We start from the raw sequence: 140401 nt of genomic DNA on the forward strand, positions 1-140401 counted from the left end.
AATATCGTCAGCGTAGTCTAAGTCCTCAAGGTTGCCGCTCAGGCCCCAGGATATGCCTCTGTTCGCCGCTGAGGCTTGTCGCATCACTAAGTCCAGTACCAGGTACTGGTACTGGACTTAGTGATTTACATAGGAGCATTGCTACAAATCTTTTTTCATATGCGGAACTCATTTTGCAAAAACAATATTCAGTCTGTGTCAGAAAAAAGGAACCGCGATTATTCATGAAGGATAAAAAATATATATTTAAAATTTTTTTTGCATGAAAGTATGTACAAAACTACGAGTCGCAATTACTCAATAAATCGTGTAGTTTTCATTGTTGTCGAGTATAGCCTGGTATCTTCTTCATGCTTTGAACCAGCTTTTCTGCGTAGCTCGTCGGCAAACAGGACTAGATTTTGCAAATCATGGACTGGTCTTCCGGCAAGATGCGTTTTCCACACATTTTCAATGGGGTTGGCGTCTGGGAACTGGGAAGGTCAGTCCAATACTTGGACTTTCTTGTTTCAATGTATTTTTCTGAGAGCATTGGTTTTGATGATGTGGGACGGTAGGATATGTTCGCTTCCTTCAGTCGACGTTCGATGGTGTTGATACTCCCATCTATTCCCTTTTTAGTAAGAATTGTGTTTGCTTGGCGTGGTCACAAAGAAGGATCCCGGTTAAAAAGTTGGACGATGACTTTATCCTGCTTTTTTGTCGTTACTCGCTTCAAGCCGCGCTCGGAAAAGTCATAAATATTTTTGTACATCTTATACCGCTGATTCCACCTCACAACAAACTTTTTTGATTTTTTAATCACTTTTTGCAGCCGCGACGTAAGATAATTTCGGCCCTTTCGAACGCGTGCAATACTTATTTTTGTTTGGTTGCGTTTACGGGAAAGTTTCGAACGACACTAATCTGAGCACTGGCGTCGTAGCCCTTAAGTCGGACTATTATGCCAAAAGCAGAACGAAATATATCTTGAAGTTACCAGAAAAAAAACCGGTTGTTTTCTTCTGACACAGACTGTATATACGCTTTGTAAATTTCTCACAACACTAATAAATTGCACAACGCGTATTGCGAAAAGCATATGCCTATTTAGTAGTATATACTATATATAGGTATATAGTACATATTTTATAACGCAACTTTAATTTGAATTTTGCCTGTCACGCTTCTATTCGACAGATAGTAGGCAATTACTGGATCGTAAGCATTTTGGAATCCAGTACTACAAGGGGGGTTCAATAAGTACCCGTGTTAGAAATTAAGACACCATTTTTTCAAAGAAAAATTTTTATATTTCAAGATAGATTTCCTTTCCCCTTTTAGAAAGACACCCTTCTCCCAACGCTCCGGGCGTTGTTTAGCCCCTCAAAAAGTAGGATTTCTCGAACTCTCCAAAATACGTCTCTGTCCAGGCGATGATTTCTTCGTTTGAAATAATTTTTTTCCCGCGAGCCATTTCTCCATGTTAGGAAACAGGAAAAATGTCACAAGGAGCCAGGTCGGGGGGTGTGGCAGCAATTCATAACGCAATTCATGCAGTTTGGCGGCGACAACGCCCAGTGAATGTGCTGGTGCGTTATCGTGGTTGGAACAGCGCCTTCTTTTTCGCTAAATGCGGCCATGTCTCCTTCAAGTTTTTGTGAAAGCGGTCCAATAATTCACGGTAGTATTGCTTAGTGACCGTTCTTCCTTTTACTTCCTGGTCGTCCTGGTCGCTCCTCATCAAAAACGGATGTTTGCCCACTTTTAAATTCGTTGAACCAATATCTAACTGTGGTCACAGATGGCGAAGCGTCCTCATAGACAGCATTCTATTTTGCTTTTATCTCGTCGTATTTTTTTTTATCCCAAAACAAAAAGCAAATTACCGAACGATCCTACTCTTTTTCCATTTTAGTGAAAATCTCGAAACATGCCTACTCGAATAGCTGCTAAATCCAAACTAACCTATCAATCAGTCTGAAATTTGTTTTGCCGTCGTTTGATAGATAGCAGCATACAATACTAATACCGACTTCCCTCAGGAACGCCCTCTGTCATCGAACGCGAGTATTTATTGTACCGCCCTCGCATAATATAATGACAGAACGAAGATATGGGAGTGTCCTCCCAAGTGCAGTGCCGTCTCACTATGTCCGCTGGTTGTTGAAATTAAATTCAATGGATTTAGTGAATGAATGTGTGCTCCCGTAGTCGTTTATTTTATTCGTGATTAACATCCGAAGGAAACAGGTACTAACGGTAGTCCCTCGGCAAGCATTTGTAGACCCGAAGGACTAATTTTTGCCAAGAAAAAACTTCTCATAAAAAATATCACTCATTCGGAGGTGGACGCAAGTTGTAGGCTTCCTATTTGTGGAGCAACATCAAAACGTACACCGATCTTCAAAAAGTTCTAAAGGCCACTGACTCCTTCCCCTGAGAAAATAAAGTCAATTTAACTAGGAGAAACGAGTGAACGGAAGCTTCAAGTTTACAGCGACTAAGTTGTTGGTTTCAGAGCATGGAGGATTTGATAGAAACGAAGAGCCCGACAGTCTCGCAAAGCGCGAGGCTCAACAATGCATTCTTGCTGTAGATACAATTTAAATTATAACATGCAGAGGTACTACGAGGAGGAGGATTGTCGCCGAATGGCGCCAGCCGAAGGATAAAAGACACTCCAACAGATGCATAACTCCTCCTCAATGAATGAATGAATAAAATTTGAGGTTTGCATTTGCACCTTTTGTGGCCTCTACTCATCACAATACCTCTATACCTCCCTCCGCTATAGCGTTACATTCAAGAAGAATTCTCAAATAATTGGTCCCAATCTTGTGCAGATGACTGCGCAATCTGCAATGACCTGTGAGAATGTGTTGTCTGTTATGAGTTGTCTAAGCCTCTTTTGATTATACTTCCCCAGTAAGAACTTCGCCTCAACGAATCTCTGAACGACTTCTAGAACTTAATCGGTAGTGTGTCAGGACGGAATACTGCAAGTTAAAATGTCACCTTGGTTGTTGCACCTACAGTGAGTTTTACGTTGCCAGAACGATCCGGATTTAAGTCCGAAATGTCACCTCAGAAGCACTCCCAAAAAACCCCTCCTGCTTGTGTTTTCTGCTGTTGCAACAATATTACTCGTACCATCTTGGTCAGATTTCGTGTGCAGGAATCCGCGACATATACGCTACGTAATTGGAAAAGCATTTTAAGTCATACTTTTACACATCCTGGAGTGAAACTATACTTAACAACCAATATTTGATACATGACACTCTCCAAAGCGCTTTTTCTAAATATATAGCTTTAAGTTTGAATGGTTTTAATAATGGGTTAGCACAATAGATAGCAGTCTAAGTATATTCTAAATGATAATAATACATATTATTAACTGCCTGACTGCCAAGCGGATTTGACAAAATAGTTCACTGACGATCAAACAGGTTTAGTCTGGGTCTCATGTGTTTGTTTGTTACGGGCCTGTATAATGGGACTAGAGTCGTAAAAATCATTAAAGCGCTACGGAAATTGGAACAAAAATGCTGCTCAAATTACTTTACTTACCGTTAATCTGTTAATAAAATAAATATCAACCTACTCTAAATATATAAAAAATTCATGGATTGTCGCTCAAAGGTATAGGATAGAGCTTTCGTGCGACATGAATCCCCAGCAAGTACTAGGTGGCACTCATTGTGTTAAACCAATATCAAAATCTTTTTACGTATATAAAAGGATGGTTAAAAATCGTGTAATAAAGTCTATAATAAAATATTAAATATATTTTAAATGCAAAACTCGAAAGCACAATCGAAAGTCCCGGCAGTGTTACACATATTCACTACTTAAAAGAGTTAGCCACTAACTCTTCCACCTCACGTTTGTGCACTTTCCCAATGCCGGTTGCTGTGGTGGCGGCTTCACAACGCCCAACATAATTTAGCTGGAGAAATGTGAAGAATGCAGGGTTAACATATGTAAATGTGGTTGAAATTACATTACACTCTACAATAGCTACCTGCTCGCCAATTAAGCATTCAAAGCGTGGGCGAACAAAACTCCAAGCGCCCATATTGCGATGCTCCTCCTGACTCCACACAAAGCCTGTTTGTGCATATATGTATGTAGGTGTACGAGTATTGTGCAGAAAGACAAAGCATAGTTAAGCATTGTAGTGGATATAAAGGTTTCTTGATTGAAATTCACTTACTCTTAGTCTGCTTGTATTTGGCCAATTCTTGTTGTAGTTCGTAGGCTGGAAATGGGCATAATGACTCGAGTCGTATTAGGGCAGTATCGGTGATGCCTTGGCTTTTGCGCGCTTCATCTAACACAAAGAAGTGTTTGCCCGAACATAATATGACTTTGCGCACTTGGTCGGCATTAATAGTGTCATCACCTAAAATTTGTTGATGACATAAGCAAATTTACTTACACAAAATATACCATATTGCCTCATGAAAAGAATAAGAGTATGCTTTTCCACAGAGCTTCGAGTACGAGAGTGATTCATTTTAAAAGGGACATGAAACAAAAGGTTAATGTCTCATTGCTAATACTGACTCATACAGACTTTAAGAACGCACGTACTATATATAGATATTTTTAAAAGCAATAGAAATACTTCGACAGTGATTTCGCTCAGAATCCGATATAAAATTGAGCAGTATTCCCTAAGATTATGTGGCCTATTTTATGATGTTACAACAACAACAACTAGGATGAATAGAATGATATGTTTTCTTAACGAAGTTATCTACTAGAATGATTTTATTTACCTTTTCATTATTTTAATATTAGATAGTATATAAATACATACACCTGTGCTCAAAATAATAGTACCGCGAATAGTGACCAAGTTGTAATTTTTTTTTAATTTCTCTATCTAATTTTTTTTGTTTTCATAAAAGTATAGTGCATTTTACCATCCAGAAGAGCATAGGTTCGAAACGCAAAACTATAGAACATTTTTTACTATCGGCGGTCGCCCCTCGGCAGGCAATGGCAAACCTCCGAGTGTTTTTCTTCCATGAAAAAGCTCCTCATAAAAATATCTGCCGTTCGGAGTCGGCTTTAAACTGTTGGTCGCCCCATTTGTGGAACAACATCAAGACGCACGCCACAAATATATATACATATATAGTAGTGCATTTTACAAAAACCATATAACTCAAAGGTCCAAACTTTGTACAAAATTCCTAGAAGCTTAACAAATTTCAAAAAATGTTCGTCAGAATTTTTAGCTTTTTAATTAGACCGATGCGGCCTCGGTAGTCTAGCGTAAGTGCACTAGCCTGCCATCCCAGAGGTTGTGGGTTCGAAACCCACGTAGAGCACGGTCCTCGCACTTTTCCTAATTTACCTACTTTCCCTGTTTCTAAAAAAAGAGACACACTAAATTTAGTGAAGTCCTCAACCATCTGTGCGATCCTTCTGCCAGAAAAATGTGAGACACAGATGGCGCTCTAAGCAGCAAGAAGGCGTTGTGCCTAAGCAACGGTAGGTGCGCATTCCCACTACTTAGGACTGGTAGCGGCAGGCTAATCACCTACCCTGTCAGAAATCAAAACAAATTAACAAAATCAGCGCAAGACTGAGTCTTGTCGACCCCCATTGCTTTCGAGAGGAGTGAATAAGGAAAAACATAGACTTTTTAGAAATCGTATATGCAGTTTAATAGTTCATTCCTTTTTAGTATAATAAAGTGTAAAGTATGTTTGAAGTATATTAGCTTAAAAATCGCGTTGAGTTTTGAAATTTTTTTTGCATATGATGTTGAAAATTTTCTTCCACATGTTCAAAATTCTTTTATATGGAGTAAATGTTCAACACCTCAGCGAAAAAAAATTTTCAAAAATCAACGAGAATTTGGAGCCCTTAAACTTACAACTATTTATGATAATACTGAAAGGGCTTTAAAACCGCAAGCCTAGGATTTTTCTAAAAATTCAGAGCAAAATTTTGTTAAATTTAATCATTTGTAAACATTTGCTAAACTTCTGCGAATTTCGTTCAAAGTTTGGAACATTTAAGTTATATGGTTTTTGTTGTAAAATTCACTATAATTTTATAAAGACATAAACAAAAATTAAATATAAAAAAGGTAAAACTTGGTAATTCGTCATGCTTTTATTATTCTGAACACAGGTGTATATAATAACATATACTATCTGTAATGAAATTCCTTTAAGGCCGGCGGGCCAATTAAAAGGTCAAAAAAATCGATTTTTTTTTCCTGAAATCAATAGCTTAGATATTCAAGAACATGAGACACAAATTTTCAGAGTTAAATTCCAAGTATTTGCAGAGCTACAGAGCCGAGCGTAGTGCGGCGTCGAGCAACCGTGCGCTTATTGTTGTAGTGCTCCGCCCATTGACCATTGACTTTGAAGCGCGTTTTCTCGGCTTTTCATTTTCACGATTTTACCTAATTTATGTACACGATTGCAAAAAAACTTAACGAGCTATCCATTTCATTCAAAATGCGTTATCTTCAGTATTGTTTTCTCTTCTATGTGAACTAAGAAAAACATCCAAAAACTTTTTAAGCGACTTTTTTACCCAGTTGAAGAGTTTTTTTTTTCCTTGAAAAACCACTTTTTTTTCTACCTTCCCCAAAAATTCGAATTTTACGTGTTTCTCCCAATTTTCTTAGTTCACATCGAAGATAATTACATCAAAATTAATAATTTTTTTTTTTTTTTTGTTTTCAGATGAAAATTGCAAGTTGCATCTTGTACAGAAGTTGGATACTTCAGTGGCAAGGTGCTCTGGGAATCTATTGATAACTCGGCTTACAATATATTGTAGGAGATTGTACAAATTTTTTTTTTTAGTTCAAATATATATTAAACTATCCCCAAAACTTCATTTGGCTAATTGTTTTTTTTCTCATCCTACAACGCTTCGCGAAAACTACTGAATTTAGGACATCTAATTGGCCCGCCGGCCTTAAGAAATTTGAATTGAACCTGGTTGTTCTCATATACTGTTAAACTGTTACAGTATAAAAATAGTTTCCATAATCTTAATGCTGCTGGTTGTTTGATAGTATTCCGCGGGATATAAATAGGCTTCGCTCAGCAATGTAGAATCGACTGTCAAGGAGCGAATATTGAGTACTAAATTTAATCTTCAAGCACAATAGACCAAATCAGAGGTTGCTGTGAATCATGGCTCAATAATAAGTTCAACCTTAAAGTTATACTTTTGTCCGTTATCGCACACTGTTTTCGTTTGGAAATTTCTCTAGTTACATATTCCGGAGTATACAATATTTTTGTGAAACATTTTAACCCTCCATCGACCCTACATCCAGTAAAGAGTTAGAAAGCCACACCTTCTATACAAAAAAGGCAACCAATATTTAAATATTTATGATTAAATGATATGTATGGTCGAAAGAAGATTTCACGGAGTGCCGGCTAAAGATCTCTATTTTGTATAGCTATGTTATCTCAACACATCCTTATGTATGTACCTACATCCAATGCTGTACATTAAACCATTCTTAGCCTCGTTTCAAATCAACTAAATTTCTACTAGTAGCTCTTGGAATCTTGCAACGTGTCCCTTCGCTTCTATTAGCAACGTCTAACTTACCTAGCACATTACGGAAGTGTGTGCCCGGCTGGAAGTCGACATGCGTGGATGTTGCATCCGGATGACGTAACATTATTTTCGGTGCGACCACAACGAGTGGTTTGCGGAAATTACGCAACAACTGGCGGCGTAATACGTGGAAGTATTGGGCCGATGTAGTGGGATTAACAATGTTAACGTTCACGTTATCGCCATCGGGGGCAGTTTCTTTGGAATCGCATAACTGCAAAAACCGTTCAATGCGGCAGGAACTATGCTCGGATGCGGCACCATCATAGCCATGTGGTAGTAAAATTACCAAACCATTTGAATCCATCCACTTGGCTGCATATTAATATATATTTAAGTAAATAGAAACACAAGCGTACGCACAAATTAATTTTTAAGGTATACTTACTTTCACCTGTTATAATAAAGTTGTCGATCATGATTTGTGCGCCATTCGCAAAGTCACCAAATTGAGCCTCCCAAATAACCAATTTGTGTGGATCGTCTATAGCCATGCCGTACTCATAGCCCAGTACTGCCTCCTCGGAGAGTATGCTATGAGCGATTTCTAGTTTGCCGCCGTGACCGCCTTTCATACTATTCAGTGGGATGTACATTTCATTAGTTTTCTGATCGACCAACATTACATGACGATGGGAGAAAGTGCCACGTCCAACATCTTCACCGCTAATTCGTACATGGTGACCCTGATACATGAGGCTGCCGATGGCCAATGCTTCCGCAGTGGACCAATCGATCTTTTCACCAGCATCTAGTCTTTTTCGACGACTCTCGATGTGTGTCTTCAACAAATGTGGATGCACGTTCTGAAAAAGCATCAAACCTATAAAAAGAAAATAAGTTTTCGCAATGTGAGTCTTACGAAATCTTCCGGATGATAAACACTCTGATGCCCGATATAGTTCAGCAGTTGATAATCAAGGCCAGTGTCCCAAACAGTATGTTTATCAGTTGCACTTGTTAAATGAGTCCACTGTTTTCTAAAATAATTTGTTTTGGGTTTGTAGCTTTCAGCTAAGGTCAGTTCAGTATCTAAATGATCCCAGAAAGCTTGGCGTATAGCTTTTGCTTCTTCAGTGGTTAGCACACTCTCGTTTTCCAACTTTTCCACATACATATCCGGCACAGATCTATGGAAATAAAATAATACTTTGTATAATAATTTTATTACCTTAAGTCCAAACACTCAACAAACCGACTTGCGATTGTGTATGATCTGGTAAATACTCGGATTTGTAAAGGTTGGATCGTCCATTTCATTATGTCCCCAACGACGAAAACAGTTCATATCAATAAAAATATCTTTTCGGAACTCATGCTGGTATTGCATTGCCAATTTCGTAACTAAAGCCACCATTTCGGGATGATCGCCGTTAACGTGGAAAACGGGCGCCTGTATTGTCTTGGCCAGATCGCTTGCATAGGCAGTAGAGCGACCACGTTCGCCGGGTGTCGTAAAACCTATTTGATTATTAACAATCAAATGTACGCTGCCACCCACTTCAAAGTGTGGCACATAGGCCATGTTAAGGCATTCCTGATTGATACCTTGACCGGGAAAAGCAGCATCTCCATGAATGATGACATTTAGTACTTTGGTTGCAAATGGTTTTGTGGGGTCATCACTAAAGGCGCCATCACCAACAGCTTGTTGTTTTGAACGAGTTTTTCCCATGGATACTGGGTTACCTGCCTGACAAAAGAGAATGTTTATGCTTATATAATATAGTGTAATGATTCATAATCAATTTTTCATGTCTCTATCGCAACTGAACGAGGTACCAAATTAGAAAACTTGGTGCAAAAGCAAAACCTTTGATGCGTAGTATTTATAAGCTACGAGTGGACCAATAAGACCAACCAATGTTAAATACAAGGAGCTTTTTGATTTTCCAAAATAATTGTTTTTCTCTTTTTGCAGGTTATAATTGAATTCTTGGATTTATAATATACAGTACCCAAAACGGGTATAAAATAATAAATTTTTTGTATTTTTGTGAACGACCAATTGAGACCATCGCCAATATTTTTAATTAAGATCAGCTCTCACAGTCTCCAAGGTTATGGGGCTCTGAAAATCCAAGGGCAACAAATTAGAATTAGTTACATCCACTCCGATGCTCTGTTTGGCGCAGTATTGTAGTCGAAAAAGTTATCGGCCCATATTTCTTTTGAAAACGAAAATATTTCCGGGGCTTATATCACAACGTTTTTAGAATATTTTTTCGGGGTTTCAAAAAGATGAGGCGACAGCGCACACTGCTAGGTCAACTATGGATCGACTGCGTGAAATTTTTGGCAAACGTTTAGTTACAAACAAATTGGATTTCCCATTTTATTGAATGAGGTGGCCAATTTCAGTCACTGCCATTTTTTATGGGAATATTTAAAAGGCACAATATATGCACATATGTTAATATTACCAGAGATTTTTAGACGGCCTCCGTAGTCGAACGGTTTCGTGCGCGACTACCGTTCGGTAAAGCCCGGGGTCGAAATTCACGGTTGTCACGAAACACCTAACGATGAACTAGGTTTTTATGATAGCGCTAACCCCTCAATGGCAAACCTCCGAGTGTATTTCTGCCATGAAAAAGCTCCTCATAAAAATATCTGCCGTTCGGAGTCGGCTTGAAACTGTAGGTCCCTCCATTTGTGGAACAACATCAACAAGCACACCACAAATAAGAGGAGGAGCTCTCGGCCAAGCACCTAACAGAAGTGTATGCGCCATTTATTTATTTATTTTTATATTTTCATTTTAGGAGATACTGTTAATAGTTATGGTCATGAAATTTTTACATTGCGTAAAAGAAGAGCTCCAGGCCAATCGACATTACGTTACCGGAACGAGCCGGATTTATATCCGGCCGAGGACTGTAACTTTCGTAGCCTTCCCCAAAGATGTATGAGAAATGTTTATGCTCTTTCAACAACAAAAAACTCCAGGTAATTTCTTCTTATTTCTCTAAACAATTTTTGTATCATATTAACACCCTACTAAAGTAAATGTGTGGTATACCTATGCTTATATACTAAATTTAGATTTAAATCGCATTCCATTTCTTACCTCTAAATGTGATGGATTTCTTATTAAGCTTATGTGTACCTTCTTGCCTTCTACCTCCAAGTCCTCAGATGAATCTAGACGCATAAGTAATAAAGAAGTGTATGAAAAAGTCAAAGAAAAAGAGTTCCTCAATTTAATTATTCGTGCAGGAGCTACTTGCAACTTTGCAACATTCAATTATCAGTTGCTGGCCACCCCACGACCTTTCACAACAATTCCTTTATTGGTTAACTTACGGAAGTGGCTTAGTGTATCAGACATCGCCTCTGCATCATCCGGGAACTCCGACTCGCCACTGAGTTTATGGAAAATTTTCGCTGGCCGCATATTCAACATCGTCGTTTGCAGTGCCAGGCGTCCGCGATGTGGCATTGCCACCACAATATCCCCAATGTCAGCTGTATGTAGAAATACGACACAAGAAAGTTGAGTAATAAATGAGAATAGAGAATTTTAAATGTGCCAATTAAAACCTGCTGGCTAGCTGGGTCGACTATATGCAACTGCGGCGCATAGTTTAAAAACTTTAAATAAAGTTTGCGAGTGGTCGTACCTTTTACAGCGCTGCGTAATAATTGCCAGTAGAAGACTAAAATGCTTTCGGCACCCTCACCACCATAACGTTTAACGCTTGCAAATCTTATCGCCATGAAATTATCCCACGTTTGTGACTTGATTAGCAGTTCGGCTATCTGCCGGCGGGCATCGCTGCTGATGGTAAAATCTGGCTGCTGCCGCTGATGGCCAGCTACTAGTTGTTCAAAACGACTCGCTAGCCATTCGCGTTCCTCGAGGCTCTGTGGCAGGAATGTGCACAAAAAGCGCGGCAGGAAGTTAGTAAGAGAAATTAGCAACGCGCGACAAATATATAATAGTATATTCCAAAAGGGTGGAGAAGAGATTGCAAATAAACAGTTATACGAATTTTTCTTTGCGGCATGTAGGGTGCGTGCACATACATACATACATACATAAGTATATATTACATACCTCTAGGTACTGAAACTCTGCGCTAACCGCTGTACTACAGTAAATTTCCTTCAGCAATGATGCCAATCCTGATACCGTTGTTGGACCACCCACCGACTGTTGTGGTGCACTTATTAAGCCCTGCGGTTGCACTGACTGATCCGGCGCTAGGCCATAAAATTGTGGATTCAATTCGTCGATGGTGCTGCTTTGACCAAAAAAAACAAAAACAAAAATACTGAATTGGACAAACTTAGTTCATTGCAGCGGAATTTTGACAGATTATAAGAGATCTGCATGTGAGCGTGCGGGTAAGTTTATTTTTACGTAAAATTTTTATTCATAAAATCAACCTTTGCTGGTCTCTGATGCTGATGGGATTGACAGCTGCCAATTTGTGTCCATGCTTGCGATAGGCCTCCACCCAGCGATAAACATTGCCTTGGGCATTTCTCGACTGCAGCACTTCAGGGGCCACTGTGCACATAAAAAAGGAAAAATGGAAAAATAGTATGTATGTAAACATATATGTTTTTTGAATTAAAGGATTTTGCATGCACACAAGTGAGAAATGGTGAAAGTGATTTATCATTTTAGGATTGACAACTGTTACTGACCTAAGCGAAGACAACACATTGAGCTATCAGGCTATTGAGCAGAGATGAATTTTAAGTTTGGTTTCATCTAATTAAAACTGATACACTCAAAACAATATCAAATTACGTGCTACAACTTTCTAATACACCATACACAATTTAACTATTTTTGCAAAATAGTCCTGTATGACCGCTATGTGACAAGAAAACGTTGCGATGCTTTTAGTTGGATTACGAGTGGAATTCAGTGGATTCAGTATTGGTTTAGTGGGTTAGGGGTCGTCACAATTAAAAAAAAAATGGAGTTTTTACATTTTCTTAAAGTACAATTACTTTAAAATATTGTGTGAAAATTTGAAGTGAATCCGACAAATACTTTTCGAGTTATTACACAATTAACAAAGCGCGCTCGGGCGTTTCGGAGTATATTGAAAAATTTTAAATGCGTTTTTCTCAAAACTATGTTTTTTGAACTGGTGATCACTTTATTGTTAATTAAAAAAAAAAACTTCGATCAGGCACAAGATTATCTATTAATAAAACTAATTTATTTTGTTCGATTGATTTTAGATGAATCTACAAGGACTTGTGATGATACCCGCAAGGGCCTCCTGGAGAAACGGGCTCCACACAAACAGCGATAACTTAATTTTTTTATTTTATTTTGGTAAAGTCAAATGTATTTATGCAGTGTTTTTATTTTTGTAAAATATATCAATTGATTATCACAAAAAATTATTGAAAATCATAATTTTTTCTGGCCTCTGACTACCCCTAACCCCTTATGTTATTGTTGTAACAATATACACATTTTGGATAAATTTTCGGTGAATGCTGCTGAGTGACAGTGCTTGGTAACATAGAGCCGACTGGAAAAACGCACTTTGATGAAATTTCATGGCAAATGATCTTTTTGCTGATAAATTAATGCGCAAATCTCTCAGGGAAAAGTCAGTAATAGGGAAAGACTTCCATTGAAGTGTGTGGTGTCTTTTCACCAGAGTAAAGAATACAAGCGGCTACTTCACGACAAATATCACAAATTAAAGAACAGCGGCGCATATCTTAATGGAATGGAAGTGGAAAACCGAGATAGGCAAACTACTGATTTTTACTGCACTTTACTAAAGCACAAAGATTTACATGAGCAAATTCATCACTTCTTTCGTCGTATTTTGTGCTACCGCTAAGAGAATCATGGAATCCCTGCCAGTTAGAAGAGAGATGTAGTACGATGAGACATAGTGCGTAGCTATTGGAAAAAAGTTGCTGATTTCAGGGTCATACTGACTAAAATCATACGAAAATGTGCCTAAATATCCAAGCAGAAAATTTGATGCCTTCGATTACGATGGCTCTTGCAAACTTGAAAACATGAGTATGAGACGGTTAATCGTTAAGTAATTCAATTCATGTTATCAAGTCTGTGACTTACCAATTTTACAGCCTAGATGAATACCTAAATATAATAAATAAAGCTAAGAGTAAAAAGATTCATGCGATGATTCAAATAAATCACCTTAATAGAGGAAATTCAATATTAATCCAACTCGAAATGTACTTAAAGTGTTCTGCTATAAGTTCTTTACAGATTGATGAAAAATATCAGGTAACCAGATAACAACGATAGAAAATGAAATTAAAAAATGAGCTGACAAAACCCATTGTATGCTATTGGAAGCTTTGATATCCGCTGAAGCATAACAAATCGAAAATTTATTGTTGCTGTGAGGTCATCCTTTAGTTTACAGATATTAAATCAATGAAAAAAAAAATACAATTAGCAATAAATAATCTCCTGAAAAAAAATGTTACTTTGTAACTCGAAAGTAACTAAAAACTCTGGATATATACATAAGCATATAAATATAAGCTTCGAAAGTTTTGACACACATCTTTATAAAACCGTCTGCGGTCAAAAAAGAGCGAAGCTTTAAATACTTTAATGTAGCAATAACGAAAAATCGTTTTTTATAATCAATAAATAAGGACTATGAAATTTTGAAATATGGTTTTGAGTTATACGCGACCAGATCTGCAATGTCTACGATGCCATCTTAAAAGTATAAAATTCCTGTAGCACGGTGTTATTAATCTTACAACAATAAAAAGGTAAATTTTTTTTTAGCGAAAATTCTTTTTTTTGCTTTCAAGCTCTACGAAACGTTTAAGAAGCGAAAAGAGAATTCAACCAGGGATAGCTTGAGAAACATCGCTTTTAACTAATGCATTTTAATTTTTGTAGAAAGATTCGCAATAGAAGTTCACACAAGTGGAAAAAATTATGATTGCCATTCACCTGGCAGTGATCCGAAAAGATTCCTTTGATTGCGGTTCAAGCAGCTAATAATTTTGTGTTCCTCTGGGTAACACGACAAATTTAAATGGGTGCAAGCTACGATATGTGAGAAGGCAAATTTTGGTGAATCCACTCCAATTTGTATTCTTGAACTTTGTAGTGCGTTACGATTTACTACATGAAAACCATTACCAATGAAAATATTTCGTTTGAAATCGGCGAAAGGCTGTAAGTAAGAAGCCAATCTAGAAGAAATTTTCGTAAACTTGTCTGCAATAAGAAACCTCCCAATTGCCGACTTTATCATAAACGCCTTTTTGGTTGTGTACAATTGAATTCTTCATATAAATTACATAGAGCCCTATTCATAACACCCTATTCACGGAGGAAGTAATGGTATTTCGTGGTAGATATGCATGAAGCTGAAATGTCTGTAACTCAAAAACCAAGAATGATGAATTGCCAATGACAGCTTGTGATGCGCCCTGACTTGCATACATACGAAAACAACCATGTATGTATTTGTATGTATGTGTAAGCATTCATCTTTGCGTGCTCCATGAAAGATTACAAAATACAAAAGACACTCTGCTGTGTGTTGGCTATGCTCAAATGGATGTGTAGATATGTACATATGCATGGAGACGAATGTACATTTTAATGAATAGATAGATGAATTGATTATGCGTCTCACTGGTTGTATGGACAACAATAGATAAATATGTTTATCCTTCTATAGATTGTAGGTTGGTTCATTTGTTTCGGATCAACCAAGTGCAAGTCCGCGAGTTTGTTTGTTTTGAGTACTCATGCATACCATCAGGCTGGATATACGGACTTCTCGGGGTTTGATTAACCTGTAAAAATGTAGACAATAACTTCTTGACTGAGCTAATTTGACACTGAGTTATGTGAATGTCATGGTCGCATATGGCCGCATGGCATGCAAAAGCGAATGTTAAGGATAACAAGTGTGAGCGTACACATGTATGTACGTGTGCGCATTAAAGTCTTTAGATTAACATTTTCCTTTATGTCTAACAAATGCATACCTCGCTGGCTTCTACTGACTTATTTTCGGAAAATAAAATTTTGGGCTTTATTTCGGCTTTATTCAAGTAAGGGAATTATTCTCCTTACAAAATAAGTCTTAAACTAAAATTCCATACGCATTCCCACACGCGCTGGTCGTTGTGGGTTTTAGTGCTTTATTTAACTCGCAAAGCACAGAATTTAACAACAATAAGATAGTTTGATGTGGAGCTTTACTTCAGTGCTTTTGTTATTCATTATTTAAGGAAAATCCATAGGAAGATTGTCTTGCAAGAAGTATACCAATGAGAGTCTTCTAAAGGACTATTGATACGAGAGGCATAGTTTTACTTCAAAATATATTAGTTAATGTAACCTAGGGAAGTGGAAATCTCTTACAATGGTACTTCAACCATTTAAATATACATACATTCATATTATTTAGAGTATTGCCCGAAATAAATCCTAATTAGACTTAATGCTAGATATTACAATATTACATTCTGTTAAAAAAATATCGGAAATTCTTCATTTAAAAAGCTCGCGTTACACATATGTCTAAATTTGTTTTGTCGGAATGTTGGTGCAACTGCCCACTATAGTGTCGCAGAGTTTGAGCGTGATCTGTAAATTAGCTTCTTCTTGGTATTTAAATATATCAGTCAATCGCAGTTGTGTTCTGCGATTTTCTCTATGGATAAAAATATCGAACGAAGGATTTGTCTTAAATTTTGTGTTTTGAACGGGATTTCGTGTGCCGAATCGTTGAAAATGTTGCAGAAAGCCTATGGCGAGTGTGCTTTATCAAAAAACGGGTATCCGAGTGGTATAAGGCTTTTGCAGAGGGCCAAAAAATTGTGGAAGATTTACCCGCTTTTGGTCGCCCATCAATGTCTTCATCGTCAATCTCATCTAACGATAGGCTCCGAAAACATGCTGTTTTGACGGGGTGGGTCTAGTGATTAGATGAGGTCATTTTTGATTTACTTTTTTACTTCAGAGTGGACAGTGACGCGCTGATTTTCAATCATTTTTTTTTTCTTATCATAAATATTTCATTAAGGTTATCACTTATGCTAAATTTGCATCATTTTTCGATTCTCTTTGGACACTTAATTTTTTTTCGCGATGTGGAAATGATTAACTAGCATATTATGGCAAATAATAGCAAATTTAATAATGATTAACATATGTAAGGTGTTGTTGTTGATTTGCTGTTCTAACAAGATAAACATTCCTTGTAAATATTCGGGAAATGCCGCCGAAGTGACAGGCTTTGGTCTGATATATATTCGGTTGTTCCGGCAACGTAGAACGGAGAGCCGGGGAACGATATCACTTGTCGACCCCCCACGTTTTGTGTATAAAGTTTCAATAACCCAGTTCAATTGTGCGTGCGTTGGGCGTTTGCTTGACTGTTAATAGCAAGTCTATCATCCACTCTATGTCAAAGACGATATAGAGAGAATAGAAATAGATTGTACGTACTTCTTATCAATCTCACATAAATAATAATGCACTAACAAATAACAATTGATAAGAAAATAAGTACAAAGCCGTAAGGTATTTGTGCGGTAATGTGTGGGACTTGGTTGCTATAACAACAAACGATGCACAAATGTATATAATATGTATATATTTCTTGATTATGCCCGTGAAAAAATAAAAATGCCAAAGACACACATAGCTGATATTTATAATGCCTTCTAGTTAGATTAGCAAGAGTCAGCTTATCACAGGCGAAGAGATTTTATCTCTTTAAAAATTATAACGACATGAGCTGATTATTTGCAGAAAGTTGATTATTTAGGTTTAAATAATTTCCTTTTTCATATAACTTTCTTTTGGATGTATGTTTCTTCCAGCAGCAGTTTATTTTTACCAAAGGTTTTCTTTCATTTACCTTGATAGATGCGCTTTGGCAGCGGCCTGTAGCCATAGACGCCCTTTTCACTTTGATATCCGCGTCGCTGGACCTGTTGCACATATGATAGTTGTGCATAACGAGTGGCAGTAATTTGACGCAACATTTTCACTTTGTTATTAATAAATAAATTTATTGTGTTAGTATTTTATTTTATTAAATCGAGATACAAATTCACATAGTGAGTGATCACCGGCCCGTTCTATAGAATACTGATATGAAATATTAGTTTGTTAGCAAAAGAAAGAAATTGCAGCAGAGGCGATGGCCGAGTGTTGCTCACACACACAATATTAAAAATAATGGAGAGCACATGGAAGATAGTGCCACGAAGAGAGTTTTCAAAGAGGGACATATTGAGATCATTTTAGGTGATTCTCTTAAAAATTAAAGAAATAAAAGTACTAAAGCGGCAACTGCACTACGCAGGTGATTAGGCGAACCTACTTTTTTCATATCCCTTAACACCAAGAATGATAGAAACAAGATTGCGCCCATCAGAGAGTGCGTGACACCACTTTTGCCGAGTTGTACAGTGCTGCCAACCATTTGCTCTTCGCAATAAATTTAGTGCTTTTTCATACCCAAAACATTTCATGTTTGTGTTTGTTTCTTTTTTTTAATTCGAAGAAGATTTAAGTACTAATGAAAATTTCTTGATTCTTATAAAATTTGATATTTTGAAAGTGCAAATTTAATTTTTTGTTCCTGTTAAGGTTATGCAAGAATATTAATTCTTCTTCTCTCAACTCTTTGTAAGATGGAAAACTTTTTACACATTTTAAAAAGCGTTTGAACTTACTGAATGCGAATTAAAACCATAGATGTGTAATCATTTCTTTCGGTCCTCAATCCTTAGTGGGGCATAAGGGTATCAAGAAGTGTATTCATAGTAAAAATAAGCAAAAAATACTAGAAAATACTGAAGAAACCATAACGAAATTTTTACAAAAAGAGTTCCTTTTCTTGTTACATAACCTCAAATATGGCAAAAACTCATTCTCTTAACAAAAAACTCATAACTTAAATTGTATATAACCATAACACATTTCTTTAAAAAAACACACGTTTTAAGGACAATTTGTCACGCATACAAATTTCTTTAAGTATCATAATTCAATAAAAACTTGGTATTTTATTTTCTTTAAATTGGCATTTTAGTTCCCAAGGACATCGAGTAACTCCAACACAAATATAATATATACGTTTACAGTCAAGCGGTAATAAACGCATATGCAATTTCATCTAAAAACGTACTTAGGACCATGGAAGCTATAGAGAGGCTAGCTGCAGACAGACGGTTGCAGGAAACGAAATTGTAGATGAGATTGCCGAAAGGGCTGTTTACATACAATTCGAACAAGAAAAGGACAAACTGAAACATTTAAATACGGTATACAATGGCATCGCTGCGGACATGAAAACACGGATAGACCGGAGGTGAAATAATGTAGCCGCTTGTAAAGCCGCGAAAATCATGTGTACACAGAATGCAGACAAATACGCCAGGTTCGTACTAGCCCTGTCTAGAAACGAAAGCAGATCTATCGTAGGTATACTGACAGGCCACAATTTGTCCCCATACAATATGGGAATTTCAAATAATGATGGCTACAGATTTTGCAATGAACTAGAAGAGAGGGAAACTCTTGAACACCTTCTATGTTCTTGACCTGCATTAGCTGAAACCCGAATGAAATGTTTAGGAGCTCTATAATATGAGAAGTTAGAATGCCTCTCGGGGTTAGAGCTTCAGAGCTTACTTAGATTCGCAAAGGACGCAGGCTTATTACAAGAAGCCTACTACAAGGAAACGCAAGAGTCAAGCTCAATCTGGTACCACTAAGGACCAATAGGTCTATGTGATGGCTTTCAGCCAACCAGGTCAACATAACCTAACCTAACCTAGAGTTTATCAAATTGTGTGAGATTAAACGCCTTGGATTAATTGTAGGCGTAATGAATCTAAATTCTCTGATTTACAAAATCATTGTATTTATTAGATCGAATAAGATTTATTGTTTCCCAACGCCTCTTCGTTACTTACTTCTGTTTACTGCGGATAACTAATTGTTCATCCAATGGCCCTATTGCTCGTGAATTCAATTGTATTTTTGAATATTTCGAATTTCGTTTCATATGAATTTTTGTTTCATAGACATTGCGCAGCGTATAAAGATTCAGCGGCTTCTTTGGTTCGTAATGTCGTCCGAATAGACACAATAGCTCCGGCTCTGAAAGTATTTGATGCGGTACCAGCTGGGGGTAGCAGAGGAAGAGCAAGACCTCCTCTGCGTTCGAAAGATAAGGTGGAGAAGTACTTGGCTTCACTTGGTGGGTCTAACTGGCGCCGGTTTTTTTTTTTGTCGTTTATTTGCAATCTATTTTTAAAATAATAAGCAAATTATCTAACTATTAACAATTTGACTTATATTATTGAGCTCCATTGAGGTCAATAATGATATATATGTATACTACGATTAATGTACACTTATATTCAGACTTATGTGTTAGATTTTAATACATTTTAATATTAGATTTATCTATTAGGTTCTGAATGGAATGTCTAATACATGATGTCTTTTAAGTCTATTAATTTCATTAGTTTCATCAAGTAATGCAATTGCTAGCGGGTTATCGTGATAACTTAATCTCTGTAAATATTTTGTGGTAATTTTTTTAATTTCATCTTTTATAAAGGGAATTTTTAGATCAGTATGTATGGCTTTATTTGTGACGAACCTTGTGATAAGCCTTAAAGTTTTTGACTGATATCTTTGCAGAATTTCTATGTTAGAATTGCAAGCAGTTCCCCACAGTTGTACTGCGTAGGTCCATACTGGCTTTAGTATAGCCTTATATATTAATATTTTGTTATTTAGATTAAGTGTTGATTTTGGTCCTAGTAGCCAGTAAAGTTTGTTTGTTTTTATCTTTAACTGGGTTTTTTTTGCTTGAATATGGCATTTCCAGGTTAGCCGTTTGTCTAAATGTATGCCAAGGTATTTGACCGTATCATGTTTGGGAATTATATTACCATTTAGATAGAGTGAAGGGCATTCTTTCCGTCTCAATGAAAACAAAACATGCACAGATTTGTTTGTGTTAACTTTTAATTTCCATCGGTCCAGCCACGTCTGTATCTCGTTTAGTTCTATCTGAACTAGATTGTTTGCATCAATTGGGGACGGACTTGAAGCTAGTATAGCGGTGTCATCAGCGTATGTAGCCATTAGGACATTTTCGGTTTCGGGTATGTCAGATGTAAAAATCGTATAAAGTATAGGACCGAGTACGCTACCCTGTGGTACTCCAGCTTTTATGTATCTAATATCAGTTATTTCTTCATTTACCTTAACGTAAAATGATCTTTCGGTGAGGTAAGACTTTAGTGTTAGATAAAATGGTGCAGGAAGTATCTTTTTTAATTTATATAACAGGCCTTGATGCCATACTTTGTCGAATGCCTTTTGTACATCCAAAAATACGGCTGAACAATATTCCCTTCGTTCAAAGGAGTCGGTTATGAAATTAACAACACGGTGACATTGTTCAGGTGTACCATGGTATCGGCGAAAACCAAATTGATGTTCGGGTATGACCTTATTTTCTTTCAGTATTGGGAATACTCTGCGCCGGTCAGCAGGAGAAAGAAACGACTAGTGCGCTTTGCTAAACTCGGTCAAAATCGCGTAAGCGGTTATCGCGTCAATCAGGAAGAAGTTACAGAGTGCGTGAATCGGTAAGAAAGTGTTGTGGGAAAAGCTGATGAATAATATTTTTATTATGGTGTAAAATGTTAACGAATTTACTGTGAGAAATGAAGTAATTTTTGACGGCAGTTAACTTTTGAAAATTGCTGAAAATTTATGCAAAATAAATTATAAAAATATGACTAATTCTTAGAAAAGATCTACCATTACTAATTGAAAGTAAGGGCACTGCAATTAATGGATAATTTAGTTTTTGCATTAAGAAAAAAACGATGCCGGCAGGTAAGTTTGCTTGGATTTAAATTTCCTTAACTTTTAAAATTTTATTCACCTCGCAGCTGTCACACATTTTCTCACAACGTTCTTTGTTAACGATTCATAGCGGACAGAAAATCAAAAAAATTAATTTTTGCTCAGACAAGTGTTAAAGAGCTTGTAAAACATGATGACAACCTCAAACACAACGCAAATAGCTTGACCAAACGAGAATTTTTGTCTTGTTTGGCAAGCCGCTTGAATAGTGTAATGCTCTTAATAAGCAAAATAAATATGTTTGTATATAAGAGGCAACACAAAAAATCTTTCTCTCTCTCCCTCTCTGGACGTGATGTACAAGGGCGATGAACTAATAGGCCCGTCACAATGGATCCGTTGCGGCAAGGAATTTGACTGAGACCAAAATCGATTATGTGTTATGTGTTACTCCATGTACGGCACGTATGTCTGTGTATTTTGCTGTCAGTCGAATGCAACTTACGCAACGATCCCATTGGGAAAGTCTATGCTAAAGTGCAATGCGTAAAACGGGCAAAAAATGTATTTAATTGAGTTTGAAAATTTTAGAAATAATTCCACTACAATCCAATTTTGTTCGTGTTTTGAATGATTTTATTATATAATGATATTTTTATGAGGAGCTTTTTCATGGCAGAAATACACTCGGAGGTAGGTTTGCCATTATCTGCCGAGGGGCGACCGCTATTAGAAACATGTTTTTCTTAATTTTGTGTTTTCATCGAGATTCGAACCGACGTTCTCTCTGTGAATTTCGAATGGTAGTCGCGCACCAACCCATTCGACTACGGCGGCCGTGAATTTGAATTTCCTTTTACTCCTATTCATATTATCTGATATATCTGGCGAAGAACTACACAAGCAACTTGTGTGAACTAAAAAAAAAATGGACCCGTGCGTTGCCAAAAAATGGAACTAAGTGACTGCCAACTGTTCCTTTCTGTGGCGAAGAATTTTGCTGATGAAAAATTCACCTCAAGAGAAATTTTTGTAAGTCGAAACGACGGTTTCTATGAGAAAGTCACAATGAAGTTACCGTAAAAGTGGCAACAAATAAATCGTATTATTCCAATTATGCGTAATAAATTAAATTCTTCAATATCATGGAAAAAAGATGAATTTCCTTTTGTATATAATTGGCGCTTTCACCTCTTATTGGGTGCTTGGCAACCGCAACCTCCTCCTCCTGTTTGTGGTGTGCGCCTTGATGTTGTTTCACAAATGGAGGGACCTATAGTTTCAGGCCGAGGGTAAATGGTTTTTTGTGAAGAGTTTTTTCATGGCAGAAATACACTGCCTGCCTAGGACTGACTGCTTTAGAAAAAACTTTTTCTATCATTTGGTGTTTACACGGAGACTAGAACCTATGCACTTACGAATGGTAGTTGCGCACCCATTCGACTACGGCGGCCGCGAATTTGAATTTCCTTTTACTTCTCTTTATATTATCTGATATATCTGACCAAGAACTAGACGCAATTTCTTAAATATATTTTCATCAACTCAACAACAGCAACAACGTGACGAAATCTCATTACGCGGTCGATTAATATAATATTAATATTTCAAGTATACTGCACGAACTTGGGCATACTAACGAATATGAAGATGTAAGCAAATCACAAAAGGAAACTTTTTTACATGGGAGAATTTTAATTCAGCTGCAGTGATTCAATTGCAGAATTCCGAGTACAGATATTCACTCAATTTGGCACACATCAAAGTAATCTACTTTCTTCAATTCAAGCGTAACAAATGCAGTTCTTGTGTATCTAGTCATCTTTTGAGCGAGTTGTTATTTTTGTTATTTGTTTTCGTTCTTTCATTCCAGAATGGTGCCATAGTCAGTAGTTATACAATTGATGCCTTACAAGTAAATTTTAGTGATTGCAGTTAATAAATTATTCAGTCTCTTGAACAAAACTTTCTCTATGTATTTCAGACTGAGCTTATTTTCTTGCCATAGCAACTGCCCGTTTCTGCTCAACATTGAGGGCCATTTTTATTTTGTCGTCGCTGAAATGAAATGCCTAAAGACGTTAAATGAAATTCGGAGGCTGCAGCTGGAATTAATGTTTTTCAATTTCCATTAAATTGTATACCACAAAAGCGCAAAATTATATCTTATACAAAAAAAACACACATGCATATTGACATGTCAACTCATTTAAAAAATCACCAGACGTGCCCACATTTGCTGTGTTAAAATCTGTCCAATTCACAGTCAGCATAATTGTAATAATAACTGTCGGCTGCCTTTCGTATATTGTTTGAATGTGTGTGTTTGTGAGAAAATGAGATACATATGAAATGAGCAAACTACTTAACAATTCATGAGGCGGTTGGAATTTATGAGAGCACTCATGTATTCCAGCACTTTGTGGTTACCGAAATCGTAAAAAAATATTGTCTACTTTTTGGCTGAATTTCTTTTGTTATTGCTTTTATTTCACTACTAAGTTTTTTGATGTTAATTTTTCGCATATGCATGCATATGTATGTGTGCATGTGTACATTTGGTATACTTTTGTTACTGTAGCTGTATGGTTCACAAATGGCAAATATGATTGCCGTACGACGCCATTTGCAAAAATTATAAATCTGGTGTTATTAATTTTGTATTTGCCTGTGTTTGCGTTATATTCTCTTTGTTGTGAAAAAAGATTTAATTAACGGTATTTAAAATTTTAATGATTCAGTTTTCTTATTAATTTATGTATGCATGCACATATTTACGGATATACCATACGCATGTACGATTGTAGCTCGGCAAGGGAAAGTAATGTTTTTATACGTAATTTGAAAAACTTTCACTTTCGTGTAGGTTAAATTGGCCTCAAGTCACGTTAATGGCCTAATGAAGGTGACGAACATCGTTTTCTGGGTAAAAAATTGAACCACCCTTTGGCACTTAACCATCGAGCTCCAGAAAATTCAACAACTCAGCAAATTGTCAAAATCAGTATTCTGTTCTCCAAACAATCGGGAATATAATCGTCTTGGAAATCATCGGTTGGGGACCATATATCCGAAACTAAAGGGTGTTTTTTTTAAAGGTTAGGTTTTCAAGTTGGCACTACTTTTTTCGTAGATGGTCTTTTTGACAGCTGTCACTTGGTTTATGCTCAGTTTGGTTTGCCATTTCATAATGAATGGACTCACACCTGAACGTTTGCAAATCGTGCAAATTTATTACGAAAATAATGGTTCGGTTCGCGCGACGCATCGAAGAAAATTTTGTTCAGCGATGAAGCTCACTTTTGGTTGAATGGGTATGTCAATAAGCAAAATTGTCGCATTTGGAGTGAACATAATCCACAAGCCATTGCTGAGACGCCGTTACATCCTCAAAAAGTCACTTTTTGGTGTGCTCTATGGGCAGAGGGAATCATTGGTCCATATTTCTTTAAAAATGAAGCCGTCCATAATGTTACAGTCAATGGAGAGCGCTATAGAGCCATGATTAATGACTTTTTCGTGCTTGAATTGGACGATGTTGATGTGGACGACCTTTGGTTCCAACAAGACGGCGCTACATGCCATACAGCCAACGCAACAATCGATTTATTGAAGGAAACTTTTGGTGAGCGCATTATCTCGCGCCGTGGACCTGTGGCGTGGCCTCCAAGATCGTGCGATATAACACCGCTGGACTATTTCTTGTGGGGCTATGTGAAGTCGCTTGTCTACGCAGATAAGCCCGAGACGATTGACGTCTTGGAAGAGAATATTCGGCGCGTTATTGCTGACATACGGCCCCAATTGCTGCAAAAAGTGGTCGAAAATTGGGCCTCTCGGCTGGAATTTATTCGAGCCAGCCGCGGCGGCCACTTGCCCGAAATCATTTTTAAAACATAATGGCAAACCTTTATCTTTATAATAAAGCTAAATTCTTGGCCATACCATTAAATTATATACGTTTTATTTCATCTTGAAAACCTAACCTCTAAAAAAAACACCCTATATTTATAAAAATTATGCTAAAGGCATACCATTTCAGGCTGATAAATCCAAAACATTGGAAATTTCTTTGAAATTTTGTGCTTTATTTGAAATCAAGTTCTATAAAAAAAATAACGCCTATTATGAATACTAAGTTAAAGTGTAACAAAAACCAGCGAAAATTTATACATACATGTAAAGGGCGTTCCAAAACTAACACTCTACAAGACTCTCATCATGCCCGTCCTAACGTATGACGCAGAAGCATGGACGATGACAACATCCGATGAAGCGACGCTTGGAGTGTTTGAGAGAAAGATTCTGCGTAAGATTTTTGGACCTTTGCACGTTGGCAACGAATAAAGATCCAGCGGCTACGTTGGCTGGGTCATGTCGTCCGAATAGATACAAACGCTCCGGCTCTGAAAGTATTCGATGCGGTACCAGCTGGTGGTAGTAGAGGAAGAGGAAGGCCTCCTCTGCGTTGGAAAGATCAGGTGGAGAAGGACTTGGCTTCACTTGGTATGTCCAATTGGCGCCGGTTAGCACGAGAAAGAAACGACTGGCGCGCTTTGTTAAACTCGGCCAAAATCGCGTAAGCGGTTATCGCGCCAATTAAGAAGAAGAAGAAAGGGTTTTCCAATAACAGGTGTTATTGGTAAATGGATTGAGCTATCGAGAGATGATTCACGATTTTTTATGGCCGGAATTGGATGGTATTGATCTGGACAACGTTCATTTTCAACATGACGGCGCTACGTACCACACGCGACGAAACCATTGATCTTTTACGGGAAAAGTTTTCGGACCGTGTTATCTCTCGAAGAGGTGATCATGGCCACCGAGATCTTGTGATTTAATACCTTGTGACTTTTTTCTTTGAAAGAGAAGGTCTACGCCAACAGCCCAGGGTCGATTCAAGACCTCAAAGATGGAATTCGTGAGGCTATTGAGGACATAGAGCAGTCACTTTGCAATTAGGTTATGGAAAATTTCATGAAAAGTATATTGTCCTGTAAGCGTGGTCGCGGTGATCATTTGCCTGATGTTATTTTCCAGTATTAATGGCATACCTTCCTCTTTATAATGAAAGAAACATCCGATTATTTATATTAAAAAATAGCATTTTTCTTTGGTTGTTTCATTTCACATTTTCTAATACATATCTACAGTCAAACTTCTTTAAAACGAACATCTGAACAACGAACTCTTTCCTATTTCGAATCAACGTTAAGGATGTTGCTCTTCCAGTCTGCTTTTAGTGTATTTTGTTCTTCATGTACCGAATTTCCATATAGCGAATTTTTCTTTATAACGAACACTTCTTGCAGCCATAACATGAAACTAAAATCATTTTCAGTTCGCTTAAAACGAATTTATTCAAACCATTTTTCTTTATGCGTCTGTATGTAGTCTTTTTGTAATAAGAAAATTATGCTGTGTTTAACCCTTTTTCGACTTTGGACGTGAATTTAACGCATTTCTATTATAGCTAACGACTTGAGTTTCCAGGTAGCTTTCTAAAATTTAATTTTCTATCGATTTATGGATTAAACCTTTTAAAAAGGATCCTCGAACAGGACGGAAAAAGCCCACACCCGGTTGCCCAACTGAAGGCTTTAAAAAAGATGTCCAATGGAGGGTTAAGCGAATACATTTCTCATACTTCTGCACTTATAGATTATATATTTATATTAAGACGATGCATATACGAGGGTGCCTTTTATATTTCGGGATTAGAGAACAAAAACAAATTTTAATCATCGAAAATCACTTTATTGTTTTTCAAAATATTCTCCTTGAAGATCTATACACTTTTGCATGCGTTTGAACCAATTGGCGAAGCACTTTTGCCACTCTGAATGAGGTACTCGTACCTCCAAAACATGCATTCTGAATGCCGCAACCGCTTTTTCAGGTGTCGAAAAACGTTGACCTCTCAGTTTGTTTTTTACGTACGGGAATAAAAAGAAGTCATTCGCTGCCAAGTCAGGACTATACGGCGGATGACCCATTAATTCGATGTTCTGGGTGCTCAAAAATGCAGTTGTTTGAGCCGATGTGTGAGAGCTCGCATTGCCCTGGTGAAGAGTGATCCGTCTTTGGCGATTGGTTTTCCTAATTTCTTGGAAGACAACTGGCAAACAAATGGTTGTGTACCACTCAGAATTTACTGTTCTGCGTTGTTCTAGTGGTCCGGTTGCGACATTTCCAGTTTTTCCGAAAAAACAGGCGACCATTTGCTTGGAAGTGCTTCGTGCGCAAACAACTTTTGTTGGATTTGGCTCATCTTGAAACACCCATACAGTCGACTGTTGTTTACTTTCGGGCTCATACGCGTAAATCCATGATTCATCACCTATCACGATGTCATAAACGTGTTTCGAAGCCCCGTGATCGTATTTTTTGAGCATTTCTTTCGACCAATCGATACGAGCCTTTTTTTGAGCGATTGACAAATTGTGTGGGATCCAACGCGAACAAATTTTTTTGACAGTCAAATGTTTATGCAATATTGAATGTATGTTGGTCCCACTAATGCCTAAGATTGTCTCAATCTCACGATAGGTCACATGACGATCTTGCAATATCAGTTCGCGCACAGCATTAATGGTTTTCGGAACAACAACTGATTTTGGACGACCTTCACGAAATTCGTCTTGGAGTGAACTACGACCACGATTGAATTCACCATACCATCGATAAACACTGGTCCTTGATGGAGCTTCATCGCCAAAAAATGAATTAAGTTCATCCATGCAATGTTGCTGAGTTAATCCACATCGAAAGTTGTAAAAATAATCGGACGAAAATGTTCACGATTTAATTCCATTTTTGGACCGAGATGAATCTTTTAGTTACTGTAAACAACACAAATAGCGATACAGCTGTCAGTTGCCAGATTGCAACACCAGGGTTGCCAAATCCCGAAATATAAAAGGCACCCTTTATACACATTTTTTCATCAACTGAAAGCTTTCCTACTTATATACCGGTTGTCAAGAAAATGTTTTTACAAGCGCAAAAATGGTATTTTTGAAGTTTCTGCTGTAAAAAAAATGCAGCTAAGTGATTACACCCTTTGCATTTTGTCCACATCAAGAGCTGTCATGCCGCAGATCCTCGCCGCAAATTTCGTAAAGAATATTTAAAAGTTGCAGAAATTTCAGAATAAACCACTCAAGCCAAAGTCAATAAAATGTTTTTACAAACTACGTTTTACGTGAAAATGAATGAATGAAATACCAAAGAATTAAGTTGTGAACGTAAAAATTAGTTTTAAATTTTGAAATGCCGGCTGAAAGAGTGTCGGGTGACATAATTCAGCTAATTTATTATAGTTTCAGGGTTATCAAAAACATATTTTTTGATCACATAAACTGTTTAATTAATAATTAAGTAATTGATCGTGTGGACACTGCCCAAGAAATAGGAGTTCGAGTTACACCATTCTCCAGGAAGGATAACAAAATTATGTGACCCAAATGAGCGCCAAATAATCAAAAAAGTTAATAATCCCCAAATACCCACAGCAGCTATAGTAAATGATATCAAGCTGGAGTGTGGAGTTGATACAGTGTGCCACTTAAGCCACCGTACTCTTGTTATATTTGCACAAATCACTCTGTAACTTGGCCAAATTTTTATTAAATTTAAAAAACTTTAATGCAGGCTAACAAAAAAATATATTTTCTTTTAAATAATGAAATAAAAATAGTAAGATTTCAAACTTAAAATAATATTATTAATTAAAAACAAGAGGAACTTCAATATCTGCGTCCACAGAAGTCTACGTACTCTTACAAACTAATATAAACTTATTAACTATAAGGAGTATTATTTTCGCTACAACTTTTAACTTAGTATCTAGTGGGATAACTCTTCATCTTAATAACCTCTTTGAGGTGATTTGGCTTTGACACCACCAGTTTTTCAATGTAATTGGGATCCATTGCGCACCATTCTTGGTACAATGCCTCTCGCAGGTGGTTTTTTTGCTTATGTGGTGCTTTCTTTTTTTTTTTTCAGCATATTCCACACGTGTTCAATCGGATTGACATCCGGGCTCTGTGGTGGCGTCTCCAAAAGGTGTGGAGTGTTCTGCGTAAGGTACAGCCTGGTGTTCATTGCTTTGTGTTTAGGGTCGTTGTCTTGCTGAAAATAGAAATTGGAACTAATTCCCAATTTCTTGGCGCTGCTCTTCATATTTTTTTTTCAAAATGTCAATTAACACGTATTGGTCCATCACTCCGTCGATAAATTCCAAATTTCCGACTCCTGCTGCAGCTAAGCAGCCCCAAACAATAATAACCCCGCCGCCGTGGTATTTTTTGGTTTTAGAGCTTCTTCTGGTCTGCTCTATACGCGGAGACGCTCGTCTGAGCCAAAAATATTGTATTTCAACTCATCTGAGAAGATGACCTTCCACCAGAAGTCAATTGGTTGGTCCACATACGCTTTGGCAAACTCTAAGCACTTCCTCCTATTAATTAAATTTACGTGCGGCTTCTTGCGGGTGTGCAGGACCTAAAATTATATGTTTTTATCGCTCTACGGACTGTTTCCGGGTGCATCTCCTTGTCAATGTTGCGTCCTAGCTCTGACGCAATCTGCACTGCGCTACAAAACGGATCATTGCCCAACAGATGCTTTATTGTGCGCCTGTCAAGATCGGAAAGTGCAGGTGGCCGGCCGGATCTTTTGTTATTTATAATGGGCCCTTCGTATTTGAATCGCCCAATGATAGTTTGAATTGTGGATTTGCTTCTACCCAAAATCTTAGCTATCTGCATAAAATAAATGACAATGAACATGCGGGCCGCTCAAAGTCAGTAATCACCGAAAACTCCATCGAAACTGTTCGTTAATTTATCAAAAAGGGACCGAAATCATCATCGAAATTCATGGAATCGGAGTTGAATATCTCCAAAACATCAATTTATGGCATTTTCAATGATCATTTGGGCTTACGAAAGGTCTGTGCACGTTTCATTCCGCACAAGTTAACTGAGGACCAAAAATTGCTCAGAATTCAATATTCGAAAGACCTCATTAAAGAGGCGAGAAAAGACAAGAACTTCCTTTACAATATTGTAACTGATGACGAAACGTGGTGATTTCAACATGAACCTGAAACTAAGTGTCAAAGTGCCGAATGGAAGGTCTCAGACTAGCCAAAACCCAAAAAATCGTATTTGGAGATGTCAAAAATCAAGTCGATGCTTATTTGTTTTTACGATTCCAAGGGAATTGCCCACAAAGAAGTCATACCAACGGGCCAAACCGTCAATTTTCTATTTTGGCGTTTTCGTCGAATTCGCCCTGAATACCGCGAAGGAGGAAGCAGCCCACTCTTGTGCCTGATTTTTTGACTAGAAATCGCATTCTGCCTATTCGGAAAATTGCATTGGGCCATGAAAGTAAAACGTTTTGCGTCCGTAGAGGTCATCTAAAAGGCTTGTACCGACATCCCGACCGAGTTTTTGACTAGAAATCGCATTTTAATCATCAATCACTCATCGTATTCGCCTGATATGGCTCCCTGTGACTTCTGCCTATTCGGAAAATTGCATTTCGTCATACAAAAGGCTTGTACCGGCATCCTGAAGGACATTCCGGTCAATGACGGGAAACACTATTTCGAAAAGATTTTAGATCGCGCAAAACAATGTATTGAGGCCAAAGGGGACTATTTTGAATAAATAAACTCGAAGTTATCAGAACAAAACTCCTGTTGTTTCTATTTTAGCTCAGTCTTGTTAATTTTGGACTTCCCCTTGTATATTAATACTTCATTTATTTTTCTTTATTAAACTGTACTATTTAAAAACATTTTGTTGTCACTGAAATTAGTTGACTATTTCCTTTTTCGTTCGTAATTTGAAGTAGGGTTTCAGCAAGCGCTGACAGTTTTATAAATAAAACAACTTATATTTAAACCCATTTTATTAAAAACATAAAACTAAAATGGTGAATTTTTTTGGCTCTAATTCATTTCAAATGGAATTTTTAAGCCCCAAGTTTTTTTCCTTTTATTTAACTGATTCTGTATATAAGGAATGAATTTTCCGCATGGCTTAGGAAATGAGTCGCCACTGTCACCTTAAACCCAACTATTTATTTTACGCTGTACGAAAATTTCCTTTTTCTATTGTATAAGTGTAACACAACTTAATGGACTTAGCGCTTATTTCTGTTAGGTTCTAGTGTGCTGGCTTTTCTCGAAATATTTAATAAATTAATCATTGATAGCCGTAGCTTAAGCAACCATTTTATGAAAAATTCAATAAAATATTGTACAAAATTTTTCTACGATACATCAAAATTGATTGACCTTAAAGCAAATTAAATATGTACGTTCTCAAAGGGTGCTTTGCCAAAAGTTCACAGATATACAATATAAACCTTGATATTCTCAACACTTTTCCCTTTACAACTTCGAACATTTCAATCATGCACGAAATATGAATAAAAGTTCTTTGGTAAATAAATTTGTATACATATGCACATTTTTATGTATAAGTGTGCTAAATTTCTCGGAAAATAAAATTTGTCATTAGGCATATTTCCTCTACGATTAAGTCTAAAAAATGTGAAAGCAAACTTAATGGCGTGTAACGATAAGCGGCGAGTATTAAGTTTGAAAAGTGGTAATGAATCAGAAAAGAATGCAACAAAAATGTTGGTAATAGGCGATAATGAATTGGTATTTGTTATTTCTTTTGGGACGCAACACATACAAATATGATATAAATACGAATTTAGAAAATTGTTGTTGATGGGCCTCAAAATAAATGATTTAAAATTAAAAAAAAATGTAATTCAAGGTTACAAGAGGCAGTTAATTTTTGTAGCGGTCCTAGTTAGCATTCACATTGGCCTCTTTTTTTGCCTAATTCTTCAATATTGTCCTATTCACTAGCACTTTTGGCTACAAATTCTATTATAAATACTTATAAATGGAACACGTACGTCAGTATACGAAGCTTGTGCTTATCACTATCGTGAGAATTAGCTGATAAGATAACTTATATATGTATAGGTTTATTTGGTTAAGATATTGGAGCATAAGTTTCACATACACACATGTATGTAGGTATGTGAGTGTGTGCATGCATCAGACTGGCAGGTGAATATTGGCTTCTAGCCGAGGTGCAACAACGCCCCAAAATCAGTCTGAATTTTCCGTGGAGTCGTATTGTACGTGGTTTTCGAAAAGGTGCGCAAAGTTAGTGAAATAATAGTGACATAAATTCATACATATTTTTCTATTGTGAAAGTGTTGTTGTCTGATCGAGCTGATAAGCTACAATCGGGTCTGATAAGGCCACATAAAAATATACCTATACAGTTGACAGCAACAATTTAACTAATTGGCCTATTCAGGCAGTGATGACCTCATAGTGTAGTGAAGTTGTGAAAATATAATATTTTTAAATAATTTGTCTTAATATTTTCTCAATATCTTTTTTTTAACCTCTTTTTTAGTGAAAACACACACATAAACGACTGCACACAACGAGAAAGTGCCATTAAACGAAAAATTACAATTATTTTTTTAACGAACAAATTAAGCGAATATATTCATTAGAGTAAAAAAAAAACAAAGAGCATATACATTGACACTTACAAAATGCGTTTCAAAATCGTGCTAGCTTTCACGCTAGTCTATACTTTTGTGGCTTTAGTCATAGCGAACGAGAATTACTCATCGGAACTCGACAATGATGTACTAGTGATTGACCCAAATCTGAAAGCTTCTAAGGATGCTGAATTTGTAGAAGTAGTGCCGGAAATTGTGCAAGAACAAGCGAAACCTACGCCCAAACCGGTTACTACGACTGTGTCGCCAACAACAAAGGCAACAACGCAAAAACCGAAATCAGCGATGGCGATCGCTCCACGCGCGGGGAACTTTGTGACCCCAAGAAATATGACACGCACGTTTTTGCAAACTGCCGGCGCATTAAAAGTTAGCGAAGACTTCTACCTCGGCGAGTTGGGTCTCGATGTGTATAGTGACGATGGCTACGATTGGTGTAAGTTAAAGAATTTTTAATTTTCGTAAATAAATATCTATTTATTTAATTTGAACATAATTTAAGAAAATTCCACTTTTTGGGTATACAAGGTGACACACAATCATCCAATTTTGTTTTTGAATAACTTTTTTAGTAAATAAAAAAACCAAGTAATTTTGAGTAATGGAAAACTTTATTTTGACCTTTACGTATTGCTTAACTGTTTGTATACTACATTCTAGTTCACAAGTGTCAAATATGGTTGACGTATGATGCCTTTTGAAAAAAATTGTAAATCTTTAGTTAAGGTGATTAATTTTGACACTTTCGAACTAGACAGCTGCAATTTAAAAACAGAAAAGCGAGGGAGCGCATAAAGGTAAAAAAAAAGATTTTCACAACTCAAAATATTTTTTTTTAGTAAAAAATTTATTCAAAAATGAAATTGAATGATTAATTTTGCGGCACCTTGCATTTTCGGATACAGCTTATATGGCGGCCTTACACTGCATATAGTTATTGTTAACGCAAATAGCAAACACTGGAATTACTTTTCGCAAAAATAAAATAAATTATAATATTTTTAGTAAGTCTGTCACAGTTTAGGGATGAATTAAGGATGATAGAGAGTATAAAGCTCTGAGGGTTTGAGAAAGAGCCCGGTAAGGTTATAATTCGGAGTACGCTTGCATGTACGGGTACTTAATTTTTGTAAAATTTCCCGGCTACCGAATAATTTAATACCTAGTTATCGAATTGGCAAGGCTAATAGAGATGAATAGTAACTGCGTATTGCATCAGTTATTTTATGTTGACATACATTTCATTTACTTATTTGAGATTTTTAAGTATAAAATTTGGTTTGTGACATGTTTATTAAAAAAAATAAAATAAAATTTTATCGAAAATGTAAGTGGGTTCCCACTTAGAAATTTATCGAGTCACTGAGCATTGAAATTCATTAATATTTAAAGTTATTCAGTCTATGATTATAGTTTTACATATCAGATAACACAATAAGAATAAAACTTCTACAGATAAAGTTATAAACAGACAAGTTTTTTAATTTGCTTCCGATTGAATTGCATTGATTTTTTTTTTTAATTCGGAAGCTCGGAAGTGAATTACAGAATCTGCTCGAAAAAGTGTGAATTAATAGACGATTTAAATATAAATTCCGACAACGAAAAATTAATATTTACACACTTCGAAAAATCGGGTCGAAATATGTAGTGGTAGTTAACTTTCGAAGTCCGTAAGTAAAATGGCAAAGATGAACGTAGGGACCTGTGACACATATTAAAGAATGTTTCCCCAAGAAGTTCTAAGCATTTGAAAAAATATAGCGTCACCGAATCAAGTCTAATGATCCTTTATTTTGTTTAAGGGGTTAGGGGTAGTCAGAATTTTCAAAAAATTGGATTTTTTATTTTTGCATTCCTTTAATAATTTTATCCGTATGTACCTAAATATGCAAGCAAAGTGTGGTGGGAACCTAAATTACAAAAAAAATAATGCGTTAACTTCGTACACTACCTCAAATTCACCAGAAATGAATCATCGCTTACTCATCCCTAGCTGTAAAAATAAATATTAAATAAACGATTGCTGGCACATATGCACCTACATTCCCACATATATAGTAGGTACTCATGTATTCATGCGTTTGCCAACTTAGTACTTATGACTATCTTATCGTCAAATTTGTGTTAGCAATATTTACACAAACTTTTTTCTCCCAACAACCTGTTTATCGTAGTGTATTGGGTTGCCTAACTGTAAAACGGACGCCACATTTGTCTTTAGGTTTTGGTATTTTTTCCGTTAGCGTTCGTTAAGATAAGATAAATGGAGCTATTGGAAGAATAATGCCAAAGCTTTGTATTCACCGTATAGTTAGTTGCTTTCCACATAGAAGTTTATCGCTTGAAATTTTATAAAGCAAGTGCGGCAAAAAATGTATAGAGTGAAAATTGCGCAATTTATAAGGGGAGTATTTATTTCTTTGAATGAAGGTAACGGTGCCTCATGAATCACGTGTGGATTGCTTTCTGCCCAGTAACGCATATTTTGCTTGTTGACAAAGCCATTGAGCCAAAAGTGAGCTTCATCACTGAAGATGATTTTTTGGAAAAAATCTGGATCACTTTCGATTCGACAGAACGATTATTTTCATAAAAAATTTGCACAATTTGCAATCGTTGCTCAAGTGTGTAGCGTTCCATGATGAAATGTATACTAATGAAGTTTACAAATGACAAGCGAAAAATAAAAAATATTGCGTCGTTCGCCCTCCCTATCGGAAAAAAGTTGAAGCGCACCTATTGAAAAACGCCTTACATAGAACTGTCAACCTGTCGTAATTTGAACAGTTCTCCATTGAAGGGCTGATGATGAGAAAAAAATCACTCTATCCCACGCTGAGTAGTGATCTACAATAATAATGCGAGTGCTGCTAATTACACATGTTTTGATATGGACAAGTAAAAAAAATATTTAATATATAATCCAAAATGGCTTTATTCTTTTTCAAAATATTGTCCGTGAAGATCAATACACTTAAGTATGCATCCTTTACACTAATCGACATGAGCTTTTTTTGAGCCGTTGTCCAATTACCCGATATTCAATGTGCACATTTTGAAGGCCAAATGTTCATGCAGTATTGAATGTATGCATTGCTCATGCATATCCCCCATTTCAACAATATGTCACACAAAATGTAATATTAATTCACGCTTAGCACCTATTTTTTTCTAACACGATTATCGGTTTTGTACGACCTTTACGAAATTCAACCTGTAACGAAATGCGAACACGATTCGATTCAAATCAGCTGCGAAACACAGGTGATCGGTATGGCGTTTTACAAGGTGAAGTCCAAAATAAACAAGACCGGCGTCATAAAAATGTTTTTGATAGCGCTATCTTTTTAATGAGTTAGTGCATTGGAAGTTATATCCCTAGCTGACTTCCAGTGAATGTTTGGTGACGTTCCGTCCAGTGGAAGCGAAGTTATTGCGTCTAAAGTGTTAGTATGTTTGTGTCATCGGTACAAAAATGAGTTTCGAACAAAGAGCTGATATCAAGTCTTGTTTTAAAATCGGTAAAACTTTTACCGAAACATTTGCATTTATGACAAAAATTTATGGAGAAGATTGTCTATATCGTTCAGCCAGAGTTCATGAGTGGTTAACATGTTTTAGAGATGGTTGTGAGTAATCATCGAAAACTCTATCGAAATTGCTCGTAAATTTGATAAAAATGAACTGAAATCACCGTTGAAATTCATGAAATCGGAGTTGAATACCTCCAAAACATCAATTTACCGCATTTTAACTAATTAAAAAAATTACAAAAGTTGAAATAGCAAAAAAATTTAAATATAAATTAAAAAGTATGTTTAAGAAAAAAAATGATTCGATTTTTATTGTTACTTTTTTTCCGAAAAAAATCCTATAGAAAACATTTATTTTGTTTTCTCTTATATTTGCACAAACAAAATTTGAATTTTGAACCCTTGTAAGCAGGCTTTAAAAACTATAATTGAGTATTTTGGCCAATTACCTAATTTTTTTAAATTTGTTTCGGGGGTTATTATATTAGTTAGGTTTAGTTTTCCGCTTAGTTTTCCGTTGGTTGTCAGCCTAGTATACTTATACACTTTTACTTTTTGTTGCCATTATCTATTATCAACTAACTTTATGTACATACGGCTAAGAATGCTTAAGGGGTTATATACCTTGTGTTTTTCAAAAAAATCAAAATAAATTTTATTTCTTTATCGTAAAGTACAATCCCTTGAGAACATTTTCCAAAAATTTCATAGAGATCTGAGCAATAGATCGAAAGTTACAGCGTTTTAAATTGTGCGTCGTCACGTCCTGAGCGTACGGCCTCATGCGGCGCTTGAAACTTTAAACGCGATTATCTCAAAAACGTGTTTTTCCAAAAATGCTTTTGCGGTGGACGCGATTGCAAAAAAAGTATTCAACCGATTTTTATAATTTTTTTTTTAAATTGTTCGTAATTGATGTCGCCTCTTAGTGAACGATCAACTTTTCAAGTATAAATTTTTATTTTGCAGATATGAATTTTTTAATGCCAATTTTAGGACTGTAGAAGTGGAGTTTTTTAAAAACATGTTCCTATTTTCACAAAAATCAAAATATTTAATATATTGATCGTTCACTAAGAAGATATAACCCTATACTAATGAAATCTTTTCGATTTTTTGATTTCAGTTGACTTGGTGGACTTGAATCGCGTCCACCGCAAGCCTCTTCCAAAAAAACGGTCTTGGGGGAAAACGCCATAACTCCGCCATTTTTAAATATTTTTACACAAACAAAGCCTTTTTTTTTTCTTTAAACATTGTAATATCCAATAATAAAAACTTTTATACAATAAAATTATTGCTAATATACATATCTTTAAAAAAAACCCAACTTTCGCTAATTTCACCGGACCACAAGGTATATAACCCCTTAAGTGTTGCAATAATAGCGATATGTTGGCAGCTCTTTTGTTTCAGTGATAGTCGAACTTTAGATAACCCTATTTTTTTGTAGTTACTCATATGTTTGTGATAACTCAAAGTTATTTTTTGACTGCTGATATTATCATTTGGTCGAAATGGTTAGATATGAAAAAGGAAATAAGTTAATCCATTCTCTAAAATTAGTGCATTGTGCATTAAAAAAAAACGCTTTAACAAAGTACAGTGTCTCTCAAGTGAGAGCCTATTTTTTGTTTTGTCTGCTGTCACAGTTTGATGACGCCTCTTTTGATAGATGCTAAAAAGAAAATCGTGGATAGTTTCGGTCGTTATAATCATTCAATAAAGCTCGAAAAGAAAAAGTTTATCGAAAATTTCAGTCGGCTGGCTCGGTACGGGATATAAAAGTACCAATGCATGCCCGTATGTATAACGTGCCTGTACGTAGTCTAAAGACTACACTGCAGTTAGAGCTTTTTGAAATTTAATTTCTAATCATAGAGCAAACTCAATCGCAGAAGAATTTTTATTCTTGAATATGCTGTGTATGATTTAAAAAAATCACGATGCTACAAAACCTCAAATATAATATATAATATAAGTAGTCCAAAATCGCATTTTTTACACTTTTAGGTTAAAATAGCTTGGAAACTTGAGCAACCAAAGCAATTATGACCTCAACTTTGCATTCAGTACGTTGAAAACTTTTGGATCAGTGTATATTTTCTGATTAGGTAGAAATGCCCTATAAGGTTTCACTTTTGAGCTTTATTTGTTCCTTTTTCAGTGAGTTGAAAAATTTATCTCGTTCAAAATATGAAATTCACTCATGAAAATTTTCGAGCGATGATTTATTACGACTTTCCACGTGGATTACCTATACCGGTGTACATGGATCAACTTACCTCGACTTTTGAAGTTGAAGCACCACACTTAGTCACTGTGATTTCGATTTGGAATAGATCCATAAAGTAATTTAATGTAGTTGAATGGATGAATCAAGTCGCTTTTATCGCAGGACTTAATGAAATTTTTTTTTCAAACTGTTTCCCATACTCAAACACTTTTTCTTTCATTTTTGTAAGTTGTTATAGAAAGAGATTTCCATGGAATAGTTAATAAGTTATAAGTATGTAAAGGGTGATAATTTATAGGTATCGGATTTTGAAGGTTTGATTTATAGGTATCAAAATTGAAATATAATAACCAAACTCAAATTGATTGGCCAATCTTTATTGTTTTTGTCTAGAACTATTCACATCACATTAATTTTTTATAGATAATCCCTTTCAAATGTTGGTCGCAACTGCGCCGTAAATCGGTTATCCGTAAACACCAATTTCGGATGACTCGCTGGAACACTTTGGTCAGTATCTCGAGAATAACTTTACTAATGTTGGTTTCCAATGCCTCAATCGAAGCTGGTTTATCCACAAGGCATTTAGACTTTAGATATCCTCACAAATAAAAGGTAAAAAGTGTGATATCACACAATCTTAGTGGCCAATCTGCTGGTCCGAGACGAGAGATAAATTGCTCACCGAAACGACGATGAAGTAAATCCATTGCTTCACGGGCTGTATAGCAAGTAGCGCCGCCTTGTTGGAACAAAATGTTGTGGAGATCACGGGCTTAAATTTCCGGCATCAAAAACTTGTATATCATGGCGCGATAGTGTTCGCCGTTCACTATTACATTGGCGCTAGCCTTGTCTTTGAAAAAATATGGGCGGATGATTCCTCCAGCCTATAAACCGGACCAAACGCGTCAATGGATGTAATGACTGTTCTTAAATGACTTTGGGTTGCTCTTCAGCCCAAATACGTCGACAATGCGACGAGTTTTTGCCGTTTCCACGGTCTTAATGTTGCAAAATATTTTACGCCAACGATTTAATTCCATCTGAACTTCCTCAAAATTTTCCTATAAATCAGCACTATAAAAAATTTGAGTTTTTTTAAATTAAATAAAGAGTATACCTTTACATTCTAAAAATATTTTGTTTTTTGGATTGCGAATTAACGAATCTAAGAATGCTACTATATATACATTCTGTCAAAAAAGTACCGGAAATTGTTCAATAAAACGCAAACTAATTGTTTAATCATCAAAATTTACTTTGAGCATTCAAAATAGGCTCCATTCGAAACAATACACATATTCCAACGATTAGTTCAGTTATCAAAGCACATTTTAATCCATTTCTCCTTAATGGCCTGTATCGACTCAAACTGGCGTCCGCGGAGTGGCAACTTCTCGGCCCTTTGCAAAAGCCTTATACCACTCGTATACCCGTATTTTTGATAAAGCATACTCGCCATAGGCTTTCTGCAACATTTTCAACTATTCGGCACACTAAATCCCGTTCAAAACACACAATTTAAGACACATTCTTTGTTCGATATTTTTATCCATACTGAAAATCGCAGAGCAGAACTGCGGTTGACTGATGGAATTAAATGTCAAAAACAAGCTAATTGACAGACCACGCTCAAACTCTGCGACCCTATAGAGGAAAGTTGTATCAACATTCTAGCAAAAAAAGTTTAGACATAAATATGAGTAACGCGCGCCTTTTAAATGAACAATTCCCGATATTTTTTTGACAGAATGTATATACAGCCATGTACTATAATGAGCTTAAACGCTTATTGTTTCTTGGGTTTTTTATAAATAAATCCATTAATTTCAGCTTACTTCTCAGCGTTATTATATAATTTTTTAAATTAAACTTCGGTATTTTTTTGGATGAGAAAGCATGACCACGATGCCTCGCTATCGTTAGTGTAAAGGCAAACTACATAGTATTCATGTTTTAGCCTATATTATTTTTATTTTTTAGATAGCATAGTTTTCGACCAATGATTGAATGTCTTAATTTTTATGTCGTGCTAAATTTGATAAAAGAGGCCCCCTCTTAGTTGGTATCGAAATTCCGTGGTGGTTGAACCTCAAATATTTGTATAGATATATATAACATCTATATATGTTAATGTGTGGCAGTAGCCAAATCTGTTAATGTATTCTTTTGGTAATATTTTACCTTAAACTTTAAGGCTTAAAGGCAGAGCAGTGAATTTTAAATAAAGATGACCTTTCATATTGGAATATTAATATTGATATTATATTTATAAATATTTATTTTTTTATTTATATAATATAAGTATTAATAACTTAAATAAATGTAAGTATTAAATAAGTTGCTCTTACATAAAACATATAATAACTTATTTTCAATTTTCTTTTTAACAATTTAAATCTATTTATTAGCGTACGCTTCAATATTTCCAGAAATAAAGACAATGAACTAATTTTCTCTGCACTTCTTTTGTGCTCTGTTTCCTTGTTATTGTTGGGTTGATCAAAAAATCTACCTGTCGGTTTGATCTTGAATCATTAATCATTAGGAGTGAAAAAAGCAAACAAACAAAAAAACGCCAAGCTTAATGACTCACTATGTATATAAAACCACGCTGACTGCTTTCTGTTCACCTCTGCCCTTATCATTAAGTTTCCTTAAGTTTCCAGAATATTAACCGTAAACAGAGTGTCTGACCGCAGGATATGCGGAAATGCGGAAGGAAGTTCGGTTTTCTGCAGCGGATGTTCACTTGCAACTTTATCGTTAAATGCAAGCCTCAGTTCAGCTGATGGAAGGGAAATAAGTAAAGTAGTGCAAAGTGGTTCAAGTAAAGTGTAGCACTTTCACAAACAGAAATCTCTGCGCTTCATACACCTAGTTTGGCATGCTTTGCTGTAAATTTTAGAGATTTTTTATATTTTGTTGTTAGTTGAATGTAAAGGTGGTTTGAGTCAGATATATGATATTAAAATCCAGCAACAGAGTGGCTGGCATTGCAGTTAGGTTATTCGCAGGGATTATTTTACTGGCATAAAAACTCATTAACAACAGAGGCAGCCAACAACTAAATAATGCTCAACCTATATTGAATTTATTACTTTGCGGAAAGAGAACAGTTTAGTAGATTTATATACATATATAAAGCGTTTTTCAGTAAGAGCGCTTCAACTTTTGAACTTTTTTGAATAAAACAAAAACGGTTTGACTTTTTTAACTAATTTTTTTTTTATTATCGAGTTTGAACATATACATTTAAGTATGAAATTCGATTTCTTTTGCATGACCACCGCGTGCACGTTTTACGAAGACCAATCGTTGAACCCAATTTTCGACCACTTTTTTGCATAAATCGGCCGAAATTCCAGCAATTTCGCATTCAATATTGGCTCTGAGCTCACAAATCGTCGCCGGATTGTTACTGTAGACCAATGACTTCACATAACCCCAAAGAAAATAGTCTAGAGGCGTCAAATCACACGAGCGCGGCGGCCATTCGACCGGTCCATTTCTGTAAATAATGCGCTCATCGAACTTACTCTTCAACAAATCAATTGTAGCGTGTGCTGTGTGGCTTGTGGCCCCGTCCTGTTGAAACCACATGTCGTCTAAGTCCATACCATTCTATTGCGGCCAAAAATAATCGTTTATCATGTCGCGGTATCGATTTCCATTCACAGTAACGTGGCGATCGTTCTCGTCAACGAAAAAATATGGGCCAATTACGCCGCCGGCATGTAAACCGCACCAACCGCAACGGTGCCTCATGAATCACGTGTGGATTGCTTTCTGCCCAGTAACGCATATTTTGCTTGTTGACAAAGCCATTGAGCCAAAAGTGAGCTTCATCACTGAAGATGATTTTTTGGAAAAAATCTGGATCACTTTCGATTCGACAGAACGATTATTTTCATAAAAAATTTGCACGATTTGCAATCGTTGCTCAAGTGTGTAGCGTTCCATGATGAAATGTATACTATTGAAGTTTACAAATGACAAGCGAAAAATAAAAAATATTGCGTCGTTCGCCCTCCCTATCGGAAAAAAGTTGAAGCCCACCTATTGAAAAACGCTATATATATATAATTGACGCTTACATCCTTTTTGTGTGTTTGGCCTAGCTTTTCCTCCTATTTGTGGTGCGAGTCTTAATGTTGTTCTACAAATGGAGGGACCTAAAGTTTCAAGCCGACTCCGAACAGCAGATATTTTTTATAGGAGCTTTTTCATGGCTGTAATACACTCGGGGGCTTGCCATTGCCTGCCGAGGGGCGACCGCTTTTAGAAAAAACTTTTTCTTAATTTTGGTGTTTCACGGATATTGAACCTACGTACTCTCCGAATTCCGAATGGTAGTCACGCACCAAGCCGAATGGGGCCGCATGGCTTGCCAGGGAAAATCTGCTGGTGAACGTACATATAAAAAGTCCTTAGCGATTTTGTCTCTTTGAAAAATCATCGGTTCAGCTGCAGACAATTGTCACATTTCATTTTGTTTGTAGCAAATTTTGATTTGGTTTTTTTCTTGGTTCCATATGCGAGCCTCCTCCAAATTGTCTATGCGCACGTACTTTCCTTCACTCAAATTGTTTTTTGAATGTTTCGAAGGTTGGTTTTAATACCAGCCTGGTAGGAATTTTGCGAGTAGTTTGCATGAATTAGAGGCTAAACGCAAAATTGCACGTTTTCTCTTTTACACTTTCAGTACATGGGCCACCTGGTCCTTAAGTAAATTAATAAAATTTGTTTGCTTCTATTAACAGTATTTGGAAGATTGGTGCTCTAACCACTTGAGCGAAAGCGAGTTTAGCAAAGCGCGCGAGTTATTTATATTTCGTGTCACGCGGCGCCAGTTTAACACACCAACTGAAGCCAAGTCCTTCTCCCCCTGATCTTTTCAATGCAAAGGAGACTTTCTTTTTCCTCTGAGACTATCAAGTGGTACTGCATCGAATACTTTGAGAGCTGGGTCGACATGACCTAGTCAACGGAACCGTTGGATTCACTGCATATGTCTATGTCTCCGTGAAGTTCATACAGCTCATTGTTCTATAGCTTGCGATACTCGCCGTCACCAACCTGCAAAGGCCCTCCTCGGCTATTATCATCGTCCACTCTTCTGCGCAACTCAATAGACGCACATGAGGGCAGACTTATAAAGTGTTAGTTTTGTTTGTCGGGAGAGAACTTTACTACTCAATTGCCTATTTAGGCCAAAGTACTATTTGCTAGCAAGATAAATTCATTCTTGGATTTCAAGGCTGACACTATCATCGGTTCCTAAATAAAATAAGTCTTACTACTTCGAAATCATGACTGTTAACAGTCACGTGGGTGCCGATACGCGAGTTCGCCGACAGGATGATGGTAGGAGGTACTTCGCCTTCCATTCGTTCACCATCCCACTACCCATTTGCTTTGCTTATTTATCTAGCTTAGAAAAGGCAGAACTGCAGAATTAACGGCGCGTTAAGGTCCATGATGTCAGTATCATCGGCATACAGCAGCAAATTGTTCTTCTAATTGTTTATGTGAAATGAGTTTACATTGAAAATGCTTTTGGTTTCAATAATAGTTGAAAAAGGAAACTGCTGACTGTATATGTATGTATGTACGTATAAAAGGCAACTGTTTTCCAAAGTTGAAAAAGTTTACCCTGGTAAAGCGGATTTAATTAAAACATTAAAGTGTGAAAACTAACAAAACTAAATCTGTTTCTCAAAAAAAAGAATTAGCCGTTGGATATCAAGTGTCGTAAATCCTTCTAAAAATAGTTTTATTTGTAAACTGGAATTTAATATGAAAATTATTTTTTTGTTCAGAATTTTTGGGACAGAATTATTATTTATATATACAATAATATAATTAAAAAATAATTAAATAATAATAATTTTTTTGTTAAACATTTTGGGCACACTTTTTTAATTAAAAAATGCTAATACAGACAATTTTCTAAATAAAAAATACTAATATTTTTATTTAAAATTTTTGGCACGCATTGTTATTTTCTTCATTTTGAGCACCGCCTTTCTGACAATTTTCTAATTAAAAAAAAATTTTTTGTTAAAAATTTGTAGCACAAAATTATTATTTTGTCATATTTGAAAAACATCACAGAGTATTTTCGAATTAAAAAACAATACAATTTTCCAAACATTTTAGGGACAAATTCTTATTTTATCAATTGTGAAAAGTACCATTCCTCAGACTATTTTCTAATTAAAAAAAAAAATATTTTTTGTTAAAAATTTGTGGAACAATTTTTTATTATGTTAATTTTGAAAAATGTCAATTTTGAAAATTGATTATTTTCAATTTTTTTTATTATTTTTATACTCTCTTTCACATACGTATGTATGTCATTTATGCAAATAAAATAAAATATTGAAACAATAAAGTATTTTTACATAACAATTGTCTTTATAAAAATATAGCTAAAATGTTCTATATATATTTTCATTTCATTTGCAGCTAATAATAATAATCGCGTTGCACCGCCAAATGTGCCTTCACATGCAGCTAACGGCTATGTCATCACTTCCCAGGTTTTACAAGAGATCCGTTCAAATTTGATGTATTGGTATTTCGATCAAGATATGTATGGCGGACGTGGAGACTATCAATACGACATACACGCTTCCATGACACAGTTGCATAAGAACTTAAATTTCCGCTTGCCATTCTTTGGATTCATTTACAATTATACACGGGTGAGTTCTTCTCCAACCAAACTTTTTCTTCGTTCAAAATTTGTTTAAGGTTATAAAATAATTTTTTGGTTTACTCAAATAGCTCTCACTCAACGGGTACTTGGAGTTCTCAGATCCACCAGAATATCTTACATATCCGCTCGTCTTCCCCGTCAGGGATTTTCCGAAGCGACGCGATCCCGCATTTATTGGTATATGGTTCTCAAAATGTCGTGTTGGGCGCATATATCCAACGGATGTTGATCAACGCACACCTGGTGTCTATTTTAGGTGAGTGAAAAAAAAGTAAAATTTATAAAATTTTTGCCAAGCTCGATTTTGCTAAGTTTTGTGTTTGTAATTTGGCGAATATATTTGTGCACAAATAATGCAGGTCTGCATGGGTTTTTATTGATTTGAGACCTTTTGTATAGTTTCCTTGGATGCATTTTTTATTAAATTTCATTAGTTCATGCCCACATACTCATATCCATATACAGATACAGTATTTTCTTATAAAAAACATCTACAGTGATTCACAGTTTAAATCATCTCTCGATATTCGTTCCCAGTATATCAGTAAATAAAAATATAATTATGCTCCGGCCGCAAAAACACTTAAAATAATGATGCTGTACCGCCGTGCTACAAACATACAAACCTAGTGTTGCCTAAACCTTTACAAAATTATATCTCCGACTGTAGTCTGCGGTGTGACTCAAATCAGTAATAGAATAAATTTTCCAAACAATGAGCATCATTAAATGTAACATAAATGCGGAGTTTTGCAAAAAATCTTAAAGAACGTGTTTTGTTCTTCATTTTGACAAACTGTGGATTCATAGCATGGAGATTAGTACTTGTTTCTCAAACTTAAAAAAGAGTCATGTCGATTGGGTTGTTTATATTCAAGTTAAAGCTCCCGCAAATTTGGAAAAAAATCGTTTTGAGAAAATTGCGTGTAAAGTTAAAAATATTGAATTTATAATTATAAATCACTATAAATTTATTATAAATCATTTTTAAACTGGCATTTTTATTGAAGGCACAAACTATCGAAAAATCCATGTTTCAAAAGTAATCGAAGTGCTTTCCTTTTTTTGATATTGTCGACCGGCACAGTTCAATGTACTTATGCTGGGTGTACCGCAAGCCCTAGCTTGAATGGTTTTACAACATTAATTTTACATTATTAATAATAGCTACGGACTCATTGCTTTTAATGCCTCAATGTTTTTAGTACCCTTTCTGGGCTGGCTGGGTACCATGGCATGAGAATCATGACAATAAAGGAACAGTTACCTCGTCTACCCGATTGAGGCGCTAAATTGGCATTTCATAGTCCGAAAAGGTTCCTTAGGCTTACCAAAGCACACCTAAAATAAAAAATACGTATACTTCTGATAGGTGTTTGGCTGAGTTCCTCCTCATGTTTGTGGCGAGCGTTTTGATTTTGTTCCGCAAAATACATGAAATGTTCCAAAGCACATTTATGAGAGGACATTATCAACTGGGATCATAAAAATTTAACTATCAGTGGATAAATGTCCACAACAAATACAGGATCAATAATCCCTCACTCGGAGCCACATTGAAGACTGCTGGTTCCGTTTTGTGCCTTTAACTTTTAGGAGATGAATGAGAATTGCTTTTGTGTATTTGGTGTCACCTTTGGTGAAAGGGATCTTGGCCAAGACTAGACCGTTAACCGGCTTTGAATAAATCAGCTGGTTGCCTGACGGAACAGGTGTCATGACAGCGGTTTGTTTAGAAATAAAATGAGATTGTGTTGGTGGTATGTTAAAAATCATCTTACTTCGTTGCCGTCTCAACAATGGTTGATTGGACGAGTGCGTGAAATGGGTAAGTAGAATTCTTCTGCTTAGTCTCCGGTGACGAATTTACTCTCATAATTTCGTTTTTCACTATAGTGGATGACAAAACCTGGTAATCTGCTATCCTTGGGTATGCCCAAGTATTAAATCAATTAAATGCTGAAACAAAAAATACGAAGGTTTAATATATCTTGCTAGAGATCGAAGTGCACTATAATCCAATAATAACAAATTAAAGTGGAACTCTGCCATCAAGGCAAGCATGCAGGGTAGTCATCGCAATAAACTTTGTTTTATAAAAAACGCTTAATCGCTTTAAGCACGGTCCGAAATTACCTGGAAAAATTGAAGTAATAAAGCCCAAACTCTTAAGAGTACAATCAAAATTGAGCTATACCAAATTTGTGTGGAAGCAGCAACAAACCGAAAAACAGGAAATTGTGTAAAATTTCATTTGAATGCCTCATTTGCCAAGTAGCCACATGAAATTGTTTTAAAAGCTGCACATAATGCATTGGTGTAGGTATGTATGTACTCTCGTACATATATGTATGTACACAAGTGCATAGGTATATCAACACAAAAATCTCGTACTTTCATACGCAAGTTCAAACAAATCCAGATACACTTTATTCCAGTATTTTACGTGCCTTACTTCGATACATATATGAACGAGGTGTGTTCAAAAAGTATCGCGAATTTTGAATTTACGCAGGTTACGTATATTCGAATTTCAATTTTTTTATGACCATATGTTGGTAGTCATGTCTCTCACTCATGTCGACGAGTTCGACCATTCTGAATGTTCAGTTAATTGTTGACAGCTGCTTTGCTTGCACGTGGTTCGGCTGGTCTACGATTTTTACCTATTCAAAAAGATGGATCAGAGACTCTGTGTCAAATTTTGTGTGAAAAACGAAATTAAGTGCGCGGATGCATTCCGAATGTTGACTGTGTCATACGGAGAAGCTACTTTGGACCAAACCAACGTTTATCGATGGTACAAAATGTTCCCAGAAGGCCGAGAAGTTGTGAACGGCGAAAAGCGTGCCGGACGCTCGAGCACTTCAACAGCAGACGAAAAAATTGATAAAGTGAAGAAAATGGTACTGGCCAATCGTCGAATCACCATTAGAGAAGTTGCTGAGGACCTAGACATATCGATTGGTTTGTGTCATTCGATTTCTTTCAATGATTTGGGCATGAGATGGGCCGTCGCAAAATTCGTACCAAAATTTCCAGAGGGTCATAACTGGTGACGGAGCGTATTTTTTATGGTTAGGACGTGCAAACCAAAGCCTAATCATCTCAATGGAAGCTGCCGCTTGAGCCAAGACCGAAAAAAGCGCGCCAAGTTCGGTCGAATGTAAAAGTTTTGCTTACCGTTTTCTTCGGATGCAGGGGCGTTGTGCATTATAAGTTCTTGCCACAGGGTAAAACGGCCAATAAGGAATAATACCTGCAAGTTATGCGCAATTTGCGCGAAGCAATCCGCCAGAAACGCCCGGATTTGTGGAAGAACAAAAATTTGCTCTTGCATCATGATAACGCCCCTGCTCACACATCGATGTTTGTGCGCGACTTTTTGGCCAAAAACAGCACACTAATGATGCCACAGTCACTGTATTCAACAGATCTGGCCCTCTGTGATTTTTTCTTGTTCCCGAAACTGAAGAGGCCCATGAAAGGACGACGCTACGTTACGATTGACGAGATAAAGACGGCATCGAAGGAGGAGCTGAACAAGATAAAAAAAAAATGATTCTGTTAAGTGAAAAACCCAAAATTCGCCATACGTTTTGAGCACACCTCGTATGCATGTAGTTCATAACAGTTCTTTGCACATTGCAACAGCAAGCACGCATGTACATGCCTTCAAATTGGCACCGCAATAGGTAAGCAAAAACACAATTTTCGAAAATAGTAAAAATAAAACCAACAGAAACAGGGCTTTTGAATGCAATAAAAAATTCGGTCAACTTTGATTTTTGAAGCATTCGCATGTTTCACCTACACACCAAAGAATCCAATACTTTTATTTGCTGTTGTGTGCAACATGCATGTTGCATGACTTTTTCCTTAGGGGCTGTTAGTGTGAAAATAAAAATTTAGCAAATATTTTTGCTGCGTATTAACGACTAGGGCAACGCACGAGCAAGTGCTCCCATGCAAATCGTAATAATTTTTACCTCAGGGTGAGTTGAATGTCACAAGGAATTTTGTGGATAAAGTTGGATTTCATACGATTGAATTTTGCAGTAGTGAGCATTGTGCGGCATGTGTGAGCATTGTAGAGTGATTTTGAATTCCGAATAATGTTTTTGCTGTTACAGTATGAGTTGCAAAGAGAACCACCTAGTGGCGTAATTCAATAAATTTAAATTTTTGTAAGTTTTTAGCTACGTAGGTGTTGTCCAAGTGCACATTTTCGAATCAACTCTCTTATCAGTGTTGCGTGCCACAGAATCCTGGTTATGCAGTCACCCGCAAGTAAATCAATAGCGCTCTTTAAGAATATTATCTGTGCCCCAATTGTGTAAATAAGTAAGCAGTCTCAGTATAAAAAGTGTCTAATAGTGAGTACTTCTTTAAAGTAATTAAAAAATGAATTGTAGAAAATTTTTAGTTGTATACAAAAATGTCGTAGCAGCATTCGCAAATTACCATAAATGCTACTAAAAGCGGAGCATAAAAAAGTAGTTGCATATTTCAAGGAGAAATATGTGCTGATTTATTTTCTGTAGACTTTAAGCTCTTCGTATAGTGATTTTGTCTAAGAATAGTGAACATTTTCGGCGAATAATGTTCTTTTTGGGGAACAGCTTCAGACGCACACCACAAATAAGAGGAGGAGCCCTGCCAAAAACCCATAAAGAGTGTAAGCGCCAACTATATGTATATATATATAAAATTTCCTAGAACATTTTGACCCTCGAGCGACCTCTTAAATGCCATTTTATTTATTCAAGAAAAAAACAGTGTAAACGACCTTTCCCTGAGAGCCCATTAGCGCTGTGCTACAAAATTATTCCTCGTGAAACGTTACCATACGCGCTCAAACCACTTATAGGTATATATTTCGCTCTGATATGAATTTCAACCCTTGTTTCCAAACTTAATATGACCATAAAAAAAAAATTACTTCATGATGATTGATTAATTGAATGCGAACAAATTTGGAGGTTTTACTGGATGGTTCTTGGTTTTTCATTCCAAGTTGTGATTCGCACGCAGCAAATTGATTGGAAGTACCTTATTTTATAGTTTTTGAGCAGCACAATGAATGTTTAAACATTAAAAGAGTTTATTGGTAAGAGAAAAGATAAGCATAGATTCAAAAATGAGATTATTCTGCAAATTCCGATAGGACATGCAAAAGTGCGATAAAATGCAGAGAAAAGTGTTGCAGAACTATTTTTAATTTATTGTTTTTAATCTTCATTATTCTTTATATTTTCCACATTCATTCATTATCATTAATTTCAAAACCCTTTTTCAATCTGTAGATCCACTGTTGAAAAGAGTTCTCACAATCGCGTTTTTGTATGTTAGCTCCTTCTGCATTGCTACAGAAGACTTTTCGCCTAGAATTTTCCTTAGTTTTTGGGCCCAGCGTGCAGATTTCTCGTATTCTGTAGATTACTCCGCAATATTTGTATTACTAGCATCTTAAATTTCATGTCAAAAGAAGATTTTTGCGTCCTTCATTTTGTGAAAATACGATTTTTGTATATTTCACGCGTTAATTATTTGTTATTACTATTTTTTAACATTTTAAAAACAAAATTAACATTTAAAAAAAGTGCCAAAAAAGCAAGATAAAGTAATCGTCCAACTTTTTAAGCGGGGCCCTTCTTTGTGACTACGTCAAGCACGATCAGTTCTTGCTAAAAAGGGATGGGGATGTGGGAATATATAAATGGGAGTGATGTCTTTTTTGCAAATATGCATTTACTTATGTACGTCCTTGTATATTTGTGCAAAACTAAGTGGATAGAAGAGTACACTTCCTTGCAAACAGATTTAGATATTTAACTAAAAGAGGAAATGCGTATGAAAATGCGTGAAAGTCCAAGTGTGCATAAAAAAATTGCAAAGTGTAAACTTGCAAAAAAGATCGATCTTAATTTATTATATTACTATAATAAAATCATAAACTGTGAATAAATTAAAAGCACAGTCAAAAAGCCTTCTACTATTTTTCTGCTACATTTTCCGAGACTACGAGTATTCACTATTTAATAATGACAACAATAATCAACAACAGCAAGCCAACCAACTTTATTACGGAAAAATAATAATACTTTTCACTCTTTAAATCCCAATACATCCTTTTGGCTTTGTGGTTTTAAAGCTCTCCACATTGAGGTATTTGTTTATTGCTTAAATAAACACATCCCAGTTTGTTTGGTGTCACCAGCAGTTTGCTTTGTGTTTAATTGGAAAACTTTTATCAACGGTTCGTGTGCATGTGAAAGGATGACTAATGTTGGTTTCATCGAATAAATTGTGCAAGTGAGAGGCTAATTGGCTGCGCATTGGCCCCAGTGGGGTGCGATTGTAGACGCAATCATTTCAAGAATTTAAATTCGGTTTTTTGTTTAATGAATTCCTCTGATGTTAGAAGACATCTCTCGATTGAGTGTATTTAACATACAATCCATATGCATCTATATACGACTACAAGTATACATATAATTCGCGCCTACATTCTTTAGGAGTATTAGGAACTTAACCGATTTTCTTTCAAAGGCGACAGGAGCTCGCATGGGAGGAATCGCTCCGTACGAACTGCGAAGTTGTCGATATAATTAAATATATATAAATATTAATTTCTAAAAAATTTTCATTGGGATATAAAATTTAATTTTGGAAAAATCGAATACAGTTTATATCTTCAGCCAATTGGTTGAAAGTTTAGTGCGGTTTAGATATCTCTAAAGATATTCGAGGCAAAGCTTAAAAAATATTAAAACAGATTTTTAGGTGCTCAATTTTGAACTTCAAAGGCCCATATCTCAATTTCGGAGGCTAACTAGAATTCCGATTTTACTTATGACTCAATCTCTTGAATCGAATATCCAGAAAAATGTTGATTTTGCAAACACATTTAAAAGTTAAGATTACTTTATTAAGACTATAAGTTGATGAAAAGAAAAGTATAAAAATATTAGAGTAATATTTTGGAAGTTAAACAATTTTATTAATTATTTTGAGTTTTCCATTTTTCAAAAATAGTTCTCAAACCCCAAAGCTAATTGTTTAAAAGTTAAAACTTGGATAATCTTAATATTTATTAAAATAAATAACAAAAATAAGAATCAACGCAATCCATATAGAGGCATCGGTAAAGTGGCAACGACTCGACTTAACTTGGGTCTTAGTCCACCCTCGACAACACATTGATTCTTTGCTACTACCTCACTGGAAAGTTGAATATATTTATATTTACATGGTGTACTCAATTGAAAAATAAGATCTCGAAATTATTATAGAACAACACACTCACAGTTGGTATAGCCATACCTTGATATGAAGATCAGAAGAAAGCTCTTGCTACATTTAATACCTTCTTGCTTTGTTTTATGAAGTCAATAGGTGATTGATAAGAATTGCGTCTTGTGACACAACTTTTTCATTTATCAAAAAGCCACCGTAGTAAGGACTTGAATTATGTTAAGTTTCAAAGCATGAATTCAAATCGGTTAGTTCCTCAATAAGGTCTACGGTAATGTCGAGAATAATGGCTTGGCTAGTCCTAGAAGCCAATTGCGAGATAAGGTCAGTTCCTTTGATGTAGCGGTGACTATAAAGGTAGAAAGTTAAGGATCGATTTTGTAGCGTTCACTAAGCTGATGTAATGCCCATCTATCCTATAGCAAATCACATTTAACACTCCTCACCAGCCTTTCCATGTAACTTCGAACTATCTGTAAACATGGTTTTTTTCATTTCATCGGCGTCGTGGTGGTCATCTGAAACCAGGCTAAGCTTGTTCATTTTCATCACCTCTCGCCGCGGGACTACCGTCAAGTAGTATTACATCGCGGATAGGGAAAGCGATTGGCCGCCGCTACTGCGTCTTAGTATTTCCAGACACCTTATCATTTCCATTAAGTCGCCACTTTTCCTTTGCGCGCAGCGTATGTTGCATGAACGTTTACGGCAAAGGAGGTTCTTCAAAGGCTCTATGGAGTTTTTCTTTTGCAGAATGGATGCGCGAGCAAGTGCAGAATATCTGGTGAACATATTCTATAACGTTTTCGTCGCAGTAATCGCAATAGGGATTGTCGCCGTAATTGAACCTGTGTAAATATGCTTTCAAACAGCACTTTCACTCAAAAATTGGGTCAGATAAGCGTCCACTTATTCATGTGGCCTCGTTAGCTTAAGTTTTAGGTTGGGAACGCATATGTGCGCCTAACGCCTTTTTGTAGAGTTATCCCACTTTGTTTGGACAAGCTTTAGCGGGCACATGCCAGATATTGCTAGGGCACACAGACTATAGTTCTCGAAAGTATGATACGTGTTGCGTTCTGTTCGCCCAAATAGGTGCACCATACAAAATTTGGCTTTTCATGACATTAGCTAAGAGCTGACAGCAATTTTGTTTTGGTCCTCGTATGTTTAACATCAGTCTCTACAGCGCTGTCACAGTGGTGGATGCTTTTTTGTTGGCGTACACGAAATGTGCTTTGAAATACCGCTTTTTATCTATCACATGATAATAAATGACCTTTTATTAAGTACAAGAATTCAAGGTAGCCAGGTGCCCTTTCTCTCCTCAATGTTGCTCTTCCAAAATAATTTTCTGTTCAAGATTGAACTTAGAGCTTGAAATTGTCAGAAAGCACAAGTGGAGCACCCCTAATTGAGGAACCTGGACATTAGGAACGAGATCCATTTGCCAGAGTTCCTGCTTCGTCCGCAAAAATGAGATTAAAAACAAATAGCAAACCAAAAACTCCTTGATTGAGAAATCGACTCAAAAATCCTGGACATTGAACGAAATAGTGAGGATAAATTCCAATTATCGACACACTATTATTATATAACTAGAGTATTGAGTGATTTCAGTACAATAACATATTTTAAGATATCAATTATATTTTTTTAAATATATATATAAGTACTTATATGCACTCATACGACTATTTTTTAATAAATCCATATCACATTTGCACATTCACAATGACATCTATTTGTTGTTATTAATTTTCTCTCACGCTTCAATTCACACTCATATAAAATTGTGGATAGAGCAAGGTGTGTGTCTAGGCTATAACCACAAATCCAATTGAAAAATAAAATTTCGTAGCGAACAAAGTAAAGTACAATAACAAATGTGGATGTGCGATACAACACAGATATATTTGTTGTTATTAAATAAAAACTGTTAAAACTAAACTGTATTGTCGTGAGTATGTATGAATAGTTAGAGTTGAGATAACACTTTGCTGCACGTTACGGCATTTTCCACATAAATAAATTAAATGTTGAAAAAGCTATAAATGCACAATAGTATACACACACATACCTACATGTACATAGTCGAAATAGAGATGCCTTTGTTTTTGTAAGAATATTAAATTATAAAAAGCTGTATTTATATTTTCGAACAAGTGTATTTACATTACCGTAAAATTTTATCAAGCGATGGGATGACAAAAGTTGAACAATTTCCATTGACCTCCTATGTATACATATGTATGTATGCGACATAAATAACACTTAATTTGCAATGAATGCTTCGCCTTAGTTCTTGATAGTAGACCATGAACATACTTTGATCTGTGGCCCTAACTGTTAGACAATAACTACGATAAGAACTGGGAAGTGAAACAAAAAATTCTGATATTGCCTTAAACCGCGAATTTAATCCTATAGTAGAGATCTACTTGGTGTGCTGAAATCGTGTTCGGCAGATGCAGTAAATGTAGTAATAGCTTTAGGCTATTAAACTATTGTTTATGGTTGTAGTTAGTACAGGATGCGGCACTCGAATTGTAACCAACTTCAGACCGCTCGCACAGCTGATGCACTGAGCCGTCTGTTAGTTGGCGAAATGATAGTCGAGAGTAGTGTTCACAAGCGCGCGGAAGCATTTTACCAAAAGTTAACGCGAAAAAAGAAAATCAGTAATGGATTTCAAACGTAATAGTGTGATTGCATTATATTTGGCTAGAAAATCACAACCACCGATTGTTCGTGAGCTCTAGCACATTAAAGTAATTCAAGTTTTAGTTAATCCACCATTACTCGTTACAATAATACTGGTAGCATCGCGAAACGTCAGGGAGGTGGTTATCGAAAGACTGCAACGTCACGTGAAATGGTTCAAAATGGGAAGAAATGACTTGAGCGAAATCCCCGACGAAGTGCCAATCAAATCGGGAAAGAACTGATAATATCTGATCGTAGCATCTGCCGCATATTAAAAAATGATCTCAAAGTCAAGCCTGATAAGATCCAAAGGTGCATGGTCTCATACCAAAGCAGCAAGCGGTCAATTTCCGAACATTGTGTTTTCTGACGGGCAATTCGTAAACTCCCAAAACGATAGGGTTTGTTTGACCGACCGTTCATACGAGAATTTGAATCATCGATTGGCCACCAGGAGGCAGTACCCGCCACAGGTAATGGTTTGGGCCGCTGTAACCGCAGATGAGCTCTCTCCAATCATTTTCAGCGAGTGGGCGTCAGGATAAATGCGAAATATTATCGGGAAAGTATTCTGGAGGTTGCTTTGAAGCCGTGGGCAGACAAACATTTCGGTCGCAGACCATGGACTCTTCAACAGGTCTCGGCACCGTGTCACAAAGCTCGAGTGAATGAAGAATGGCTAAAGAACAACATTCCGAACTTCACAATGGGTTTGAAATTAACCAGACGCGATTCTGATGGATTATTCTCTTTGAGCCATTTTGAAGAGGAAGGTCCGAAATAAAAGATTCATCAGCCTCGAGGCGCTGAAAAAAGCCATTGTCCGCGAGTGGGCTAAAACACCTGCATCTCACATTTGGGTAGCTTACGATTCGTTTCTGGAGCGTCTCAAGGCCATAGTCAAGGCAAAAGGTGGTCATATCGAGCAAAAGTAAATTGATTCTTAATTTTGTATTATTTTCACATGTTTTTTACTTTGGATTGAATAAAAGTAATTTTCTAAACTAATTACTAAATTACTAATTACTAAAACTAATTTATGAACTTTTTAATTGGTTACACTACGAGTGCCGGACCCTGTAGTAGTAGTATTTTATTTATTTTAAAATTTTTATAATACAAAATAAAGTGAACGGATGTTTTTGTAAATCGGGCAAGCTCCAATAAACTGCATCGCCAAGGTTGCAAACTGGGCAGGGCATGGAGTAAATATTTTTAGAACTTCTTGCGTTAGGGTTAAGGAGGCCATCTCTTGTTCGAAAACTTACACTTATGACATAAGCAGAGAAATCATCATTAAAATAAGACATATTTAAAGATATCCGTTGCATATCCGTTAAATTATTTTCCAATCAGTTTATGTAGTAGTGTAGTCATGATCACCTTTATATGAGCCGAAGAAAATTCTGATAATGGCGATATGTCAACACTATATGCTAGCTCCCTCCATTCTTTTACACAGTAGACACCTAATTTGATCGTTGCTTCAGCAAGGCTACGAGGAAACTCTGGTGCGTTAAAACACAAGAGTTGGCGGAGGGTGTATGAAAAAAATTGCTGCAATAATCCGGTTTCAAGGTGTATCATGTAGTTTGGGGTATTGGACGGCAAAAAGATTACTTTATTAATAAAAATGCGTAAAAGCTTCTCAAGTTGCTCAAACCTTTTAACCCTCTAAACTTGCTCTCCATACAACATGATAGACCTAGAGGCTGCCTCAAAGATTTTCAATTTCTGTGAGGTATTTTATCTATGCTTATTAATATATTTTAACCATGTGGCGTTTATGACAGTTTCGGCATCTGATAATTTCTCAACCAGATGTTTGGAAAACGCGAGGAACATATGGTACAATGGTACATATGTATGTATATAGTTAGAGGTTTGTATACCAGGCTATAGGGAATCCGAAAAAAGCTTTGACATTTACATATGTTCCCTATCTGAAAGATAATTGAGGAAAGCTTAAGTTACCCATAAGGAAGCCACCGCTTCAAAAACTGATTACTCCCAGATGAAATGCCGTTAAAGGGAGGATTATATTCTGTTCAAAACTTTCCAATTTAAGTGCACAGCGCTTGAGTTATTAGCAGACATTCTGTTTTGGCTTACATGTAACTTTAAAGTGTCACCTTTCAGACGGTATGTGTGCAATAGCTTTTCTAAGAGTTATTTTTTTTTGTATGCTTATACTTAATGATGTTCCGAATATATCTCAAATCCTCTCTGGAAACTCAAATAGTATTTGGTGCTTGAACAAAATTTTTACATACAGATTTAGCATAAATAAACAAACAGTTTTTAGTGAACTTAACACCACTACTGTACATAATACACAGTTTCAGACAGTAAATGCTTTCGCCGCCCAACGGGTGTGATGATATCTTCAGGAAAAGGAAATAAAATTACGTGGGAGTATACTTCTTCTAAAAAATGTAAGCCCAATTTGACCATTTGTGCCACTTATTCGAAAATCGAAGCTTTTTTCTATGCTCAAGATCAGTGACGCTCAAGGCCTGTGCTTGCGAATAAGAGCTTTTTTAAGCTTTCACTTCGAAAGTTTCCCACCAATAACCTTTCACTTTCATTGCAAATATATCCATTGCATCCATTTGATATATGCACAAGGTGGTGCAAGATTATACGAAGACAAAATTGTGAGCCATAACTATTGTACTTTTCTCAAATCACATATCCTGCCCAAGTTAGAACGAAATCGGTAAAGTGCTGCAGTTTAAAGGCCATAAAAAAACAACCAAAAGCTCTGAGCTTTGTTAAGTACGACTATTAACGATTTCTTTAAATATATCAACTGCAATGCCACTGAGTGAGTAAAAACCAACTCGGATTATTAACTCTTATTCAACACATTTCATTTTGATAATCAACATATAATCGGACTATAAAAACGAATTTTGTGAATAGTTCGATCTCAGCTCCTCATAGCGTGGATAGTTTTTCCTGAAACATTAATTTTTGAGTAGGTAAGATATGTACAATGAATGAACCAAGTAGAGCTAAAAAAACGTCTTTTCGGGATATCTTGACCAAAGCGCGTAGCAGATTTAAATAAATTCTTGGACCTTCCAAAATTAACTGTCAAACAACTGTAAGCTGATTCCAAAAGCATTTTAACTATTACAAAAGCTTGGAAATTTTCGCAGCCACATACTCAGCCAGTCAGCCAGCCAATAAGCAAGAATATTTAAACATCAGCTTGTTTTTATTTATATGCTTGCATGCATATGTATGTAATTGGCAAAAAGTGGCAATTAACAACACTAACTCTACCATGGTTCTGCTATGTGCTTCTCCAGCGCACACAGCTATAGGTACGATTGCAAAACGTCTACATTGGCAACAAAACAAAGTTTAGTTTTTTGTCGCCACTTACTATTCTAATTGCTTTTACCGCAGAGAGCACAAGTGGACTCCGATATGGGGTAGCAATAGTGAGAGAGCATAGCACAAAACAATGTAAGCTACTTTCACACTCCTACTTTCAAACGTTTTTCAAATGATCTCATTTTTTATGTGACTTTTGGTGCAAACGACGACTAGTTTTTTGTTGGCTTCCAGTTTGTTTTTTGGTTGTGCGAATTTTTTGTTTTTGAGAGTGGGAGAGAAAACTCAATGAAGTTATTGTTTTATCAGCTGAAATAATGTTTTGTTTTGCCTTTCCGAATTCACAGTTATATACAAATTTTTGTAACAGCAAAAAATTTGTGTTTTAGTTTTTTTAATTGGTACGTGTAGATAAAAAGTGCTCTTTGATTAGCAATTCGTAGGTATTCAATATTTTTGAAGTATTAAATTATTCTATGTAATTATAATCCTAGTGGTTTTTCTTTTAATTCGCGACATGCGATTTCTTTGATTGAAAAGAGGAACCCTAAAGTTTTAAGTCGGGTTGATATCTACTGGAATATACTTTTTCTCTGTGAATATGAATTTGGATATAGATGAATTTGTATATTCTTAATTTGCATAATATTTGTTTATTACGTACAATTGTTTGCCACCTTCGAACAGTAGATGATTTTTTATAAGGAGCTTTTTTTTTGCTGAATAGAAGATATTGGTATAGGATTGCTGAGTGGTGAACGCCATTAAAAACCACTTTTCGATCGTACGAAATACAAAGATTTTTTTAAGTTTAATCCCACTCTACTCAAAGTTTGCTCTAGGGATTTATTTTTTTACCGGTAGGTATAATTGGAATACGTCAGATTAGCACATTTTCTCAGTTTCAAAAAAAACATGTATATCGCAGGGGTGACCAAGTTCCGAGCCATTTTTCAAAATTTGAAATTTTTGGCGAGTCGCAATTAGATAGATTTTTAAAAGGTATGCAAAAAATTACAAACAAAAAAGTTGTATAGAAATTATATTATATTATATAAAAATCAAACACATCTATTTTACTTATCTTGATTGAAATTTAGTGAGTGATTGGTGATATCACTTCTCAGTAATTCTTTAAGATGGTGGTTAGTTAATACTGAGTTGGGAGACATTTTATTGGACAAGAATGTAATAAATTCGTTACAATTTCGCAAAATTATTGAGAGCCCTGAATTATCCTTCTAAGAGCCGCATGTGGACTCAAGACCCTGAAAAAAAGTTGTAAAGAAATTGTGTTCTGTATTCCGTTTGCTTTTTCTATGAAATTCATTAAATTAGGGCATGCTGAAATATCTTAGCCATCGAGTACTGCAAGTTAGGGGTTAAATTTAGTGATACTGGACGCATGGTCAATCATAATAAACCTTCATTTCTAACTTTCCTTATAGCTTCCCCTTCTTCAACTGTTTTCCATTTATTAGGTTTTCGTTTTCCTGACATATTTAAAAAAAAGCGGTTTCGAAAAATACTTACAAGTTTTGTTTAATTTTGCAGATCTTCGAACAGTATTCATTAGTATATTAATATAAATCTATTAAATTTAGTTTTTTAATAGTTGGCAACTCTATTCAAAAATGTATGCAAAATAAAATTTTCTACCTACATGCCTTTTTGACAGCCATGGGATCATATTTAAGCTAGCTTATTCATTAAATTGAATTAACAACATTTTCAAACAGGTGGCAACCATTTACCAAAATATTTTCTAAAATTAGCTTTCTTAAATTTCTTTCATCTGACACCCATATTTTATTGTTTTAAGTATTCATTATTAATTATTGAATTAATTGAATTTATTCCTTAAACAGTTGGCAACTCCATTTCAAAATATATTTAAAACTAGCAAACCCGGCCCCCTTCGCTGGGCACACTAAAATAGAATAGATATGGTTTAGAACAGAAAATATATGGTTTTCATATTATTCATTTCTTTATTCTTTATTCAAGCGCTTTGGCATAAACAATATTTTTTGTTTTTTTATTTGTTTTTGAGTAAATATAAAATATAAATTGAAAGTCAGGAAAAAATAAGATTGTTTTTAAATTTCAAATCAACGCATATGAATAAACAATCGTCTTTTTTCCTGATCATCCATGAATTTTTCGTTTCAATTTATATGTTTTATTAAGCATTGGAGCTTTTTTAACCATTATCCATTTATATTTAAAAAAAAAAAAAAACGAAAAAATTTCATTCGGATTTCACATTAAATTCTCAAATTTCGTAAGAAATTATTCACTGTTCCAAAATCCACTCCAAAAAAATTCACAAACAATTTTTACATGTTGCACTTACGTTTTTTCCTTATGGCATCCAAATCAGAAAGAAATATTGACACATTGTAACTCACACTGTCAATTTGACAGTTCAGTTCCGCCCCAAGCGTTAAAAAAGTAAGCGACATTATGGCTGGCTCAAAAGAACGCTGTACCCGTTGCCACTGCTCCGAATTACAACCAAACTTTACGAAACCCATTTTCAATACTTACTTAATAATGTGCATAAGTTTGGTTTAATTCGGTGTAAAGACACGGCGGGTCCACGTTTTTGGCATATATTTCGAGACCCTAGTCATCAATAGGTATGAAAATTACCCCGTATTAAAGCACTTATCAACAGCTTTCATTTGATACCCATATTGTACATACACAACCAAAGGTTACCCGGGTCCACGTTTTGACCTATATCTCGAGACCCCAGTCACGTAGCGGCATGAAAAATACTCTGTACTAAGGCATTCACCAACAGCTTCAATTTGATATCCATATTGTACAAACACATTCTAGGCTCCACGTTTGGGTCTCTATCTCGAGACCCTAGTCACGGAGCGGCATGAAAAATACTCTGAACTAAAGAATTCACCAACAGCTTCCATTTGATACCCATATTGTACATACACGTCCGAAGGTTACCCGGGTCCACGTTTTGACCTATATCTCGAGACCCTATCTACCAATAGGTATTCAAACTATACGGAAATCATCTTCAATACCTACTTAGCAATGTGTGTAAGTTTGGTTTAATTCGGTTCAAAGACACGGCGGGTCCACGTTTTGGCATATATTTCGAAACCCTAGTCATCAATAGGAATGAAAATTACCCCGTATTAAAGCACTTATCAACAGCTTTCATTTGATATCCATATTGTACAAACACATTCTAGGGTCTACGTTTTGGTCTCTATCTCGAGACCCTAGTCACGGAGCGGATGGAAATACTCTGAACTAAAGCATTCACCAACAGCTTCCATTTGATACCCAAATTGTACATACACATCCGAAGGTTACCCGGGTCCACGTTTTGACCTATATCTCGAGACCCTTTCTACCAATAGGTATCCAAACTATACGGAAGCCATCTTCAATACCTCCTTAACAATGTGTGTAAGTTTGGTTTAATTCGGTGTAAAGACACGGCGGGTCCACGTTTTGGCATATATATTATTTCCAGAACCTAGTCATCAATAGGTATGAAAATTACCCCGTATTAAAGCACTTATCAACCGCTTTCATTTGATACCCATATTGTACATACACAACCAAAGGTTACCCGGGTCCACGTTTTGACCTATATCTCGAGACCCCAGTCACGGAGCGGCATGAAAAATACTCTGTACTAAAGCATTCACCAACAGCTTCAATTTGATATCCATATTGTACAAACACATTCTAGGGTCCACGTTTTGGTTTCTATCTCGAGACCCTAGTCATGGAGCGGCATGAAAAATATTCTGAACTAAAGCATTCACCAACAGCTTCCATTTGATACCCATATTGTACATACACGTCCGAAGGTTACCCGGGTCCACGTTTTGACCTATATCTCGAGCCCTATCCACCAATAGGTATTCAAACTGTACGGAAACCATCTTCAATACCTTCTTAACAATGTGCGTAAGTTTGGTTTAATTCGGTGCAGACACGGCCGGTTAGCGAACACAAAAAAAAAAAGTTGACTTTATTTTATATATACGATTTTTTTCAGTTTGTGTCCGAAAAATCCAAATATCTTACGGAACCCTATTTTTTTCCAAAATAAAATGTAATCCGTGTTACTCTTGGATAATGTAGTTTTCGAATGGTGAAAGAATTTTTAAAATCGGTCCAGTAGTTTTTGAGCCTATTCGTTACAAACAAACAAACAAACAAAGTTTTCCTCTTTATAATATTAGTATAGATTATGAATTTGGCGCCCAAATTGTTCTATTTAATTTGTTTTATTAATTTTACTTGAACTTAAATTTTTAAATAGGTGACAAACCTCTCCAAAATTATTTCGATATTAAGCTCTGTTCATCGTTTTTCTATTGGATACCTTTATTGTACAAATTGACCGAACTTCTTGATTTAATTTAAATTTTAACAGCTGACAACAGTTGACAAAAAAAAAATTGCCTGTTTTTCAATCCAGCTCATATACTATCTGTCTGATTCACAAACATCCAAACTCACAAGCACACAAACATACAAACTTGCACGTTAGTTAGTTACATTTTTACACTATAACATAATTGTAATGCATAAATGCATAAAAGCAAACTAACTATCTTTGTTCATTTTTTATTAAAATTCGCACTGGACATTTTTGCAATAAATTGCATTAAAAATTTCAACATTAACTTTCTATGTAATTAATTAAATCAATAATAATTTGTGAAGTATTGCAGCATAAGCCGATTTAATCTATCTATGTGTATGTAACAAATGTTCCACATACGCTCTGTACACCTGCTTACTAAATTTTGCGCTTGAAGCTCAATAAACCATTGGAATTTAAATACCAATAAATATTCGTTCAATGCGCAACAAAAGTTGCTGATTACAGCTGCGGCAAAGTTTAACTGAGTAAATCTAATAAAATGAACACGGAAACTAATTTTAAAAATGTTTACCCTGATTACGTATGTACTGAATTTAAAATTGTCGGAATTAATAGTCCTATGTAGCGCAAAACGTAGGCAGTTTAAGGCCGAGACACTTGATACAAATATCATTCAATATTTTCGGATATATACATGTAATCTGATCGTGGTTAATAAAATTATTTTTTTTTTATAATTTCGACTATGATCAATAGATTTGCATAAAAGGACTATGTATTTTTACTTAATTCTCTCCTCTAAAATTTATCGCAACTAGTTGTCTTAAATAGTCTAGTTTAAGAGATCGCTGTTATTTGTGAGACAAAACCAATTTACTGTTTTGGTATTTTCCATCACATTTCCCAGCGTTTTGCACAAAATCGCCGCCACTTCATCTTAAAGGTTTATTTGAGCTCCTCTGTAGGATTCGTATTGTTAGCATAAACTCTGTCTTTTAGAAATCTTCAATACTTATACTTACTTACTTATGTGGCGCTACAACCATGTGTCGTTTTGGCCGAATCCAAAATGGCGCGCCAACTGCTTCTGTCCTGCGCTCGCCGGTGCCAGTTGGAAATTTCGAGTGAAGACAGGTCCTGCAGCACTTGGTCTTTCCAACGGAGATGTGGTCTTTGTCTTCTACGTCTTCTTTTTTGGGGTACCGTGTCGTAAATTCGCCCTGCTGGAGCTTCTTCTTTCATACGGGTGACATGGCCAAGCCAGCGTAGGCACTGTAATTTTACAAGCTTTACTATGTCTATGTCCCTATATAGTTCATACAACTAACTCTTGCCAACAAGTGTTACTTTGTGCTCAAAAGCCAACTGAGAAGTGGCGCTCTCTCTCGAAGGATTAAACTGGCACTCTACAAAACGCTCATAATTCCCGTCCTAATATATGGCGCAGCAATCTTCAATAGTAGGTGAACATTTGAAGATTTTGCTTAGCCCAATTTTTCTTATATTGGCTCCATTAATGTTAATCTGTAGACAACGACAGCGATGCGAGTATTCGCTCAACAGTAGTTTTTTGGCTCAATACTTTTTGGCTTTCACAAATTTTTTCCTGATAATACCTCGGATTTTGACGATAATTCTATCTCAATTAAAAAAAAATCATACTTTTATAGAGATAATCTAGAATGAGATTTTGAGAAAGTTTAATCTATAATAATGGGAAACAGATATTAGTATTAAAAATGATATTAATAATTGAGGCAGTATTGTACAAAAATTTTTCGAAAGATTTTCCTCGAATAAGATATTGATAAACTGAAGTATTTGACAAAAATTTAAGAATTTGAGGAGTTCCTAGAACTTTAGATGATACAGAGGAAATAATTATAAACACTGAAAATGGAATTTAATTTTTCAAAAATATCCGTAAATTAAGTTGCAGTAAAATCCCATTTAAAATTTGTGCAAATAAAAAAGGTTGATTGGCACCAAAGAAAACTGAGGTTTCAAAAAATTACTGTATGCAGAGAGAGAGTCGACTGTTGATGCACTTCTGTTGCTATACAAAAGCGTGTAAAGAGCTTGACTGCAATAAGATAGCGATATAAGTCAGACCTTCCGGGACGTGCGTACATATAAAATAGAGAGTTTTCCAATCAGAAGTGTTATTTTGAATAGCCCGCTTTTCGGTAGATGCCACTTTTGAAGCTGTCATTTTTTGATATTTGACAAGTAGAAACTACGCCATTAATAAAAATGGAACGATACATGCTTAAACAGCGCATTGAAATCATTAAAATTCACTATAAAAATGGTGAAAAATTGGCAGAGACGGTTCGTAAAACTCAAACATATTTGGGTCACCGTGAAGCACTTTGTCGGACCGCAATACAGAAATTGGTGAAAAAATTCGAGCTGCTGGAACAAGTTAATGATGTGAAGAATAAACCCGTGTACGACGCTCAAGAACAGCCGAAAATATTGCTGTTGTAGCCGAAAGTGTTGAAGAAAACCCTGGTTTGTCCATTCCTTGTCGTTCTTTGGAATTAGGCATTCCACAAACGTCATTACAACGTATTTGGCATAAAGATTTGGGTCTTAAGGCTTATAAAGTCCAGTTAACACAAGAACTCAAGCCGGCGTGTCTTTGCTGAATGGGTAGTTGAAATGCGCAAACCGTTGCAAAGCAACGAAACCATTGATCTTTTACGGGAATAACACCTCTTATTGGAAAATCCTTTTTTTAAAGCCCCTTATCACAAGATGAGCGTTTCGATTGGCTTGATCTGTTTGCGCAGAGACCTTATAGTGAGTACTACCATAGTACAGACCTTGGAGAAGTTTTGACTTCAGCTCGTTAGTGGAAATTGCATACTAGAGGCTGAATTTGCCGACTGTGGCACAAAAATCCCTTCCGTGCCTCCGTTGGTATTAAAGCCACCAGACAAGAGTTTTACAAACATATTACAGCATTTTAAAAGCGCAATAACATTAAATTTGTGGTAAATATTTTTTTTTTACTTCCGCGAGCATTAAGTTGTTGCAAATACTTCTGTGCCGTCTACTGCATAGCTGCCAAGCGGCATTAATATGACAACAATTTAATGCTGTTTGTTAACCGCAATTTAATGCATTTACAATTGAATTGCATTCCCATGCACCCTTTTGCTGTGATGCGCGGTATGCAAATGGCAGGGAATACAAAAAAATGCTCTAAAAGTTGCCATGAAATTCTTTATATTCTTTTAGCTTGAACGAGTAAGATGCTTATGTGCGCGGATGTGTATTGGTGGACGTGTGCGTCTGTGGGTGTAGTGGATGTTAGCAATTATTGTGCTAGTTAGAAGAGTCAAACGTCTGTATTGCGCTGGTATGGTTGAGAATGTGCAAGAATTCCAGCTGCAGCAAAAGTGAAAGCTCGACTAGGGAAACAGTAATTAATGACTTTCTGTAATGCAGGAGTGGTGGCATACAATCAGTGAAATGGAAATTTATAAATCATTTATGAGAACTATGGCGCACAAAAGATTGGAGAACAACACCATATAATTTTGTTTAAGTATTTATGATTATAAAAAAAAAATAATAATTTATAATAAACGATGCAACAACCCAGATCACTCATGAGGAAATCGATATACGCGAGAGACTATAGCTTAAATATAATAAATTAGCGCTTTTAATTTTTTTCGCAGAACGTCTGAGTTTATTTTTAAAGCACCTTAAAGTCTCAACCAGGACAGTTGTTTGAAAAAAAAACATATAAGTAAAAAATTATACAAGGTATGACGAGAGTGCACCCAATTTTATGATTTCTTTTTTATTATTTTTTTTTTTAAAGTAAATAAATTATAAATTTAAACTTTTATTTCTAGCACTGGCAGCTGAAGGCCTATTTTTCATAGTTATGCTTTTGTAAAATACCTCAGAAAAGTCCTTTAAAATTTTTATCCTTGAATATGCTTGATGATATTCATTCATTTAACAGAAATTAAAATTAGATATAAAATTTTTGCAGCTTCACTGAAAAACTTCTTACAATGATTTTCCAATATTTAATTTTACATTGCAAATTTTACTATATAAATATTTATTTCCCAAATTGTTGATTATTAATTGATGAAGCTGTTAAAAAAAAACTTTATTTATGTTTAATTTTTACTGCTTTAATAAATGTCATCAAGCTGCCTCCAAAAAAATTCTTCTCCTCATTTGTCATATCGTGTACATAAAATTTGTATTTCGTAAAGCAAATAATTCCCAACAAATGCAAGTAATTCAAAAGCCATCAATAAACCAGCTACATAAAAAATTCTAAAAATATTCAAGGCATATATGTGACCGCATGCGATGATGAGTTACGCTTGCCAATATTGTGCAACGAGTCTCATTTGTAATTTTTTTCTCACAAATCAAAATGTACAAATCGAGTTCAGGGAGCTAACTAGTCAGCTTGTACCCACAACAGAGCAAATTTATTGTTGTTTCGCTTAAACAAATATTTATTAAGCAAAAGTTATGTTTGTGTATGTGGATGTGCTATTTGTTTTGGCCTAATATGATTTATGACGATTGCAGGCGCAAACAAATAAAATATTCCTTACATGTAAGCATAAAAGAAGAACGAAAAAAGCTAACTTAATACATATGTATGGGGTGCTTTTTATGTTTTTGGTGGATTTTTTTGCGGAATGTGAAGGTCGTTGGAAGTGGATTTGCTTTTCATTTAATTTCAAAAATTTTTTTTAATGAAAATATAGTTAATTATCAAACAAAAATTATATAAATCAAATTTCAAACTCTGAGCAAATTAAAAAAAAGTCGCATTTTTTTATTAGACCATCAGCAAAATAATTCAACGCAATTCTTGAGCCAGTTCAAACCTTGCTCTTTATTTTATCGAAAGTCAATGGGCTATAAAATTGCGTACTAGAAAATTTTCTACAAACTCTGATGCAAAATAGTTGCATTTCTTAAAACTTGAGAAATCACAGATTATAGAATTGATATGAGCCATATTTTAATAAAAGAAATATTAGAATTAAATAAAAAAACAAATGAAATGCCAAAACTGGCCAATAAATCCTAGTGCTGCAGTTATTTAGCGCAGTGTAGGCCATCCAAGGAGGAAGTAATGAGTTACAGCTTTTAAAAAATTTGACTTCAATAATTGTTCACTACCGAATATGTGAAGAAAATGCGCATTTTCTAGTCAAGTTAACCGCGTACCGTAATTATAATATAAAAATAAGTGTGCACTTTGAGGATAAAGTAGAGACTGACCCGCGAATGAGACTACGTACACCAGATAGTTGCTGATTACGTGATAAATTCTTATCGGCTCCAGGTACACAAAAAATAAATATCAGGTATGTTTGCTAAAAATTTTGAAAACAAATATTTCCATTTAAAGCACTTATAAATTAACAATCAGCAACTGCTGCAGACAAATTTTCAAAAAAGTGTCGAGATTCGAGAGCTCGAGTTTTACCACTCGGAATATGTGGGCACTTTTCTTTATTTATATAAAATTATCATGATTTGTGAAACAGTTTTGGACTTTGCTCGGTTTATTAAGAAACTAAAACTTTCAACTGCTAAACAAAAAACCACAATACCTTCGTGGAGTAAATGGGTGGTGAGTCTTTATGTATGTAAAGATGTCAGAGACGAAGCTTTAACAGTTACTGGTGACTGCATTGAAGCATTTTCCAATGTACATGAAGACTTTCCAACAGCTAAAATGTTGAGGAAAATTTCATCATCATTCATCATCACAATCACGCACTCACTCAACTCATTACTAAGAATAATAAGAGGTGTGCCCATTAAATAATAAGACTGAAGCTGATACAGGAGAAGAAGGCATGCTCTGAACGCCAGCACTACGCCAGCTGCTCAGCTTTTTCTTTCGAATGCAGCACCTCTGACTTCTGCAAATGAGCCAGTATATTTATTTATGTATCTACTCAAATGAGCAAAACTCTACGGACACCTCCACAGCGCAGAATCCAAGTCAGGAATATCATTTAACTCAGGTAGGACTCCGGTCAAAAGAGCAAATTTATCGTACTTATATGTACTTTGGAAATGCAGCATAAAATATTGAGACCCAAAAGCTAATTTTTCCAAAAAAGTAGGACAGTTAACTGAATTATTCAGAAGGCGAACTATAAAATTGCAAGTAAGAAATACAAATTTATTATGCAGGGGTTTTAAATTTATTAGCTGACTCATAAGACGGTGGAGGTTCCTTAAAGTTCAACGAAAGTTCAAAGTCAACCCATAGCTTTCTTTCGCAGGAGAATTGCTTGTATGTTACGCTAAAAAAATATGAATGATAGAGCGAAACAATAAGCAGACTTGCTTGTCAAGATGTTTCTAGCGAATTACAACATCCCAACTTATTCTTTAAACCTTGGGCAGTGTGACTTCTATCGGTTTCTTAAGGTGAAATCTTTATTAAGGGCGGTGTAAGGTAAGTCGATTGGAACACGATTGGACGGGTTTTTATACCTACTCGATAGCTGTGCATTTTTGAAGTCCGTGTACGCTATAAATCAAAATCTACTAGGCCAATCATTTTACGTAGCACTTCTTCACATAATTCGCCAAGTAACCCAGGAAGTATCATATTTTTTTAACATATATTAATCTAACAACAACAAGTTGTCTGATTTTTGTTTAGTGAAAATTGAGTTTTTGGCTCCCAAGTGCTACGAAAAATCAAAAAAAAAAATCGTCACTGTGATACCTCCTTTAACAAGTGCATTTTGACCTTTTTGTTTCAGATGATGATTCTGCGTTATGATATAACATGCAAAACAATTTTTTTATAGGTCCCGGAGATTAAATTTTTAACTGAATAAACTCAACTCTATATCGCTTTCACTGAATTTCGAATTTTTGTTTAATCGGCCTTCGAAGTTCGAAATCGGAGCAAAATTGTTTATATGGTTTTTTGGCTATAACTCGTCGACTAATTGATATTTTTTCAATCTGTAAAAGCCAAATTATTGCTAGAGACCTGTGCAACAATTACAATTTTTGAAAAAAATTGATTTCGAAAATTTTTGTGGTACTTATGAAACAATATACTGAAAATCGGCATTTGACTGCAAACTTCGAAGGCCGATTAAAAAAAAATTCGAACTAACATAAAAAAACGGCGCGATACGGGTCTTCTAATTTCGCCTCTATTTTCACACGCCACTCTCAGAATGGACCTAATTTTTGCTAACCTGAATTTGTTCCACAGTGTAATTCAACTGTAAAACTGTATACTAAAAAAATTCTGGTTATAAAGTTGAAATTTGGATGAAACTTTAAAACTTTGCGTGATGTGATTTTTGTTGCAGTATGAACTACATTTATATATAGTGGTACAGTTTTATGTCGTGTGTTTATAATTTTGCAGTAGGGAAAGTGGAAGCATTCTGCTATAAAGCTAACCAAAGAGAAATTCGATGCATTCTGCAGTACCACAAAGATTCCATTCTCGCAATCCAAATGCCGAAAATATTGATTGATTGAAGACTTTGATCGAGCTACTCCTCCAGTTTTTGTGGGCATCTTGATGTTGTGCTACAAATCGAGGAAATTATATTTTTATGTCCTCTCTGAATAACAAAGGGTTTCTAGGGGCATATTTTTCCTGGCAGAATTCACTTTGCAAGATCGCCATTATCTGCCGAGGGTCATTCGCTATTAGAAAAAACATTTTCAATCATTTAATGTTTTAGTGGATATCAAACCCGACAACTGCCGATTGGCGCACGCATAAGCCAGGTGAACACGGCCGTTGTCTAAGCGACAATATTTGAAACTAAATTGCAAAGTAAAAAAGTTATGAAAAATTGCTCTAAATGACTCGGTAGTGCAGCTGGTTATACGCTGCTATTAGGCCAACACTATGGACTAGTATATATATATATTATATATAATTGCCGCGTACACCCTTTTTGGGAGTTTGGCCGAGCTCCTCCTCCTCTTTGTGGTGTGCGTCTCTATGTTGTTCCACAAATGGATAGTATACCATAGTATAGATAAATAGATAGATAATCCTAATGAATATATAGGCGATCCATAAAAAATAAATTACTTAATCGCATTTTATTCAAAATTACAAAAAAAGCACGTACTTCGAACATAAAACACACCCTGTATTAGTGGTTATAAATATGATAAAAATATAGCACATAAGTTAAAATATCATTTTCTATGTTTTGTTGTTCCATTGTTTTTGTTTTATTCAATTAGTTTGATACTGGAAAAAATTTGACACTGTTTTGCTTCCTGTAACCAATGCCTTTACTATACATACACACAAACATACATACATATTAGGGATCTCTAGTCTCATTTTTTTATTTATTTAATGCTTTATTTTGTGGCTTTTACTATTCTCTCGTTTTGTTTTTTTGTTTTTCTCTTACAGGCTTGAACGTGATCTGACTACACGTACCGACCGTTTTGGTGTCGAGGTGCGTGAGCGTACCATGTGGGATATACGCGAGGGGGTCGTTGGCGCTGAGACGTTCATACCGAAGCATGTTATTATCGCAACATGGAAAAATGTTTCATTTGCTGGTGGTATTGACAATGCGCTTTTCAGGGTAAGTTGCAAAAAACGAAAACAATGTATTACATGCAAACATGTTTGGGTGAAAAAAACACACATTCACATACATTCAATTTTTTCGGATACTCTCTGTAGTGACCTTTAGACTTTGATAGATTTGGGAATTTTATGTTCATAGTTTTGTTTGACACTCAGTTGCATCTGCTGACACGCACTTTACAAAACAAAGTGTGTGCTGTTCGTTATTTGTCAGTTGACATGCCACAAAGTACTCCACTAACAGTCACAACCAGTGTCACTTCCATTAGTGCCGCCTGTCAATTAGTGATGTGTCAAAGATATTAGATATTCGTTAGTGCACATACATACACACATAAGGATATACACACATATGAATATTTTTTGCTTTTTCACAAAATTACTTACAGTTGTAATTAGTTATGGCCGTAATGAGGGCTGTATTCATTGCACAAGAGTGCACCCCTAGGGCGTATACGCAATTAAAATGTAAATAGATATTTATTTTTAATACTTAATAATCAGAGAACGACCGAAGATTACATTTTGAGACCGAATTTCCGTCAATTTGATCAATATTTGTTCACATCTGAAACGAACCGAACATTTTGAAAGGTATGAAATTCTCATAATGGTTTTTAAAAAAATTTGCATTTTTATTCATAAGATAAAATAATGGCATATTAATTTAAGGGTAAAATGATCAACAAAACAAGAGAGTTACAAATAGAAGTGGATAGTTTATGACCTGGATTGTAAAATAGAGAGAGCCACCACCTTTTAAAAATAGTTAAATTGATTTAAATTAATAAGCTCAATCAAATATTACAAAACAGTTGTCAACTGCAAAAAGGTTTAAAAGAGCATTCATTTATTTTTCTCGCTCCCTTCAAAAAAGTAAGTTTCGATGAAAATAATAAAATAAATGAAATATGGCTGTCAAAAGAACAATTTTGAGAAAACTCAATGTTTAATATAGTTTCTAATAGGGTTGCCTCCTGTTCAAGAATTAGTAATAAAAAATAATTAAAACAGTACAGTACGGATCTCAATTGAAAGAAATTCCAGGCAACTTATATTGGAAAATATTTTTGAAGATGGTTGCCACCAGTTTGAATTAATCTTATTTGATTAAATAAATACGTTAGCTGTGTCCTACGGATGTCAAATGAAAAAGGTATGAAGCAGTTTTATATTGAACATATTTTTGTTAAAAAAACTAGATTGTATGAAATGAGCTTGCTAATGAATTCAAATAGAAACTAATAATCCGAAATCATGATCTCCATACAACTCTCATTCTACACGTAAAGGTTGGATACTAGAGTGGAAAATAATACTACAATTTTCATGTTTTCAATGTATGGCTTATTCCATACCGAAAAATTTGTTTTTCAGTTCCAAGAACTATTTGGGGGTCCCTAAGATTACTCAAAGTTGTCTATGTATTTTGTATAAAAACAATGCATTTGAGCTGGTAGCAACAGTAGAGACAAAGTAACAGTGCAATGGATTCTGGTTTTGTTTTTGGTTCCGAGAATGCCAAAACTTATAAACCAGGACTGAAACAATTTAGATACCAAATAAATAGAAACAAAAATTAATTACATCGCTACTGCAATGCGCCTTGACATAGTGCAATTTTTAAGTTGGCCCTCAATTTCTTTAATAGTGGTTTGCACAGTAACACATTGCGAAATACATGTGCGAGAAATTTATTTTTTTATATGATTTGCTTAAATTTACTTATTTTTTGATATTTTACAAACTTCAGGCTCTTCAGCTAGACTTGTGCCAATAAGTTGGACGTGCGCACGTTTAAAGTTTCGTTATTTTATTTTTTTATTCTAATCCATTATAGCTCGAGGTACTAAATTGTTACAGTTCTTTCAATACATGCATAAAACTAAAACAATTACAAGGTGGCTTAAAATTAATCACCCAATTTTGTTTTTGAATAACTTTTTTACTAAATAAAAAAATGGATTTTAGAGATGGAAATTATTATTTTAACATTTACACGCTCCATTGCTTGCGAGTGTGTATACTGCAGCTGTCTATAAGTAGTTCACAAGTGTCAAATATGATTGACCTACGATGCCATTTGCAAAAATTAGATATCTTTCGATAGGGTGATTAATTTTCGCCACTTTGTATGTTCGAGATGCAATTTTGAACATTTTTTATATTTGGTATTAAGGTTTTGCATAACTAAGTTTGTTTAAATACTTAATTCTAAAATATATGCGCCTATGTTTTTTAAGTTTTTTGTAATTTTAAATTAAAAACAAAATATTCACTAAAGTTTCAAAATATTTGTTGAAGAATGAGATGGAATAAAAAAAATTATCCTAACTCACCTCTTCTTCAATATTGGTTATAAATCTATGCTAAAATCAAATTTAAAAAAAAATTTTAAATGACATTAAAAAGCGAGTCAGTTAGTAAATTCCAAGGCTCATTTATTAAAGGTGGTGCCACTATACCAACAAATTGTCTAAGCAAAGTATTGAGAAACTAGAAAAAAATAATGAATTTGCCCTGTTTCATTCTTAGCTGGCAACCACATGGACACGGCGAAAGAAGAAACAACTCAGCTGGTTTACCAACACCACCTTTAATAGATTCGCCTTGGTAGATAATTTTATATTTTAATTTATAAGCGTAAAAAGTTTCTTTCTTCATAGACCTTCACAATTGCTGCAATTAATGGTTGAGCCAATAAGTCTGTATTTTAAGTCATTTTTAAACAGAAAATGCTGATTTTGATGCCAGTCTAGGTTACAAAAAAAAAGTTTCCAATTTTTGAACAACCATTTTGTTTGAAACCATAGCGAATTTTCGTGGCTGATGTCAAAGTTCGATCAATCTCTAATAACAACTTTTTAAGCAGCTTGTATTAAGCCCATCATACACATATTACATATATACATATGTACATATCTATTAAATAAACTTGAAATATTATCACACTTTTCTTCGATTTCCAACTTTTACAACTTACACCACAATGAAAATATTGCATTGACTCACATGCAGATAAATACTCAATTTAATTAACACATATAATAAATTTGCCTACGGTCACATAACTCAATAAAGTTTTCATTTCAATTAACATATACTATCATATTAGTTATAATAAATCAAATTTCTGTAAAGCACATTTTTCCTTACCACAGCATTTTACCAGCAATTTTTGCCCTCAGCAGCTTCGTTAGATGTTAATAAATAAATTCCATTATCAGGTTATGAAAATGAACTGACACTTGAGAATAGTGCATTAATTTGAAAGATTTTTATTTGGTAGTTAAAGGCATAGAATTTGAAGTTGTTAAGGATTTGGAAATCTTTTAAAAATACGTAGTTGAAACTTATTAAAAATATATCAAAGAGGGCACTGTTTTTTGTAAATGTGTATTGTAAAACATATATTTGTTATTAAAGTATATTATTTAAAGCTCGTTCTCCTCGTTGGGAAATATTGAAATAACGTAAGCATAAAACATACCTCATTACCTGTATGTTATTCTAATATACTTCTTCAGTTTATAGCAATTTGTACTCAATATTTCTTTACTTATTTATAATTGAACTTTACGTTTTGCATATTTTCAGACAAATACTTTCCAAATGGTTTTGGCTACCGATGAGGTGTACACATATGCCATATACAATTATGATTTACTGACATGGTCGTCAAATACAGAGGCTGGTGGCGATACAACGACTGGTGAGGGTGGCGTACCAGCTTTTGTAAGTATTATTTTTTTATTTAATTATTGTATTAATTTTCAAAACATTAAACATTTTATCTTACTAACTGCTTATAATTAAGGTATATTTAATAAAACTGATGTTCATTTAGAATACATGGAGTAATTGAGTAGAGCAATTCTCTTTCGATTCTAAAAAGTAAAATTCAGTAGTTCGTTTTGAATCTACTTTAATGGAATATATAGGGTACATACGGTAGTTGAGGATATGCATATATGTGGCTATAACTTCCCGACACCACTATTTTTCATTTTATTTTTTCCAAATAAGACATAGAGGACACAACTTGACGCAAGAAATAAAAGGCATGCAGCTATTGTCGCTATATGTGCAAATTACCCGGATATAGAAATTTCTAATTTTCTTAGGTGCATTCATTCATAAAGCTCGCCGTGAATTGGAAGTATTACGCGGCGATAAAGAATGTGTTGCAAAACGCAAAATACGCGTGAAACATTTTGACAATATCAAATCTGCAGAATTTATTCAGGGAGTGCAAGCATTCATTGACGAGGACCCTTCAAAATCAATGAAGACCATTGCGCGTATATATCTTGCGTTATGCGTACAAGACAGTTTATGTCGAAGCAAACACGGGAGCAGCGAATTATCCGCTCAAAACTCCTTCTAAACAAAATTAACCTCCCTAAAGCACTTGGGATGTTATGGTTTTTATATGACAAAAAAAATGATGACCAAGACAAAAAGTCCAACCGCAGAAATGAAAAATGGCTATATTCCAATCTTACAGCGGTTCCTGCTGTCATGCGAAGTTTACAGCCACTGTTAATTTTGTAAGAAAATCGAAAATTTTTGTGAACATTTTCCTGCGATGAATTTTTACGATTTCAAATTTGGCGGACTCTTTCTGCTTTTGCAAAAGAAGCACCATACAAAATTATTCTTCAAAGCTTTAGGTAAAACATTTCCTTCTTTTCTTATTAAAATTAATCATTTTTTCACATTTAACTATGAGGCATCCGCCAAGTACAAGTACAGGGTAGAATTTCTGATTTAAAGTGAAAAAAATATTGTAAAATAGGAGTCCCGCAACTCAGTTATCTAAAACAGCGATCAATTGCTACTTTTTCTATTTTCAAAACTTCGTTATATTTTTCTTCGACCTTACACTTAGAGTCATAGGTTAATTTAGATAATTGTTTTTTTAATTTTTGTTGCTGACAATATTGGGTGTTATATATCAAAAATGTGAAGCATTCGTTATATGAAAAATAATATCCAATGCCCTTAGCAAAAAAAAGTTGTAAAAAATCTACGTGATTCTAAAGCCACTTCAAACTTCCGCTTTATTGTTTCAGTGCCTCTTTGTGGGTACAATGGAATACTTCAAAAGCTGACGGAAACCTATACTAAGTTTGCCATAGCTCTTTTGCTTTTTTCATCATTAGTTGCTGAAAACTTGTTGCAAACTTTTACATGCCAGCTAATGCAATCACAGCCCGTCGTAGCTTGACCAACATTAAGTTCTTCACCGATACCTTTCTCATATGCAGGATCAGTGAAATATGACAAGACACCTCCATTGTTCACGAGCCACAGTATATATTTTTAAAATGGTATAAATCTCTAAAATCATGAAAAAATATAGATAAGGGGGGCTTATAATGTTTCGCATCCCTTACGTTCAGAATCGTTCAACACAACCTTTCACTACAGAGATAAGTTTGCTACTGATCTCAATCAGATTTTTTGAAGGATATGCTTTTTATTTAGAGTAAAAGATCAAATTTATGTATACCTTTACCTTTCTATGAGTACACGAATATGCTCCTTCTGCTCGAAATTGTTATGAAGGTGAAACATGAGTATTTCCTTCATTGTTTGCTTGTATAAGCATATTTCTCTCTTCATGAATTAGCCCTATCTCTATTATCTGAGATATATATTTGAACCCGACTCGACGAAATGGATGAAAGCCTAAAAATGCAAGTTTATCTAACAAACTTTTGTGCGACACTTTATCGAATGCTTTAAATACCTCTTTTACCGCTTTTGAAAATTTTGGTAACAATGGTCAGCTTCCATTGTCCGTTGAAAATTAACTTGAGAGCATCAGCATCCCTTTTGTGGAAGGTTTCAGGTTTATACTACTGTGCTTTATATCTTTTGTATTTATCTGCAAATAAATGCTTGTACGATTAACCGCCATTGTTACTGCTTATATAATACAAGGTGGCACAAAATTAATCACCTTTTCGGAAGATTTAAATATTTTACAAATGGCGTCGTACGTCAATCATTTTGACATTTGTGAACTAGACAGCTGCAGTATACAAACACACAAGTAGCGGAGCACGTAAAGGCCTAAATACATATTTCCATCACTCAAAATCATTTTTTATTTAGTGAAAAACTTATTTAAAAACAAAATTAGATGATAAATACAAAAATTAATAGTACTCTGAAAACACTAAAGCTGTTTTGGTAGATTATCGGTTGTATGGTTTATAACACTCTTCCAGCAAACTCGCGATATATGTACATATATTTACATATGTGCAATTGAAATCAAATATTATACATTAATCTGTCATATAAATTCTATCGCAGCAAATAACACAACAAAGTCAAATAAGTTAATTAATTTCAATATTCAAATGCGGTCAACATGCGGATTCCATTACAAAACTCACAAAGCTGCAATTCGTAGTATTGCAAGTTTACACATACGCACACACCACTTTAGTGAGGCAGAGGGCGGAATGGTAAGAACTCAGACCCCAAGAGAAATTTATCGCTGCGCGACATGTGGTAACAAAAATTAGTTCGTGATGTTAAAGTAATTAGCTTTTATGATTCAAATTGCAGCAAATTTATCAGTTGTTAAGAATCCAGTTCTAAATATGCACATAAGTGCTATTTAAAAGAAGTATTTAAGGCAATATCTTCTGGCAGATGTTAACTTTGAGTTCCCTCTGGAGTATCAAAGCGCTTAGTCCTCTTGTTTTTAACCAAGAAACTAAATTACGACCCTGGTTAACTATTTCGATCTGCACTATATGCCTCCTTCTTGATTGGTGTGTAACCGCTTAAGTGATTTTGGCCGAATTCAACAAAGCGCGCCAATATATTCGTTCTCGCTCTAACCGGCGCCATTTGACCCACCAAGTGAAACCCCGTTATTCTCCACCTGATCTTTCTAACACAGAGGAGATCTCACTTTTCCTCTTCTACCACCAGCTGGTACCGAATAGTTTACGGAATGTTTGTAACCATTCCGACGACATGACCTAGCCAGCGGAGTATTCTATGCCGCCGTAAAACGTATAGAGCTCATTGTTCCCCGCCTACGATACTCGCCGGAAAGGAAACGATACCATCCGCCCTTAATAAATTATTCATAATGGATTATATCTAGCTTTCCACTCAGCTGATGAAGTTTTTCTATAGCTGCACAATTTTAGATCTCGTCGCTTGCTTATATTTTATATAGAAGAAAGTACTCAATACTACCAATAAGAATAATTAAAAAAAAACAACAATGCGATTCTTAAAGTACTTTGGACTCTCATAGGAGGTTTGCCATTGCCTGCCGAGAGGCGACCGCTATTAGAAAAAACGTTTACTTTATTTTGGTCTTTCACCGAGATTCGAACCTACGTTCGCTCTGAATTCCGAATGGTAGTCAGGCACTAAGCCATGCGTTTTTTGTGGTTTTGTAAATACAAGGTTTTATTTACTGAATCACTTATGACTACACTTAAGGGGTACCGGTGGTATAAAGCTCGAAAATTTAGAGTATTTTCAGGAATTTTTTTGTACAATAAAAAAACGAAAAACGATATTTAAATTTTCTAGGCTTTTTATTTAACTTCTTTTACGAATTTAGGGTATTTTCGGAAAATTGTTTGTACAATAAAAAAAATGAAAAACGATATTTAAATTTTCTAGGCTTTTTATTTAACTTCTTTTACATACAAAAATGAAAAAAAAAACATTTTAATTTTAATAATTTTAAAAATGGCGCTGAAGTTGCCCTCCTGAAAAATTGGACCTGGACGGTGTTGTCCAACATAAAAACCAAAAATTATTAATTAGTATGACTGTAGCTATGCTTCGTACTAGAATAATAAAAAAACGACAAAATGGCGCGGTTTGAATTGGGCACTCTAAAAATCGGGTTTCTTTCAGTGGTTTAATCAAAAAATAAGAAATAATTGAAGCAATAATATGATTATAGTACAGGCGATAGCCATTGATTTCAGACGATTCGGGTGAATAGTTTTTTTTGTTTGACAACACCAGGCCGAAAAAAGTCGTTTCGAGATAAATGAGTTTAAAGGAGCGCGCGGATCGCTCTGTAACTAGTTAATGGGCTGTAGAAGCTACAATATTGGGAATTACCGCATGAAATATTGACAGTATATTCCTAAGACACTATATTTTCGAAATATCGAAAAAACAAAAAATCGATTTTTTGTCCCCTTAAGCCTAACCGTAAGTTTCTAATTTTTAATCTAGTTTATCAACTTGCTTCGGCGGCCGCCGTAGCCGAATGGATTGGTGCGTGACTACCATTTGGAATTCACAGAGAGAACTTTGGTTCGAATCTCGGTGAAACACCAAAATTAAGAAAAACATTTTGGCAGTCACGCACCAACCAATTCGGTTACGGCGGCCGCCGAAGCAAGCCATGTAGAAAATTATATCAACATTAGCAAAAAAATATGTTTATCGTTATAAGACCCACTGTCTCCCAAACAAAAATGTCTGGCTACTGCCCTGTACATACCTAAAGAAATATATTTCATGTGTGCACTTTTTTTATTCACAGGTGGGCTTCAATGCGGGAAATGGTACACGCTCATATGAATACACGCCTTACAGTCAACAGATGGTGATACGCGATTTGACGGGACGTGGATGGGGTAACGGCTTCCCTGGACGCCATCTATTCCGCATAGATGAACAAATTTTAATTGGCTCTTGTAATAAGGATATCGGTGCGTACTATTGTATTGTATAGATATGTATATACGAAATTGACTGCATATTTAATACAAATGCAATGCTCGGAATGCTTGTTACTTAGCAAAGCTTGCTCGATGTAGTTGGTTACGTGCATATAATAATGTTATTGAAATTTTTGTCATTGTTGTTGCTGCTCGTTACAGATGCCTCGCATTTGCCTTTGACATTTGCCCCAGAGGCTGGTAATATGTTGGGTGGCACTGTGGTCAATATTACCGGCCCTTGCTTCGATCCGAAGATACGTGTGACTTGTCACTTCGATACCGAGGATGTGTTGGGCACTTATGTGAGTAAGAATCGTGTGATTTGCGTGCAGCCATTCTTGAAGGCTGAAGGTTGGGTGCGCTTTGAAATTTCTATTGGTAGTCAGCGTTTCAAATGGCGTGGCAGATATTTTGTCGGTAAGTGAGTGCGTGAGTGAGCTTCGTTTTTGTATATGAAAGTAAAGTTTTTTTTTGCTTCTGTTTTATTGCCGAATTCTCACTTTGTATTTGATTTTAGAAACTCCGGCTTTGGCTACGGAGAAAATTTTCTTCGAAACCGAGGATGTGCACAAGAGAGATCCTGATCAGATACAAATCAGCTGGGATCCTTACAATTTAACTTCAAATGGAAATGCTAATATAATGATTTCTCTGTGGGGATATCGCGAAATTACTATTTAGTAAGAAAAACATGTAAAATTTTCAAAAAATATTGACTAAAAAATTAAATTCACAGCCCACAATTCGAATATATTGATTCAATCGAGACTTCCTTGACTAACACCGGCTCTTATGTGATTTATCCTAAAAATTATATAAATCGTAATAACTACAACAACGACCTCCAATTCGGTTTCCTGCAAATCAATCTAACCAACCCGGAGCAGTATTCGGGTTTGAAGATCAGTCCGTGAGTATTAAAATGGAATTTATTCAGTTCAATAATTTTATTAAACCACACCCACAACTTGGCATATTCAGACCTAAACAAAAAGTAAAAACAAATTACTATTTGCATTTTCTTCGATAATGCGTAATATATTTTGTCTAACCGAAGCACTTGTAGTTAAATTTATTTACTATTAAACTTATATGTATGTGCATGTATTTTTTTGAGTCTTACAGATTAACAGATTACATTTTTATATATCCAAAGTCGTAGCAGTTAAGGAATAAATCAAAGGGCATTTTTTTCTAATAGTTGGTTAAAAAATTCAATTCGAGCTCGAGCAATTGGTTCATTCCTAGCGTAATTAGCTTTACAGGCATCAATATAAATTGTGTGATGCTATATAAGAGTTTTAGCAGATACATACATTTAGCAAATTCCAGTAGTTGCAGGCAGTCAATGTTGCCACTGATAACAGTTATTGCTGAAATCACTCTTCTACTTTCAAGTATATGCAGACCTATTAGTATGCACCTTGAACCATACGAAGGGGTAGGTATTCTACCAATGTGGTTGTATATTCTGGCAAGACTTTTAGAAGAAAAAGAGAAAAGTGCACACATGTGTGGGCGTAAAGAGGATAAATATCTATTTAATAGAGATCCATATATACAATCCCATAAAAAGAGGCCAAAGAATGTAACTTTCATTTTATAGCTTTCAGCTAGGGAACTCACAGTTTTAAAAGAATTTGAATTTAGATTATATGTATATGCATGCACGGAATATATATATAGGGTTTTTCAGTAAGAGCGCTTCAACTTTTGAACTTTTTTGAATAAAACACAAACGGTTTGACTTTTTTAACTAATTTTTTTTTTATTATCGAGTTTGAACATATACATTTAAGTACGAAATTCGATTTCTTTTGCATGACCACCACGTGCACGTTTTACGAAGTCCAATCGTTGAACCCAACTTTCGACCACTCTTTTGCATAAATCGGCCGAAATTCCGTAAATTTCGCGTCCAATATTGGCTCTGAGCTCACAAATCGTCGCCGGCTTGTTACTGTAGACCAATGACTTCACATAACCCCAAAGAAAATAGTCTAGAGGCGTCAAATCACACGAGCGCGGCGGCCATTCGACCGGTCCATTTCTGGAAATAATGCGCTCATTTAACTTACTCTTCAACAAATCAATTGTAGCGTGTGCTGTGTGGCTTGTGGCCTCGTCCTGTTGAAACCACATGTCGTCTAAGTCCATACCATTCAATTGCGGCCAAAAATAATCGTTTATCATGTCGCGGTATCGATTTCCATTCACAGTAACGTGGCGATCGTTCTCGTCAACGAAAAAATATGGACCAATTACGCAGCCGGCATGTAAACCGCACCAAACAGTGATTTTTTCGGGATGCAACGGTGCCTCATGAATCACGTGTGGATTGCTTTCTGCCCAGTAACGCATATTTTGCTTGTTGACAAAGCCATTGAGCCAAAACTGAGCTTCATCACTGAAGATAATTTTTTGGAAAATTTATAAATTTTCATAAAAAATTTGCACAATTCGCAATCGTTGCTCAAGTGTGTAGCGTTCCATGATGAAATGTATACTAATGAAGCTTACAAATGACAAGCGAAAAATAAAAAATATTGCGTCGTTCGCCCTCCCTATCGGAGAAAAGTTGAAGTGCACCTATTGAACAACCCTATATATATATATAATATACATATATATAATTGGCGCGTACACCCTTCTTGGGTTTTTGGCCGAGCACGTCCTCCTATTTGTGGCGTGCGTCTTGATGTTGTTCCACAAATGGAGGGATCTACAGTTTCAAGCCGACCCCAGCAGCAGATATTTTTTAAGAGGAGCTTTTTCATGACAGAAATACACTCGGAGGTTCGCCATTGCCTGAAGATGGGTGACCGCTATTAAGAAAACTTTTTCTTAATTTCGGTGTTTCATCGAGATTCGAACCCACGTTCTCTCTGAATTCCGAATGGTAGTCACGCACCAACCCATTCGGCTACGCACACCACAAATAGGAGGAAGTGCTCGGCCGAACACCCAAAAAGGTGTACGCCAATTATATATACATATGTATATGTATATATTGCGCGTTTTCTTCATACTTATCAGGGAAACAAATTATAAAAACTCAACGAGAATTTTGAGCCACTTCAAGCTTGCACACTGAAATTTAATCGGTTATAAAATTGCGTTTTGTTTTGTTTTGATTGCTTTAAAAGCTTCAAGTTTTAATGAGAATTTTTCGAATTTTTGTTTTTAAGTTTTTGTTTTGCAAAAAACTGAATGAGTAGTATGCAAAAATTTGAATTTTCTGTTATACTCAAATTTTGCACAAGACTGTTTTATTTTTATTTTAAGTAAACTAAGTTATTTCCAAAAATCATCAAAATCGGATCAGTTTCAAATATAGCACCCACAGAACTGATTACTAAAAAAGAATAATAGGATACATTTTCAATTACCTTTATCTCGGCAACTGGAGCCAATCGGGAAAAGGTCACCGTATTTAGAAGGCTCCAATTAAGTGAGATCAGCTGTCAATCCCTTGGTCTAATAAAAAGGTTTTAAGTTCCAGCACAGTGTTAGTTTTTGATTATTTATAATTCTAAATATTGAAATCTTTAGCTCTTTCATAGATCTTCTAACGGTGGGAATTTATTTCATTCTAAACTAACCATACCCGGCGTGCGTTGCTGCTTTATAATTTTATTATTAAATAGCTGAAGAGTTGAAAGCATTGACAGCTGGTACTACTTTTTCAATGTAAAATAATAATTTTGTTATATTTATAATAAAAAATAGCTAAAAAAAGTTATCCTAATGGGTTGAAAAGAGTTGCAAAAGTCCAGCATTTAAAGTTTTTGTTGAGATGACTTTTTTATTTTTCTTCTGCAGAAGTTAATTAAATGAAGAAGAGGGAAAGAGGATCACTCTCAACTTCTGTGCTATTATACTGCTCTATCCAGCCGTAGATTCACTAATTTAGGCAGACATTTTTTTAATGAGTTGAGGGACCTTCTACAATATTTCAAAAAGTTCATACTAGAGATACATGGGCAAGTTCCTTATGCGATATCATGCCTAAGTGCGCCCCGTAGTGGAAAATCGCTACAATCTAATCCAATTTTCTTAATTTTTAACATGACTTGGCTATTTGAAATCCAAAAACTATTAGGTGCGCAATTAAGTTCCCGCTGTTTGTCAATAGATATCGCCTGCAGTGCAGTCGATTAAAACATAACCTAAACGTCATAAACTAAGCTTAGACATATGGCAAACAAACTGCCTCGACACATTAGTGATTTTGTTTTGTTGTCATATACTTTTGGTCTTGTGAAAGTGTCTGATTTTGTGCCGAATAATAGTCATTTTCGGGAAGTGTTGATTTTCCTCTTTCATTTGAAAAAACGGCGGCTGAAGCGCATCAAGAACTACAAAAAGTTTATAGAGATGCTGCTTTAAGTGAGACAATGTGCCGATAATCGTTCCGTCACTTCAAAGACGGTAATTTTAATGATGACGGCCATCCGCGTGAAGGAAGACCAAAAACCTTCGAAGACGCTGAATTGGAGGCATAACTCAATGAGGATCCGTGTCAAACGTAAGAAGAGTTTGCTTCAGTGTTAGGAGTTATTCGCCAATCCATTTCCAAACGATTGCATTTTCAGAAATAGGGAACTTGGGTTCCTTATGAGCTAAAACCAAGGGATGTTTTTTCGCCTGTGAACAACTGCTCCAGCGGCAAAAAAGGAAGGGGTTTCTTCATCGCATCGTAACGGGTGATGAAAAATGGATTCAGCAATCCAAAGAAAGGAAAGTCATGGGGACTGCCCGGTCATGCTTCTATGTTGTCGCCTCGGCCGAATATTCATGCTGCGAAGGTTATGCTATGTATTTGGTGGGACCAAGTTGGTGTTATTTATTATGAACTGTTAAAACGAAGCGAAACCAACATTGGGGATCGGTATCGACTTCAATTGATGCGCACTGCGCGAGAAGCGGCCGCAATACGCGGAGAGGCATGAAAAAGTGATTCTACAGCATGACAACGCTCGGCCTCACGTTGCCAAACCCGTTAAAGCCTACATGGAAACACTGAAATAGGAAATCCTACCCCACCCACCATATTCACCAGATATTGCGCCGTCCGATTATCACCTGTTCCGATCGCTGGTACATGGTCTAGCTGACCAGCAGTTCCATTCATTTGAAGACATCAAAAATGGCTTGATCCGTGGATAGCCTCAAAAGATGAACAGTTTTACCGCGACGGTACACTAAATCTACCAGAAAGATGGGGAAAAGTAGTAGCCAGTGATGGGCAATACTTTCAATGATTTACTTGTAATCATTTTTTCAGATCAAAGTTTTATTTTCATCAAAAAACAGCGAGAACTTAGTTGTACATCTAATATATGCCATTATTCTTGCGTTGAGAAGTTGTATGTTTCGTTCTTAAGTTCTTTTGACCTCCAGAGTAGTTTTCGTTAGCTGGGTTAGTTATTCATAGTTATACAGCTAATATATCCTTTTTCTTCTCAAATTCATGTACTTTGATATTTCCCAGTTCATAAACAAAAAAGTTATAACACTTCAAATCTTTGTAACATAATCTTTAAATACGTGGGTAGACTTTTGCTATTATCTTTTTTCATAAGGCGACCGACGCGATGTATTTAGGATAAAATTAGCTAACCGACTCAATATACATTGGAAATAGTTATCCATTTTATTGATCTACAATTTGTTAACTTCTTGTAAAACTTCAATATTTTATTGCCACTTAATAAATGCCTTCCTTTACAAAGGGAAATATGTAAATATTTGTATAAATCGCACAGAGTGGGCTTCTGCATCAACAGCCAGCATCCCTGTGCGCACATAATCAACGCTTTAATCACACAAATACGCACTATTACAAATGGAAACAAATAAAAAAAAAATCCGTTTGTCTATATTTTCATTCAATTTGTCACTATACAAGTATATTTTCCATATGTCCACTTGCCATTTGTCCTCAGTAACTTTGTGTTATTTTTGCATTTGAATGTCATCAATATGCAATAATTCAATTCAATGGTGAAATCAATTGTCTGTGCACAAGGTGAACAAGAAAACAGTTGATGTAAGTGAGAGCAAACAGTGTGGGCGCCATGAGTAGGTAGATGTATGCAAGTACGTAAGTGTGGCATTCAAGCCAGCATTTGTCCGAGTGCCGGCATTAAACAATGCTTTTAATAAAAGTACACTTTCAATTCAACAATTTTCTAGGTCAATGATGCATTCGAAATGTAATTAGTATGTAGCAAAGTGCTTGCTTGTTATGGGAGTTACCAGCGGGGTGGGGGAGAGAACCATTTAAATGCTTTTAGTACTACTAAATATTAGTATAGTACGGTTCATTGAATGTTGAGACATTGTAGAGCACTTTGCAATAGAATTTCATATTGTGCGCTGTTATTAGGTTTCATGGAAATTAATAACAATGTTATTTGAATGTTATGTTGTCACTGCAATTTGTAATTTGTAAGATATTTATTGAATTTGATTTATTGACATTCGCACTGTTTTCGTTGAGTTGCATAATTCGTCATGCATGGCGTATGAGCAGAGACAGATTTCCGACTGTTAAATATCCTCGTATCGGGTGTGTTTTAAGAGGCTGAGAAGCTAAAATAATAATACAAGACAAAATGTTGTTGGAATGAAATTTTTTTATTATAATCTGGCAGATATTTTATTTTTTACAAGATTCACTCGATTAGTTCAATTTTTACTACCTTTTCCAATAAATCTGAATTATATATCTAAAGGAGCACAATCAGCAAAAATGCGATGCAAACTATGGTAATTTGGCTTCACTTCTTGCACGAGCTGTATTTTATAGCCACGTAAGCCACGTAAGGCGGCCGCCATAGCCGAATGGGTTGGTGCGTGATTACCATTCGGAATTCACAGAGAGGTCGTTGGTTCGAATCTCGGTGAAAGCAAAATTAATGAAAACATTTTTCTAATAGCGGTCGCCCCTCGGCAGGCAATGGCAAACCTCCGAGTGTATTTCTGCCATGAAAAAGCTCCTCATAAAAATATCTGCCGTTCGGAGTCGGCTTGAAACTGTAGGTCCCTCCATTTGTGGAACAACATCAAGACGCACACCACAAATAGGAGGAGGAGCTCGGCCAAACACCTAACAGAAGTGTACGCGCCAATTATTTATTTATTTTAAGCCAAAATCCTTACGTAAAATTTTCCAAGTAATCGAAGGACAAATATCAACAAGTTGAGAACGACGATGAATCGACATTTCGGCGTCTTCTCCAACACTTGGGAACAGATTCATTTTTTCAAAGTAAATTTCCACAATTTGGAAGCGTTTTTTAGGCGTTAAACGATTCATGATGCCTTGTCAAATTTTACTGAACAAAAATGTCAACACCATTTTCAGTTATTAAACCATAGTTATCAATATCGATAGTTCTCATGCAGCTAAAAAACACCCGTTACAATGTGGCACAAAATTTATCTCCCTAGTCGAAGATTTTTAATTTTTGCAAATGGCGTAGTACATCAAACATATTTGAACTTGTGAATTAGACAGCTGAAGTATACAAATAGACAAACAATGGAGCGCGTGAAGTTAAAAATCAAGATGTCTATCACTCAAACAAATTTTTTTAGTAAAAACGTTCCAAAACGAAATTCGATGATTAATTTTGCGCCACCTTTTTTGCAATATTCACATAAATGCTGCCACTTACTGTACATTTGTAGTTACAAGGACTGATGTTTATATTTCGGACCTCGGGCACTTCTACTGTTATAAGGCGCCATCTGCGCCATTTCCAGTGGAAAGCTGGGCATATTTTACCATAAGCGCGCTCAGAAGGTTTTGATGTATGAACCATATTAGTGCTGCTTATCGTGGCTTCAAAAAATGGTTGCAGCAAAAAAATTGAAGTGATGAACATTTTCAAGCGATTATTTTTTATCATCGTTTATAATCGCAAAAAGCTGGTGCAATGAATTTTCTTCAGAAAATATCGATGCTCTTCGCGAAATGCTTGAGCAAAATTGTAATTTTATATACCGTGAGATTAAGGTATCCTTGGGCTTTAATAGGCATCAATAAGATTGAGCAATAGTAAGATTTTGGATGATCACCTAGTGATAAAAAAGTTGTGTACGCGTTGGGTTTCATAAAATTTAAAAAATGCGCTGAAAACGTGAGTGGAAAAAGTGCAACGAATGCAAAGCTGTATTTATCATTATGAAGAATAATTTGAGAAACAATAAAACCGTTTTCAATCACCAATGTTCATTTTTCCATTGTTAGGCCAGAAATGTAAATAGCATTTATCGTATAATTTTTTGATTTTTAAAAATTACCGGGTATAAATGAAAGTATCTTAAGCTAGTTTGGGTCCTTTTTAGCATAATATTTTCTGCTTGTTTTGATTGTTATTTAAATTTTATGACTTTCAGAACTATGCATTTTTCATCTCATCAGCATTTTTATGTATTTCTTATATGCAGCAGAATTTATATTGAATATCATCTCCCTCTCGTATATTTACATCGATCGTGAAATTATGCTCTGCATTTCATATTTTTCATTATACAATATTTTAAAATTTCTTCATTGCAGTACACTTTGGTCACGTCCCATTCCACTTGGTTGGTATTTTAATAAACAATGGGAACGTAAACACGGCTTGCGTTGGCCCGAGGCGCTTTGTGAAAATTGGATACGAAGCGACCGCTATTTGAGGTGAGTACTAAATAACTATTATTGCTTTTGTAGTTGTTGTACATTTTTGTTGATTGTTGATGAAATGCAACCAAAATCTATCAGACGAGTGAGCCTAATAATTAAAATGCAAAATCATTACGAACAAAGAGGAGCCAAGGGAATAAAAATTCTAGGGTATTTAAAACTGTACAAAGAAAAATAAAATAAATTGTTTGTGAGAAGAGAAATAAGCAGATGCTTTCCATTTCAATTCAACCGGGCTATTCGGGTCATGTTCTTCGATTTCGATGTAACTGAAATATGTTGCTCTCTGGTCAAAATAATGAGACACGTATTTTTTTGTTCGCCCGAAAAAACTTTTTTTTCAAGCTTTATCGGCCATTTTGTTTTCCGGCTCAAACTCGATTTTTTTTAATTATATAAGAAAATTTTTTTTTTAAATGCTCATAACTTTGTCAAAAATGAACCGATTTTAATAATTTTGGGTTCAAAATGATCGTCATTACTTACATGGGCGATTTCATGTAGAAACAGTTGCAAAAAAGTAGTTGAAAATTTTTTATTTTGCAAAAAACAAAAAGTGCGAAACAGGTTTTTTACTCAAAAATTCATTACTCAAAAACAACTCATTTTAGCTACTGGGCATTCAGCTTAATTGAAGTTTGAGGAGTCCTCTTGATTTGGAAATATTGAAATATTGAATTTCGAAATATTGAATTTCGAAAAAACTTCAATTTTTTTTCTTTTTTCCTAAATAAAAAATTTTCAACTACTTTTTTGCAATTATTTCTACACGAAGTCGCTCGTGTAAGTAATTACGATCATTTTGAACCCAGAATTATTAAAATCGGTTCATTTTTGACTAAGTTATGGGCATGTAAAAAAAATTGTTCTTACATATTGTAATTAAAAAAGATCGAGTTTGAGCCGAAAAACAAAATTGCCGATAACTCTTGAAAAAAATTTTTTTCGGGCGAACGAAAAAATACGTATCTCATTATTTTGACCAGAGAGCAACATATTTAAGTTACATAGGAATCGAAGAACATGACCCGAATAGCCCGGTTGAATTGAAATGGAAAGCATTAGCAATCGTTGCAAATTTACATTTTTTTTATTTTTCCCAATATTTGCACTCTATTTCAGAACATTCACTGGCAGCTTGCCGGTCTGTCCTTGTACGCTTGAGCAGGCTGTTTACGACAAAGGACGTTACCGGCCGGATAAGGAGTGCGACAAGGACTCGAATCCAACATGCTTGCGGCACAAGAATGCTATACATTGCGTCGTCAGCGGTAATCCAGTGTAAGTTGATGTTTTTTATTAAAAAAAAATTTTGTAAATTTATATTTATTTTTTGTGAACAAATTACATAATGAAAAACAAAAATTTGTCTCTCACAGTGCGGAAGGCGCCGAACAACAATGCTGTTACGATCGTTATGGATTCCTCATGTTGACACAGGATCAAGTATGGGGCTCACGTCCTCGTCGTAATCACAATCTTGGGAAGATGCCTTGGAATGAGGCTGGCAAAGTACCAACACTTTCTAATTGGTTCCACGATATGCGTGCCTGGTATTCGTGCTGTCATTGGCAAAGAGAACAGTCAGTGAATTGCGAGACCTTCCGTTTCGAACGCCGTCCCTCACAAGATTGCGTAGGCTATCAGGCGCCTGGTGTGGCTGGAGTCTTTGGCGATCCACATTTCATCACCTTCGATGGCACGGCGTATACCTTTAATGGTTTGGGCGAATTTGTGTTATCACGTAGTGTCGACGCTGGTCAGCGCTTTGAGGTGCAAGGCCGTTTCGAGCAAGTGCCCAAAAATCAGTATGGTGCTGTGATGGCTACACAGCTAACTGCTTTGGCGATGCGTGGTAATACGACGACTACCATTGAGGTGCGCGTACGTCCGAAATTCGCGCGCTGGCGTTATGCCTTGGATGTGCTGGCCGATGGTCGACGCATTTACTTCGATCGTGAGAGCATGAGATTCCAGCATTTTGATGGTGTCACGGTTTATACACCCACATATTTGCTCAATCAATCGCAAGTGGTGGTGATGTTCGACTCGGGAGTGGGCGTGGAAGTAGTTGAGAATAAAGGCTATATGACAGGACGAGTCTATTTGCCGTGGAATTTCATAGTAAGTATACAAGCAAAAATATGAGGCTGAAGAAATGCTCTTTAAGTTCTCTTTTCCGCTTTTAACTCAAAACTCAAACTTTAATTTGCGAATCCAATATTTTCTCTCTTCAGAATAAAACTGCTGGCCTATTTGGTAACTGGTCTTTCAATGCGTTAGATGATTTCGTCTTACCAGACGGCACAGTTGCAAGCTTGAATTTGAACAATTTTCAACAGATTTACTACAATTTTGGCTTGAAATGGATGTTGGCAGATCGTAACATACCGAATGTGGGCACGGCGCTTTTCTCACGCGAAAATGGTCTAACAGCTAGCTATTATAATAATGCTTCATTCGTGCCGAACTTTGTGCAGGAGCCGCAGGACTTCTTGCCCTCGAATCGTTCGTATGATGTGGAGCGGGCGGAGGAGCTATGTGGGGAAAGTTATCAGTGTCGCTATGATTATGGTATGACGTTGAATGCGGATATGGCGTATTTTACCAAGCTCTACTACGACACTTTAGTGAATATAAGGAATTTGAATTCGAAGTGAGTTTCTGGCTAATGGCTTTTTGTGATTGTTTTATCTAAAGTCCGACATTTTGTTTCTTGTATAAACAACGATAAAGAATAGTGCGTTATATTTGGCTCTATCTAACTTTTATTTCTATTGATATTATCGGATTAATTTGACTCTACCCTACTAGAATGAATTAAATTAAATTGTTTTTATTTTACCATAACATAAAATAATATTTGATTTATTACCGAATTTAATTTATTTTTAGTTCATTTCATAATTAAATTTATTCGACGTCTTTTATTTTGTTCTTTTTATTATATTTTATTTTGCTGGACTTAATTTAAATTAATGTGGGCTTATTTAAGTATTACTCAAATATATTTAATTTTATTCTATTCTGTTTTTTCTATTTCAGTTTATCTTATTTTATGTCTATTATATTTTTATTTTTCATATGGTTTTCGTTATTTCTATTTATTTTGATTAAGTTTTTTGTTTTATTTTTTATTATGTGAGCTTTATTTTGTTTTGTATATTTTGAATTTAATTTGAGTTTTCAATTCAAAAAATTCTAAAAATTCAATTTAATTGTATCTTGTTTTACTTTATTGTTTTTTTATTTTATTTAATTTTTTTTTTTTTGTTAATTTTAATTTAATTTTTATTTATTGATATAGTTTTTTAGTTTAATTAATTTTTTTTGTTTCGGTTTGTCTTATTTTAATTTAGTTTTGTTTTACGTAAATTAGTTTAATTTGTCTTCCTTCCTTTTTATCTCTATTTATTTTACTTTGCTTTTAATTTTTTAATGAAATTTGATTTCATTTGTATTTTAATTTTATCTTGCTTTAATTTATTTTGTTTTTATTGCACCTATTTTTATTATTTTATTCCAATTTAATTTGTTTTTATTTTAATGTAATTTAGTTTTATTTCTTTTTACTTACTCATAATTTAATTTAATTTTATTTTGATTAAGTGTTTTATTTTTTCCTATTTTCATTTAATTTTATTTTAGTTTGGTTTTATTTTTAATATTTAATTTGATTTAATTTTCTTTTTTATTTTATTACTCATAATTAAATTAAATTTTATTTTGACTAAGCTTCTTCTTTGTTTTATTATTTATTATTTCAGTTTTGTGTTATTGTATGTAATTTTTATTTAATTTACTTTAATTATGTTTTTGTTTTATTCTTGTTGTTTTATTACTTTTTATGTTTATTTTATTACACATAGTTTAATTTAACTGTATTTAGATTAATGTTTTTTTGTTTAATTTATTATTGTTTTAATTTTAATTTTTTTGTTTAAGGGGGGAAGCTGGTCTAGAATTTTGAAAAAATCGAAACATTTTTTTTTGTCTTGGAAGGTGCTTTAGGGTCTTAGAAATAATATACCAAATGAGGGATGCCAGCAAAAATGTCTAAATGCCCAAATTTTTCATTCGACGGCAGTGCCTCGCAGGTATGCCCCGAACGCTACTTACAACTTTAAACGCGTTTTTCTCGAAATCACTTTTTTTAAACTGGCCGAAGACATAACTCGAACAAATCTTTACCGATTCTTACGAAATTTTGACAATACATTCGAAATACCTTTCTCCGGAGACGTACGTAGGAGTTTTTATTTATGTTACATAGTTTTTTTTTAATCAACAATTTTATGTCGTTCTTTATAGTGAAAATTGTAACTTTTTGTTCAAACGTGCACCATTTCGCGAAAAAACAAAATATCGAAAAAATGCTACGTACGTCTCTTTCTGTTGTTATATAGAAACTAAAAAAATTTTATTTTTTGATCCAGGACAAAAATTAAGGAGTTTACGTCTTCGGCAATGGACCCACTAGAAAAAAAGGCGCCTTAGGAGAACTGCTGGACAGCGGCCATTTTGAAATTAATTCAGACGAAAAATTTTGTATTTGTACCATGAAAGCTATATTATTAAACCTATTTCACAGATTTTCGATTGATTCCTTTGTTGAGTCAAAATAAATTCATAAAATATGCCCATTTTTTGCGCTCTAGACCAGCTTCCCCCCTTAAGTTCCATTTAATTAAATTTCGTTTTATTTTATTTTTATTTCTTTTATTTTTCATAGTTTCAATTTTGTTTTGTTTTATATAATTTTAGTTTAATTCAATTTAATTTTATCTTCTTTTACTTTATTTATTTATTTTATTTTATTTGATTTTATTTATATTTGTTTTATTTTCTATTATTTTGGTTTTATTTTGTTTTATTGTTTAGTTCAATATATTTTGATAAAATGAAATTTTTTATTTTATTATTTATTTTCACTAAATTTTTTTTGATTTTATTGTATGTTCCTGCTCGTTTTTAATTCTACTTTATATTATAATATTTTATTATTATACCCTATGATCAGAAGGTACCGGGCATGTTTAAATAAAACAAAACAGAGTTAAATTTCAGGCAAATTTATTTTATCTGCTTCAAAATATGACCCGTCTGAAGCAACACACATGTGTCGATGTTTAACCCAGTCCTCCATGCACCCCTGGTAGGCCGACGAAGGGACGGCCTTCAGCTCCTTCGTCGCATTCTCTTTGATTTTATCAACCGACTGAAATGTCCTTCCACGAAGTGGTAACTTCAGGTGAATACGGTGCTTGCACGATGGTATTTACTTGGTGTTTGGTCAAATAATCCAACACAATTTGGGCTCGGTGCGATGGCGCGTCATCATTATGCAAATTCCAAGAATTGTTTGCCCACATTTCCGGCCATTTGCGACGTACAGCATCTCTCAAACGCTTCAAAACGGATAAATAGTGATAGATGTGTGCCTTACGGTCCTACGAATATAAGAAAAAAATATGGATCGGTTCTCACGTGCGCTGTTCGTTTAAATTAAAAATTCCCGGTACTTTTTGATCATAGGGTATATATTATTTCATTAATTTTGTCTTATTTCATTTATTTATTTAATTTTATATTTCTTTTATTATTTTACTGAATTTTATTTTATGGTATTCAGTGGTCACGTTCCACTATACGTATTTGTTCAATTTTATATCAAAACATTCCCTTCATTTCATTACCTTCCACTCTATTTAGCTTCATTTTATTTTATTATACATATATTGAAATCACCAGTCGTCTCTCTTTTTCTTCTTTCCGCCTTATCGACTTAGACGCATAGTATCATGTGGCGTCTTGGAGACTCCTCGCTTTGGCCGGAAATTGAGTTTCGATTTCATGCCAGGCGCCAAGATTGCATTCGAGTGCGATGAGGGCTTTGTAATTATGGGAGATCAGCGTCGAGAGTGCATGGCCAATGGTCTCTGGAATGTCCCTGAGTATGGCTACACATATTGTTTGCGTAAGTGTTGCTGTCAATTGCTTTTTGAAAATATTGCTTGCCGAATAATTTTTCACATTATATTACTCTTACTAACATTTGATTTCTTTTTACCTTCCTTCACCTCTCCTCTCCCAACTATACACTTAATTCCTCTGGCATGCAACACAATTTTGCCCTCTCCTCTAACAGGTGAAGTCTTCTATACGCGACGCATCGCCTTCATAGCCATCGCCATTATTGTGTGTGTCATATTGCCACTGATGGTTTGCATAGTTTGTGGCATTTATCGCTTCCGTCAGAAACAGCTCAAAGAGGATCCCTCTTGGCAGATGACAATACCACGTTCACGCGCCTCTTCACGTTCCAATTTGCGTCAACTGAGTGGACCGGACGACGATAGCGATACGGATGCAACAGGCACTCTCAAGAAAAGTAGGTCATATGATAAAGTATATCGTACGAATGAACCACTACCGGGCAAACCCCGTATTGACTTTCCAGCTAAGAAATGGGATCTGGATGACGAGGATGTGACCTCATCCGAAGGTAGTGAAAATAAAGATTCAAAAATAGCTAGCGATATTGAATACGTTAATAAAACAGGTGACAAGCCACGTCAGATGGGCAGACGTTCGTTACGCGGCAATTCAGGCACTGATCATGATGAACACGAAGAGGATGGCACCGCCATAGATGAGCCAACGCATGAACAAGAGCAAAAACAGGCGCTGGATACGCTAGATGCCTCTCACTCGGCTGCCTACAATCAGCCACCATCACCTGAGACGGATGACGAGCGAAGTTTACCACATAACAATTCCACTCTGCATCAGCAGTACAGTCCGACATTTAGTGGCATAGATAGCCGCAATAGCTCCATGAATTATCAACCGAATGCAGCGGTACAGAATCGTTTTGGCGGTGTACCGGTGCTGCCCAACAATACGCAATTTTTCAATCGTCCACCGTCGAATATACCGGCTGGGGCTACGGCAATACCAATACGCCAAGCACCGACTGCGGCGCCGCAAACGACTGCAGCGGCTCCATTGACGCAGGATAACGGCTTACCATCGCCTCCATATGCTGCTTCGCCTACGCCCTCTGTGCAACGCTCCACAGAGGTTTAAATCGTTGAATGCACATTTGTTACATATATACATATACTCCTATATATGTATGTATAAGCTCATACAAATAGAACAAAGCTCGTCAAAATATTTTCAGCACTTCTGTACAAATCGAAAGCAAATCCTGTTCATTACCGTCATAGAAAAAATCGCCTACTAACCCAACATCCTATCCTATCGTCGTCCACGCACAAATAACCTATTCCGAGCATGTAATCTTATTATACGTTCATATTTTTAGCTACTTACGTGTACATCAAATACAGTTTGTCTAACAAATTACCAAGTTCAAATCACATTCATTTATTTAATTAGTAATTGTTTAGCACTCATTTCAAAAGAAAAACCAAGCCGCATATGCATTAATTTCATGGCCGGCGGCGTAGTTCTGGCTGTCAGCGGGTTCTAAAGCGAGTACCTGTACAATTTTGTGCCAAAAATAGTCCCCGATATGATGATTTTTAGGGGATCGCATATAATAAATAATCGGCAGTGATTTATTTAGTATTGTCGGAACAGACGCCCTGTGGTCGGCATAAATTGATATTGCAGCCTGTTACAGAAAAAAACAAACCAACCGAGAAGAAATTACAGGAGATTCACTTTTAATCTATAAAGGATTTACACAAGTGCTAAAACAATGAATTAAATCCACTTCTGAGTTAAAATCATACATTCATTCATAACATACATACTTACTATATAAAGAAAATGAACAACCTACTAAAAATCATCGCACTCACTTGCTAAGCATTTATGTAAATGTAAAAGTAACATACAAATTCATATGGACTTATGTACAAATGACTTTGACAATAGTGGCATCACAATTCCCTTTACAATTCAATAGCGAAGATTAATCCATTGTACCAGTTTTACTAAAATTCCAATTTGTATTATGTTTTTGAATAAATAAACATACTAATTAAATTTAAGTTAATATACTCACTTTGTTTAATTTCTTTTTATTGTAGTAAAATTGTCTTCATTGCAATTGCATTGACCTCCTGATGTGTATAGAAGATTTCTTGGTATTATAGCACTCCGCAAGTTCAAAATTTGAGCAAAAGTTTTGATAGTTGATTTTACTTAGTTAGGTCCTTTTAAATTCAATGACTTCTCTCGGACTGCTAGATTGGCTCATGGGGTGCATATCGGGTTTCCCTCGAATGACTCCTATCGCAGCTAATGGGACGTGGATGGGACGTTTTTTACGAATCTTCTAAATTTTCCCTTTTCTTGTTTGTGTTGCGTATAAATGTGGTGCTTTGAATGCTCTGTCTTTTTATCCTTACCAGCACAGCCATACAGACAAAAACCACTAATTTTAATATGTTAGATTTGAAATTTTAACGCGTCTAGCTTTAGTGATACATACTTTTTTGCACAGTACCTTTTTGTAGTACCTCGGGGTACTACTAAAAAATGCCAAGAGTGTTTAGGACTGCATCCACGATGACTTGTTGCAGGAAACAGAGCTTTCTACGCCTACCGGGAATTACTAAAATTTAGACTACACTCGCGTGCCGGTGAATACATTTTTTAAAAAACTATAACGGGTAATGGTCAAACAAGAATAAACAAAATCTCCAAACCTTGGAAAGGAGAGTTTTATGAAAAGTGTATGGTGTAATTCGGGTGGAGGGTGATTGTTATAGAATCAGATACAACGAGGAGCTGCTGCGGATGTGCAAAGGTGAAGAGCTCGTTAAGTTCGTCAAATCGCAACGATTCAAATGCTTAAGTCATGTCATGCGCATAAGTAAATTATAACGCACTCGCCACCACAGGTAAAGGAAGGCCTAGGAAATGCTGGCTCGACGATGTCAACAAAGATATCAAGAAACTGAGAATACATACCGGGAGGTCTGCTGGCTTAAATCGTGTAACTTGGAGAAGGCTAGTTGATCGCTGCCTGATGATGACACATACTAGGTTGCTTAATAAGTTTTGCAGTTCGATATAAAAAACACAATTTTATGATTTGAAATATACTTTATTATTCAGTATGGCCTCTCTGAACATCAATAAACTTGTGTCAACGAGATTCCAATTTATGAATTCCATCCCTGAAGTGAGAATCTGGATGAAAAATAAGTTTGTTCTTTTGGAAACTGGGCCTTTTGTCACAAATTTTTTTCAGCTGGTTCAAAATGTTACAATAATGTTCAAAATTTATTGTTTTACGAGTTTGCAAGTAATCCGCAAACAAAATTCATTTCGCATCTCAAAGAATACCAACACTAACACTTTCTTGGCCGAATTCTGGACACGAACTCGTTTCGAAGCCGAAGAACCAGGCTCACACCACTTTAACTCTTCTTTTGATTTAGGATCATGGTGATATACCCACCTATCATCCATACCATATCCAAAATTCACTTTATCCTTCCGATAAATAAATGTTGCTGAATAAGTCGCATTCGAAAGTGTTTTTGTTCCATGCTAGCGAATGTGTGTACGTATGTACATAATATGTACCGGGATATATCAAAAAAAATTACAACAAAAATAAAAAATAAAACCCATCGTTTTCAGTGTTTCAAATGAATTAAGTTCTTTATTTATTTATCTGTTGGTTCGTTTTCATTAGAATTTTTGCAAGGATAAAGATTAATATATTTTTAGTTTACACTTATTTAGTAGACACTTCATTTTTGTTTTGTATTTGTTTCAATAGCAACGCTACACTTTTCCTTCCCTTACACTGCTCATACTTTTAAGTTTTAAATTTCAGTTTTTCTTTTCCTTACGCAACTAACATAAATTCAAGTCACTTATTTGCTAATATTTAAAATTCATATTTTCAACTTTTCTGTTGTGCTCGACATTGGCAATTTTTCAAGTAAATACTGATAAACTAATATAAAATACTATAAGTACAGTTTTCAACTATTGCGTGGAATGTGGAGAAGTAGAAGTGCAAATGAAAGTGGAAATGGAAAGCTCTAAGCAATTAAGGCTACAGTAAACTTATCAAAAACTTAAATGAAACGGTTAGAAAGTTTGGTTAACAATCAGAGGAGAGTGGAAATCTAGTGACGAATTTTGTATGAAAACTATTACCGACGTACTTTAACTAAGGCAGGGACTCCATGCACTTGACGCAGAATTCTGATTACTTTGTTGTAGTTTACTATAGTTTAACACTCTTTCAGTTGGCAATTACTTATATTTCATAATTGTTTTTTAATTTTGTTGTATGCAAATACTTGTGTATGCATGTGTGAATACTAAATATAGAGTTCAATAGTTGTTTGCAACATTTTCTAATTATTCGTTCCAGAGTCTGTGTCTACATTTTTAAATAAAATCGGATTTCTACACTACTATGTACGGAGGCATGTAGGTGTAGTGGATTTTAAGTTAGTTTTTTACTAAAGAATAACTAAAAATATTACTATGCAAGCAATAGAGTTTTTCCAGATTTTTAACGATTTTTGTCATAAAGATTAGTACAATATTTAAGAAAAAATTTATTTCTAAGCAAAAGTTAGTGCTTGAATGAATCAAAGAGCAATTCAAGAAAATAATTTTAAATCAAAATGTATTGCCAAGAAAATACAGAGACATTGCAGGGTGACCCAAACACAATTTTATTGTTTGAATCGTTGGTGAATTTGACTCGAAGAGCGTTTTCCGCTTAAAATACTGACAGTACAGCTGCTGATTTGTTAACTTAAGGAGTGATTAGACATATTTTGCACAACTGCGCATAAATTTTAGACTGATAAAAATCTGTTGAATGCGTTTTGCATATGCTTGATTACCCGGAAATTAGCACAACTTACGATGAATTAAGGGGTTAGGGGTGGTCAGATTAAAAAAAATCGATTTTTGATTTTTGCATTTTCTTAAAGCATAATACCTTAAAAATATTGCGTAAAAATTTGAAGCGAAACCGACAAATACTTTTCGAGTTATTCAACAATTAACAAAGGGCGCTCGGGCGTTCCGGAGCAGAGAGCAAAACTTTAAATGCGTTTTTCTCAAAACTATGTTTTTCGAACAGGTGATCACTGTAACCTAAAAATCACTTCGATCGAAGGACTTTTTGTTCAAAAATTTAGATTTTTTAAACAATTAACTGCCGGTTTTTTTATCGAAAATCTGAAAAATATTTGCTGAGGCCGCCATATTGTTAATATTGAAAAACAAGCCTCGATCAGGCACAAGATTATCTATTAATAAAACTAATTTCTCTTGTCTCGGTGATTTTATATGAATTTCTGAGGACTTGTGATGATAACCGGAAGGGACTTCTGAAGAAATGGACTCCACACAAACAGAGATAACTTTTACAATTATTAATTTTTTGTTTTTGAAATTTTGCTATGTTTTTATTTTTGTAAAATAAAGCAATTGACTGGCAAACAAAAATTATTGAAAATCACAATTTTTTCGGGCCTCTGACTACCCCTAACCCCTTAAGATTATGCTGTTAAGTAACATTTCAAATACAGTGAATCCAATAGCAATATTTTTACAGATTTGTATGAAAAGCATATTATTATATTAATTAATATAAGAGTAAGTATAATATGATAATTTTTTAAGGATGTTTGGCGAACCTCTGCGAAAAAAACCTGTAGAACTAAGAAATAATTTAAGAAGTTACAATCTCGAGGAAGAGAGCGCTAGAGTAGTGATAAAGTAGTGTCAAAACAGAGTTTTGAAATACACCATTTCGCAGTAAAGATTTTTATCAAGTAAAATTTTACACTACAGAATTTTTTACTGCCAGAATTTTGAATACCATAAAAATTTCCTACCCAATCCACCGGTATAAACTCTACTACTAAAGATCTACGCAAATAGAGAATTTTAGCAACAAAACTTAAGGAAGGGAAGCCCCGACTCAACTTAACTTAAGGGGTTATCAGAAAAAATGTGTATACCTTGGGAGGTGAAATAATTCAAAATTCTGAAACAAGTTTTTTACACTACATGTAATGAGCTGTAAAAATTACTATTGTTTGTTTTGAAAGTAATATAATAAAAAATTGCGGCTGCATAGCTATTCTTCAACGAACCCTTTTTCATTGAAGTGCGTGCGGTCGAGCCAACTCCTCTTGACATTTTTAATTTATAGTGGGACTTTTTTTGGGTTATATGTATTATGTACATGTGAATGACTACACAAGTATGGTACATAAGCTTTTTCGAGGCATTTTAAAAAAGTTAAAAAGTCAATCGGTGCAATTTGTTTCCTGTTATAAATCTGGTCGACTTGAAAAAATTATTTAGTATGGATAAAAAGGCGCTTCAAGTTTTCAGTACGCTATGAATCCATTATGGAAACAAAAACAAAACACGGCTTCGATGGCTGGGTTATATCATCCGAATGAATACAAACGCCCGGCTCTGAACGTCTTCGATGCGGTAACAGCTGGTGGTAGCAGAGGCAGAGCGAAATCTTCTCTGCGTTGGAAAGATTAGGTGGAGAAGGGCTTGGCTCCACTTGGTGTGTCTAACTGGCGCCGGTTAAATGAGAAAGAAACTACTAGCGCGCTTTGCGAAAGTCAATCTAAATCGCTTAAGTGGTTATTCCGTGAAAATTCAAAAGACATTTGGATTTTTTTCACGTTTAGCTTTTTAGTATATCCTTTTCCAGATTTTAGGGCATTTTTGAAATAAAAGAAAATTTATATTTTGACTACTTTGTTTTAAACCTACTGCGAACAATGCAGTTTCGGTCAATGGTGAGAGCTACAGAGCCATGAGTCAAGATTTATGAATTAGAGAAATTGATAATCGCATTACCAGAAGACTTAGCATACCAAGATAACTAATATACCATATATCGTCCCCTTAGTATTAAAATAGCCTATAAATTTTTTGATGTTTTGAGAAAATGAATTTCAAACTTTTTGTCGAAAGTAGCTCTCATTCAAATCTGGTTATGTCTGTAAATATTTATTATTTTTTGACTGACGTTTTGACCCACTTTGTGGAACTAGAATTTGACAAAATTTTGACCACATATAAAATCGACGATGGAGAATCCAAAAATTCAATAAAAAAAAAATAGCCTATGAGCACATAGGCTATTGTTATACTAAGGGGACGATATGTCGCTGCCTTTAAAGAAACATTCGCTACTTCTCTGCTCGCTTGACGAACAATTTGCTTGTGACAGTAAAAACAAAGTTATGGAGCAAGATTCGCAACTAGCGAGGATGGTTATACCTCATAAAACTAATATACATAATTCACTATATTCAATGCTGCTAATTGTCTCATTAAGTGCTTCCAAACACATGCCATTTTTAGCAGGCCTTTTCAAGTGCTGGCAACTTATGTTTTTTTATGCCAGTTGCTCCATCTATTAGCCAAAACGAAGCAAATCTTGTCGAGCTTCTCGAGCCATTTCGTTAATTTTATTTTGTGTATAAAAAAACGTATGCCAGAACTGAAAGACAGAAGTTCAGATGATAATTAAATTTAAAATTTTCTTGAGAATAACTCAGAAAAAAAGAAAAGTCTTTATAAAGAAAACTAAATATTTTTATTATAAAAAAATAGTATATATATGCACTGATTTAAACTTCTTTCTACTTTTTTGTATAAGTATTATTCATCTTAGTTTCTTTGGAACTGCAGTAGATTGTGTACCTATATTTTTGTGTGCATAGTGCATGTATTCAGGTGAGTGTATGTATATGTGTGTGTAAATATATATTTATGAAACTTCAAGTGTCAGCTTAAATATCTATAAAGCTATTTTCATCAGTTGATACGTTTTTATGTTTATTTATTAAAGAGTATTTAGTTTAGGTGTATGTATGTATGAGTACGTATAAGATTGCATTTATATGGGTTTTGTATAAATTTCAATGGCATAAAATATTTGCACAATTGAGTAAAATATATTTTATGTATGTATTATTATATATTATTTATTTATATTTTGGATTTGTGTTGTTAGTATTTATTGTTGTTGCCTAACACTGAGCTTTTATGAGCTATAAATAAGAATTGCTTAAGTTTTTCATATGCACGTACATTAGGGTGCATCACACTCCATATAAACAACGAAAAGGAAATGTTGTTTCAAGAAAATTACAAATTTTATTATATTTTAACACTACGGCCAAAATATGTGGGTTAAATATTAAGAATTACATGAGCGGCACCGATTTTAAAGTACTTGCAAAAATCTCATTATTTTGATAGGGTCGATACAATTTTTAAATACGAGTATATCTTCTAAGCTTAAACTCTTCTATCATCTGAGGTGAGTTTTTGGAAAAAATGTTTCTAAAACTAATTTAAATTACAAAAAAAACGTCGATTTTTGAAGGTATTCTCAAAGCGATTCAGTTTACGTAAATGTTAATATTTTTTGAAACTATAGGGTTTTCCAATAACAGGAGTTATTGGTGAATGGATTGTGCTATCGAGAGATGATTAACGATTTTTTATGACCGGAATTGGATGGTATTGATCTGGACAATGTTTATTTTTAACAAGACGGCGTTACGTGCCACACAAGCAACGAAACACTTGATCCTTTACGGGAAAAGCTTCCGGTCCGTGTTATCTCTCGAAGAGGTGATCACAATTGGCCACCGAGATATTGTGATTTAACACCTTGTGACTTTTTTCTTTGGAGCCACGTGAAAGAGAAGGTCTACGCCAGCAGCCGAGGATCGATTCAAGACCTCATAGATGGAATTTGTGAGGCTATCGAGGACATAGGGCAGCCACTTTGCAATTTGGTTATGGAAAATTTCATGAAAAGGATATTGTCCTGTAAGCGTGGTCGTGTTGGTCATTTGCCTGATGTTTTTTTCCAACGGCATACCTTCCTCTTTATAATGAAATAAACATCTGATCATTTACATTAAAAAATAGCATTTTTCTTTCAATATCAAAATAACACCTCTGTTTGGAAAACCCTATATTTTGGCGTAGCTCTCAAACTAAATATAATATATTTTATAATTTTTGTTATGAGATACCCATAGCTACATGTACATATGTATATATGTATATATATGTATTATTAAAAGAATTTTTTATGCACCATTCTCTACAGTATGCGCGCTTCCCATGTTTGTTATACTTAATTGTTCTTCTAAATTCATTTATTTTATATTATTTATATAATTTTTTCTCATACACGTTTTTTTATTTCTTCATGCATTTTTGCTGAAATATGTTGAGTGTTCTCCTACTACTAAATTGCATATTTATAAATAAAGTTTTAGTGAGTTCTTTTTCAGCTTTCTTCAGCGCGTTGCTACTAATTTTTCATTGTGAAACATTTTTAAATATTTCGCTTCTATTTTATATATTGTAAGTATAAGTTGTAGTATTTGTATTTTATATTTTTATTAATACATGTAAGTAGCTGACCTTTTATATTAATTTATTTTGTTTTAGAGCAGTTTCAATTAGAATATTTGCTTTAGGTATTTTGTTTTTGGATACAGTTTACATTTTATATACATACATATGTACTTAGGGGTTCTGCTTAGAAGTTATATGTATATCTACTTCATTTGCTTATAATTAGAATTCAGTTGAAAAATATTGGAAACAGTTTGACTTAAATATGCCATACGGCTTTGCTTTTAGTTATGAAGAAACCTTTTGAAATGCCTGTCTTACCCGTAGATTAATTTTTTAAAACAAAATATTTGAATAAAACCTCAAATTGAGTTAGGAATAATTTAAATAAAATTTAACGAATGTAATATTATGTGGCTAACATAAAGTCAAAATCTATGGCATTACATACATATTCATATATAGTATCCCACATATACATACATGCACATATGTACATTCGCATATATATTCCTTGGACTAATTTTGAACTCAGTTTAGAAGGCAGTTGGTTGCAAGTATAACAAATCAATACATTTTATTCTATAAGTTTGGGTGCATTACTACATACATGCCCACACATATATATATACATATTATGAAAACAAAAAAAGAAACAGCGTTAGGTATTCTAATTGCTTTCTTTTAAGGTATCAGATACGTGCAATACACATGCATATGTATATACTTATACATATATATTTATCTTTTGCTTTCCTTTTTCATGTAGATCAACAAATTCGTGTGAGTTTAGAGTTGTGCGATTTGAGTTAACATAATGTTAAAAGCTGTTACTTCAAATCAGTTGTTAAATATGTACGTACAAAAGTGATTTGGTTTAATGGTGAAAGTCGCACAGTGGTATCATCCTGCCTGTAAAAAAAGAAAATTAAATAATAATCTCAAAGATAATAATTTTACGTTATTAGCAAAAAGTTTAAAATTTATAGATATTATATTAGTAAATTAACACTATTTTATTTCCATCTTAAAGGGAAAGAAACGCGCATGAATTTGTAATATAAAACACGTAAAAACTTAGATTTTTTCAGGTTTTACTACTTTTATTCAAAATACGACTCTTAATAATTACATATGGAAGCATCATTTAATTTATATGAAGAATTACATCATTTAACGTCCACAATGAGCCACCACCAGTCTACAGGTAAAATGCGCCAAACAGTCCATTCATTAATATCTAATTTTTAAGAGCGTCGCGAAAATGATGTTGAGGATTGCTCAGTAACATCTTGCGCTACAGCAGCAACATTCTCACCAGAACGTTTAGTTTTCGGTCTGCCGGTCCTTTGTCTATCCTCGACAGGATCAGTTTCTTGCAATTTTTGTACCAACCTTTGAATTGGACGATTATGTCTACCAAAAAAAAAAATACGAATTTTGCAATATGTTGCTCTTACAGATCGACCATTTTCATAACAGGCATTTGAGCATTGTTCTATGGAGTGTTGTGTAAAATTCTACACCTATCTACTTAAGGGGTTATACCTATACAGTTAGAACGCCGAAAAACGCGAATTACCCGAATTTTTTCTGAGAAAACTTTCAAGTTTATTGACCTAAAAATTTGTACACATATTATGTTATCTTCTAACTATATTTAAAACTTAGTATTAGTAAAAATATTTATTTGGAAAGCAGCTACAGCTAATTCCGGGCGCTCTTCTCAACAAAGACGTTTTGCGGTGAACACTATATCTCTGAACGGGATCCTCTGAAATTAAAAAGCCAAACAGATTTCGTTAAAGCAATGGTAAATCTAGTAATTGATCGAAGGAATAATCTAAATACACTTTTTTCAGTTTCTCAGAAAAAAAAAATCGAGTTTTGACTAAAATTTCGGCCTTAAATTGCTTATAAAAAATATATATATTTATCGATGAAAAACTTTTTGATTGATTACAAAAATTAAACTATATTTAAGAAGCTCATGTTAAAATTGGAGATTTATCGGTTTAGCCGTTTTCGACTAATGTTGGTCACCGACTTTGAAAACACAATTTTGAAACGCGTTTAATGCTCCGGCCTTGTACTTTCAAGCACTTTGAAACGCCTTTTCAAATTTGCTTGTAACTTCGAAAATATTCACCGGTACGATATTAAACTTTCTATGTGTATTCTTAAATATATGTACATTAAGAGAAAGAAATAGCCCCTTGTATATAACCCCTTAACAAATGTCAAGCACGACATAAAAAAATATACCACCAAAAATTATTCACTACTGTTATCTAGGCGTCACTCTTGAAATACTCTTTAAATGTTCATATAACCTGTATCGAAGAACATTTAACAATAAGTATTTATTAATTTTTTTTCTTTCCTAGGCATTTTTTTTAATGATATCAACATTATTATTCACCATTTTACTAAATTTCCCAAATAGCAAATAATATATATATATATATACATATACATATATATATTAGGGCGGGTCGATTTAAAAATCGCTCATTTCTCGGTGAAAATCGTATTCTAGGGATCAAAATAAGAAACTTTGCCGAAGGAACCATACCTCTAAAACGAGTTCTGATGTCCCCCAATTTGGGTCGAACGAAAAATCCCACTTTGACCCATTTAGAGTGCTCCAATCGAGTTCAAATGTATGGCCGACCCCCACTAACTTTGGACGGCCGATCCACCCATGCCAGTGGAATACCCCCTGGAACTCCCCTGGGGGGTTCCTCATACAATCATTTCAAAATATCACCATTTTTGGCCTTTACATGAGAAAAGAAACTAAAAAGTTCGACCCAAATTGGGGGACATCAGAATTCGTTTTAGAGGTATGGTTCCTTCGGCAAAGTTTCTTATTTTGATCCGTAGAATATGATTTTCACAGAGCAATGGGCGATTTTTTGCCTCCCCCACCCTTTTTGGGTGTTTGGCCGAGCTCTTCCTCCTATTTGTGGTGTGCGTCTTAATGTTGTTCCACAAATGGAGGGACCTAGGGTTTCAAGCCGACTCCGAACGGCAGATATTTTTATGAGGAACTTTTTCATGGCAGAAATACACTCGGAGGTTTGCCTGCCGAGTGGCGATCGCTATTAGAAAAATGTTTTTCTTAATTTTGGTGTTTCACCGAGATTCGAACCTACGTTCTCTCTGTGAATTCCGATTGGTAGTCACGCACCAACGTATTCGGCTACGGCGGCCGCCAAGAAAATAGAAAGAAATAGAAAATAATTCTACCAGAAAATTTCAAGAATATTCATATATAAAGTTTTAATTAAAATACATGTTTCAATACTTAATAGTCCTTGTGCGCTAAAGAGTTGTATTTTTTCATTCAAAAGTTTCTCTTTTATATGATACGCATGTTATCAATATCCATTGCACTGAATCTTTCAAGAATTATTTCAAATTTTAAACTATTTTAAAAATAATCCTCACGTCAAAAAGAAAAATTGAAGACGGAGTTTTACTATATTTGGCTATAAGCTACGGCGAGCTTCCGCAAATAAACGTTTTCAAATAGACCGATTAAGTTTTTATGATATTTTTTAGTAATATTTTCAATGCACTGGTACCATGATCATACGAGTACACGAAGCACATCTTCCTTAGCTGGCAGGAGAAATCAAAACTAAGAAAAATTGGTATTTGAACTTTTTTCCTTAAACTGGAGGCACCATTCCATGAAATGTGGTAAATTTACGACTGGGAAAGGAAATTACTGTTCTGTAGAAGAACTTTTTTAGTTTAAAAAAATGTCAGACGTATGAAACCTTAACTTACAATTGGATTTGTTTATCAGTTTTTAATTTTTATCAATTTCTTATTTTTATTATCGATTTACCTATTACTCTTTTTATCGATTTAGTCTTTATTAGTTATATTCGTTTTGCCACCGGCCTATAAAAGTGCAATAAGAAAGTTAGCGATATACGTGGAAAGCAGAAACACAGAATATCGTACTTGCGTTGGTATAATCCGTTTGAGTTATAAAAGAAAACTAATTGTAACGGTGAAAAAAATTCTAGAGGCGTGGATACCATTAGACCGCTAATCGGCTCTTAGCGAATTTGAAGAAATCAGCTGATTTGCTGACGTAACCGGGGATATGACGGCGGTTTGTTGACAACAAAACTGAGATTGAAAAATGGACTACAGCCAACGAACTTATCACTTGCTCGCCGTCTGAACAACGACTGATTATACGAGAGTAAATGTCTGATTATGAATACTTCACATACTGCCAGATGAAAATCTATTGAAGTAATTTTTCATATATCTGATTACTTGGAAATTAGCACAACTTTAGATTTTGCTGAAATTTTTGTTGAGTCACATTTTAAATACAGTGATGCCAATAGTAATATTTTACAGATTTGCATAAAAAGTATATTATTATATTAATTAATATAAGAAAATTGTTGGTAATATACAGGAAAGAAGTAGAGTTCAAGATAAATGAAATATTCTTAATTATAATGCCACTAAACTTGTTTTTATGGAAAAGTAATCTCAGCCATACAAAATTAACAGAAATAAAAATTTCAATCTTACTTCTCGAACCTACGTACTTCCGAATGCTAGTTACCATTTTGACGCCATCAGCTGGTCGTATTAGAAATACTAAGTCTCAGTGTATGAGCTTGAAGTAAAAAAAATCCCTTAAGTAACCACAACGTTTATTGTTATTCTTCCTATAGAGTGATTAATTTTGCACCACCTGTACTAATATTTAAAGCATTGGTGGCTTAATCTGCTTTTTCTTGTTCGTATGTTGAACCATCTACTCTACTTCATCATCATTGTTTACCCCATTCCCGGTTAAGGGTTAATGTTGGTTAACAGATATGAATCCGTCTCCATGTTTAAGCGTTCTTAAGCGATCCGAATCCTAACTTCGCGAAAATCAAAGAAAGTTTATTGAAGATTGTAAGAGTTGCAATTATCGAATACGTTTGCGCATATACATTTTTTGCGAGTATCTACCTAATGCAAAAAATTTTGTGTTGCGTAAATCGAGTGTTGAAAAAATCAAGAAATTACTGTATTCTATTTTCAAATGTTTGTTGTATTATTTAAATTTTTGTTCTTAAGACTACAAAGTAAGAATTTTGTTTTTATTTTAAAAATGTTATTAGTATCACAAAAATCTTGTGTGATTAACCATTCCTACGAAGCATGGTGTGCTAGAGCTGCCCCGTACTAACAGAATGAAAATCTATTGAGAATGACAACAAAAATGCTCTTTTGCGTAGAACTCTATCATACCTATATGGTATGTATATGTACTGTACTACGCTCTTTTTCTAGCCACATATTCTTATTTTCATTTCATAAAAAAATGTTTGAAAATTTTGTAGGATTTCTTCCGTATTCACGATGGAATGCCCTTGCAGATGTATGTACGTACACGTAGGTAGCCTTTTCAGGTTGTGCCATCTTTGTATTAATTAAAGAAAAACAATTGAGACTATGAATATATTTTTACCTACATATTCTGAATAAAATTAAGTAAATACATTATACACTCAAGGTTCTGTGGCCTATTTCATCACATCCTTTCTCTGTGCTTCCTCTGCGAATTCTATGCGGCAATTATATGTACATAAACGCAGGTTAAAAACAGAATTTAATGTTGTTAAAATGGCAGAAGAAACTACAATAAAATCTACATCCATGTAATGCATACATACATACATATATTCATATATAGTTACATGCAGATGCACAGAAAGGACTAAAGCGCAATGCCAATGAATGCAATTTTCTCATCACCCAAAAGCACACTTTACTAACTTATAAATATGCATGAATAATATAAGAAAATGAAGAACACTGAAAATGTGGGAAGGAAGGTGGGAAATATTTACTACTCACTCACTGGCTGTGTCTACTCAAATATAAGCGAATTATCGGAGGACCTGCTGACTCAACGGAAAGCTGATATAGCATTGCATGGGCAAAGTGACAACCACACAAACGAACAGGTTATCTGCTGGATGCGGCTATTTGTCAGATGCTGCAATAAATGAACTTGATGAGGTAACACAAGCAAATGTGGGCCGTTGGTTTCCCTACTCTCCCGCATCTATGCACTTATAACGACAATTGATGCGCTACATTGACATTGAGTGACATTAAAAGTATAATCCATGGGATTCACTTACAAGTACATATACACATTTATACCAATTTTACAGATAACTTAACAAACTAAAAATAAGCGAGAGATTGATTGACTAACGGCAGTATTGCGAAGAGCAGGCAAATGTATTTGTTAAAAAAGATATGGTACATAAAAATTCATGCCCGTATATCACGGACATTGAATGCTAGAATGGTTATGAAATACAGTGAGGGCATTAATTACACTGTGTGACAAAAAAAAAAAAAAATTAAATATACTTTTATGGAGACCTAGCACAACTTATGGCTATAGAAAAACTAAACAAAATGGTATAGGAGAAATTTCCAATACACCCCCAAAATCTCATTTTATGGCCATAAAACCGTTTTCCAGTAGGTTGATGTGAAGAATCACTCCTAACTTCGCCAATTTCCATCCGATTTCGAATTTGTTTTTTTAATTCGAGAGAACAAAAACAAGCCTTTTTGACAGTGTGTTGACAATTTTTCTAAAATGACAACTGATGAGACTGTAGACGGAAGTATTTGGAATTTTTTTATTTTTTCTCTATTTTTTCAACTCTGACATAATTTTTACGATATTATTACGATACTAGGCCTGGTCGATTTGTAGGGAGGCAAAAAAATCCCCCATTGCTTTGTGCAAATCATATTCTAGGGATCAAAAGAAGAAACTTTGCCGAAGGAACCATACTTCTAAAACGAATTCTGAAGTCCCCCAATTTGGGTCGAACTTTTTAGTTTCTTTTCTCATGTAAAGGCCAAAAATGGTGATATTTTGAAATGATTGTATGGGGAACCCCCCAGGAGAGTTCCTGGGGTGTGCCACTGGCATGGGTGGATCGGCCGTCCAAAGTTAGTGGGGGTCGGTCATACATTTGAACTCGATTGGAGCACTCTAAATGGGTCAAAATGGGATTTTTCGTTCGACCCAAATTGTGGGACATCAGAACTCATTTTAGAGGTATGGTTCCTTCGGCAAAGTTTCCTATTTTGATCCCTAGAATACGATTTTCACAGAGCAATGAGCAATTTTTAAATCGACCCGCCCTAATGATTACATATAAAGCGTCTTCAAAAAATGATGCCTAGATGTCAGTAGTGAATCACTTCTAGCCGCGTAAAAGTTATTGAAACTTATTATGAAAATGTTCTTAAAAGTATGCCGCAAAAGTCGTGATTATTTTGGTGGAAATAATCGTCCGAATGAGTCGATAATTCAAAGGTTGGTGTACAAATTTTAAGACATTGGCTGTGTCGAGGTCTAGCAATCTGAAAGAACTGGTTGTTCTGCTGAGAATATTGCTGCTGTAGCGCAAAGTGTTGCTAAACAACCTTCAAAATCGATATATTGGCATCGATATTAGGCATTCATGAAACGAATGTTTGACGGATTTTACCTGTAGTGGTGGTGGCCCATGGTGGATATTTAAATAATGCCATTTTTCACATATAAGAGCCGTATTTTGAATAAAAAGAGTGTCACGTGAACGAATTTAAACTTTAAATGTTTTATTTATGTATTAAAGCATTTTAAAACAAAATCTAATAAAAAAGATAGAAAAAAAAACAAAATTGGGTGATTAATTTTGTGCCACTTTGCACCTTTAAGGGGGTAGTATGGTTAATTCGGTGTAAAACAAGCATATTTTTCGAAATTTTTTTTGTCGACACAGTTGATTTATTCAAAATTTTAAAATTACTTCATTATAAAGTCATATTTAAAGAATATTGTGTGAAATTTTCATTGATTTTTATGAAGAAATGAGTTGGTGGCAGCGAATCTTCGCGGACGTCTCATAAAAAAGTTTGTCCCTCAGAACTCATTACTGGATCAACTAAAATCAAAAAACCAAATTGATTTCATCAGCTAATAAAGTTTCGCAGGTAACAACGTCGATTTTTTTTTTTTTTTTTTTTTAAATTTTTTAAAGCGCTTTGAAGTCAAAACACCGATTTTTCATAAAAAAACTTGAAAACTTTGTTGTTTTAAAATATGACAAAATTTAAAAAAAAAAAACTCGACGTCATTACCTCGTGAATAAAGTAAAGAAACAAAAAAACCAAATTTGAAAAGAATCGGTGCAGTAGATATGAATCTACAGTGGACACCGACCGTAAAAAAGGCAAGTGTGAGAAAAACGCGTTTAAAGATTTGTGAAGATTTTTACAGCGTGAAATCCGGTTGGAGAGGTAGATACTTAATCCTTTGTGTCTTTGTCAATTTTACTCTAATGCACTTCAAACTTTCACACAATAATCTTAAGATGTTATAGAATAATTTAAAAAAAAAAAAAATAAAAAAAAAAAAAATACCATACTACCCCCTTAACGTATATTTTTTTCAAAGTAATTCATTAGAATAATCCAAAAATATTTGTGTAAATATTTTTCAAAAGACATTATTGTGCTATGTTTGACTTGGCGGAAAATAAATAACACTTTTTAACAACCAGGTATGTACCCTTTCGTTTGGTATCTATATTAATAGATGGAGCATAAATATTTACAATCATTTGTTGAAAATTTAAAATTTGTTAAAAAAATTTAATTGTTTCAGATAATGTACAACTGAGTATACAGCAATTCCAATATTTTCCATAGAAAATCTACAGTTTCACGTGTATATGCAATTGTTATGAAATTATTACTATTAGAGTTATAGAAATGTTAGCACAATTAATTCAAATTTACTGCTAATTAAGTTGTGCCGAATTCCGATGAAACAATTATTCCATAAACGAATATTATTAGGGCCATGACCATGTAGTGAACTCATTTGATGTTAACTTGTAATAAATTATTAGAAAATTGCTCAAGCTGCCAAAATTTAGAATTTATGTATTGCTAACGCAGCACTTCAGGTGAAGCAGCGACGACAATGGTCGATTCACACATACGCACAGTAAAATATAAAAAAAAACTCGCTTTCCTGTTTTCTTATTACGCTTACTCATTGGATAATGCTTACATTTTATGAATATGTAAAAATTTCATATCGAAATTAGTTTTTAGGATTAACCGCTACGCAATGCATGTGTGGCTTCGATATTTTTTTTTTGGTTTCGGAAAGATTTTACGGAATGGAGCTTCTTTTAAAAATCAAGTATGAGATTTAAATATTTTGCGTTGGCTATTTTAGCAGTTTAGATTCAGCAGAGACTTTGCGTTGCTTACCACGCTTAGATAACGACAAAATTCGAAGCATAAAATTCCACAATTTTCCACAAAAAGCAATATGCTTTATAGGCCACAAATGGCTACTTTAGGAGATAAGTAAGGTATTTTTCAGTATGAGCGATTGCATGTCAAATGATTCAGGTATTTTCGACATTGTCGTACATTTTTCTGAAAATTTATTTATTGTAGGCCTGAGCTTAATACGAAGTAAACTGGAAAAAATATACAAAAATTATAATCTTGATATTCTTCAATGCTGAAAATTTTGGTATGGTGTTATTTTAAGTAAAATAACTTCGGACTTAATACTTCAAAAATTTTTTTCCTCTTCATTTTTAGGATAAAAAAACACATACATTTTTTAGGAAAACCATTTTATGTGTTTGTTAAATATTTTTGAGAAAAAATATTTTGTTTGTAATTTTCTTAAAATTTCAAAAAAAAGAAATGGTTTTTCAAACAATAAATTATAAAATTTTTTTTCAAAAAACTTTTTTTAAAGGGTACATTTTATCCTAAATGCTTTACCGTTTAACTGCTTAAAAGAACCGAAGATATTTCACTTCAAAAATCGATATATCAAAATTTTCAACCTGTGATAAATCTCAGAACTATTAATTTGTTTTCACAAATTTTGCAGTTTACTTCTAATTAAACTAAAACCTATAGATCGAACAATTTTCTGAAAAATGTAAAATACGACAATGTTCAAAAGTCGTGGATAACTTGACAAGGAATCGCTTGTATTATTTATATTAGTTTTGGGGAAATACATTATTTTCTCCGTAGATGTTTGTAGTGATCGATGTCTCGTAAAGTGTCGATCAAACAATCTAAAGTTTTTGCTCGTAGTCAAGGTGACATCTCACACTAAAAAACTCTTTTGCTATGTTTTTTTGTTCAGTTCAGTTGTGAGTTACAGGGTGTCATAATGGAAATCAACAAAGAGAATATTCGGTAATTTTATACAATAGTTTTTCTTTAATAAAGGCGAAAATGCAAGCCAGGCCGCTGAAATTGTGAATATTGTTAGTGATGCCGATACTGTAACGGCTAATTACGTGCAATTTTGGTGTAGTCAATGCATTCAGGCATTTTTGTCATAAAAGAAGGAAAGAAGGTCATAGAACATTTAAAGTCACAGAATCGAATCGAAGAAATTACAGAAATAGCATCGCCCAGGAGCTAAAGATCGGCCAGAAGCAGTTTTAAACCATTTGCGCAAATCTGAATTCAAAAAGAAGCTGGATGTTTGGGTGCTACATCAATTAACACCAAAAAGCATGATCGATCGAATTTCCATCAGTGAAGTCTTGGTTAAACGGAATGTAATCGATCCTCAAACGGATGGTGACTTTGATGGGATAAGAAATGGGTATCATGCGACTATATTGGGCAAAAACGATGCGAGTAAAAGCGTGATGAATTGGATGAAACGGTGGTCAAACCAGGACTAACGGCCGGATGGTTCTACTATGAGTAGCTTTCGTATGGCCAAACACTAAATTCAGATCTCTACTGTCAAAAACTGGACCGTTTGTAGTTGGCGATTGACCAGAAACGGTCAGAATTGTCCAACGAAGAGATGTTGTGTTCCATCAGGACACCGCAAGGACACACACGTATGTAGTGACTCGCAAAAAATTCCGGGAGCTTGGTTGGGAGGTTTTAATGGATCTACTATATAGTCCGGACCTGGCACCAAGTAACTACCATATTTTTCTCTCATTGATAAGAAAAAGAAAAGAGATAAGAAATTGGCATCAAGAAAATATTGTGAAAATCGATTACTAATAAAGAGGCATTATGAAGCTCCGCTTAAAATCACAACAAATTATGCAACAAAACATTATATATTTCACCCAAAATCGGACAATATCTTAAATAAGGACGCAAAAATTATGGATTTCTTTTTCTAATTATGTATACAAAATTGGAGCTTACACTAATTTATTGGGCATTTTGTGGTGAGCGTCCTGATTGTTTCCCACAAACGGAAGAACCTACAGTTTTATGCCGATTCCGAACGGCAAATGGTGTACAGAAGAGATTAATTGTAATTTTTCACTAACAAGTGATTACTGACAATTTAACAAGTGATTTTTTTATAGAAATATGTTATATGCAAGTTATCTAGAATGCATGTGTGTGTTAAATACACTGGACTTGAAAAGTGGTGGGTACATCTTCGGGAAAACCGCTTGTAGCTGTAAATATCTTGCCCTAGGGAGTGTAGAAAAAGACACAATTACAAAACCCTGGAAGTAGGTGTGCAATATGGAAGGTGAAATATTGAAAAGAACTTTGAGTGGGTATACGCAATATGACAGAAATATGTGTAGTAAGTTCAAGTTAAATCGTTTACACGGTTACGCAGAAAAACATATTTGATTATAATTTATTAAAATTTCAACTTGACTAAACTTATTAAATTAAAAAAGAAATTGAAATAACCTTCTTGACGATAGGAAGGCCTTATGTAAACGAGCGGTATGGATTGGGGCGTTATCTTACTGGAAAACCCAGTCGACTCCGTATATGTTTCCCCCAAACTCAATGAGAACATCCTTTAATATTTCAATACAGAATTCTGCGTTGGTTCTTGTCGGAATAAAACAAATTGGAGACTTTCCACCTTGTCCGAAAGCGGCCCAAATCATCAAAGACCCGCCACCGTGGTTCCGCTTATGGCACGTACGCCGTGGTTGCCTAAGGTCCCGCCAATATTTCTGGCAACCATCTGGACCCTCTAAGTTGAACTTTTTTTCGTCCAAAAATACAACGTTTCGGAATTCGTTAGTCCCAAATTTATATTTTCCCGCAAATGCTAAACGAGCCTTAATGTGGCGTGCTAATGGTCTTGGTATCGGCTCCCGCAAACAATATTTAAGTTTTCCGGCCTCGACCAAAATTTGATGTATTCGTCTATCGGCGACCTTAAGACTTAAATGGTGTTTTATTTCTTTGCAAGACATTTCTTTTTGAGCAGCCACACAACCAACTTCTTGTTTGCATCTGATGTCGATGTTAGTTGGCCTGCCGCTTCGTTTGAGTTGACCATATGTTTATGGCCATCTATTCTATTGAAGGAGCCCTATGCTTTTGTTTAGTGGATAGGGCTTGATATCAATTTTTAGTAATTTGGCTCTAGTGGTTCATTATAGGGAAGGCAAGAGTTGGTTGGTTGGTTAAAGTCGGGATTCATCCAGAATCCAACTAGCGCTTCCGCGCCATTCTGTTGCAACATCTTCGCTGCCAACTTATTTACATATGACATCTTTGTCAGATAGTTGTTTGAGACTCTCAAACAGTGGTTTGCCCAGGGTTGACATTGTCTCCTTCCATAAGACAGGGCTTTAACAGATGAAATGTAAAATCGTTTCCTTTTTCTCTGCTGGTTTACAACTGTGACAGTGAGTGTTGTGAGGGATGCCCATTTTGTGGTGGTAAAACATTTCAAGGTGGTAAGGCTATTTCTGCTTGTTCCACCAGTTTAGAGGTTGTTGTAACTCAATCCAGTCCTTGGATTGTAGCTTGGCTATCCGAAAGAAAGCGATATTGTACTTAAAAGATAAGTCTATTATTAGTAGCCCACAAGCTTCCCCTATTCCTAGTACTTCTGCCTGGTCTAGGACATATGAATAATAGGTCTTCGACATATGAATATATATATAAGTATACCAACACCACAATACAATTTTGATCCATCTGTGTAGACTGTAGTGAGGAAATTCTTTAGTGAAACTACCTTACTCCTCTACTCCCGAGACGGAAAGAGATTGGCAAAATCCCTCTTGAATGTCACCGTTGAAATGTTGTAATTAGTTCTCTCCGAGGTTTCTGAGTTTGTCGCAGTAATAGACTGGCATGAGTATAAGTTTTTTCCCTCTAGCGACCCGCTTCATTTAACCTAATTGCGGGCGAAATTTTGACTCGATTTCACCCATTTTCAATACCAACCTAGCGTGGGCAAAGGACAAGTGTGTCAGGCGGAATCTAATTTAGTTTCAGAAACATGATTTTTGACCGTTGCTCCATACAAATGAAACTACTGTTATACTCTTGCTCAACAATTTACTGCCCATACATGCATGAATATATTGGTAAGTATGCGAGAACCATTGCCTTTCGTTAATTCAACCGACTACTAAGATTTCAAAAGTTATGCAAAAGGCAGTTGCCTGCTTCAGTAGCTTAGATAAATGCCCAAAGTTAGCAGGAATGCAATGCAAATTGAAATCAAGTTGATAATAAGATGTCAGTGTGTATGTCTTAATTTATGTAGGCCTAAGCTTAGAAATACTTGTATATACAAGTGCATGCCTTTGAGTTCGTATGAGATGAATGCGGTCCATCAATAATTGTGACTAATAATTAGTTCAATGATAGCATTACCAAATAGATATTTGCATAAAAGTACATAAATTTATCGGCATTTTTAAAACAACATAGTTCTTCAAATGCACTTTTCTTTGCTTTGATAATTTTGAATTTTATAAAATTGGCATCTGATTTGAAATCATCGGCTACAAAATCCTCTGAGTAATCATTTTTATAAGCTTTTCTTATAATAACTTGCAACTGGATCGTAAACCCTGGGTTTTAAGAGTTCATCCTATTCTATTCAAAGGTTTTTATTTATTTTTTGGAACTGCTTCAAGCTTTAATATGGTTGTTAATTGAAGCCTTTAGTGTGTTAGAATTTTGACAAAGGGTGAGTAAAAATATCCAAAACTCCGTTTTGATTGGGTATTACACCCAGTTTTCTCAAAACCGTGAAGTGATGGGCATTTTTGGGCCCTAGAATCATGCATAGTGCACAAAGGTACATTGGACACCTGTCTCATATCAATGAAAACAACTTTGTAAACTTTTAAATTATTTGTTATATTGTAATTAAAATTCAAGTATCCTTCTGCGATTTTGAAGTGAAATATTTTTACGTTTAATATGTAACCTCCTTAAAACTATTTGCTTACCCAAAAGGCTGAACTGATTTTCCTACAAACAGGTCATATTCTTCGGTCGATTTCTTTTGAATTACTTGTTAAAATTTTACACTGAAAAAGTGACAGGAACTAAAAATCGCAGTGTATGCAGTATGCCAGGTATTGACAATATCCATATTTTACAAATCGTACGTGAGTCAATGTGTCTCTGTTAGTTGTTTAATTCAATTAACCCACAGAAAACTAATGTATCAAAAGTAGCCACGAACTTAGCCAGCCAGGTCAACCTAACCTAACCTAACCACGAACTTAAAGTGTGCCTTGTTTTATAAAAATTCGCAAGAATAAATAAATTTTTATTGAAAAAAAAAACGAATCTAATGTTTTTTTTCGAAAGTGAATTTGTTTCAAAAGTTGTTTATTTGATAATACATTTGGTTTTGGGTTGAACAAAGTTCGGCCCCTCTCATAGTTTACAATTAAATTCAATGCACAGCTTTTGAAGTTTGGGTTATGTAAATTGCTATTCTGAGCGATAGTTAGGCGGCACTCAAGGCCTTCTTATCCTCTAAGTTAAGTTGTCATTAGTTTTTGAATGAATAAACGCATCCGGCTCATATGGATCCCAATACCGAGGGGTATATCTGAGAATGAAGTAGCCGATGTATTGGCTATAGGTGGTGATCTCGTTCTGTATAGGGCCGAGACTTTCCTTGTCATAGGTTAACATACTTTCAAACAGGAGCTTAAGAGCGAAGTGCTAAGGCTACAAGAAGTAAGCTGGCACAGATCTACGGGACTACACCAGGCGAAGTTCTTACTGGGGGGTATAATCAAAAGTGTTTCAGGCAACTTATTACCCTCTTTATGGGCAAACTGAGAATTGACCAATCCCCGGAAACTTCAACACACTTCTGCCGGAAGAAGGGCATATACGCTCAGCACAACCTAGCTCCATCTTAGGTTTATTGCTCCTCCAATGTTGGATAATGCCAGTGATTAGCTGAGCGCACAAAATACCTTTGAACCCAGGATACATGGTGTATACCTCATTTTGATTCATTCGTTCATGGGCTCCAAGTAGTTCATTATTTGGAGTGCCTTCAATAACACTTTTCTTAGATTCGATTACAAATTACTGCTCTTCTCCTTACGTGATCATGGTAAGCTACAACCTATAAAGTGGTTATCTTCAGAATTGATGCATACCAGCGAATACGTAAATTTGCTTATTACTTGCGGGGTGTTCAAGTTTTACTTAAAAATATATAATATTGCATAGAAATTTCTATACGTACATAAGAAGAAAACTGAGAACCTACTAAAGTGCTTGATGGGAGGAACCAATGTTGATTGGGGGAATCAATAGTCAGTTCAGTGAACTAAATTGTTTTTACTTGCCACACTGCCTACACGTTGCTCAAAGTATTATTATCGAGTCATCATTCTGAGTGTCAAAAACGTTTTCCGCCATACCTTGTTATGAAACATTTCTGAAGAAAGTTCGACAAATTAGCATGCAAATTCACTGCACAAGCTCTCTACCAGAGAAATATCAACTCACCGCAGATTTCAGCGATCAACTCAACGTTAGGACTCAATTCACCTCTAGGATTCAATTAACTCAGAAATTCAAGACAAATGAAATCGCTTATCTATGCACTTATACCTATATGAGCTTTGGAGCAGGTAGGAAATAGACACAAATTTGCTCGTAAAATAATATTTTCACATCAAAATCTCCGTTAATAAGAAAAACTGCTTTGTTTAGGCGTCTAACTGATCAGTGTGATGTAATTATTGGCCCTTCAGGTCATCATTTCCTCTGAAAATGAAAACGGCAAGACGGCTATTTTTAACGAGAGATGCTGTAAATAACCAATTTTCTTGATAACATACAATATTAATTAATAAGGGCGCACTCTGAAATTCAAGAAGGCGCAGCAAGAAATTCGCCATGCGATTTTTTACAGCTTTCGACGTAAACCTAAGCCTGTGACAATTATCAATGAATTCAAAACTGCATATAAAAGAAGCGCAGCATCTCTTAAGACCACTTGTAAGTAGTAGCAAAAATTCAATACTGGATATTTTTCCTTGGAGAACTAGTCAGCTAAATGTGCCTCTGGTGAAGACGATGATCCGCAAGGGACACAAAAAATGATAGCTTATAAATTGGGCTTAAAGACAGGGCAGAATCCCGAATACTGCGGACTAATTTACAGTACAGCTAGAAATCATCTCGGTGAGAGTCAGAAAAAGATTCTTTTTCGTTTTGCTCAACATTGCCTAAGCAGGTTCGAAAGCGGATAAACTAGAATCTTTAAGAGATAATGAAGTTTTGAAGCACAAGGAGGAAATACACCAGTTAAAGCTAGGTAACAAAAACCAGCAATGAAAAATATGATCTCGATTTAATTTAGCAAAGCAGAAATTGTAGCTTTAATCCCTTTATATAGTTTAGTGGCAGTAATTGCAAATGATATACTGAAAACTGCTTACCAAATGTTTTCGAAAATTTGTTGGGAAATAGAGAGAAAGAGGAACTGCGCCGCTACTTTTCCCACCACGATAATGCGCCAGCTCACAATGCTCAAATTGTAAATAACCTGATTGCGCTTTCTGTTCGCCATGATTTCTGGTTATACAACACATGGGCTGAAAAGTTCTGGGATTGACACATAGGTGATGCTAGTTTTATTGCGTTCACCTCTTTTCCAGTTAATACTAACTTTAGGACAGATGTTAAAATTTCATGACATTCTATTCATTAGTTTGTGAGTTATTGTGCTAATAGTGACGCTACTTTTGTTATTTTCAAAACAATGGATCAAAAATAAATTCGTGTTTTAATTATATACCACTTCATGATGAGAAAAAATACCGGTCACAGAAAGAATGGCTTGAAAAGTGTTATGGGGACTCCACAAAGGTGAGCGTACGGACACCGAAGATGTACAACGCAGTGGGCTTCCAAATGAGGCGGTAACACCAGAAAACATCAACAAAATCCACAAAATCGTTGTGAATGATCGAAAAGTGAAGTTGCGTGAGTTAGCTGACAACGTAAAGATATCAAAAAACGTGTTGGTTATATTATATATTGCAAGAGCATTTGACTATGAGAAAGCTCTGTTCAAAGTGGATGCCGCGTTTTCTCACTGTTTTGTTTCATCAACACAACGCATCGTGTCACAAGTCAATCAAAACAATAACAAAACTACATCAATAGAACTTCGACTTACTTCCACATGGACTTTTCAGCCTGTGTTATAAAGGGTGGTTAAATTTCAAGGGCCGATATTGAATCTAAACCACACCTAAACGTCAAGTTTTTTCCTGCATTTCATTTGAAATTTTTCACTCCCAGACTAATTCAATTTGAACCATGGATACACCGAGCAACGCGTTAAAGTTATTCAGGCTTATTATTAAAACGGGCGTTCAAATCAAAACGCATATCGCGCACTTTGTGATTTTTTCGGTCAATTTAATCGTCCAAATGTGCATAAAATCGGAAAAATTGTGCAAAAGTTTGAACAAACCGGGTCTGTAGGAGATGTAAAAACACCAGTGCATGCTCGTACAGCTCGTACTGCAGAAAATATTGCTGCTTTTCGCGATAGTGTTGTTGAAGAGCCGTCTACCTCAACTAGTCGTCGTGCCCAACAATTGCACCTCCCACGCCCGTCATAGACGAACATTGTGCATAAAGGCTTGCATTTACACGCTTACAAGGTGCAATTGACTCAAGAACTAAAGCCTCTTGACCATTTCAAGCGTCGTCAATGGTTAGAATGGTGGCAGGAAATGGCAACAGTGAATGCCAATTTTCGAAGAAAATCATCCTCAGTCATGAGGCACATTTTCACCTCAGTGGATTCGTCAATAAGCACAGTTACTGCATTTGGGCGAATGATAATCCAAGAGTGATTGCCGGAAAACCAATGCACCCACAAAGAGTGACTGTTTGGTGCGGTTTATGGGCCGGCGGCATCATTGGCCCTTTTTTCTCCAAAATGAGGCCGGTCAGGCAGTTACTGTGAATAGTGTTCGCTATCATGAGATGATAACGAACTTTTTATGCCCCTAATTGGAAGATATGGATGTGGACGATATGTGGTTTCAACAGGACGGTGCCTCTTGACACACAGCTAACGAAACAATTGCTCTTTTGCGCGAAAAATTTGATGGCCGAATAATCTCATGTCGCGGCGATGTCAATTGGCCGCCAAGATCATGTGATTCGACACCGTTGGAGTTCTTTCTTTGAGGTTATTTGAAAGAAAAGGTGTACGTCGATAAGCCAGCAACAATTCAAGAGCCAAAGGATGAGATAATTCGGCACATTAACGGCATAGAACCTCAATTATCCCTCAGCGTCATCGAAAATTTGGACCATCGGATGAAGGTTGCCGCCGAGGCGGCGGCTGCCATTTGGCCGATATTTTATTCCATACGTAATTTCCTAAAAAAATTGTATTTTATTCAAAATCAACAAAACTAAAATTATTTTGGTAATTTTTTTTCTATGCAACTTACCGAAGTGTGTGCTTGAACCACAAAACCCTCTCTTGGTTGCGCGCATGTATATTTGTGGCTGAAGTCAATCTACCAAGTAAATGAAACCGTATACAATTAAGTATTTTATTTCAATTCCGGCCTTGAGCACAACTTACTCAAAGTAATATTTACAGTTTGACGGTCAGAACCAAAAGAAACAATGCGTTTTAACTAATATTTTGTACGGTTGGAGTAACTAAATACATATATGCGCCTTTCATGAAATTTGCCGACAGCTCCCCAATCTTAAGTGTGTTTTTGTCATTCCCAAAAGGGTCAACAAATCTGTCAGCTTAACGCTAATACTTACAATCAACAAAAATAAATGGGTATAGTATTATCTCTCCTTGTTAAGCGCTTGAAAAGACATGTGAAGGCAAGTAAAGGGTTAGGGTAAAAAATCAGATTCAAATTATCATGCCATCATGGCATGAACGCTAACCAACACTAAAATTAGATTTTCAGAGCTCAAGAAACACATATTCGGCAGGTATATGCACAAACATGTCAAACTCAAGTAAAGCGCCTAAAAGCAGGCAAAAGACAAAATGACTCACGTCTCTCATGTGAATTGTGTTAACCACAAAAAAGGAACTTTGCAAATGAGTTTTCGAAAAAGAAAACTTTGTGTAAAACTTTCAGGCACAAGGTGAAAATGCAGCAGCTGTTTGTTGGTTAGATTCCCAATAGGTATTAACATAATAAATAAGTGGTAAGCATGAAGTGTAGGGTTGTAAATGATGCGACGCCTAAGCAGAAAATGATTAAATAACGATGACATCAGTTTAAATGCAAAATAATGTACTGGAAATCAATTGATCTCAGCTAGGAGAAATTTTGAAACCAGAAAGATATTTTATTAATAGATTTGTACGATGATTTAATCTAAGGTACTCAAAATGACAAATGCAAAATGACATACGCAAGCACATGAGAGTTTCAACGGATGGTCCAATCATCAAAACTTTTATTAGAATCCATTTTTCGACATTTTCTGTCAGCTCTTCTATTGGTTGAAAAACAGATATCCCAAAGTTTGGAACGAGAAAAGAGTTAGCCGCAGTGATATCAAGTGAATGCAGTGGTTATGGAACTATATGGGTCGAGTTTTTTGGGTAAAAAGTCACGTATAATGCATAAACTTTTAGACGACACATGATCTTGATTAAAAAATTGAGAGTTCCTTTTCAACAAATCTGCCCCTTTTTGCTCTCTCTTTCAGCATAATGCGCATATACCGTTTTTGTGTTGTTGTTGTTTGAGTGTAGTCTGCGGTCGGCGTAGTCGAATGGATTGGTGCACGACTACCATTCGGAATCCAGAGAGAACGTGGGTTCAAATCTCGGTGAAAGACCAAAATGAAGAAAACGTTTTTCTAAAAGCTGTTACCCCTCGGCGAGCTCCTCAAAAAAATTTCTGCCGTTCGGAGTCGGCTTGAAACTGTAGGTCCCTCCATTTGTGGAACAACATCAAGACGCACACCACAAATAGGAGGGGAAGCTCGGCCAAAAAGGGTGTAAGCGCCAATTATATACAACTATATATACATATATAATCTACTATTTTGGTGTTGGAGTTTTGAAGAGTGTTATTTCCTGTAGTTACTTCGTTGGGTCTAGAAAGAAATTAAGAGACCTTAATTCCAATTCTGAAATTTTTTCAATGTTATTGAGGAGTGGTTTGTCTAAAGCTCGTAATCTCGCTCTTGACAACCGCGGACTATTGCAAAGATAGTAAAAATAGTTTCCTTCTCACCCGATGCTCCACAACTACATCATAGGCTTTTCTCAGTCTTTTCGTAAGCAAGCCGCATTTACAACCCCCATTACGTAAGCAACTCAACTCACTCTCAAATTCTGAGAACCAAATTCCTGAAATCACTGAGAGTCGGTTAACGGTCTGATGTTGGCCAAACCTATTCATTCCATACATCGTGGAATACCGAACCTTATGTGGTATACCGAACCTCGTCACGTGCTCTCCTCAGTTTTGAAATGTCGGGTGTACCATACCCAAGCAGTTTTTTGGTTTTTGACGTGTTATAGTCAGTATAGTTATAGTATATGCATTTATGGACATTGCACAGGTTGGTAGGCCCTTCCATCGTCTACTTGCAATGCTGTAATAGTGAACCTCTAGTTACGCCTTAATCAGGCTGAAGCGAACTTCGACTGTCTCTGCTTCGGCCGAGCTTAAGAAGGATCCCAGCCTAGCAAGCTTCTCCGCTTTCTCGTTACGTTCGATGTTCCTATGGCTAAGATCCCATACGCGACTGATATCGAACTATTGACTGAGTGAGATGTGTTCCTCTCTGAATTTATGTACCATTTGAGATCTGCGTTTTTTTCGATAGCCCTTTCAAGTGACATTTTTAAATAAATACTGAAGGACTCTGCTTTGACAAAGATGGGTCTCACGCTATAGCTGATTGCTATATATTTTTATATTTACTACAATGTAAGCACTCTCAATAATTTGGTCATAACTGCTGATAAAGTAACTGTACAAGAGTCTGATTTCCAGTTACAAAAATAATAGGCAGAACAAACATCTTGTCACTAGAAAACGGAGATGTTTCCTGCAGAAATATTTAAACTTAAAATAAAGGGGACGAAATAAAAATAAAAAGAATTTTAAACAAACGACTTTTGTTCAAAAGCTGTTGATTTTTTATACATATTTATTGAAAAATGTTTTCTTTTTCATATGAGCAAAATGCAATTTTTGCTATAATCTTAAGCTCTTCTGGCGAAGCAGTCTTTAATTTCTCGATTGTGGCAAGTCTTCGGCCTTATATGGTCTTTTCAGTTTTGCTAACAGGAAGAATTGGAGAGGTCCAGTTCTAGTAAATACGATGGCTGAAGCGTGGTAGCGGTGTTTTTTCACAGGCATATAGTCTGTGCTTTCCATAACTAATCAATCTATGAATACAATTTCGGCCACTTTTTTCCGCCGGAGAAAGCAGTGCATAAAACTTATACATTTGACTAAACTTTTTTTCGCACGGTTCTTCTTTTCGCTTTCACTTCGAAGACTAGGTTTTGGTTTCAACATCATAATTATACACCCATTTTTTGTCAGCAGATATGATCATTTAGATCAAATTTAATAAGTCGTTGATGTGATTCAGTCGTGATTGGGAGCGATATTCAGACGGCAATTTGGTTTGTTAAAAATTAATTGTAGTAACAATAACAAAAAAACAGCCTTAAATCTGCCAAAAAAACCTAAAAGAGCGAAATGTTAAATATTGTTGACATATATTGAACGCATAAAGTCAAAATTATGAAAGCACCACTTTTTAACAAGTTTCGACTAGTTATTGATTTTTTTAATTCCAGATATTTTTTTATAAAAAAATTACTGCATTCTCTAACAAAGCCCACATTTCGACAAATTTTCGTGAACATTTCAATAAGAATTTTTAAAATATATTTGGGTATGCAGGGGGATAGCCTCTTAAATTTTAATATAAAAAGTGCAAGTTTAAAGTGGCTAAAAATTTTACTAATATAATTTTTGGTAATTTTTTCCCCCGACAATGTTGCTCATTTTCTCTTTATAACAAATGCACCACATGTTTTATATGTAGAATATGCTCACTACCGTTGAGAAAAAAACTATTAAAAACTAACGAGAATTTTGCGCCATTTCAAACTTGCGTTTTATTATACGAAGATTAAATAGGCTATAAAACTGCATAACCAACGTTTTTTTTTAATTCTGAATAAAACATGAAATTTCGATGGAAATTTTGCATAAAGTTCGAAACTTGAATTTGCGTGTTTTTTGTTAGAGAATGAAATATATTTTAATAAAAAAATAATTAAAATTAATTTAAAAAAATATATTTGTTATCAAAATTTGCCATCTTGATGACCTTGTCATTATGTCACTCATTATACGAGTATGTACTGAGTGATAAAATAATAAAAAATCGGAAATGGAGTATACCTATATATTATAGATAGTTAGGAGCACATGAAATTTGAGAATTCACCTTTTTTGAGCGAGCCTCATTCATGTCCAGGTGGTCAAAAGATAGGGTGTTCAAATTATACAATATTTATAAAGTTTTCGAAAAAAATGTGCACAAACGCACGAAATACGCAAAATGTATATGTAAAATGTTGACTTAAAAAGTATACGCTCTATCTATGACGCAATTTCATTTCCTACGGGCCACTTTCGCCATGCTCTGCTTAAAAATGCACAGGCGTAATTCTGACAATTTTCAATTCACAAAGCCATAGCTTGCAAATGTGGTTAGAATAAAGTTATTCGTAATGCTTTAGCAAAAAGTTGCCATGATTCTGCTATCTACATACGTTAATCTAACTTGCGTATGCAGAATCAGCGCACTTTTGCCAACTTAAATTTCACCCATATACTCGCATTGTGCTACCCATATCCAGATGTTTGTGTGAGTAAGCCTGTATTGGATTTGCAGCTGCATTTGAAGGCTTTGACATTTAAAAGAAATCCACCCATTGACAATAATTCATAGCAGCCTCACATAATATTATTAAAACATATTAAAGGAGAATTTGAGTAACTTTGCTGGGTGAGAGTAAGGAGCAAATGAAAAAAAGGAAACCATGACTAAAATAAAAAAATGTCTATTCTGTTTGCGACAAGTGCTGCATTTAAATGAATTATGCTCGGCCGATTATGTGACATCTGCATATTCCTCGGCCTTTTGTGCCAGTTAATCTGTATGCTGGGCACATAGTTCACATTACGTGGCCAGGCAGCACAACTAACCAATACACATAGACAGTGAAACAAAACAATAAAACACATTTATATACATATATAGAGTTACGTCGACGACCAACCCAAATCTTCTTAACTTATTGTATTTCCATCAACGTCACATCAGCATCAACGTCATCTTCAACTTGCTAAATGAAAAAAAATCCTTCTATTCCGACAAGAATTACAACAGCAACGGCAACCACAAGTCCATTATTATTTTCAACATTATGCGCCAGAGTACTCGTATCACAGTAGACCACATAATCGCCATTTTCCGCTTCCGTATCCGTTTCCTTTCTTCACGTGTCTGTTTATTACTTTTTTCTGGCAAACTAAGCATTCACGATTTTTATTATAATTTTCTGTCATCAACAACGTTCACTAAGCAATGCGGTTTGGAGCTGGAAGGCTACTGTCTATCTATCTGCTTCACTGCCAGCAGCAGTAGAGGCCACTTGTTTGGTTCGGAGCCAAGCGCATTTTCATTCGCGCATTCTCATTCGCGCTACGAGTTAAATTTGTGCTTTTGGTTAAGTCGCAAGCAGCTGCCCGGAGCTACATCAAGTTTCTTGCATTTTCTGTGTAATTTGCAGATTCCTTTCGCTTCCTAACCCCAACTTCTTCTTTCGAAATTCCGTTGTGTCTACTTTGATATTTATCTTGTTTCAATTTTCCATGTAACGATTGCAGTTGGCTGTCACTCAATTCTACATCACTTTAAAGTAGCTAGAGCTTCATATTCCCTAAGCCAATAAAGGCTCTGAATCATTTATCTTTAAAACGGCTTACAAAATAGCCGGCCAGCATAAACGAGTATAAGCATTGCTGCAGGTGTGAATCAATCTTCTTGGCTAGTTAATGTGAATAGATAAATGCAGCGGACTTATTCCATTTTATTACGCAAAAATGGCTTATAGGGTAAATCTTATAAGTTCGTCATAAGTCTTATAAGTTACTGGATCGAGTGCTTAGGTGTTCAGAGATGACTGTAAACTGTTACAGAACCTTACACCTATACGAGGGTTGCTTTTTGCATTTTTGTAAAATAAATATTTCTGTTGATCCATAGATCGTGCAACGTGGTTCACGTCTATGCAATCGTCACGGGTGAGAAGTTTTGGATTTTTGCACAAAAGGCAGAAACAGAAAAGCAAACACGACATCGCGGAAGAAGCAGCTCAAAGCAAATGGTCACCTAATTATTTGGAAAATCTGGTCACTACATACTAGAAAATTTTGCTTTGAAAATTGGTTGAAGCGAATGCAGAAATGTTTTGACTACCAAGGAGAATATTTAGAAAAACAATACCTATATATATACATATCTATATAATTGGCGCGTACTCCCTTTTTGGGTGTTTGGCCGAGCTCCTCCTCCTATTTGTGGTGTGCGTCTTGATGTTGTTTCTCAAATGGAGGGACCTACAGTTTCAAGCCGACTCCGAACGGCAGATATTTTTACGAGGAGCTTTTTCATGGCAGAAATACAATCGGAGGTTTGCCTGCCGAGGGGCGAGCGCTATTAGAAAAATGTTTTTCTTAATTTTGGTGTTTTACCGAGATTCGAACCTACGTTCTCTCTGCATTCCGAATGGTAGTCGGCTACGGCGGCCGCGGCAATAACAAGTAAGGAATCCTAAATTTATATACACAATTTTGGAATCGAACAAATTCATAACCAATTAGAGTTACATTTTATAACATCAGAGAGGCTGACGGAGGTTTACTTTTAACTTACAAAAAAGTAGGTGTGGTTGTATCCGATTTTAATAAAAACTTTGTCGGATAAAATGAAGTTGAGAGCAACACGCGTATCAAGTTTGGGCGAATTTTATTTATTTATTATTTTTATTAAGTCGTTATCGAGATGCACGCATTTACCCAAAACCCATATCTCAAAATTTTTACTTGCTTAGTATTTATTTTTTTGGATTCATTTACCAAAGTTTAGTGATTTTGCTTAATTTATAAATGTGATATCTCGTTTTTGCCGTTTTTAAAAATTACCGTTGTATAGTAGGTGGACATGGTTTATAACCGAAAATGGGAAATTTTTCAATATCAAACTACCATGTACACAGGTTAATACGTGAATATCTGAATATTAAATTTGTCTGGAAAAATATTCGCTTGCCCATTTTTGATAGTATTTATTGAATTATTTTATTATTTTTCTTATAGCTACAAAAAACAGCAGAACAGTATAAATTATAACCACGCAAAAATTTCAATTAATTCCCAAATTTGAAATCTGGCGGTAAGCGCGCTATCAACACAACCATGCAAATTTTCAATTAACTGTTAACAGTGTCATCGCTGAATCCGCTTGTCCATCACTTAGCATTTGTAAATCCTGTGGCAATCAAAATGTCTCTCATTTTCCCATCAATGTCACAAAACGCTGCTATTTATAATGAACGGCAGCTTTAACGCATCATTTTCATATCACACACGTTCACTCAGAAAATCATGGCCTATTCTGAATTGCACACATCCATGCAGGCTTACGACCTTAGCAACCTTTATCGACCGTTACCAATCACATTAACGACCAACAACTATGACTAGAATTTGTCGCCGATTGGGTAAATATCGAATTCGCCGAACAAAAGCACTTACGAGATGTGGCCATAGGCAACTTTACTCTACTCGTAAACATATGTTTGAAAAGAGGGCGACTTTCCTTTAGGTTCTGTCGAAGTTTGAAGTTGTGCTATAGTTTATTTGCGTTTTATGTGCGTTTTTCGAAACTAATTTTTGATTGGTTCATAAAAATGAGTGAATCATATTACAAGCAACGAGTTGTACTCATGTTCTAATTTTTAGTGAAATCTGAATGGCGGAAGAGATTGGTTGAGTGGGCTAGTGAAGATGGGTGTTAGGAGAGACCGGTATGTATTATGATGACACTTCGTCCCTTTGCCGTTCATTGTGCGAAAGTTGTTGGCGCGAAAAGGCATTCTAAAGGTACGGCACCCACTCTACAGTTCGAATACTGTTCCTCTCCGACTTCTTCTTATACATGATTCAATTATTAAAGGTTTGCTCACTTGTGACATTAGAATTCTGACACTCCCTTACAAAAGGTCGCATTTAAGAAGGGCGAAGAAAGTGGAAGAATTAAATACCTTTTTGGTAAAAACTACTTAAATTATAAATAAATATAGTCCCAGAATAATATTTTATGAAATAATTTTTAAACTCAAATCCGTTCGCGAAGTTCCGCCAAAATGACGCTATTGTGTTACCTAAGCATTATGACCCTAATGAATACTTGCATAGAAGAAATGGATTTATTATAAATTTAGTTGACTAAAAACAAACTTTAAACATACTCATGCCTTATTTCACTATGCTTTACCCACACAAGTTTGCAGCCTTGACCGCCAAGTCATGATTATTCTTATATTCTAAGTACTCTTATACTCCTAATCGTATTTATTTAAATTAATAATTATTCGGTGGCTGCCATAGCCGAATGGGTTGGTGCGTGGCTACCATTCGGAGGTGCACGGATTCGAAACCCCGGGCACGAAATACCAAATGATAGAAAATATTGTTAGCTTTCGCCCCTCGATAGACAATGGTAAACCTCTGAGTGTATTTCTGTCATGAAAAAGCTCTTCGGAGGCTGTGAGTAATTACAAATTATAAAATGAACCCCTTGCTAGTAAGTTAAATATTTTTAAAATAATCTAGTGAGCACTTTCGCAGCCTATATTTGAAAGGCATTGACCTCAGATTATCAAAATGTCCATCTTTCACGCTCATTGCCCCTCTATGATAACCTGATTTAAGCGGTAGGTCCGGATGTACTCCATATCGTGTTCATATTAGTCCTAGACGTATCGAGCAAGTCCTTGCCCATAAGTACATCCTTCTGAAAGCGAAATGTTTTTCCTACATATTTTATTTTTCCTCCACTTTTACTCTAAATTTCTAGAATTAGCAACCCAGTGTCTTGCTAAGGGAGCCGATTTGTCAAGACAAAACGAGAAAGCTGCTTACTGAGCAAACCTTTTATTATTGAATCATGCTTCTTATATTCCACCCTATGATGTCAGAAGAAATTATCATGGCGGCGGACAGGAGGTCAAGAAAGCTTTAACCGCGGTGCTGAACGGGTTAAGTTCGCAGGATTACCAAATGTGCTGCCAATCGTGGGAGCAATGGTGAAATAGTTGTGGGAGGCTATTGTAAAGGTTGGTAATACAATTTTGCTCATCACTTAATTTGCTTGTGTTTTATTGCCAAATTCCCACAACTTAACTCACACACCTCGGGCAGCCGTGCGCACGACGGTTAATTTCATACTGCTAATAAATTATGAAAATGAATCACAGCTTGTTATGTATATTTAGCTGCCAAGCAGTTAATGAAGTTTGATAAAAGGATGACCAGTTTGAATGGGCTGGGATGATCGAATTTTAGCATAATATTTTTGTATGCCTTGGATATTTTTAGCGAACGATATGATATATCTACGGGGAGCTATCATATACATATATCTACACAGACATATTGTACAATCTTGCATTTTAACGTGATTGATACCAAAATAAACCAATGCTCGGATGAGTGGGTTTTTAATTTATAAATAGAGTTGTTTTGGGTTTCTAAATTTATAATGAACGCAAAATAAAGAACCCAACTTTTTTGAAGGCTTGCGAAATAGGGCATAATACTAAAAGATGTTTATAAGCTTTTATTGACATCTGGCACTCTATCGTCTTTTTGATATTGCACGTACGAAAATATTCTTTGTTTAAGAGTATACTTACTTCTATTTATTTCACAATTAAAATTAAATTACAATACTAAACAAATTGCTTATTTTTTTATTCATAATTAACTGGTCACGAGACCGTCGTCAGTGACGCATGCCGGTATGTGATTCTATACCGGTATAGTTTTAACCTCTATGAGTAGCAAAACTAGTTTGCATACAAAAAGGCACACAAAAGAAAAAAAATCGATGTCTTTTTATTTACATATGTATGTGAAATAAAAAAAATATAATAAAAAAAAAAACAATCGATTTCTTCTTATTTATGTGAAATAAAAAAAATATTATTTTTATTATATTGTATTATTTTTTATTACTTTTCTTACATTTGTTTTGAACTGAGTCGAAATTTTTTGCATACTTTCCAAAAAATATCAAAATTATTTATGGTTTTATAATAGCCCGAAGCATGTTAAGTAAATCGGAACACCACATTTTTTAGAAGTTGTTCGCACGGTGGACTTGCATGTATCTCCCGTACATTACTTCCTTTTATCTAATTCATACTAGCATAGCGGAGAATATTCCTTACGAATCGCATTACGGAAGGCCAGTATAAAGACCAAGAATATCGGCTTCAGAAATGGGCAATGAGTGCCATATTTTGTCAAATTCTTTACTGCAATCAGTATACGAGTAAATTCTATCAGTGCGAATATTTGCTCTAAACCCATTCGCGAAGTGTGCTCTAAATTCCAGGAAATTTGTAATAGTTTATTTGCCCTTGCGACATCTCCGTTGAGAATGCACAATTGATGAAGATTTATATTGATTAATAAGTTTGCCTTTTAAATAATTTTGAAATGAAATTCAGTGTTTTACAAAGATATCTACTTATTGAAACGGATGGAAAAGCAATATGGGTTACGATCGGAGCTTTAGGCAGGCCCCTATAAGACTTCAAAACCAACTCTTATAATTTTGGCTGCGTGAGTGGGATCCGCATCTTGCGGAAACATTGCTTCGTGCTCGAAGTATTCGCTCATCTCGACGACTTCTAATTTGTTCTTGATATATGAAGATAATCAATCGCCCAGGTGAAAGAGCCATTAATATGCCTCCGCTACCTTTTTTTACATTTCTTCACTAATGAATTTGTATGTTTTTTGTGGTCGATTGGTTTTCGTTTCGTCCGACTATAGAATCACTTCCTCAGCATATACCTCCGCATTTTTTTTTATATGGGCCATTAATTTCAACCGATTTACGATCAGAGCTTTAAGTAGACCACAACAGGTGATTACAATTGGCCACCAAGATCTTGTGATTTAAGACCTTGTGACTTTTTTCTTTGAAAGACAAGGTCTACGCCAACCACCCAGGGTCGATTCAAGACCTCATAGATGGAATTCGTGAGGCTATCGAGGACATAGGGCAGCCACTTTGCAATTCGGTTATGGAAAATTTCATGAACACGAGATTGGCCTGTAAGCGTGGTCGTGGTGGTCATTTGCCGGATGTTATTTTCCACTATTAACGGCATACCGTCCGCTTTATAATGAAATGACAAATTGATAATTTATATTAAAAAATAGCATTTTTCTTTGAATATCAAAATAACACATCTTATTGGTAAACCCGGCGGCCGCCGTAGCCGAATGGTTAGTGCGTGACTCCCATTCGGAATTCACATAGAGAACGTTGGTCGGTGAAACACCAAAATTAAGAAAAACATTTTTCTAATAGCGGTCGCCCCTCGACAGGCAATGGCAAACCTCCGAGTGTATTTCTGCCATGAAAACGCTCCTCATAAAAATATCTGCCATTCGGAGTCGGCTTGAAACTATAGGTCCCTCCATTTGTGGAACAACATCAAGATGCACACCACAAATAGGAGGAGAAGCTCGGCCAAACACCCAAAAAGGTGTACGCGCTAATTATATATATATATATATATTGGAAAACCCTTTATATTGTATATTGTAAAAATCTTTCTATATTTAGATTTTAAAACTGCTTCCATTTTGTTTTTGTGGGCGCATCAATTTAAAATTGCAAAACCTATTTAGATGCGGCTTGGAAGGATTAAAGAGAAATACACAGGGAAGCTTTCTGTACATATTTAATTAAAATCGGTCGGAATATATAGCACACTATAATTTATAGGAAGCTTTAAATTTTCCCTGAGTTTCCTTTGTTCATTTGCTTTCATTCTATTTTTTTAATTGTTAAGCGCAACAAGTCGTCCCTTATATGTGCATCACAATTGTGTTCCTAAGGACGATATATTAAATCTTAAGCGAATTTTATTAAAACGTGGTCTGTTGTGAACGAGCGGACATAATTTTTTGAGGCTAAAGACAAACCGAACCGAATCGTGGCTCTTTTATCAATATTTTGTTGAAAATCAATCGAACATTTTTAGGGTTATAAAATAGGCAACGAATTTAAAAGATTCAGTTTCTTATTAATAATAAGCAAACCAAAGTGCATTAGTTTAACTTTGCCAGACCTGCAGAAAGGAGGCTTTCTATTCCAGAAATAAGTGTGCAAAAGTGTGTGGTGACGTCTAAGACTTTCAGTGATGAGTTTGGATTGTGGGTGATAAGTTGTTATCGCCGCTCTAGCCGAATGGATTGGTGCGTGAGTATTATTCGGAAGTGCGTATGTTCGAATCTCCGTGCATCACACAAAAAATGATAGAAAAAGATTTTTCTAATAGCGATCACCCCTCAGCAGGCAATGGCAAACCTCCGAGAGTGTATCTCTGTCACGGAAAAGCTCCTTATTAAAATCATTAAAATAAAATCGCTCCGCCTTAATGTACATACTATTTGATATGTAGAACTGTTCTAAGGCTATTTGCAATGCATAAAAACCTAAAATTTGGAGGTATAATTGCCTAGTCAGAATTAGTTCGCTGTAGCGGATTCAAAAAACAAAACAAAACTCAGAAGGAGGCCACAATGAAAGTATTGCCGAATTAAAACAAACCAGCTGTTTTGTATAGTACTGTGGGCAAAAAGTAAGGTGAATTTGGTTTTAAAATGAAAAATTTGTATTTATTCTTGTAAATCAATTTCATCCCCTTCAAAATAATCCCTTCTCGATGAAATATACTTTTGCCAACGATTTTTCCAATCCCCGAAACATGACAAATAGTCCATTTCCGGTATAGCCATCAGCACCTTCTTCGATTCAGCTTTTATCTCCTCAATCGACTCGAAACGCGTTCCCCGGAGTGGTTTCTTGAGTTTTGGGAATAGCGAGAAGTCACACGGAGCCAAATCAGGCGAATATGGTGGTTGCGGAACGATATGCGTGGAATTTTTGGCGAAATGGTCACGAAGAACGAGTGCAGAGTTAGACGGTGCATTATCGTGATGCAAAAACCAAGAGTTGTTGGCCCATAATTCTGGTCTTTTTAGACGAATTGCGTCACGTAAACGACGCATAACGCTCAAATAATATTCCTTATTAACAGGTTGGCCAGGTGGAAGGAATTCATAGTGCACCACACCACGAAAATCGAAAAAAACTGTCATCATGACCTTTATTTTTGAAAGACTTTGATGTGCTCTTTTCGGTCTGGCCTCGCCTTTAGCACGACATTCGCTTGATTGGTCGGTTGTTTCAGGGTCGTAAGCAAAAATCCAAGTCTCATCTGTCGTAATGATGCATTTGAGCTTGTCCTGATAGTCTGAAAGCATTGTTTCACACACATCAACGCGACGACTTTTTTCCAAGCAATTGAGAGTTTTCGGTACCAAACGAGATTTGACTTTTCGTAGGCCCAAATGGTCTTCCAAAATGATTTTCACAGATCCTTCTGATATTCCCATCATATCAGTAAGATTTTTAACAGTCAACCGACGATTTTTGAGCACTAACTCCTTCACTTTATTGACGTGTTGGTCATCTGTTGACGTCGATGGTCGTCCGGAGCGCTCCAAATCATCAACACGTTCTCGACCCTCATTGAAGTCTTTTTACCACTTATAAACATTTTTCTGCGACATGGTAGAATCACCAACAAAATTCAACATGCTAAACGTTTCCGCAGCCGAAATTTCATTCCGCAAACAAAATTTGATGGCACTTCTCTGCTCAATCAAATCAGACATTGTAAAAATCGAAAAATGCACTCTTGGTCGTTTGGTAAACACAAGCGTAAATATATTAGTGATAATGACATTCATATGAAAGTTGGCCCAGATGTTATTAACAGTGCTGCCAACTCATGAAAAAAATAACTAGAGCGAAATTTTAATCCCGCGAAGTTTGACAAATAAATTCACCTTACTTTTTGCCCATAGTAGTATATCGCCTACATTGTTGTTATGCTGGACCTTTTAAAACAAAAAAGAGTTGACCGGGTTTCGTCTGATCCGCAAAGGTATGCTGCACGAATGTGGCAATCGCTATGCAAATACAAACAACCAATTCTGCTGTCGGTTTAAATGCTGTGCCGCAACTCGCGCTGTGGGGCCTATAAATCAGTTAACTAAGTGAATGTAATAATTTCTTAAGTATTTTGCAATGCCAAAATGTCCCTAATGTAGTACAACACATATGTATGTGTATACAAAATTATAATATTCTGGCAATTACAAAAAAAAAATTGGCCTTTAATGGATGCTGTCAGTTTCAGGTGCAAGTTCATACAATGGATCAAAGCGGTAAGAAAAAGAAATTCAATGAAAACGGAAAAGAAAGTGTCGGTTAGTGAGCAAAAACCATAAAAGAATGCTCGAAAAAGAGCAAAAGAAGCCAGTTGAGCTGACAAACAAACTGACAAGCGGACATAACAAGTAGCCACGGTCAGTTGGTGTACAGCGACGCCAGCGATTCTTTTATGAGAATTTTCAGAGTTTTTCATGCGCTATGCTTTATGTTTGTTATGCTACTACTATGTTACTCATAAGTACAGCAATAGAATTTGGTATTGTTGTTTGTATAATTTGCGGTACTCTTTGTCTGCATAACGTTTTCTTGTTTTTGTTTTTGAGTTACAATGGCAAGGTTGACACCAAAGTTGGACTCTGGCAAAATGCACACCGTAAACTGGCCGTTTCTCTTTAAAGCATAGCAAATATTTCAATTTAAATGAAAGAACAAAAAACAATAGAAAAAGCAAAGAAACAAAAAAACAAAAGAAATAACAGATGAAACGGATATAAGGCGTGCCATAAATGTAAATCTGCGAATCCTCACAGGGTTTATTTATCAGGTAGCATTTGTTTGAGCGCTGATTTTCAGTGTTTAGGCGACTTTAATTAAAACTACAGCGGCTAGGATAATGTTCTTTGTCATATCTCATTTTCTTGGCGATCATTTTTTTTCTTTTAAGGTTTGTTCTTTTGTTTTTGGCTATATTACATAGTATGCGCTTATATGGACAGCATTTTCGTACTAATCTCGAGGTTGGCTTGATTTTATACATACCTGTGATACACACACATACAAGTATATTCATTTTTCTTACTCTTTTCTCAACTATCAGCGTAATCTCTATGATTGATGATGGATTATTGTTATTTCTATAGCTTCATTAATTTATCTTCTGTTGCCTTTGTTATTCATGTTTTGGTAGCTTTTTTGATTTTTTGCAATAAATACCTACCAAGCAAGTATGAACTAGACTTAATGGGCGGAACCGAGTTTTATGTGCTCAATGCAATTTTTTTTTTTGAAATATCACATTTTTACCTCTAACAATGGAGTTGCATTTGCAAGTATGATACATAAATACTCGATACTTTTTTCACAAAGCAAGTAGTTTTTCTAATCGACGCTTTTTTCGAGTGTGGCACTTGACATCGATACTTTTGAGCAGTATTTGCTATAGCGCAACCCTATAACTACCATTCCATCATAAAGGCATTCCATCATGTCAAAAACAAGAGCATATGTATAAAGAGGTCTTCAAATACCGATGGTAGATGACGAAGTTAAGAATAGCAGCGAAAAATATTTCAAGAAATTGCAGACTCATCCGACTCATCCCTCTTGCAGTGCTCTCTCACGCACAACCGGAATATCACGTCTTCAATGAAAAGCTCGCTCCCAAGGATGATAGATTACAAAGTTTGGCCGTTCGAAGCAACATTGTGAGAGTAACTTCGGTTGCCTTGTCATTGCAATTTCCGGTTTCAATCGTAAGCAAACCCATATCACAATCCCGGTTACGTCAACAAATCAGCTGTTTCCTTCAAAATGGGTTTGATGTTCACCACACTTGCTGAATTCCCTTCACCATGGATCGCTCAGTGTTAGCTGGAGATATGCAGACAAAAACGGGCTTACAAGCAGATAGACTAGATTAAGATTCCAAAACTTACTCTTAAGTTCTAAGTAATTGAGTAAATAAAAGCAAGTATTTAGAAAGAAAGAAGTCTCGTCAAAGTAAGTCATCTAAATTTCCAAATGCCTTTAATTTACTTCTTTTGTAATTTCCGCATGTAATAGATTTTCTAAAGTTGAGAGTTTGTAATGCCTTGCTTCTTTCGCTTAGCAAAATATATATATATATGTATAAGCACAGAGAAGGATCCGTGTCGTTTGTGTGTGTCTCCGTGTATCTTTTACTTTGTAAAATTCAGTCAAAACTTGAAAAAAATAATTTACGTTCAATAATAATAAGAATTAAAAAAAAATCTGACTTTTATTAGCTGAATTTTTTACTCGATACTTGAATATAAAATTTATCAATATTTATTCAGTGACTATATTCTGCTCCTTCACCAGATAAAAATAAAAGTATCGATACTGCGGTCCTATCAAATGGTGACTGATTGCTAGTCACTTACGCGTACAAAGTAGGTGGTCTGAAAAGTCAATATCGGCAATACCAATTGATTGCGCCTTCCGAAATCGCTGTGACGTCATGCTCTAAGAATATACAAACAAATGCTAGAGGAATTAGTTGCTTGCGAAGAGTAGGTGAAAGCAATAGAAACTACCAAATACAAGATATTACACACACCCACATACATTTTCTTTCCCTGGCGTTATCGGCATAAAAACGCCGAATAACTTCTTTTGGAGGTATTTTTACGAGTATAATTCGTGTTTTCTCAATTTAACGCGCGGCACTTTCGTTTTCATTACTTTATTTTGTTTAAATGTCACAAATCATAATTTCACTAAGTCATTCATTAAATTTTTACAAACATGTAATTTCTCTTCCTTCTGTTTTATACTATCTATTAAGTAATGGTTTTCGGAAGGTGTCACCTTAGGTATTCAATTCGCGCTGAATAGAAATTATAAAAACGTGTCTTGCAGAGGAATTTCGCATGTTGCTATGTCAAAGACCTACTCTAATGTCACTCTTTTTTGTTTTTTGTTTTCGCGACTAGTAATCTTGAAAAGCCAACGCACAGTGCGATATTTCGCAG

At 35.3% G+C, this 140401-nt stretch overlaps 2 protein-coding genes across 7 annotated transcripts; one reads left to right on the forward strand and one right to left on the reverse strand.

Moving 5' to 3' along the window:
- Positions 1-3743: 3743 nt before the first annotated feature.
- LOC128854755 (probable 2-oxoglutarate dehydrogenase E1 component DHKTD1 homolog, mitochondrial) lies at positions 3744-17682 on the reverse strand. Of its 2 annotated transcripts, none has more exons than XM_054089120.1 (13): positions 17469-17682; positions 11992-12115; positions 11660-11843; positions 11223-11466; positions 10906-11067; positions 10670-10743; positions 8799-9292; positions 8462-8729; positions 7988-8405; positions 7591-7914; positions 4199-4387; positions 4007-4092; positions 3744-3931 (listed from the first exon to the last, which is right to left on the reverse strand). In XM_054089120.1, the coding sequence occupies exons 1-13, from the start codon at positions 17593-17595 to the stop codon at positions 3830-3832; spliced, it is 2796 nt and encodes a 931-aa protein (XP_053945095.1). In that variant the 5' UTR covers positions 17596-17682; the 3' UTR covers positions 3744-3829. The 2 variants fall into 2 exon arrangements, with proteins under 2 accessions (XP_053945095.1, XP_053945094.1); XM_054089119.1 differs by having other exon boundaries at positions 11660-11846.
- Positions 17683-32616: 14934 nt separating this feature from the next.
- On the forward strand, positions 32617-97067 carry LOC128854756 (protein mesh). Of its 5 annotated transcripts, XM_054089125.1 has the most exons (18): positions 32617-32657; positions 32927-33477; positions 45288-45526; positions 45609-45796; positions 71664-71841; positions 75444-75581; positions 80398-80566; positions 80738-80995; positions 81096-81258; positions 81315-81488; positions 89151-89273; positions 90402-90560; positions 90659-91403; positions 91517-91935; positions 95069-95256; positions 95428-95670; positions 95740-95784; positions 95842-97067. In XM_054089125.1, the coding sequence occupies exons 2-18, from the start codon at positions 33072-33074 to the stop codon at positions 96366-96368; spliced, it is 4362 nt and encodes a 1453-aa protein (XP_053945100.1). In that variant the 5' UTR covers positions 32617-32657; positions 32927-33071; the 3' UTR covers positions 96369-97067. The 5 variants fall into 5 exon arrangements, with proteins under 5 accessions (XP_053945100.1, XP_053945098.1, XP_053945099.1 ...); XM_054089123.1 differs by having other exon boundaries at positions 95428-95784; XM_054089124.1 differs by having other exon boundaries at positions 95740-97067.
- Positions 97068-140401: the final 43334 nt, after the last annotated feature.

The sequence above is a fragment of the Anastrepha ludens genome, chromosome 2 (genome assembly GCF_028408465.1).
Source record: "Anastrepha ludens isolate Willacy chromosome 2, idAnaLude1.1, whole genome shotgun sequence".
Taxonomy (NCBI): Eukaryota; Metazoa; Arthropoda; class Insecta; order Diptera; family Tephritidae; genus Anastrepha; species Anastrepha ludens.

Bases quoted from the DNA above. Each gene is read 5' to 3' on its own strand.
- LOC128854755 (XM_054089119.1), bottom strand. From the start codon at position 17,595: ATGTTGCGTCAAATTACTGCCACTCGTTATGCACAACTATCATATGTG. The intron at 11,068-11,222 runs GTACGACCACTC...TTCTACATACAG, and splicing joins ATTACGCAGCGCTGTAAAAG to CTGACATTGGGGATATTGTG. The intron at 4,093-4,198 runs GTAAGTGAATTT...ATGCACAAACAG, and splicing joins CAAATACAAGCAGACTAAGA to GCTTTGTGTGGAGTCAGGAG.
- LOC128854756 (XM_054089121.1), top strand. From the start codon at position 33,072: ATGCGTTTCAAAATCGTGCTAGCTTTCACGCTAGTCTATACTTTTGTG. The intron at 71,842-75,443 runs GTAAGTTGCAAA...GCATATTTTCAG, and splicing joins TTGACAATGCGCTTTTCAGG to ACAAATACTTTCCAAATGGT. The intron at 91,936-95,068 runs GTGAGTTTCTGG...TTATCGACTTAG, and splicing joins ATAAGGAATTTGAATTCGAA to ACGCATAGTATCATGTGGCG.